Source organism: Heptranchias perlo, chromosome 21, assembly GCF_035084215.1.
Source record: "Heptranchias perlo isolate sHepPer1 chromosome 21, sHepPer1.hap1, whole genome shotgun sequence".
NCBI classification, from domain to species: Eukaryota; Metazoa; Chordata; class Chondrichthyes; order Hexanchiformes; family Hexanchidae; genus Heptranchias; species Heptranchias perlo.
The window spans coordinates 49592991-49736111 of record NC_090345.1 but is presented as its reverse complement, the minus strand read 5'-3'; the positions used below and the strand labels follow the sequence as shown (position 1 = coordinate 49736111).

Sequence of the window (143121 nt, the reverse complement as noted above, 5' to 3'; positions counted from 1 at the left end):
ACATTGATACATTAAGTGAGTGGACAAAACTGTGGCAGATTGAGTTTAACGTGGGGACGTCAACCTGCTTTGGACCCACGATAGATCAGAGTATTTCTAAATGACGAGAAGCTAGGAACTGTGGATGAGCAGAGATTATGGGGTCCATGTACAGAAATCACCAAAAGCTAGTAGACAGGTACAAAAAATAATTGAAAAGGATAATGGAACGTTGGCCTTTATCTCAAGAGGGCTGGAAGTTATGCTAACAGTTGTATAAAGCTCTTGTTAGACACCATTTAGAGTACTGCATTCAGTTCTAGGTACCGTACCTCAGTAAGGATATGTTGGCCTTGGAGGGGGTGCAGGGCAGATTCACCAGAATGATATCGGTGTTCAGAGGGTTAAATTATGAGGACAGGTTGCATAGACTAGGCTTATATTCCCTTGAGTATAGAAGATTAAGGGGTGATCTAATCGAGGTGTTTAAGATTATTAAAGGATTCGACAGGGTAGATAGTTTCTCTCTATTTCTTCAGGTGGGGGGGGCGAGTCCAGAACAAGGGCCATAACCTTAAAATTAAAGGTAAGCAGTTCAGGGGTGATGTCAGGAAGCACTGCTTAACACAAAAGGATAGTGGAAATCTGAAACACTCTCCCTCAAAAAAGCTGTTCAGGCCAGAGGGGTCAATAAAAAATTTCAAAAATCGATTGTTATGCAAGGGTATTAAGGGATATGGAGCCCAAGCAGATAGATGGAGTTAAGATACAGATCAGTCATGATCTAATTGAATAGCAGAACAGGCTCAAGGGACTGAATGGCCTCCTCCGGTTCCTATGTTCCTCCTGCCCCACTCCTACATTCACCCTCACAGGACTTGCCTTATCGACTCCAGGTTTCATCCTCCTCTGCCCCACTCAAGTCCGTTCCATTGTGAGACGAAGTTGCCAATACCAGTCCTAAATCTGCCTCTTGCTAGTTTAATCCTGTACCCTGTATCTAGTCATGATTTAACTTATAATGGTGTTTGGATTTACTTTATGTACCATTACCTGTTTTAAATCTCACTGAAGTCTACCTTTTTTCCCAGCCCAAACAGACCAAGTTTTTCAGTCTTGCAAGTTCATTCTGTAATCAGTTTTTAAAATTTAGTATCACGTATTACTTTCTTCCTGTTAAACTGCTTTTGATTTCTCTGCAGAGTCCGTGTGTCTCTGAAGCAGCCTTCCCTACACAAATCGGCAGTGTTCATAGACTGAGACTTGCAACACTGACCCCAGGATACTCAGTGGGTCACAGTCCGCCAGTCCATACCATCGGGGATTTAAAGAAAGAATAAAATGTGAGCATTGTACAAAGAAATACACAGAAGTTACATCATAGAACCAGCCTGTGTCAGCATTTACCCTCCACACAATCAAATGGTTCTACTACTTACCCACCCCGTTCATCCAGCTATCCAATCCAATCCTGAATGTTGACAGTTTCTGCCTCAAACTCATTTTTTAAAATTTAAATTGTGGCCATAGGTTTTATTCGTTTGGACCGTCAATCATTCATTTCTATTGGTGTTCAAGTGCATCTTCTGAGACATTGGCACTCAGTTAAAATTTTATTCCAGTTCCTTTGGTCTTTCAGCAGCTTGGGGGACAGAGTTTTATTGACACTTGGTAGCCAATCCTAGTGACAAAGACCAAGACCTAGTCCTCTCCTCCACACACTCTGCTGCCTGGGTACAACTCCACCAGTACAGCAGCCCCCACACCTCACCCAACTAGCCGCATTTCAGGCAAGCTTAGACAGTGATTACTGGTCGACTATACAACTGTGGGAACTTTTGTAGCTCAGCCAGTGTCTGCCTCCACCTAGCATCCCTAGCCACACACTTCCACTGGAACCCTAGCTGAGAAATTCCCGTTCTATCCCACATTAGGAGTAGGCTCTCGTATCGTGCTGATGACTCTGGGCATAGTGTTTTAAAGCATTCAGTAATTTATAGACAAAATGAGAGAAAAAGCAATTTCCAACACAAATGTATTTAAAATCTGATAATTATCAGTGTAGTTAAAGATTTAACATATGGCTGGAATACACAATCAATAGTGGCAGTAGCAAAGGAATTCACAAATAGTTCCAATATTAGCATTTATTACCAAGTTCTGGAATTCATACAATGCACAATACCAAATGAGAAAATACTGGTGAAAGGATATTAAAAGCATCAGTTTCCCTGCTCATCAGGCAATATCCCTCATTTCTAATTTTGATTTCATCTACTGTGAAAAGCCTTATAAATCCAATCAATGAACCTCAAATAAGGATAGCTGTTAAACATCCTTTTAAAACTTTCAAATTAAATTCACAGCAATGCTTTTAACTGTTAAATACCTTAAGAAAATAATATTTTCTATGGAATAGTTCCACATGCGAACAAGTTCACCTCAAAATGCAATAATGATCAAAATCAACACAGGGCTACAGACCGAACCTTTGCGGGAATGTTTCTGGGCACTCAGGTTATCAGAGGGTAACAAAGACGCACAGGAGATGAGGAAAAACAGCAGTAAACTCCGAGCCCTTCAAAATAAGTTTAAACGGCGGTGGGGGGGGCAGGTGATAGAAACAGTAAAACAAGCTGGGCCGTTTTCAACTAGTGACATTATTTGGATCGGCCCCCATGTTTTATAATTGTTAATGTATGTTTTAGAATTCTTCGCCAACTTTACCTCCATCAGGAAAGCTTGACAAAGTACGATTTCTCTCTATTTTTGCCAGTATCTGCTCTGCTTACTATAGGGCGCCAAATAATTTAACACTGACAGGTAAATGTAAACCGGATAATGAACAGCAAACTCCTAGAGACCATTCTGGGAGGGTTGGGCAGGGGAGGGGGCATTAGCAGTCGGTTCCTATTCTGCACTCTGATCCACCTTTAGGGAGTGAGCAGTCAGCTCTCACACTGGGGCACTAGTGCAGAACACCGCAGCAAAGAACTCCCATCTGTACCGAGCTCAAGCAGGCAGGGGAGAGTGAACAGCAATCTCATCCTAGCACAAACACATCCCCTTCAGTTAAATAGCATGACTGACACGGCTGTGTCAAATTCCACTTCCTCCCACGAAGGTGGCCGCTCCTCAGATGAGCACTTTATACAAGGAAAGGCTCATATACATGGAGTTTATAAATGCTGCAGATTTAACAATTCAAGTGTACCAGCTGCCTTACAATGGGACTCAGAGGAACTGATCTGCTGTTACTTTGTGCCACACACACTGCTCTCACCGTTACCAACTAAAATCCACGGCAGCTCTCAGCAGTCTGCGAGTCTGGCCAAATCTCAGGGTAAAATACTGATTGAAGCCTGTCGTCTGACCATAGTGAAGTGGAGCAGTGTGATGTGCACACACCAAGCTGCTGGAAACTTGTATTAATCTAGTGATTGGTTAGAAATGTCCATCAAAACTGAAAACGTATAGTCTGTCCGCCAGCTAGTGTTAAATTTGAGCCCTACAAATCAAGAAAAAAAAAATCGAAAACCCGATGGTAAGACTTCCTCCATCCTCCGTTCATTTGCCAATAGAAAGTGAATCTGATCAGCCGCAAGGTAATCCCAGAACATGACTCGTTCGGCTATTGCTTGCTGCAAGTTTCTCAGTGTGTTGACAGATCCGAGGTATTCCTTACTTTTACCCATGTTTCCAGATGAATCTCAGTTTGTTTGCTGCATTTGGGACTGTTCCCTAAACAGAGAACAGGTTCTTTGTTGTGGACCCACTTTTGCTAGATGTGTCATCATGCGACTGGTAACCAATAAGAGCTTTCAAAGACAGTCCTAAACGTTCTTTGTACAATTGCCTGTAAAATACATTTAATTTGTTTATAAAATGCAAACATTAACAGTGGAAGGTGCGACTGACAGCAAATACAGCGCTATTCTGGAAAAATAGGAAATTCTGGGAATTCATGGATCGCTCAGCGTGTGAAAGCGAAAGATGTTACAGTTTCAGGCGAGATATTTCAGCAGAATTCCGATGCAGGGTCGCGTCCAACATGTTAACTTGTCTTTTCAACCTTCAGCTGACCTGCTTTTATCTCAGGATTTCCAGCTTATGGCTTCTCCCTTCATCTCAATGATGTGGACTGCTGCACAGTTTTACCCTCCTCAGTGACTGGCCACTCCCGCTCCCTCGGATTGGCGTGGAGGGGGTCTGCAGCAGTACGCCTCGCTTTCCAATTGGTAACCAGCAGTTTAGTAAAGGTTCCTTGGCCAAAGCTCAATGAGCAGCAAAGCTCCCACTAGAGGCAAAGTTGTTGAAGCAGCGCACCTGTGATATAAGCCACATCGAGCAGCAGATCCCAGGCTTGGCCACTGCTCTCTGCTCAATTAGCTGATTTCTAGGCAGGAGGAGATGCACACCCAGCCCCCCGGGGGGGGGGGGGGGGGGGTGGAGAGGAGAAGAGAGAGAAGAGGAGATGATGCATACCAGCCCCCCGGGGGAGGGACAAGATAGAGGAGTGCGCCTGTGGAGCTGTCCCCCAGTGAGAGTCCGCATTGTCAGGGGAGAATGAGACAAACTAAACACACATATCTTGGCCCCGTTATCAACAGATTCTGGGTAACCCCCCACGAGCAGGGACTGGATGAATCGCCTGGGGTCAACTTCCCAGCTTCCCTCCCCCCACAGGAAGGAAATGGGAGGGGGGGGGGGGGGGGGGGAGGAGGGGAATCATCTGGGCTCATCCACTGACCTGTGTTACATGGAAGTGCACAACAGCAAAACTGAACAATACTGGGAACCTGCTGAATCATCTAGAGAAGTTACAACAGGGAAACAGGCCACTGGGCCCAACCAGTCCCGGTCAGTGTTTACTCTTCACACAGCAATTGGTCTCAATCACATTTACCAGCCCTGTTCCCACATCCCTTCAACTCCTTTTCCAACATCCACTTATCCGATCGAATCCTGAATGTTGACTGTTTCTGCCTCACCCACAAACCCTGGAAGTGAATTCCACAGTTTCTCCTGCCCTCTGTTCTAAATCGTTTACATTTAAATCAGAAATCTGTGGCCTCTTGAAACCTCTACTGGAAACAGTCTGCTTCTATCTACCCCGTCCCATCCTTTCATAGTATTAAACACTTCTATCTCATCGCTTCGAAATCTGAGTTGATGTAATGAAAAGAGACCCAATTTTTCAAGTATTTTTATGCCCTCATACCAGTGGCACACATCCTGGGAAGCCCCCAAAACAGGGTGAAAACAAGGGCAGGGGTGAGTAAAATAGAATAAGTCACAGCACAAGATACAGAACAGGCCCCCACCCTTTAATACTGAAGACTGCGACATTGGACTTACCCTATAGAAACGACTGCTTCTCTGTTTTGGCAGTTCCCTGTCCAGATTGCTATTTTGTCACCCTTCGGCCTGACGTTTACAACAGCTCCACACACCTCGTCACTGCACTCATCAAAGGCCTCTCCGATCAGGCACAGGAGCTGGACATGGGACAGGAACAAGAAAAGAACAGTTACACACTATACCGTAATCTTCATGGATCAAGACAGTTATATAAACACTCCAATAGGCCACAAAAGTGCTGCAGATATCTAGGCCACGAGCAACACAGAAAGTCTTGGAATTTTTTTTGTCACAGTAAAGAGTGTTAATGGTATACAATGGAACACCCAGGGCAGGTACAACACAGGTTAGATACAGAGTAAAATTGCACATGTCACTCCGCTTTTTAAGAAAGGAGAGAGAGGGAAACCAGGGAATTATAGACCAGTTAGCCTAACATCTGTTGTGGGGAAATTGCTGGAGTCTATAATTAAGGATAGGATGACTGAACACCGAGAATTTTCAGTTAATCAGAGAGAGCCAGCATGGATTTGTGAAAGGTAGGTCGTGCCTGACAAACCTGATTGAATTTTTTGAAGAGGTGACTAAAGTAGTGGACAGGGGAATGTCAACGGATGTTATTTATATGGACTTCCAGAAGGCATTTGATAAGGTCCCACATAAGAGACTGTTAGCTAAGATAGAAGCCCATGGAATCGAGGGAAAAGTACGGACTTGGTTAGGAAGTTGGCTGAGCGAAAGGCGACAGAGTAGGGATAATGGGTAGGTACTCACATTGGCAGGATGTGACTAGTGGAGGCCTGCAGGGATGTGTCTTGGGGCCTCAATTATTCACAATATTTATCAATGACTTGGATGAAGGCATAGAAAGTCTCACAAAGATTGGTGGCATTGTAAGCAGTGTAGATGAAAACATAAAATTACAAAGCGATATTGATAGATTAGGTGAATGGGCAAAACTGTGGCAAATGGAATTCAATGTAGACAAATGTGAGGTCATCCACTTTGGACCAAAAAAGGATAGAACAGGGTACTTACTAAATGGTTAAAAACAGTGGATGTCCAAAGGGACTTAGGGTTTCAGGTACATAGATCATTGAAGTGTCATGAACAGGTGCAGAAAATAATCAATAAGGCTAATGGAACGCTGGCCTTTATATCTCGAGGACTAGAGTACAAGGGGGCAGAAGTTATGCTGCAGCTATACAAAACCCTGGTTAGACCGCACCTGGAGTACTGTGAGCAGTTCTGGGCACCGCACCTTCGGAAGGACATATTGGCCTTGGAGGGAGTGCAGCGTAGGTTTACTAGAATGATACCAGGACTTCAAGGATTAAGTTACGAGGAGAGATTACACAAATTGGAGTTGTATTCTCTGGAGTTTCGAAGGTTAAGGGGTGATCTGATCGAAATTTATAAGATATTAAGGGGAACAGATAGGGTGGATAGAGAGAAACTATTTCCGCTGGTTGGGGATTGTAGGAGTAGGGGGCAGTCTAAAAATTAGAGCCAGACCTTTCAGGAGCGAGATTAGAAAACATTTCTACACACACAAAGGGTGGTAGAAGTTTGGAACTCTCTTCCACAAACAGCAATTGATACTAGCTCAATTGCTAAATTTAAATCTGAGATAGATAGCTTTTTGGCAACCAAAGGTATTAAGGGATATGGGCTAAAGGCAGGTATATGGAGTTGGATCACAGATCAGCCATGATCTTATCAAATGGCAGAGCAGGCATGAGGGTCTGAATGGCCTACTCCTGTTCCTATGTTCCTAAAGCTCCCTCCACATTGGCCCATCAAATGCTGAAGAACAGCATTCAAGTGATGAACTGCCAACCCTTCTCCTACCGATCACCCATGGGATCAGATTGCTAATGTTGCCAAATGATCGGGCAACTCTGTGGATGCAGATCCACAACACAAGGGTTTCTGTTGAGTCACTCAGGCTCCTTCCAGCCAGATTAGAGACCTTCGCCCCTTTCCGTGTTGGATTTGATTTGTCCTCAAAGTACAAGGACTAACATAGCGTCGAGTTCCCCCAACACCAGCCCCTTCCAACTCTTAATTTCATAGAGTTGGTCACAATACTGTCCGGTGACAGGAAATCACATTCAGCAGAATAGATTCATTTTCAACTACGATCTCTCATATGTTTAATAGAACTAAACTTGTATCTCAACTAATCAACTGACAATTAACTTAATATCACCAGAGGACTGGCAGACAGCAAATGTTATTCCTATATTTAAATAGGGAGATAAAACAACTCCAGGGAACTATAGACCAGTTAGCTTGATGCGGTGGTAGGAAAAATTATGGAATCCTTACTGAAAGACGTAATAGAAAAACATCTGGAAACCGAAAATATAACAATCAGTACGGATTTCAAAAGGGAAAGTCATGCTTGACCAACTTCATTGAATTCTTTGAAGAAGTAACAGAGTAGACAAGGGTAATGCAGTAGATGTAACATATTTGGAGTTTCAAAAGGCCTTCGATAAGGTACCGCATTGTCGACTCATGACTAAGGTCAGAGCAGGTGAAGTCATGGGACAGGTAGTAGAATGGATAGCAAGCTGGCTATAAAACTGAAAAGGGTTGGGGTTAAAGGTAATTATTAAGGCTGGTAAAAGGTTGGAAGTTTCACAGGGATCGGTGTTGGGACCACTGTTGCTCACAATTTACATCAATGATTTGGACTCGGGAATCAGAAATACAATTTCAAAATTTGCGACGATACAAAATTGTTAATACTGAGGAGGACTGCACCAAAATTCAAGATAACATTAATAAACTTGCAAAATGGGCATGTAATTGGCAAATGAATTTCAATATAGACAAGTGCGAGGTGTTACATTTTGATAGGAGGAATAAGGGGGTCACATACTGCCTGCATAATAAGAGTCTGAATGGGCAGAGGATCAAAGGGATCTAGGGGTGCAGATACACATCACAAAGTAGCGATGCAGATTAATAAGGCCATAAAAAAGCAAACCAATCACTGGGGTTCACTTCTAGAGGGATAGAATTGAAAAGCAGAGAAGTTATGTTAAACTCGTTTAGAACCTTGGTTAGACCACACGGAGTACTGTGCACAGTTCTGGTCTCCATATTATAAAAAGGATATGCAGGCACTGGAGAAGATGCAAAAAAGATTTACATGGATGATAACAGAACTGAGAGGATATCCTTTTCTGAAAAAGCTGAACAGGCCAAGACTCTTTTCTCTGGAAAAAAGGCTGGAGGGTGGTCAGATAGAGGTCTTAGATGTAGAGACGATGTTTCCATCTAGGGACCAAAACTAGGGGCCATAAATATAAAATAGTCACTAAGAAATCCTTTGAGGAATTCAGGAGACATTTCTTTACCTGAAGAGTGGTTAGAATGTGGAACTCGCTACCACAGGGAGTAGTTGAGGCGAATAGCATAGATGCATTTAAGGGGAAGCTAGATAAGCACATGAGGGAGAAAGGAATAGAAGGGTATCCTGATAGGGTTAGATGAAGTAGGGGGGAGGGAGGAGGCTCATGTGGAGCATAAACACCGGCATAGACCTGTTGGGCTGAATGGCCTGTTTCAGTGCTGTATATTCTATGTCACTAGTAAATTGTATAACTGAACCATTTATTTTATTCTTGCTGACGATACAAAGCTAGGTGGGAAAGGAAGCTTTGAGGACGCAAAGAGCCTGCAAAGGGATTATGGACAGGTTAAGTGAGTGGGCGAAGGCATAGTCTCAGGTATGGGGTCGGTCATTTAGGACTGAAATGAGGAGAAATTTCTTCACTGGGGGTTGTGAACTTTTGGAATTCCCTACCCCAGAAGGCCGTGGATGCTCAGTCATTGAGTATATTCAAGACTGAGATCGATAGATTTTTGGACACTAAGGAAATCAAGTGTTATGGTGATAGGGCGGGAAAGTGGAGTTGAGGTACAAGATCAGCCATGATCATGTTGACTGGCAGAACAGGCTCGAGGGGCCATATGGCCTACTCCTGCTCCTATTTCTTATGTTCTTATTCCAGTACCAAGACAGATGGGCTTAAAGTCAAGATAAAAGCCACACTACAGCAGAGCTTAAAATTCAGGATTATATAAGGGCTGCTGAAGGTGAAGGTATTGATCAGTCAGGACAGCTGCAATTACCGTTTCTAGCCAGTATCGGTCCAAGTCATTGTGCCTCTGTTGCTTGTTAAGGGTCATTAGCCACCTTCCGCCTTTTTTATTTTTATCATCTTCCCACATCGGTTTAATTCCATCCTGTTAAGATAAAATTACGACATCACAGCCATTTATACAATTTCACCGACATAATACCCAGCATCGTCAGGGATGTCGGGCCTCCCCTCGCCCACAGATTCCGCACCCCCCCCCCCCCCTCTCCCCTAGGTTCTGTTGGTTAAGGCAGTAGGTAAATGGACTGTACCGACCAGGATCCCAGGTTCCATTGCGATTTGGTACAGAGCTGATAGATCTCAGCCAGACGAGCAGTAGAGGTGCAACAACTGGTTGCTCCGCCTGGGCTCCCACTCCCGATCATTGTTCATTGGACCTTGCTGGTGAGTTTGGGGATTAGTGTGGCCTGGTTTTGATGCACCTTCACAATTAAATCACCTGCCAACGCTCACTGTTTGGCCCACATACAAAGAACGGCCACTTCAACAAGGCATCAGTGCACAGGCTACAGCGATAGAACCAGAGCCTCAGGAGTTTGGGGGGGGGTGGAAACTCATTGGGGTCAAAATGCTCCCACACAAAGGAACAGCAAAGTGGCAAGTCCAAAAATAAGGACCAGAAAGGTGCTTAGATGGTGATTTTTTTGGGATAAACCTGAAGGTGTGGCGACATGAAGCGGATTGTGGGTGCAGACCCTGGATTGACAGCCTGTGACCTCCGGGCCCACTCAACACAATTTACCCGCAGTAGAAACAAGCCCAACTGGCAATTTCACAGCTCCAACGTTTCATTAATCACATCAATTAAACCAATGCATAACTGAACAACTTTCTTGCCACTAAGTCACCTATTTTTTTAATCCACAAATCTGTTACAGAATTAACCAAAGCCTTTCAAATGAGTCTTAGACGCCAGAATGAGATGCAAACTTTACTGCATTTGAGAATTGAAGGCTCTTACAGAATCCAATGCATTCCCCCAAGTTATTCACAATATACCACTCGTAAGTAGCTATTCCCATTCAGGAGAAGCTATAATTCAAATAGAACGTGTGATTCTTAAACAATAATTGTCCTTTAATGATCCCAGTAAGAAGCACGTCTTACTGGGGTATGGGGAACGGTAGTGTAGGGGTTACTGGACTGGGAATCCAGAGAACTCTAGTTCAGATCCCACCAGGGTAGTTTGAAAATTTGAATTCAGCTTAAAAAAAATCTGGATATAAATAAAAAAGCTGGTATCAGTAAAAGTGACCATAAAGCTGTCGAATTGTTGTGTAAAAACCCAACTGGTTCACTAATGTCTTTTAGGGAAGGAAACCTGCCATCCTTACCTGGTCTGGCCTGTGTGACTCCAGTCCCACACCAATATGGCTAACTCTTAACTGCCCTCTGAAATGGCCTAGCAAGCCACTCAGTTTAGGGCAACTAAAGATGGGCAATAAATGCCAGCCGTACCACCCCAAGAACAAGTTTAAAAAATGCATCAAATTTGATCAGCTTCTGTCTCACATATAGACACAAGTTGCTCACTGTACAGTGAATTCCCTCTCATCCTTGAGTGAGTTCTGCCTTCATACAGAGGCTGGGCCCTACTCTGGCTGCTGCTCACACCCCCGACTGAGCTGAGCACAGTGAGCTAAATACAGAGGTCTCTGTTCCCTGTGTTGAATTAGTCGGTGCTGCTCAGGTTTCCGTTCCCCGTGTTGTATTTCAATTGAACCTGGTGCGCTCAGGAACTGATACACTGAGGGTACACCGAGAAATTGAAATTGCTTCTAATTCAGTCAATAAATCTGATTCCATTTGGCTTGCCTCCCTTTAGACTCCAGGAAGAGAATTCCATCCCAACAATTCACTACTACTGTCCCTTAAGTAGCACAAAACGTTACTTTTGCTGTCAAACTCTAAAAAGCTCTTACCTTAAACAAACAATAATCACACCCGAACAGAAGTTTACTAGGTTGCTGTATATGATTATATAACCTATAGAAACGAAACAAGAACACATTTAGACATTTTCAGATATTCTAACAGCAGCAGTGCCCAGAATTGTGTCCATTCCTCCAGGTATGACCATACCAGTGCCCAGAATTGTACCCAGTACTCCAGGTGTGACCGTACCAGTGTCTTGTACAGCCTCATTATCCCCTCCTGGGATTTGCTCTCCATCCCTCTGACTATAGGATCCGGGTAGCTTTCCTCACGGCTGCCACACACTGCTCTACTAGTTTCAGTGAGTCAGCCACCAATACCCCCACGTCCCTCTCTTGTGTAATGCTCTTTAGCAGAGTCATTTACTTTATATCTCCACTGTCTGTTTCCCTGCCCTTATCCCATTACCATGTACTTCTCCATATTAAACATCATTTGCCAATCACTCCATCTTCCAACCTACCTAGTTTCATTATCCCCTCCAATAGAATACTCTCTAATACTTTACCCACAACAGATTATGAGCTCATCGGACTGCAGTTCTGATTTGTTGCTATGACCCTTATTAAGGATGGAGGTTACCAATCCTACATTTCAATCCGGAGGTACTGCTCCTCTTCCCTAAGAATAGTGGCAGTGATATGCCCAATTTTGCTGCCAACTCCTTTAAGTAACCTTGTACGACCATTTGGGCCTGGTCCCTCGTCTTGGTTTCCCTTTAACCAAAGTCCGTCTGAGTCTGGTCCCTCTGTCCCCCTTTAACTAAAGACCATCTGGGCCTGGTCCCTTGTATCTCTGCCTCCCTTTAACTTAATCAACCCATCTGTGGCCACCTTATCATAATGTGGAGATGCCGGTGATGGACTGGGGTAGACAAATGTAAGGAGTCTTACAACACCAGGTTATAGTCCAACAGCTTTATTTGAAATCACAAGCTTTCGGAGCTTTCCTCCTTCGTCAGGTGAGTGTAGGATTCCATAAAGGTACAGCATATATAGTCAGAGAACAATGCCTGGTGATTACAGATAATCTTTCCAACTGCCCGTTATCACACCTCAGCAGAGATATAATCAAAGCAATCGAAGGAGTGGAATGGTGTTCAGAGAAACATTACATACAAGACTACTGAATACACAAACGGTCAGAACACAAAGACAGAGAGACCCGAAAGGCAGAGAAAGAGAGAATGACCAGTTGTATTAAAACATACAACTCGGATTATGATGAGAGACTCTGCCGTCGTACCTCTCGCACACTCCGCAACCATCTCGTACACCAACTCTACAGCAGACGCCGCAACCTCGAAACCAAGATAGAGTCCATACTCTCAACCTGTACTCAGGACACAGACGACCAGCTACGAGACACCGCCAAACAGACGAGGCAACGGAACTACGCTGCCTACATGCAAACCAAGAGCAGGAAGCTTGAGAAACTCGGCATCACCACTAGCATCAACCAAGCCACCCCCCGTACCATGGTTGCAACCACTGGGAAGTCGATCGTCAATTTGTCCGACCACACCCTTCAACCAGACGAAATCGAAGTTCTCAGCCGAGGGCTCAATTTCTGCCCCACCACCAAAATGGACCCAATCGGTCTCGCGGTGGACACAGAGGAATTCATCAGGAGAATGAGGCTCCGGGAATTCTTCCACAAATCCCAAGGTTTCAGCAGCGAAGCCAATGAGACATTCAACGATCCAGAACAGCAGACAGAGGGATCCGCGGTACAGCAACCGAAGAGTCAAATTGGACTCCTCTGGAGGGTCGCTGCCCTAAGCTTGACATGTATGCTCAAGCTGTTAGGAGATGCGTCAACACCAGATTCATCAGCCGCACTCAAGACAGTCCAGAATGTCACCCGAGCACAACGCAACGCCATCGACGCTCTCAAGACCAACCGCAACATCGTCATCAAACCAGCAGACAAAGGAGGAGCCATCGTCATACAGAACAGAACGGACTATTGCAAAGCATACAGACAACTGGACAACCAGGAACACTACAGACGGTTACCCGTAGATCCGACCAAAGAACACACCCACCAGCTCAACAAACTGATCAAGACCTTCGATCCAGACCTTCAAAGCATCCTACGCACTCTCATCCCACGTACTCCCCGCGTGGGAGACTTCTACTGCCTCCCAAAGATACACAAAGCCAACACACCCAGACGTCCTATCGTATCAGGCAACGGAACCCTGTGAGAGAACCTCTCTGGATACGTCGAGGGCATCCTGAAACCCATCGTACAGGGAACCCCCAGCTTCTGTCGCGACACTACAGACTTCCTACAAAAACTCAGCACCCACAGACCAGTTGAACCAGGAACACTTCTCACCACGATGGACGTCTCGGCACTCTACACCAGTATCCCCCACGATGACTGCATCGCTGCGACAGCCTCAGTACTCCACACCAACAACCACCAATCTCCAGACGCCATCCTACAACTCATCCGCTTCATCCTGGATCACAATGTCTTCACCTTCGATAACCAGTTCTTTACCCAAACACATGGAACAGCCATGGGGACCAAACTCGCACCCCAATACGCCAACATTTTCATGCACAAGTTCAAGCACGACTTCTTCACTGCACAGGACCTCCAACCAACGCTATACACCAGATACATCGACGACATTTTCTTCCTATGGACCCACGGCGAAGAATCACTGAAGAGACTACACGATAACATCAACAAGTTCCATCCCCGCCATCAAACTCATCATGGACTACTCCTCAGAATCGGTTTCTTTCTTGGACACATGAATCTCCATCAAAGACGGGCACCTCAGCACCTCACTACCGCAAGCCCACGGACAACCTCACGATGCTCCACTTTGCCAGCTTCCACCGTAACCACGTCAAAGAGGCCATCCCCTATGGACAGGCCCTGCGAATACACAGGATCTGCTCAGACGAGGAGGAACGCGATGGACACCTATAGACGCCCTCGTAAGAACGGGATATGCCGCTCGACTCGTTGATCGACAGTTTCGACGGGCCACAGCGAAAAATCGCATAGACCTCCTCAGAAGACAAACACGGGACGCAACCAACAGAGTACCCTTTGTCGTCCAGTACTTCCCCGGAGCGCAGAAACTACGCCATGTTCTCCGCAGCCTTCAACATGTCATCGATGACGACGAACACCTCGCTGAGGCCATCCCCACGCCTCCACTACTCGCCTTCAAACAGCCACCCAACCTCAAACAGACCATCGTTCGCAGCAAATTACCCAGCTTTCAGGAGAACAGCGTCCACGACAGCACACAACCCTGCCACAGCAACCTCTGCAAGACATGCCAGATCATCGACACAGATACCACCATCACACGAGAGGACACCGCCCACCAGGTATATGGTTCATTCTCCTGCGACTCGGCCAACGTTGTCTACCTCATACGTTGCAGGAAAGGATGCCCTGGAGCATGGTACATTGGCGAGACCATGCAGACACTGCGACAATGGATGAACGGACACCGCGCAACAATCGCCAGACAGGAGGGTTCCCTCCCAGTCGGGGAACACTTCAGCAGTCAAGGACATTCAACCTCCAATCTTTGGGTAAGCGTTCTCCAAGGCGGCCTTCGAGACACACGACAACGCAAAATCATCGAGCAGAAATTGATAGCCAAGTTCCGCACCCATGAGGACGGCCTCAACCGGGATTTGGGTTCATGTCACGCTACATGTAACCCCACCAGCGAAAAAAGTTATCTGTTTTTAATACAACTGGTCATTCTCTCTCTTACTCTGCCTTTCGGGTGTCTCTCTCTCTGTCTGTCTGTCTTTGTGTTCTGACCGTTTGTGTATTCAGTAGTCTTGTATGTGATGTTTCTCTGTCTGAACACCATTCCACTCCTTTGATTATATCTCTGCTAAGATGTGATAACAGGCAGTTGGAAAGATTATCTGTAATCACCAGGCATTGTTCTCTGACTATATATGCTGTACCTTTATGGAATCCTACACTCACCTGACGAAGGAAGAAAGCTCCGAAAGCTTGTGATTTCAAATAAAGCTGTTGGACTATAACCTGGTGTTGTTAGACTCCTTACATTTGTCCACCTTATCATAAACAGAGCACTTTAAGCAACAGGAGGGAGAAAACAGTAGACATAACTGCAAAAAACTCAAAAGTAACCACCAGTCTTCCCACAATCCAAGTGTTCTGGGGGGGTTTTTTACTAGTTTTACAAATTTTGCTATTTGTGTGAAACAGCTTTAAACAAAGCTTTTAAAGATTGCACGGTGCTTCCTCTCAGCTGACTGGGGTAAGGCCCGAGCCAGTGGCCTACTTAAATCATACAGTTCAAAGTCCCAGGCTTATTCTCAGCTGGAGCATAACAGCCGGGCCCAGCATTCCTAGCTTCAGAAATAAGAATTCAGCCAGTTTCTTATTGCAGTCCCATGATCTTCTACTGAAGTGTCCTGTGTGTGGACACAAGAGCAGGATTGGCCCCATCAGATGCCCTCCACCCCTCACCCCCACCCAGCCTTACAGTCAAATAGCTAGCAGAGAGCTTGCCATTGATGCTCACTCAAACGGTCACTTGAGATGTACGGAGGGCTGCCAGCCCCTCTGGATTGTACCCTGGCAAGATTCAGAAGTTGCAGATGGGCCAGAAGACAAGAAATGTTTGCACCATCATGCAAGGCTGCTTACACGATTAACAGCAGTACCAGTAATGACAGAATGCAAGAGTATAAAAGATTAAGAGGTGATCTAATTTAAATCTTTATGATTAATTGGTTTGATAGGATAGATAGAGAGAAACTATTTCCTCAGGTGGGGGGAGTCCAGAACAAGGGGGCATGATCTCACGTGACCATTAATGACTTTATATGGTAAACACCCTGCAGCTTTGTATTCTCCGGTCATAACTTACTTACTGCGGCAGTAAAAAGCCACCCGCACATTGCGCACTTCATAACGCAAATCGTACTTACGCCCAAAAGTCTTCAACAGTATCAAATTTGGCAATAAGTCGCAAGTTCTCTGTCCAACCTTTGGTCTTGTCATTTTTAAAATACCATAGAGCCCACCTGCAATACAAAGCATAAGCAGTTAGCAGGAGCCAGAACTCTACGGATAACAGCACCAGATCAAGGTTGGGGGGGGGGGGGGTGGGGGGGAGGAACCCTACAGATTACAGCACCGGATTAAAAGTGGGGGTGGGTGGAGTGCAGAACCCCACAGCTTATAATACTGGATTAACAGGGGCCTGGTGGTGCAGGTGGTCAGCAGCACACTGTCTCCCATTCTTTGGATCCTGAATATGTATTTTACTTTATACAGTAGACAGCGGGAACAGGGTACCGAGTTAGACGATCAGCCATGATCATTTTGAATGGCGGAGCAGGCCCGAAGGGCCGAATGGCCTACTCTTGCTCCTATTTTCTATGTTTATGTCCTTGAAATCATAGAATTATAAAATGTTTACACCACAGAAGGTGGCTATTCAGCCCATCGAGCCCGTGCTGGCTCTTTGTAAGAGCAAAGTACAAGGCGGCAGAAGTTATGCTGCAGCTATACAAAACCCTGGTTAGACTGCACCTGGAGTACTGAGAGCAGTCCGGGCACCGCACCTTCGGAAGGACATATTGGCCTTGGAGGGAGTGCAGCGTAGGTTTACTTGAATGATACCTGGACTTCAAGGGTGATCTGATCGAAGTTTATAAGATGTTAAGGGGAACAGATAGGGTGGATAGAGAGAAACTATTTCCGCTGGTTGGGGATTTTAGGAGTGGGGGCAGTCTAAAAATTAGAGCCAGACCTTTCAGGAGCGAGATTAGAAAACATTTCTACACACAAAGGGTTGAAGAAGTTTGGAACTCTCTTCCGCAAACAGCAATTGATACTAGCTCAATTGCTAAATTTAAATCTGAGATAGATAGCTTTTTGGCAACCAAAGGTATTAAGGGATATGGGCCAAAGGCAGGTATATGAAGTTAGATCACAGATCAGCCATGATCTTATCAAATGGCAGAGCAGGCACGAGGGGCTGAATGGCCTACTCCTGTTCCTATGTTCAATCCAGTTAGTCCCATTCCCCTGCTCTTTTCCCAAAGCCCTGCAAATTTTTTCCTTCAATTGTTTATCTAATTCCTTTTTGAAAGCCACGATTGAATCTGCTTCCACCACCCTTTCAGGCAGCACATTCCAAATCACAACCACTCGCTGCATAAAAAAGTATTTCCTCTTGTCGCCTTTGGTTCTTTTGCCAATCACCTTAAATCTGTGTCCTCTGGTTCTCGACCCTTCCGTCAATGGGAACAGTTTGTCTTTATTTACTTTATCTAAACTCTTCATGACTTTGAACACTACTATCAAATCTCCTTCTGCCTTTATAAATGCTGGCGGCCCTGTGGTGTACTTGCATTTTCCACTGCTTTGTTTTCACCTCTCTCCCGTGTAAATTGGGTTTGATCACCACAACACAGGACAATCTGGTGTTTGTCACTAAAGTGGAATCTCAGGGGCACTTGTGTGGAATGCAGAGAAAAACATACTGGTGCAATAATGGGTGCTCATGTGAGGTTGGGGTAGAGATGAGGGAGCTTTACTCCACAGCTGGCTGTGGTATACTTGATCTGTGAATGCTTAATGCCAACACTAAGCACTCAAAATGAATACTTACTACAGTTTCAACTTTCATTGCCCTCAATTTGACCACTGATACCCACATTGATATTGCATCTTATGTCACATTATCTCAAAGTGCATTGCACAATGAGTCATGTTTAAAGGGCAGTGACCATCGTGTAGACAATGCTGAGCCACGACATATTGCTTTTTGCCAAAACTGGATGCCAATCTGGACTGTTTTCCAGGAATACACAGGCACCGGGGGGGGGGTCTTACACAAGGTGTGAGAACCAGCTAATGGTTCACTCATTAATACAGAGCATTCAATCGTTCAAACATCTGTATTTAGTTTCATTATACAACAATTGCCTGGGTGAGCTTTGTGTATATTCAGCAAACTTATGTATATATGGCTGAAATTCTGGATCCAGTCAAAAAGGTTTTGTAAATGAAAGGAGTCAAGAGAGTAACATGAGTAAATGATGTCACTGTGGTGTTGAAGGATGTTGGGGGAATGCACGTGCCCCCGCCACCAGACTAAATGCATGTGCCCCCACTGCCAGATTACTGTGTGGTGAAGGTACTCCCAGTGTTATGATGTCGGGAATTCCAAGATTTTGACCCAGCAACAATGAAGGAACAGCGATATATTTCTAAGTCAGGATGGTGTGTGGTTTGGAGGTGAAGGTGTTGCCATGTACCTGCTGCCCTTGTCCTTCTAGGTGGTGGAGGTTGCAGGTTTGGGAGGTGCTGCAACGCATCCTGCAGATAGTACACACTGCAGCCATGGTGCGCCAGTACACAGGGTGGGCAGTTGAAGCAAAATGACAGACACTTCCCTCTTGCCAACTCCAGCTGTGATAACCAACAATCTGCACAACATTCGTGAACATTATAATAATGCAATGAGTTTGACCCTGCACGATCAGATCATTGAGATGTCAGTGTCGATGACTAGCTCCCTGGTAACCTAGAGGATAAAGGTATTGCATGATGCATTACTAACCCAAAGAAAGCAGAATGTCCCAGGTGCAATCCCAAGTCTCCACTCAATTGACTGATCTAACGTGGGGTGTGATGTGGAGCACTAACGTGTTTTGTAACTGTAACCTTGCATCCCAGGTAACATCCTAGTGAATCTACACATCTTTTCCATTGATCTTATATCATTCCTGTAATAGGGTGCCAAAACTATACACAATACTGCGACTGCAGCCTAACTCAGGTCTTGTACAAGTTCAAGATCACCTCTTTGCTTTTGTGTTGCCTCTAGATACAAAACCCAAGATTCCTTCCAGCTCTTCAGCCCCATTTCCCCCCCACCGCCATTCTCCCTTCATTGCCACAAAAGCACTTTAGTCAATCCCTGGTGCATAGGTTTTGCCCTGGTGTACTCAAACCGACCTGTTCTGTAGAGGATGTTTCAGGTATTGATCCTGGGTTACAGTTTCGGAACACGCCTCTGGAGGTGCTGCTGCTGCAGAATCAGCTTCTGGCACTTCTGTTACTTCTTGCTGTAAAATAAATACAATGAAGAACAGAGCATACTGCAAGAATTACAAAACAAACGTCAGCATTACAAGCTTTATGCAAGTTATCTTTCTTGGCGTAAAGACAAAAATCTGAGACTTTTATAAATCTCTGAAGCATACATAAATTGTGTAAATGTACCGTACATGACACGAGCCAGCTGACACCCTCCTCTGCCCAGTCACCACAATATATCGTTGTTCAATGTACACCAAAGCTGACTTGTGCAGTGCACTTTTGTCACTGTTTCTGCATAGTATCATGAATCTAACCAATCATTGCACAGTATTAAACCTATTAAATATCATGACCAGTTTAGGCAGGACATTAACAACTTCCATTTATATTGCACCTTTAACGTTGTCAATTATCCCAAGACGCTTCACAGGAGCATTATCAGATAAAATTTAGCACCGAACTAAAGAAGGACAGGTGAATCAAAGCTTGGTCAAAGACGTAGGTTTTAAGGAGCATCTTAAAAAGGACAGGTAGAGATGAGAAGAGGTTTAGGGAGGAAATTCCAGAGTTTTGGGCCTAGGCAGCTGAAGGCAAGGCTGCCAATGGTGCAGGATGCACAAGAGGCCAGAATCAGAGGAGTTCAGAAATCTCGGAGGGTTGTAGGGCTGGAGCAGGTTACAGAGCTAGGGAGCGGTGAGGCCATGGAGGGATTTGAACACCAGAGTGAGAATTTTAAAATCGAGGCGTTCCCGGACCGGGAGCCAATGTAGGTCAGCGAGCACAAGGGTGATGGGAGATCGGGACTTGGTGTGAGTTAGGAAACAGGCAACAGAGTTTTGGATGAGCTCAAGTTTATGGAAGGTGGAAGATGGGAGCCCAGCCAGAAGACCATTGGAATAGTCAAGTCTGGAGGTAACAAAGGCATGGAGGAGGGTTTTAGCAGCAGATGGGTTGAGGCAGGGGCGGAGAAGGGCATTAGGGAGGTGGAAGTGGGTGGTCTTGGTAATGGAGTTGGAAGCTTAGCTCAGGGTCAAACAGGGCGCCACGGTTGCAAACAGTCCGGTTCAGCCCAAGACAGTGGCCAGGGAGAGGGATGGAATCGGTAGCGAGGGAATGGAATTTGTGACAGGGACCGAAGACAATGGCTTCGATCTTCCCAATATTTAATTGGAGGAAATTTCTGCTCATCCAGTACTGGATGTAAGAGACAGTGGAGAGGTCAAGGGATGTGGTGAGGTAGAGCTGGGTGGTGTCAGCATACATGTGGAACCTGCCGTCATGTTTTCAGATGATGTCGCCAAGGGGCAGCACGTAGAGGAGAAATCCTCTGGGTACGGTAACATAGTGGTTATGTTACTGGATTAGTAATCCAGAGGCCTGGACTAATAATCCGGAGTCACGAGTTCAAATCCCACCACGGCAGCTGTGGAATTTAAATTCAATTAATTAAATAAAATCTGGAATGAAAAAAAAACGAGTATCAGCACATAGACGAGGTCTAAGGGTAGCAAGGGCACAGAATGTACTCTGGGTGGGGGATTTCAATGTCCATCACCAAGATATGGAGATGCCGGTGATGGACTGGAGTGGAAAAATGTAAGGAATCTTACAACACCAGGTTACAGTCCAAGAGTGGCTCGGTAGCACCACTACTGACCGAGCTGGCCGAGTCCTGAAGGACATAACTGCTAACTGGGCCTGCGGCAGATGCTTCTGTCCATGACAGTATTGGTAGGAGTGACTACTGCACAGTCCTTGTGGAGGCAAAGTCACGTCTTCACACTGAGGACACCATCCAACGTATTGTCTGGCACTACCATCGTGCTAAATGGAATAGATTCAGAACAGATCTAGCAGCTCAAAACTGGGCATCCATGAGGTGCTGTGGGCCATCAGCAGCAGCAGATATGTATTTCAGCACAATCTGTAACCTCATGGCCCAGCATATTCCTCACTCTACCATTACCAACAAGCCAGGGGATCAACCCTGGTTCAATGAGGAGTGTAGAAGAGCATGCCAGGAGCAGCACCACGCTTACCTAAAAATGAGGTACCAACCTGGTGAAGCTACAACACAAGACTACATGCATGCTAAACAGCGGAAGCAATATGCTATAGACAGAGCTAAGCAATTTCACAACCAACTGATCAGAACAAAGCTCTGCATTCCTGCCACATCCAGTCGTGAATGGTGGTGGATAATTAAACAACTAACAGGAGGAGGAGGCTCTGTAACATCCTCATCCTCAATGATGGCAGAGTCCAGCACGTGAGTGCAAAAGACAAGGCTGACGCGTTTGCAACCACCTTCAGCCAGGAGTGCCAAATAGATGATCCATCTTGGCCTCCTCCCGATATCCCCACCATCACAGAAGCCAGTCTTCAGCCAATTCGATTCACTCCACGTGATATCAAGAAACGGCTGAGTGCACTGGATACAGCAAAGGCTACGGGCCCCGACAACATCCCGGCTGTAGTGCTGAAGACTTGTGCTCCAGAACTAGCCGCACCTCTAGCCAAGCTGTTCCACTACAGCTACAACACGGGCATCTACCAGACAATGTGGAAAATTGCCAAGGTATGTCCTGTCCACAAAAAGCAGGACAAACCCAATCCGGCCAATTACCACCTCATCAGTCTACTCTCAATCATCAGCAAAGTGATGGAAGGTGTCGTCGACAGTGCAATCAAGTGGCACTTACTCACCAATAACCTGCTCACCAATGCTCAGTTTGGATTCCGCCAGGACCTCATTACAGCCTTGGTCCAAACATGGACAGAAGAGCTGAATTCCAGAGGTGAGAGTGACTGCCCTGGACATCAAGGCAGCATTTGACAGAGTGTGGCATCAACGAGCCTTAGTAAAATTGAAGTCAATGGGAATCAGGGGGAAAACTCTCCAGTGGCTGCAGTCATATCGAACACAAAGGAAGATGGGAGTGGTTGTTGGAGGCCAATCATCTCAGCCCCAGGGCATTGCTGCAGGAGTTCCTCAGGGCAATGTCCGAGGCCCAACCATCTTCAGCTGCTTCATCATTGACCTTCCCTCCATAAGAAATGGGGATGTTCACTGATGATTGCACAGTGTTCAGTTCCATTCACAACCCCTCAGATAATGAAGCAGTCCGTGCCCACATGCAGCAAGACCTGGACAACATCCAGGCTTGGGCTGATCAGTGGCAAGTAACATTCGCACCAGACAAGTGCCAGACAATGACCCTCTCCAACAAGAGAGCGTCTAACCACCTCCCCATGACATTCAACGACATTACCATCACCAAATTCCCCACCATCAACATCCTGGGGGTCACCATTGACCAGAAACTTAACTGGACCAGCCATATAAATACTGTGGCTACAAGAGCAAGTCAGAGGCTGGGTATTCTGCAGCGAGTGACTCACCTCCTGACTCCCCAAAGCCTTTCCACCATCTACAAGTCAGGAGTGTGATGGAATACTCTCCACTTGCCTGGATGAGTGCAGCTCAACACCATCAAGGACAAAGCAGCCCCGCTTGATTGGCACCCCATCCACCACCGGCGCACTGTGGCTGCAGTGTGTACCATCCACAGGATGCACTGCAGCACCTCGCCAAGGCTTCTTCGACAGCACCTCCTAAACCCGCGATCTCTACCACCTAGAAGGACAAGGGCAGCAGGCACATGGGAACAACACCTGCACGTTCCCCTCCAAGTCACACACCATCCCGACTTGGAAACGTATTGCCGTTCCTTCATCGTCACTGGGTCAAAATCCTGGAACTCCCTCCCTAACAGCACTGTAGGAGAACCTTCACCACACAGACTGCAGCGGTTTAAGAAGTCGGCTCATCACTATCTTCTCAAGGGCAATTAGGGATGGGCACTAAATGCCAGCGAGGCCCACATCCCATAAACAAATTTTTTTTTAAATCCAGGGGGGGGGGGGGGGGTCAAGGATAGACACTTGGGGGACTCCAGAGGTCACAGCGCAGGAGCGGGAAGAGAAGCCATTGTAGGAGATTCTCTGGCTACGACTGGATAGATAATGGAACCAGGCGAGTGCAGTCCCACCCAGCTGGACAACGGAAGAGAGGCATTGGAGGAGGATGGTGTGGTCAACCGTGTCAAAGGCTGCAGATAGGTCGAGAAGGATGAAGAGGGATAGTTTACCATCGTCACAGTCACATAGGATGTCATTTGTGGCCTTGATAAGGGCCATTTCAGTACCGTGGCAGAGGCAGAAACCTGATTCAAACATGGAGTAATGGGAAAGACGGGCACAGATTTGGGAGGCAACAACACGTTCAAGGACTTGAGAGGAAAGGGAGGTTGGCGATGGGACAGTAATTTGCAAGGACAGTGGGGTCAAGGGTGGGTGTGATGACTGCAGATTTGAATGGGAGGAGGACAGTACCGGAGGAGAGGCAACCGTTAACAATATCAGCTAACATGGGGGCCAGGAAGGGAAGTTGGGTGGTCAGCAGTTTTGTGGGAATAAGGTCGAGGGAGCAGGAGGTGGGTCTCATGGACAAGATGAGCTCAGAGAGGGGAGAGAAACTAGAGAAAGACACGAGTTCAAGGCTAGAGCAGGGGAAGGGAGGGAAGCGGCCGAGGCAGCTGAACGGATGGTCTCAATCTTAATGACAAAGGTGGTCATGAGCTCCTCACACTTGTTGTTGGAGGAGCAGGGGTAAGGAGTTTAAGACGACAGTTGGTAGTGGAGAAAAGAAGCCAGGGGTTATCTGTATTCCAGGATGATCCTGGAGTGGTGACTTGTCTGGCAGAGGAGAGCAGGGCCCCAATAGTGCTTGATGTGGGCCAGCTAGATCTGGCGATGAATGGCTAAAACATCTGTGCACTATAACGTACAAATCTGCATCCCTTGAATTTAAGGGAGTGAAGATGGGGGCCGTACCAGGGGGATCGACCAGGATGGGAGAGTTTAACAGTTTACTGGGGACAAGAGCATTAAAGGTGGAGGTGAGAGAATGACTGACAGCTGCAGAAGTAGTGTGGCAAATAGAGGGCCAAAGGCTAGACGGTTGGGAGTTCAAGACCATGGAATGGATGCAAAAGAGACTCAACTAAGATATGATACTAGGGGTGAGAAGCTTTTATTAGGAGAGACTAGAGAAATTGGAACTCTTCTCATTGATATAAATGAGGTTAACAGGAGATCTGACAGAGGTCTTCAAAATTATATGGGGTTTTGATGAGGTAAATTGGGAAAAACTATTTCCACAGGTCTGTGAGTCAGTAACTAAAGGACATAACCTTAAAATCATTCAAAGAACAAAGGGCTAGGACATGGAATGCCCTACCACAAACAGCGGTAGAATAATCCAGAATAGCTTTAAAAAGGAAAATGTAGTCACTGATAGCTGCAGTACCTCAGCGTAGTAACACCTTGCTGATCCCACCTCAGGAGGATGGGATCACAGCTCCCTCAGAAGTCCAGAAAAAAATGCTTTCCATAGTAAACCCAGAATGATACACACTCACTCTCAGCAGGTTCAACACCAGCACAGGAAGAGAACCAACAACAGACTGTTAGGAAAAATGAAAGCAGGTATAATTGGAGACAACTTATTGACATGAGTAGGGAATTACTTAGGAGATAAGAGACAGAGTAGGGATAACGGTATGTACTCAAATTGGCAGGATGTGACTAGTAATATCCCCCAGGAATCTGTACTGGGGCCTCAGCTTTTCATATTTATAAATTACTTGGATGAAGCGAGAGAGAGCTGTATACCTAAGTTTGCTAACAACACTAAGTTAGGTGGCACAGTAAATAATGTAGATGGGAGCAGAAAGTTGCAAAGCAACATTGATAGATTAAGTGATTGGGCAAAACTGTGGCAGATAAGAGTTCAATGTGGGGAAATGTGAGGTTGTCCACTTTGGAGCCAACATAGATAGATCAGAGCATTTTCTAAATGGTGAGAAGCTAGGAACTGTGGAGGAGATCTAGGGGTCCATTTACAGAAATCACAAAGCTCATGGACAGGTAAAAAAAAAGTTAAAAAGGCTAATGGAATGTTGGCCTTTATCTCGAGGGCTAGAATACAAAGGGGTAGAAGTTATGTTAGTTTTATAAAGCTCCGGTTAGACACAAATTAGAGTACTGCATTCAGTTCTGGGCACCATACCTCAGGAAAGATATATTGGCCTTGGAGGGGGTGCAGTGCAGATTCACCAGAATGATACCAGGGCTTAAAGGGTTAAATTATGAGGACAGGTTGCATAGACTAGGCTTGAAGTTCCTTGAGTATAGAAGATTAACAGATGCTCGAATTGAGGTGATTATGATTAAAAGGAGTTGATAGAGGATCTATTTCCTCTGGTGGGGGAGTCCAGAACAAGGGGGCATAACCTTAAAATTAGAGCTAGGCTGTTTAGGGATGATGTCAGAAAGTACTTCTCACACAAAGTATAGTGGAAATCTGAAACACTCTCACCCAAAAAGCTGTGAATGCTGGGGGTCAATTGAAAGTTTCAAAACTGAGGTTGATAGGTTTTTGTTAGGCAAGGTGATTAAGGGTCAGGGAACCAAGGTCAGTAAATGGAGTTAAGATACAGATCAGCCATGATCTAATTGAATGATGGAGCAGGCTCGAGGGGCTGAATGGCCTGCTCCTGTTCCTATGTTGACTGTTGTAGAATAAAGCATTCCTTGTGGCAGCAGCTTGTGACGTAGGTATATGGGTGGATGTTCCTGTCTAACATCGTTCCACCCTGATGCCTCTGTTTGATGCAGAGATGTGGATCGTGAAGGTTTAAGAACAGCCAGGACCAAATAATACAGGCCATTTTCTGCCCTGACTGAACAGACCACTTGAAGCCCAGTCAATAGCACAGCTACGTTACTATAAAAGGGAACAAATCGACATTAATAAGCAACCAACCCAAGGAATGCTGATACTTATAACATGGTGATGGGGCACTGCCAATGTGCAATGGAGTTCAACTTCACCTGCCCAGTTCTTTCTTTCTTTCCCCACCCATCTGGTGATCCAACTGGGCCACACCTATTCCTGATAATTCAAAGTCATTTTTGCACTAAATACTCAATTACCCAATAATTTGAATTAAGCAATGTAAAAATCCACAGCAAGGTGGCAATTTAGTGTTAAAGTTAATTGCCTTCAAATTAGGAGGAGCAAATCTGTATCACCATCAAGCCTACTTTGCTTAACCAGGTTAATGTCGTTGACACAAGTGAAGTGTACCTCCCAACTAAAAACAGCAACGGCATAAATGGATGGTGGTGGAATCCCCAGCCCTGGGACAGGAACAGGAACCCACCCCCCCTCCAACTGGGACAGGGAGAGGACACCCCCTTCCCACCCACCCCCTGGTATTTTTCATTCTGATTGTGAACTCATACAGCCAACCTAGGCCCCGGCACTGGGTGGAACTGGTCAATACCCTATTGTGGGGTCCAGAGTCATTCGATAACTGTGCTCCAGGTTATCTCCTCCAGCATCAGCCTCTGTCAGATCACTGAGTTAGAATAATCTACACAGAACTGCATGCTCTTGTCCTTCTTGGGGACCAGCACCGTGGGCTGGGGAATGGCTGTATTACTCCCAGGCCCTACATTTCCTGTGCCTCCCTCAGACTGTGGGGCAGTCAGTATGAACATCAGTGTCCTGGGTTTGAAGTCCCCATGTTTGCCCTACTGGTGCAAAGAAATTTGCACCAGAACAGTAGGCAAAACCCAATAGTCATTTTCTGTCTTGTTCTGTGGGAAATAACTAAGTCATCCTGTCTGCTGAAGGATAAGGCTTGCTCTCCCTTTGGGCGGTGATGCTATGTTGGGCTCCTTCTTACTGGGAGAGGGGAGCCATTACCATGTTCGCATGGTTGGCCTGGGGTTTACATGGCCAATTGGGTATCATAATCTAATTCCTTGCACTTCACCTGGTGACCAGGACACACTCTGCCCTCCCCGGTGACCCAGACACCCACTATTCTTCCAGTCCGGCGTACATTTAAAATTCTCATGCAAGTTCAGCCAAACTGCCTATATCCCAGCTCAGCATCCCCCCCACCCCAGCTCAAGCCCACTCCATCCCAGATCACCCCTTAACCGTCTAAACTCCAGAGAATACAACCCCAATTTGTGTAATCTCACCTCGTAATTTAACCCTTGAAGCAAATTTGTCAGACATGTTCCACTACTGTCTCCTTAATAATAGATTCCAAAATTTTACCCACCACAGGTGTTAGGCTAACTGGTCTATAATTTCCAGCCTTCTGCCTACTACCCTTTTTAAATAAGGGTGTTACATTAGCAGTTTTCCAATCTGCCGGGACCTTTGCCGAGTCCAGAGAATTATGAAAAATTATTACCAAAGCATCCACAATCCCTACTGCCACTTCCCTCAAGACCCATTCTGTTACTTGTCCCGACTCCACATACCCTTACCATGGTCAGGAGTTTACTGTGCTCTACCTTATCGAAGTCATTTTGAAACTCCAATTACATCCACTGCATTTCCCTTGTCTACTCTGTTATTTCTTCAAAGAATTCAATAAGGTTGGTGAAGCACAACCTCCCCTTCTGAAATTTATGCTATTATATTTTCAGTTTCTAGATATTTTTCTATTACATCTTTGAGTACATTTTTCCATTAGTGGTGATATTATTTTGCTAAACTTCCATTATCATAAACTTGGTTTGTTGCCAGGAGAGAAAATGCAGGAGAAGATTTGTTCTCACTTTTTAAAATATAGGAATTATATGCTGTCTGCCAGTCCTCTGACACGATTCTCTTTCCCAATTAATTTTATTATATGTAACAGTGCCTCTGCTATCTCTTCCCAAATTCTTTTAATATACACAGATGCAATCCTACCAGGAGGTTTTATCCCCTCTACATTTGATTAGTTTATCAATTATTTTCCCCCTCTTTATCTTAAAATGTGTTTATATCTTTGTTTTCTTCTAATGTTATGCCCACATTAGTCTCCCTGGTAAATATTGTGGCAAAGTAATTATTTAATATTTCTGCCATTTTTCTATTACCTGTGAACTTATCATGTGTATCCATGATCCCTTAGTGGCCCTATCCATCTCCTGATTTTTCTTGTGTTATTTATGTGTCCATAGAATACTTCACTATTTCTTTTTATATTCCTTGATAATTCCTCTTTGCTTTCCGAATGTTTTTATGACTTCTTTCCTAGCCTCTTCGTATTCCCTTTTGTCACCCTCCACCCCAGCCCACATTCCAACTCAACTCAGCCCACCCGACCCTAACACACATCTCCCGTGACCCCAACATCCCTTCCGCCCCAGCTCAAAGAAATGGACCCTCCAGCCCAGCTCCCCCCGCACCAGCTCCATCCCAGCTCAGCCCAAGTTCTCTCTCCCCCTCGGGAGACAGCAGTATCCTCCACCCCGGGGCCTCTAGTCCTGCCATGAGCCTTGGGCCCGCCCCTGGAGTTTGTGACGCTTGGGCCCGGTTACTGCGGGTTACCAGCCTCCCCCGCGGCTCTCAATGACCGGGTGAGAACAGTGAGAATCAGCCACCTGGTACAGAGCTATGGGGCCCGCCTCGGGTCCCCGCGGCAACTGGGCCCTTGTCTGGCCCAGCCTCTCCGAGCAGCTGCAACCCCCGCCTGACCAACGAGGGCCCGGGCCGTGAGCCAAGCAAGCATAGGCCGAGTGGGGCTGCCTCCACACATAGGCCGAGGCCGGGCCCAGGCAGAAAGCCCCGCTCCCCGGGCCCCAGGCAGAGGGTCCCGCTCCCTCTCGTTTCCCAGGCTCAGAGTAGAGCCCCGCTCTCGTTCCCCGGGCCCAGGCAGAGCCCCTCTCGATCTTGTTTCCCCGGGCCCAGGCAGAGCCCTAGCTCTCATTCCCCGGGCCACCCCCCCCTCTCACCGGCTCGGCCGCTGCTGCCGGCTCCGCAGTCGCCATCTTGCTGTCTCCGCGGCCCCTCCCCCAGCGCGCGCTCCCACTGCGCCCGCGCATATCCACCAATCAGAGAGCGGCCCGCAGGGGGCAGGCGGATCACATACACGTTGCCAGGTGGAGCTTAAAACAGTGCCGAGCCGCAATGTGATTGGCCAGTTACCTGTCAATCAGAGCGACTACTTGCGTTCTATTCCCGCCTCCACACGTGGTATGTGAAAATCTTTTTTTTCCCTCTTTTTAAATTTTTTTTCCAAATTACCAAATTAGGCCCCCCTTTTATAAGAAGGGGGGTGTGGGGTGTGCTTAACAGCTAAAACCAAAAACCAAGTTTTCAAATTAAAATTTTATTCTGCTCGTCCAGGATGCACTCCAGCCCCTGCGGTGCCCGCCGGTCGCGGAAAGCCTCGAGCGTACCGGCAGACACCGCGTGCTCCCTCTCCAGGGCCACCCGGGCGCGGAGCAACCCGCGGAAGAGAGGCAGACAGGCCGAGCGACCGCCCCCACGGGCCGCGAGCAACCTGGACCTGTGGATAGCCACCTTGGACAGGCCCAGGAGCAGGCCCACGAGGACGTCCACCGACCTGCCCGCCCCCCCCCTCACCGGGCGGCCAAAAGTCAGGAGCGTGGGACTGAAGTGCAGCCAGAACCTGAGGAGCAGCCCCTCCAAATAATCAAATAGGGCTGCTATTTGAAAAATCTTCAGTATATACTCCTTTATGTATAAATCATATATACTTTATGTATAGATTATAGATAAACTCCCCTGTATCACATATACTCCACTATGTATAGATTACATATAAATTCACCAGTATTTGACATATATACTTAATTATGCATGGGTTACATATACTTGATAGGGACCACAGGGACTGAAGTGCATCATCAACACAGATAATAAAATTATGATTTAATTTGGTTTCATTTGATTTATTATTGATCAGTCAAGATGACATGGGTTAAAGCCCAGTGTCATCGGTGGAGTGGCACGTTTGTGCCTAACCTTCTCCCCCCTACACACTTTTTTAAGGGGCTTAAACAAAAAAAAAGGCTTGGCCATATAGCTTTAAGAAATTGTTGACCTTAATTGCCTTTCATCAAGAATAACTCCCAGCCTGGAAGGATAAAAGGCAGGGAAATAGGTCAGTAGAGAAAAGTTTGGGTTTGGGTTGTACTTAAAGACACAACTGCTGTGGGTGATATAAGCCTCACTTATTTTAACCATTATGCTCTAGTCTGTATATCTAATTGACCACTAGGTCCTGGGCCTGCATCAGCTTATTACACATGGTATTGGCTATGGGACTTTAGCACTCTGAGAAAGGCCAAGACCCACCATTATGGAAGAAATACTGAGGCCATTCATGGAAGCCACATTGGCACAACAGCAGCAAACTAATAAGATTCTGGAACTCCAACAAGAAACAAATCAGATCATGATGGTAAAAGTGGAAAGTATTGAGGCTAAGATCTGGAATTTGCTGCAGAGACTGGTGTTGGGATGATCCTAGGCCACAAACCCACAATCTATCCGGTCTAGCTTGGTATTACAAAAGATGACTCCGGATGACAATGTAGAGGTGTATCTTCTGGCCTTTGAATGATGTGCAGAGCACAAAAAGTGGTCTAAAGAACAGTGGGCAGGGATTGTGGCTCCTTGTTTGGTAGAAAATGCCCAAATGCCATATTTTGAGTTGGAACTGAATTACAGCTGATTTCTAGACACTTTTTTATTCGTTCATGGGATGTGGGCGTTGCTGGCAAGGCCAGCATTTATTGCCCTTAGGTGGTGAGCCGCCGCCTTGAACCTCTGCAGTCCGTGTGGTGAAGGTTCTCCCACAGTGCTGTTAGGAAGGGAGTTCCAGGTTTTTGACCCAGCGACGATGAAGGAACGGCGATAAATTTCCAAGTCGGGATGGTGTGTGACTTGGAGGGGAACGTGCCGGTGGTGTTGTTCCCATGTGCCTGCTGCCCTTGTCCTTCAAGGTGGTAGAGGTCGCGAGTTTGGGAGGTGCTGTCGAAGAAGCCTTGGCGAGTTGCTGCAGTGCAGGAGGAACTCCTGACCCGTACTGGAGTAACCCCTGTGGTGAGAGCTTGACTGTTTTAAGCCTGGGCCTATAAAGTGGGGAAATCGCCAAGATCACAGATGTATGACCTGATACACATGGCTCTGCGATGGCTGCAGCCCAAGACAAATAACCTGGCTAAGATGGTGGAGCTAGTTGTTGTGGGCCGGTTCATCTGTGCTCTGCCCCCGAACATCAGGAGATGGATTGCACAAGGAGAGCTGATGGACACACAAGTTGTGGCCATAGTAGAACATCATCTGGCAATGGAGGAAGTGGCTTGCGATCGAGAAGTCCCCTCCAATACCCTATGGCACCCACCGAGCCTGAAGAAATGCAGAGATCCTAGTAAAACTGGAAGGGGGAAGGGGGCTGCTAGAGGGGAGCAAAAAACAGTGAAGGGACATATAACATTTTTGATAAAGTTAGAAATGTTAAATCTGAAGTTGTGGTGGGTTAGAGCGTATTGCAAGATGATTGACTACAGTCTGGGAAACCAGAACCCAGCCTCTGGGGAGGATTGTTGGATGGCTGAGTGCAAACCGTGAGACCACACATTTTTAAAGACCATCAAAATAAACGGTAGAGATCATTGTGCTGACTGATTAAAGTAGTGCCGTGACCTTGGTAGCTGCCAATCTGGTCTGACCTTCCCAGTTATTTCATGGGCCCAAAACAGGGGTACGATGTGTGTATGGGGATGTGTGGTATTACCCCACTAATACGGTGCCTTTAGAATATGACGGGAAGAGTCAGGTGACTATGGCAAGGGTTGTCCCAGGCCTCAACCAGTGATCCTGGGAAGGGATCTTCTGGAATTTAAAGCCTTTATTTTTTTTTAAAAAAGAAAAAAAATAGGCCCGTGTCGGACATAGGCACGAATGAGGAGTTCACTAAAACATTTCCCTTTGAGGACCTTGACATATTTCTGGAGATTGGGAAGAAACAAAAAGCTAAAGGATAGTGGACGTGGGCTATGGCTTGAGAAGCTACAGAACAGGTCCCTACTATTTTAGGAGATTAACTTGAGACCCCTTCCACTAGTAGAGCACATCTGACAGATGCAGGGGGAGAAGGTTCCCAAGAGGACCACCTTAGGAGAAGGGAAGGCTCCCTAGAGAAGTTTCCCATGAGTAGGATAGATTGAAATGGGAACAGGCTAATGACCCAGCTTTTCAGAATGTGAAAACTGAAGTTTTATTGGTTAATGGACACCTGGTAGGAGGTAAAGTTTTTTAAAAAAAGACTGGGCCTTACTATATAATTGACAATGATATTGTACAGGGTGACCAGTTAGCATGAAGTAGAGGTAGAACAACTCTTTGTTCCAAAACCCTTTCGACGGCTAGTATTCGATTTGGCCCATAAACACTTGTCGGGTGGACAACTTGGGGTAGAAAAAACCCAGGAGAAAATCTTGCGACAATTTTTTTGGCCAGGGACTTATAAAGAGGTTCAATTGTACTGTAATTCCAGTCCAGAATGTCAATTGGCAGGACTAAAACCTTGTCTCTCTGCTCAGTTGGTCCCACTACCCATAATAAATGTACCCTTCAAAAGAATTGCTGTGGACCTGATGGGGCCTTTGGAAAGACCTGCCAAGGGATACCAATATATTCTAATGATAGTTGTTTAAGCGACCAGGTAGCCAGAGGATATTCCCTTATGGAACATGGCATCAAAAAACATTGCCAATGAATTGGTAAGGGTGTTTTCAGGGTAGGAATTCCAAGAGATTCTTACAGATCGGGGACTCTGTTTCTATCCAAAGTAGAACCTTAATATTTAATAATGCACCTCCGTATAGCATCCTAAACTGATGGGTTGGTAGAGCATTTCAATAAAACTTTGAAAAGTATGTTAAGGCAAGTAATAGACAGGGATGGCAAGAAATGGGATGTCGTGGAATGTGGTAAAACACATGCTGAAAACGGGGGAAGAGGGTGGAGAGAGTCACTCTTATAGTGCGGGAACACCTGGAAAAGGCCCATGAGAAAAAAACAGGTCCACGATAATAAGCAGGCCCAGGTGAGGCGGTTTCGTCAGAGCGACTGAGTTTTTCCTCTGGTTCCCATGCCTGGAAGCAAACTCGTGGCTCAATGGCAGGGCCCATAGGAGATTGTGGAACGAGTAGGGCCCATAAACGACAAAGCTAGTCAGCCTGGGAGAGGTCGGAAGGAATAGATCTCCTATTAATCTGCTAAAACCACGAAGAGATCAGGAGACCCTTGTGTCCGAATCGGAGGAGTTCACCCGGCCGAAGGAAAAAACCGCACAGCAGCGACTAAAACTACTAAAATGAATCCAAAGAAATCGGGATTTTTTTTAACCTCTCGACCCAGGAAAACTCATGTTAATCATGATACTGTAACAGTCTCTGTGAAACCATATCGGATCCCCGAGGCGAAGAGACAGGAGGTCAGGGCAATGTTCAAGCTAGGTGTAATAGAATGTGAATAGTCAAATCCTCAAGTTATGATACAAAAACCTGATGGGTGGTGGAGATTCTGTAATGAATTTAGAAAATTAAACTATGCATTGAAGTATTATGCTTACCCCGTGCCTCGGGTGGACGAGCCAATTGAACGTCTGGGAAATGCCATCTTCTTGTTCACCCTGGACCTTACGGAAGGATATTGGTAGATCCCGTCAACGGATTCTGCCAAAGAAAAAGCGGCCTATAACATCTGGAGGGCTGCACCGGTGCCAAGGGACAGGCCGCACATGTACCGCCCTTCAATTAGATCATGGCTTATCTGTATCTTGACTCCATTAACCCACCTTTGTTCTGTAACCCTTAATACCGTCAACAAAAATCTATCAAACTCTGTTTTGAAATTTTCAATTAACTTCCAGCATCCATGGCATTTTGGGGGAGTGTTCCAGATTTCTACTACCCTTTTTGTGAAGAAGTGCTTTCTGACATCACTCCTGAACAGCATAGCTCTAATTTTAAGGTTATGCCCCCTTTTGTCTGGATTCCCTCGCTAGAGGAAATAGTTTCTCTTTATTTACCCTATCAACTCCTTCAATTAGATTACCCCTTAGTCTTCTGCATTCAAACTTCTGCATATGCAAACTGTCCTGATAATTTAACCCTTTTTAGCCCCGGTATCAGTCTGGTGAATCTGTGCTGCACCCCCCTCCAAGGCCAATGTATCCATCCTGAGGTGTGGTGAGCCCAGAACTGAATACAGTACTCCAGGTGGAGTCTGATCTTCCAGCCCACTTGACAGCAAGGCCAACATTCCATTAGCCTTTTAAATTATTTTTTGTACTTGTCCACTAGTTTTGTGATTTGTTTACTTGGACCCCTAAATCTGCTCATCCACAGTTCCTAGCTTCTCGCCATTTCGAGCATTCTCTGATTTTATCTTTCTTCATTCCAAAGTGGATGACTTCACACTTTCCCACAATGAACTCCATCTGCCAGTTTGGCCCAATCACTTAATCTACCAATATTGCTTTGCAACTTTCTGCTCCCATCTACACTGTTTACTGTCACCTTAGTGTCATCAGCAAACTTAGATATACGGCTCTCTATCTCTTCATCCACGTCATTTATACAGTGAAAAGCTGATCCCTGGGGGAACACCACTAGTCACATCCTGCCAATTTGAGTACATACCCATTTTCCCTGCACTGTCTCCTATTTCCTAACCAATTTCATATCCAAACCAATAGGCTGCCTCCAATTCCATGGGCTCATTTTTGTTAACACTATTTCCCCTCCTATACATTCACACTCATCCCAGTCACAGGAGTGCACGGGAGAAGAATGCACAGGTGGGGAGAGGGTGCACTGCAAGGGTGACTTTGTAGCAAAGGAGCGTGCACAAGATGGAAAAAAGTGCACTGTGGAGCGTGTGCATGGGACGGGAGAGTGCACGGGCGCTCGTTCACGGAAGGGATGCAAGCGAAGGGTGCACGAGCGGAGTCAAAGAGCACGCTCTTCCCTCCGCACTCACTCCTCTGATGCACTCCCTCCTCAATCATACACACTCACATCTGCGCATTCTCACTCGTCCCGTGCACGCACTCCGCGCCCGGGCACGCGCCCCGCGCTCTCTCCCAATGAACGCCCTCCTACCGTGCGCGCTCCCCTGTGCATAATCTTGCGGGTTTTACCATTCGATCGAAATAAACGGAGGGACAAGGAGTGAAGGAGATCTACAAAAAGTGGAAGCTCGGTCGGAGAACGATGGCGAAAGATTTTTTTTTTACAAATTATTCATAGTTGAAATAACCTACGTAATAAATACTGTTAAATCTCTGATTAGACCCTTAGGAGCAGAATTGTCTGTGGCCTGACGCTCCTTCAGTTGGACTCGACCGGTAAGTGGCGCGAAAGTGAATGAGCCGAGAGCAGCGCGAGAGGGACCGAGTGACAGACCGGGAGCGCGAGAGGGGCCGAGTGACAGACCGGGAGCGCGAGAGGGGCCGAGTGACAGACCGGGAGCGCGAGAGGGGCCGAGTGACAGACCGGGAGCGCGAGAGGGGCCGAGTGACAGACCGGGAGCGCGAGAGGGGCCGAGTGACAGACCGGGAGCGCGAGAGGGGCCGAGTGACAGACCGGGAGCGCGAGAGGGGCCGAGTGACAGACCGGGAGCGCGAGAGGGGCCGGGACCGGGACCGAGTGACAGACCGGGAGCGCGGGAGGGACCGAGTGACAGACCGGCCTGAGACTCCAAGGGAGACAGTGCTCCGCCGCCTAGTCCGGATCCGCTTGCGGCTCATTTTTAGGTGAATTTAAACTTTTTCGGCCATTGACGGATCCACCGGCACCGTGAGAGTGGTGGGTGCGGCAAACGGATCAGGACTAACTCAAACCCGTGTGCCTGTCTCGCCGGGGGCGGGGGCGGGTGCGTGGGTGTCTTTTTATTCGTTCATGGGACGTGGGCGTCGCTGGTGAGGCTGGCATTTATTGCCCATCCCTAATTGCCCTTGAGACGGTGGTGGTGAGCCGCCTTCTTGAACCGCTGCAGTCCGTGTGGTGAAGGTTCTCCCACAGTGCTGTTAGGAAGGGAGTTCCAGGATTTTGACCCAGCGACGATGAAGGAACGGCGATATATTTCCAAGTCGGGATGGTGTGTGACTTGGAGGGGACCATGCAGGTGGTGTTGTTCCCATGTGCCCGCTGCTCTTGTCCTTCTAGGTGGTAGAGGTCGCGGGTTTAGGAGGTGCTGTTGAAGAAGCCTTGGCGAGTTGCTGCAGTGCATCCTGTGGATGGTACACACTGCAGCCACAGTGCGCCGGTGGTGAAGGGAGTGAATGTTTAAGGTGGTGGATGGGGTGCCAATCAGGCGGGTTGCTTTGTCCTGGATGGTGTCGAGCTTCTTGAGTGTTGTTGGAGCTGCACTCATCCAGGCAAGTGGAGAGTATTCCATCACACTCCTGACTTGTGCCTTGTAGATGGTGGAAAGGCTTTGGGGAGTCAGGAGGTGAGTCACTCGCTGCAGAATACCCAGCCTCTGACCTGCTGGTCAGACCTGTGGCTGGTCCAGTTAAGTTTCTGATCAATGGTGAGCCCCAGGATGTTGATTGTGGGGGATTCGTCGATGGTAATGCTGTTGAATGTCAAGGGGACGTGGTTAGACTCTCTTGTCTGTCTCGCCGGAGGTCTGTCTCGCTGTCTGTCTGCCCGCTCGTGTGAGTGTCTGTCTCCCTGTCTGTCTGCCCCCCCTCCCCCCTCCCCATGTGTGTGTTTTGGTTTGGCTGTCTGTCTCCCCAGGTGGGTGGGTGGGTGTGTGTCTGCCTGTCTCCCCGTCTCGCTATCCTGTCGGTTTGTTTGTTTCTCATTGTGAATGTTGAGAAGAGGAGGGAAAGTTGTCTGATGTCCCTGATTTACTACAAGGTTACTTCCAATTGCTGCAATGAACCCAGTATCCTCTAGACTTGACTATATCAATGCTCTCCTGGCTGGCCTCTCATCTTCCACCCTCCATAAACTTCAGCTCATCCAAAACTCAGCTGCCCATATCCTAACTCGCACCAAGTCCCGTTTATCCATCACCCCTGTGCTCGTTGACCTACATTGGCTCCCGGTCCTAGAATGCCTTGATTTTTAAAATTCTCACCCATGTTTTCAAATCCTTCCCAATCTCTGTAACCTCCTCCAGCCCTTCACCCCTCCCAGATCTCTGTTCTCTAATTCTTGCTTCTTGCGCATCCCCAATTTTAATTGCTCCACTGTTGGCGGCCGTACCTTCAGCTGCCTAGGCCCTAAGCTCTGGAATTCCCTCCCTAAACCTCTCCGCCTCTCTACCCCTCTCCTTTTAAGATGCTCCTTAAAACCTACCTCTTTGACCAAGCTTTTGGTCACCTTTTCTGATATCTTCTATGTGGCTCGGTGTCAAATTTTGTTTGAAAATCGCTCCGGTGAAGTGCTTTGGGACATTTTACTACATTAAAGGTGCTATATAAATGCAAGTTGTTGTTTGTGACACTGAAACACCAACAGGTTTTATTGAGTGGTGCTAGTGGCAGATTAAATAGCTTTCCACTAACATGCTTTGGCTGAGATATCTTTGGTCTGCGAATACAGGCCAAAAATGTGGTGCCTTTGTGAATCCTCCACCTACACTGGGGCAGGTTTATGGGTAGGCTATCGTTGACTTTACGTAAACTGCACGGAGGAAGCCAAATGGCAGTAGAAAAAAGGGACATCGCTACCAGAAGGATAGAAATAGAAACAGAATCCATATGGTTTGAAATAAAAGATATGAGATCAATCCGGCTAATAGTGGAAAGGAGGTGGAGGAAGAAATATGTAAGCAAATATATGAAATGAGTAAAGCACATAGAACAATAATCATGGGAGATTTTAACTATCCCCAAATAAACCTGGCAAGAAGAGGTAGGTAAAGGGGTACAGGGAATGGAATTTTTACAATGTGTACAGGACTCCTTTCATACCCAGTATATAAAAAGCCGAACAAGAGAAGAATTTTTGCTGGATCTAGTAATGGGAAATGAACCAGGACAGATAAGAGAAGTAAGCGTAGGGGAATATCTAGGCAATAGCAATCACAACATAAAGATTGAGAAGGACATAAGTAAGACAAAGACCCAAGTAATAAATTGGAAAAAAGTTGATTTTCAGGGGATGAGAATGGAACTAGGGAAAAATTTACCGATAAACAGAAAGAAATTGAACAGCAGTGGGAAACATTTAATACGGTGTTCAATAGAGTCCAGGAGAAATATATCCTACTAAAAGCAAGAACAAACTAGTCAGTAACATCCTGGTGAATCTATGCTGTTGGCTTCAATACCCTTTCTATAATGGGGTGCCCAAAACTGCATGCAGTAACTGTGGCCTAATCAATGTTTTGTCTAAATTTATCATTTCTTCTTTACTCTACACTAATTCCCTATTTATGAAACCCAAAAATGCTATTGCTGTATGACAGTGATTATTGTCCTGACCTTCAGGTGAAACATTCCTATCTTCTTGGATAAAAGAGGAAGAAGTACTACCTCTAGGTCACAGACACAGTATAATGATGGCTACTATGACTTTGTTCCTAACTCTTCTAATTTCTTTTGAGCTCATTTTTTATGCAGTGAGTAGTTATGACCTGGAATGTGCTGCCTGAAAGGGTGGTGGAAGCAGATTCAATCGTGGCTTTCAAAAAGGAATTGGATAAATACTTGAAGGGATAAAATTTGCAGGGGTATGAGGAAAGAGCAGGGGAATGGGCCTAACTGGATTGCTCTTACAAAGAGCCGGCACAGGCTTGATGGGCTGAATATCCTCCTTCTGTGCTGTAACCATTCTATTCTATGAGTAATGATACACCATGGATGAATAAAGAAGTAAGGGAAAAATGGAAACTAAAGGAAAAGGCATACACTAAGTACATAGACAACAAAGGAGAGGATGACAAAAGGGAAAAGGCTAGGAAAGAAGTTTTAAAAATCAATTAGGAAGGCTAAGAGAAACTACAAAATTAAATTATCAAGGAATATAAAAAGAAATAGTAAAGTATTCTACAGACAGAAATAACAAAAGAAAAAAATCAGGATAGGGCCGCTAAGGGCTACAGACGATAAAGTCACAGGTAATAGGAATGACAGCGAAATGGCAGAAATAATTACTTTGCCTCACTATTTACCAGGGAGACTAACATGGTGGGCATGACATTAGAAGGAGAGAATAAAAATGATATAAAGATAGAAAGAGGGGAGATAATTGATAAATTAATCAAATTTAGGGAGGATAAAACCCCATGTGTGTGTGTCTGTCTAGTCAGCATGAATTTCAAAAGGGAAGGTCATGCTTGACCAACCTTATTGAATTCTTTGAAGAAGCAACAAAAAGGGAAATGTAGTAGATGTAATGTATTTGGATTTTCAAAAGGCCTTCCATAACGTGCCGCATTGTAGACTCACAACTAAGATCACAGCACGTGGAGTCGAGAATGCATAGCAAGCTGGCTACAAAACACAAAACAGGGAGTAGGGTTTAAAGGTAGTTATTCAGACTGGCAAAAGGTGGGAAGTGGTGTGCCACGAGAATCGGAGCTGGGACCACTGTTGTTCACCATCTACATAAACGATTTGGACTCTGGAATCAGAAGTACAATTTCAAAATTTGTGGACGATACCAAATTGGGGGGTATAGTTAATACCGAGGAGGACTGCGCCAAAATACAGGAAGACATTAATAAACTTGCAGAATGGGTGTGTAATTGGCAAATTAATTTCGTTGTAGATAAGTGTGAGGTATTACATTTTGGTTGGAAGACTAAGGGAGCCACATACTGCTTGGATAATAAGAGTCTAAATGGGTAAAGGAGCAGAGGGATCTGGGGGTACAGATACACAAATCACTAAAAGTAGCAACGCAGGTTAATAAGGCCATTTTTTAAAAAGGCAAACCAAGCACTGGTGTTCATTTCTAGATGGATAGAATTGAAAAGCAGAGAAGTTATGTTAAACTTGTTTGGAACCGTGGTTAGACCACACTTGGAGTACTGTGAACAGTTCTGGTCTCCATTATTATCAAAAGAGTATAGAGGCACTGGAGAAGGTGTTTTTAAAAAAAAAAGATTTCCTAGGCTGATACCAGAACTGAGAGGTTATACCTATCAGGAAAGATTGAGCGGGCTAGGGCTCTTTAGAAAAGAGAAGACTGAGGGGTGACCTGGTAGAGGTCTTTAAGATTATGAAAGGGTTTGATAGGGTAGAAGATGTTTCCTCTTGCGGGGAGATCAGAACCAGGGGCCATAAATATAAGATAGTCACTAATAAATCCAATGGGGAATTCAGGAGAAACTTCTTTACCCAGAGAGTGGTTAGAATGTGGAACTCGCTACCACATGGAGTAGTTGAGGCGACTAACATAGCTGCATTTAAGGCAAAACTAGATAAACACATGAGGGAGAAAGGAGTAGAAGGATATGCTGATGGGGTTAGATGATGTGGAGATGCCGGTGATGGACTGGGGTTGACAATTGTAAACCATTTTACAACACCAAGTTATAGTCCAACAAATTTATTTTAAATTCCACAAGCTTTCGGAGGCTTCCTCCTTCGTCAGGTGAACGGTTTCCACACCGTTCACCTGACGAAGGAGGAAGCCTCCGAAAGCTTGTGGAATTTAAAATAAATTTGTTGGACTATAACTTGGTGTTGTAAAATTGTTTACAAGGGTTAGATGAAAAAGAGAGGGAGGAGGCTCGTGTGGAACATAAACACCGGCATAGACCTGTTGAGCCGAAGAGCCTGTTTATGTGCTATACGTTCTATGCAATTCTATGTAACTGAAAACTACAGAAGTCAAGTTGCTATGTAATGTAGAGGGCCCATAAATCCTATCAGGAATGGCAAAGGAGGAATAGATAACGTAAAGATGACAAAGCATATATAAAGTTCAGTGCTCTTAAAATAGTCCCAGCACCTGGTTGAGGTGATTTGCAGCCATGCATTTTAAAGGAGCTTTGAATTTAAATTAGTGCAGCTTTATCTGGCCTTTATGTATGCTTTCTAAGTTCTGATGAGAGCCTAGAGGATTGGATTGTGGCTCCTTTATTTAAAAATGATAATCATGTGGAAAATGAAGACTGATTAATTCAAAATCTGTTGCAAGATAAGCCTATGAAATGATCTAGTGAGCGATCATTTGGAAAAGGGCAGTCGGTGTGAATTTGTGAAAGGGAGGTCATGTTTAACGTGCTGGAGTGTTTCGAAGATGTGGACAAGGGAAGTGTGTGTATAAAATAAAGTATATTTCTGTCTCCACATTTATAGTGGAACATGCCTATGGAAACTTGTCACTTGGCTCCATTGTTACCACTGTGGGTGGATGTAATTACAGTGACATGTTTACATAAGCAATTGCTATTATAAATGTGGACATAGGAATTTATAATGGGAATATAAAAATTTTGTCTGAGTCCCCAAGTTAAATTATCTGCCTTCTAACCCCACTTCACCTGATTATATTTAGTCTTGACTCCCTGTGCAAAGCCATGGGATACTGTGCCTCTTGTAAAGGATGTTCGAGACTTTGGAAGGCTTTGAGTGGGTAAACAGTGAAAGGCTATTTCTGCTTGTTGAATTGGTAATGAGGAGTATAAGCTCAGGATTATCACTAGAAGGACAAAGATGGAAGTTAGAAGAAGGGAGCACAGGCAGCTTGTGGTTATTGAATCAGGATTGCATAAGTATTTCTTCCCTCTTCCCTGCCCCCCACAACCATACCTAGGAGGTATCATACCCAGAACAATCTGTTTTTGTTAGACGTGTGCACTAGAAACAATAATGGGCTTCTCTGAAATTATTGGAAAAAATACACTTCTAAAAATTGATTTTTTTTTGCTATCTGTCTTTTTTTGGTAGAGTACATACAGATTTAATTATTTCTGTGCGCTGTTTCTGCAAGGTGCAAGAATACATACTTAGGTTTGAAAACCATAATTAATTATGTGCCTCTTTGATTTTTGTTGACTAGTATGTTGCAGTAACTGCTGAAGTTTTCTCTGAACTGAACTTGTTTTCTTGACTTGTAAACAGTCACATTATTTTGACCTATGGATGGATGATACCTTTTGAAAGGTGTGATATGACGCAAGCTGGATACAAGAATTTCATAGAATCATACAGCTCAGAGAGAGGCCATTCAGCCCACCGTACCTGCGTTGGCTCTTTTGAATGAGCGATCCAATTAGTTTCACTCCCCTGCTCTTTCCGCACAGGCCTGCAGTTTTTTCCTTTTCAAGTATATATCCAATTCCCTTTTGACGGTTACTATTGAATCTGCTTCCACCATCCTTTCAGGAAGTGCATTCCAGTTCATAATTCGCTGCATTTAACAAAAAAAAATTCTCCTCATCTTCCCCCTGATTGTTTTGCCAGTTATCTTAAAACTGTGCCCTCTGGTTACCGACCCTCCTGGCAGTGGAAACAGTATTGAATGACAATAGGAGATAAGGTTTTCGTATCACCCCACTCTTCCCTTGGCGAATAGTGTGAAGTAATGATAGGAATCGCAGGCTGATTAACAGTCTGACAGGCCGCAAGGTGAACACTCCTTCCATGGCCGTGACCATCTTTAGTGGGTGGTTAGCCCTGTATGGCGGGAGGGTTTTAGGGGCTCCCACAATCCAGACGATAATGGGGGGGCACCCACAGCTGGATGTCAACCAGAATTTTAGAGCTCCATTTTCCACTTGCTGGGACTGTCTGAGTGGAGTACAAACCCTGCACCACCTGACTGAGGTGGGAATGCTACCAATAAGCCAAATGCTTGCTCCAGAAGATAGTGATTCCAGTTTATTACTTCCAAGTAAGCTAAAATTTAGTGGAGTGAATTTTAGGGAAAATAGGTCAGGAGCAGTCTCTTTACTCAAAGACTGCTGAATGTTTGAAGCCATTTGGATGCCATGATGGGAGAGTTAAGGTGGTAGAGAGATGAACATTCATGGGCTGAATGGCCTTTTTTTTTGTGATGGTTGTCTCTGGTTGCACTTGTCTGACTGTATCTTTTTCTGCTGCTCTCTCTGGCTCCTGCTACCTGTGTATGTATCTAAGCGTGTGTCTCTCTCTTCTGGTTCCTTTTGCCTGTAGTTCACTTTCACTCTCTGTCTTGATCTTCAGTTGCCAGTCTGTTTTTGGTTCCTGTTGGCTGTGTTTCTGACTGAATATTCTTGTTTTTAGTGCCTCCAAAGGTGAAAGAAGCAAGTCTTATCTTCAAGTAAACTCTAGTGAGGAGGAGCAGCAGCTGCTGGATACTGGGCTGCCAGACTCTGGCTCTGTCACAGGTAAAGTTAAATGGGCATTTCTCTCAATGTTGCCCCCTTTTATGCTGCAGTGTAAATGTAATGTTTGCTGCTGGAGGGAGTGAAATCTGCCACTACTGACCAGAATTTAAGCTGACATCCGAAAGACCCAGCCAGATTATCGGTTGTTAATGCAATTTTGAACTAACTACTGACTGATGTGCCTTGAAGTTCTCTAATATAAAAGGGCAATGTATGTCGCCCACCTAACTTGTGTGTCAGCAGTTGCTTGTTTAACCCTGCTGCTCAGCAGAAATCAGTGCTGAACTTGTCTGTTCTAAATGGCCTACATCCACCTCTGTAACATCACCTGTCCCTGCCTCTACCCATCTGCTCCATTTGTGCTCCAGCCTCGACTATTCCAGTGCTCTCCTGGCCGGCCTCCCACCTTCCACCCTCCGTAAACTTCCAAAGCTCTGCTGCCTGTACCTTCACACTGAGTCCTGTTCATCCATCTCCCGTGCTCGCTGACCGACATTGATCCCTAGTCCGGCAACGCCTCGAATTTAAAATTCTCATCCTGTGTTCATATTCTTCCATAGCCTCGCCCCTCCTTATTTCTATAACCTCCTCCAGCCCTACAAACCTCCTAGCCTTCTGCTTTCCTCCAGTTATGGCCTCTTGCGCATTCCTTATTTCCATCGCCCCACCATTGGTGACCATGCTTTAAGCTGCATAGGCCCTAAGCTCTGGAACTCCCTCCCTAAACCCCTCCGCCTCTCTTGCCCTTCTCCTCCTTAAAACCTACCTCTTTCTCACCTGCCCTAATGTCCCTTTATGTGGCTCAATGTCAAATTTTGTCTGATGATCGCTCCTGTGAAGCGCCTTAGGACATTTTGCTTTTAAATGCAAGTTGTTGTTTGTTGCTGATTGTGGTTATAAGGAACCTTTTTGTTGTTCATGTGTATCTTTGTAAAAAATGATGGTTTTCCTCTTCTTGAGGCTCACTTCGGATTCTGTTGACTTTTAAAGCATATGCTGGAATGCTGAATCAAAAGCAAAATACTGCGGATGCTGGAAATCTGAAAAAAAACCCAGAAAATGCTGGAGAAGCTCAGCAAGTCAGGCAACATCTGTGGAGAAAGAAACAGAGTTACTGTTGATTTACTGAGCTTCTCCAGCATTTTCTGTTTTTATCCCTGGAATGCTGAAACAGCTGGTGGTATTTATGCATGTCTGGTCTCCAGACTTCTGTTTAGTCTCTTTACTGCCTTTACAATAGATTCCAGGTACAAGAATCACGTTTAAATACTGACTGTGTCACAAGATTTATTTTGTCATTTTTAAGCTGGCCAAGCTGAAGGGTGTAGTGCTGGAGAGTGGGACACTTTCCCATTTTGGATGTCAAATGGCATCATCAAGCACACCCAGATCAGGTTGGATGCAGAGTAAATATTCCTGTATTCTGTGCCCAACAATCTGCGAAAACCAAAGTGTCAGCCTTGGCTTAGTGGTAGCACACTTCATCTGAGTCAGAAGGTTATGGGTTCAAATCCCAATCTAGAAATTTGAGCACATAATCCAGGCTGACATTTCAGTGCAGTACTGAGGGGGTTCTGCCCTGTCAGATGTGCCGTCTTTTGGATGAGACATTAAACCAAGGCACTGGCTGCCCTCTCAGGTGGGCGTAAAAGACCCCCACTAATTGAAGAAGAGCAGGGGAGTTCTCCCTGGTGTCCTGGCCAATATTTATCCTTCAATCAACATCGCTAAAACAGATTATCTGGTCATTATCTCATTGCTGTTTGTAGGACCTTGCTGTGTTCAAATTGGCTGCTGCATTTCCTACATTATAACAGTGACTACACTCCAAAAGTACTTCATTGGCTGTAAAGTGCTTTGGGATGTCCTGAGGTTGTGAAAGGTGCTATGTAAATACAAGCTCTTACTTCCTTAACCTGGCTTCAGAAGGGCACCTCATCCAGCACCATTGTGACATTTGTCCATTTCTCACCGTAGCCATCCTGTACCTTTGAGTGAAATTGCGGGTTAGTGCTGAATTGGGGGTCACCTTGTGTTGTGGAATACGTGCTCTTAAAGAACTTTTTTTACCGGCTGGCTTTATGCTGGAAGTTTTTTTCCATGATTTATGCCTCTGAAAATTATTTTGAGTGGCAGTAAATTGTGTGCAGTTTAATCTTTACCAGGTTTTGACAGTGTGGATAGGTTTAGTATTGGGCCTATTTAGTGGCTTCATACCAATGCACTGTAGGAAGGATCAGACTTAAGCCAATACTGTCCCACCACCAGTGACAGACATTTGACTACCAGTATCTCTCCCTAGAATTATACAACTCAGTACTCCCACCACCACAGCTACCGGGGATATGCCTGTGGCCACTAGTGCTTCACTCTGCTGTTGTACAGCTCAAAATGCTCTGGCCAGATGCAAACCACGTTTGGAAGGACAGTCTCTGCAATTGTATCATTGGGTATCTTTCCGTACTTCAAATGGACGCGTATGAAAATTTCAGATGTCCACTTTTCTAGTACGCACTAAGCTGACTGTCGCCAGAGTGCTAAGTTACTCATTTGGATTAGAAATCAGTGCTGCTAAATATTTTTGCTGGTGAGTTATTTTTGACCAAATCTTCTCGGTGTAGCACTGCTTGTTCAAGCACCACTCAGTAACACTGCAGGTTTGGGATTTATCCCTCTGTCCTGTTGAAGGCACAGAGTATAGTTCCATGGGTGCGGGTACCCTGTTCTTCACGTGTGGGTCTTGACAGTGATTGTGAAAGGTATCGCTGTCACGTACACACCCTGTACAGCAGGAATCACTGGGTAGGGGAATAAACTAATGGCAAAATCTCCTTGTTATGGTTTATTCAGAAGTATTTCTGGTACAAGAATTTGTTTCTTGTACAAGATTTCTTGTTCTGGGCTGGGACCAGGATACTAGTGGAAAGGATGAAATGGGCGGTCACAAAGACTTTAAAATAGTACGTGGTGATTAAGGATGAAATTACTTCAATGATAAGAGCGGATTTAATGAGAGGTAAGCAGGCAGTAAAGACTTTATGGGTAGAATTCATAGAATCATAGAAGTTTGCAACATGGAAACAGGCCCTTCGGCCCAACATGTCCATGTCGCCCAGTTTATACCACTAAGCTAGTCCCAGTTGCCTGCACTTGGCCCATATCCCTCTATACCCATCTTACCCATGTAACTGTCCAAATGCTTTTTAAAAGACAAAATTGTACCCGCCTCTACTACTGCCTCTGGCAGTTCGTTCCAGACACTCACCACCCTTTGAGTGAAAAAATTGCCCCTCTGGACCCTTTTGTATCTCTCCCCTCTCACCTTAAATCTATGCCCCCTCGTTATAGACTCCCCTACCTTTGGGAAAAGATTTTGACTATCTACCTTATCTATGCCCCTCATTATTTTATAGACCTCTATAAGATCACCCCTTAACCTCCTACTCTCCAGGGAAAAAAGTCTCAGTCTATCCAACCTCTCCCTATAAGTCAAACCATCAAGTCCCGGTAGCATCCTAGTAAATCTTTTCTGCACTCTTTCTAGTTTAATAATATCCTTTCTATAATAGGGTGACCAGAACTGTACACAGTATTCCAAGTGTGGCCTAACTAATGTCTTGTACAACTTCAACAAGACATCCCAACTCCTGTATTCAATGTTCTGACCAATGAAACCAAGCATGCTGAATGCCTTCTTCACCACCCTATCCACCTGTGACTCCACTTTCAAGGAGCTATGAACCTGTACTCCTAGATCTCTTTGTTCTATAACTCTCCCCAATGCCCTACCATTAATGGAGTAGGTCCTGGCCCGATTTGATCTACCAAAATTAAGAAATAGAAAGGATTTAAAACTGTAGCGGGAGTTGTGTATAGGCCCTTTGGTAGCAGCTGTGAAGTGGCAGAATATATAAGTGCAGAGATTAGACAAGCATGTAGCAAAGACAGTGTGGTTTTAATGGGGGATTTTAACTTTCATATTGATTCAGATAAGCAGACGAACTCATGTCAGAAAGGTAGTAAATTTCTTGTGTGTTCAAGACACCTTTCTGCCCTAGAACCAATAAGGGAGCAGGCCATATTAGATGTGGTAATGAGTAATGAGCCAGATTTAGTTACAGCCTATCGGCGTGTGAACGTTTATCTAATAGCGCTCACAATACGATAGAGTTCAATGTTGTGTTTGAAAGGGAGACACTTGTATCAGCTACTAAGATTCTAAATTTAGGTAAGGCCTACCTCAACGGGATGAGACCGAGACTATCCACAGTAAACTGCGAAAATCTGTTAATGGGTAAATCGATACGAGATCAGTGGGATGTGTTCAAAGAAGAATTTAATGTGATACAGAACCAGTTTATACCCCTAAGGGGCAAGAGCTCTACTTGCCAAAAAAAACCAGCCATGGACGACAAAAGAGGTAAGGGACAATATAAAACTAAAAGAATAAGCATACAAAAATGCAAAAAATAGCACAGACACTGGCAACTGGGAGAGATGCAAAGGGTGACAAAACAGATAGTAGAAGCTACAAAAAGGGAGTATGAAAATAAGTTCCCACGGAATTTACTTCCTCCTATTTAGACTTTTATTTTCTCCCCTTGTCCAGTCTCTTCCGACCTACATCCGCGACTCTTCTGTCACCCTCCGCCACTTTAACCGTTTCCAGCTCCCTGGCCCTAACCGTCTCCTTTTCATCATAGACGTCCAGTCCACCTCCATCCCTCACCAGGACAACCTGCGGGCCCTCCGCTTCTTCCTTAAACAGAGGCCCAACCAGTCCCCATCCACCATCTCCCTCTTCCGCCTGCTGAACCTGTTCTTACGTTGAACAACTTCTCCTTTGACTATGTCTGCCTTTCTGTGGGATACGTGGAACATTCTTTGTTCCAGTCCGACTCAGGTCCCCTCCCTCGCCTTTTTTTTCTGGTACATCGATGACTGTATCGATGCAGTTTCCTGCTCTCGCCCCGAACTGGAAAATTTCATCAACTTTGCTTCCAATTTCCACCCTTCCCTCACCTTCACATGGTCCATCTACGACTCTTCCCTTTCCTTCCTCGACTTCTCTATCTCCATTTCTGGGGATAGGCTGTCAACCAATGTCTATTATAAGCCCACCGACTCCCACAGCTACCTTGATTACATTTCCTCCCACCCTGTTTTCTGCAAGGACTCTATTCCCTTCTCCCAGTTTCTCCGTCGCATCTGTTCTGACGATGCCACCTTCCACACCAGTGCTTCCGATATGTCTTCCTTTTTCTTCAACCGAGGATTTCCCTCCACTGTAGTTGACAGGGCCCTCGACCGTGTCTGTCCTATTTCCCGCACTTCTCCCCTTCCCCTCCCTCCCAGAGCTATGATGGGGTCCCCCTTGTCCTCACCTTCCACCCCACCAGCCTCCACATTCAACGTATCATCCTCCGCCAGCTCCAGCGCGATCCCGCCACCAAACATGTCCTCCCCTCCTTTCAGCATTCCGAAGGGACTGCTCCCTCCATGACACCCTGGTCAGCTCTTCCAACACTCGCTTTCCTCCCCACGTCACCTTCCCGTGCGAGCGCAGGAGATGCAACACCTGCCCTTTCACCTCCTCCCTTCCCACTGTCCAGGGCCCCAAACACTCCTTCCAGGTGAAACACCGGTTTACCTGTACATCTTTCAATTTAGTATACTGTATTCGCTGCTTACGATGCGGTCTCCTCTACATTGGGGGAGACCAAACACGGATTGGATGATCGCTTTGCTGAACACCTCCGGTCTGGCCACAAGCGTGACCCTGACCTGCCAGTTGCTTGCCATTTTAATTCCCTGTCCCCGTCCCACTCCCACTCTGACCTCTCTGTCCTCGGCCTCTTGCACTGTTCCAATAAAGCTCAACATAATTGGAAAATAGGAATTTGGAACAGGAGTAGGCCATTCAGCCCCTCGAGCCTGCTCCGCCATTTGATAAGATCATGGCTGATCTGTGATCTAACTCCATATACCTGCCTTTGGTTGCCAAAAAGCTATCTATCTCAGATTTAAATTTAGCAATTGAGCTAGCCTCAATTGCTGTTTGCAGAAGAGAGTTCCAAACTTCTACCACCTTTTGTGTGTAGAAATGTTTTCTAATCTCGCTCCTGAAAGGTCTGGCTCTAATTTTTAGACTGTGCGCCCTACTCCTAGAATCCCCAACCAGCGGAAATAGTTTCTCTCTATCCACCCTATCTGTGCCCCTTAATATCTTATAAACTTTGATCAGATCACCCCTTAACCTTCGAAACTCTAGAGAATACACCCCCAATTTGTGTAATCTCTCCTCGTAACTTAACCCTTGAAGTCTGGGTATCATTCTAGTAAACCTACGCTGCACTCCCTCCAAGGCCAATATGTCCTTCGGAAGGTGCGGTGCCCAGCACTGCTCTCAGTACTCCAGGTGTGGTCTAACCAGGGTTTTGTATAGCTGCAGCATAACTTCTGCTCCCTTGTACTCTAGTCCTCTAGATATAAAGGCCAGCATTCCATTAGCCTTCTTGATTATTTTCTGCACCTGTTCATGACACTTCAATGATCTATGTACCTGAAACCCTAAGTCCCTTTGGACATCCACTGTTTTTAACTTTTTACCATTTAGAAAGTACCCTGTTCTATCTTTTTTGACCCAAAGTGGATGACCTCACATTTGCCTACATTGAATTCAATTTGCCACAGTTTTGCCCATTCACCTAATCTATCAATATCCCTTTGTAATTTGATGTTTTCATCTACACTGCTTACAATGCCACCAATCTTTGTGTCGTCGGCAAACAGCTCAAGGAACAGCACTTCATCTTTCATTTAGGCACTTTACAACTTTCCGGACTCACTATTGATTTCAATAACTTCAGATCATAACCACTGCTCCCATTTTTTTTCAGTATGTATGTATATATTTTTTTATTTATAGGACTGCAGCTGCTGGTTATGTTTCTGCTGTTGCCATTTACAGCTACTCTAGAACGATCTTTTGTTTCTTAACTTGTCACATTACCACCCTTCTTGCCTTGTACCATTATCCCTTTTGTCATTTAATCACTCTTGCCCTCTACCCTATCACAGACCTTCTCTTTTGTTCTTTCCTACCCTCCCCTCCCTCTCTCCCCCTACTCCTCCTCCCCGGAATGTTAACTCTGTTTCTTTCTCCACAAATGCTGCCTCACTTGCTTAGCTTTTCCAACATTTTCTGTTTTTATTTCAGATTTCCAGAATCCGCAGCATTTTGATTTTAATGAAAAGAAACTTGCAAGGGATATCAAAATCAACACACATTTTTACAATTTTATATTGGGGAAAAAGAAGGTGGTCAAGATGTGGGCCTCTTAAAAACTGATAATAATGATATTGTAAATGAAAATAAGGAAATGCGGACATGTTAAATAATTACTTTGTGCCAGTATTTACAGGATAGCATGCTGAACACCCCAAGGAAACTAATTTTGAATCAGGGATGGGGATTCAATATAATTAATGTAAACAAATTAACAGTAATGAAAAAATAATGGTACTAAAGAGTGACAAATCCACAGGACCAGATGGTTTCCCTCCCAGGTTTTTAAAGGAAGTATGTGAGAACATTGCATAAACCCTAACTATAATCTTCCAAAGTTTTATCTATTTAGGAACCGTTCCTTTAGATTGGAAAATTGCACGTCACTCTGCTATTTAAGAAAGGTAAAAGAAGGAAAGCGAGGAATTATAGATCAGTTAGCCTAACTTTTGTTGGGAAATTACTTGAGTTTATAATTAAGGATAGAGTGACTGAACAATTCAAATTTTCAACTGATCAGAGAGAGCCAGCCTGCATTTGTGAAGGGTAGGTCATACCTGATGAACCTGATTGAATTTTTTGAAGAGGTGACTAAAATAGTGGACAGGGATGTTGTTTATATGGACTTCCAGAAGGCATTTGATAAAGTCCCTCATAATAGACTGTTAACTAAAGTTGAAGCTCATGGAATTGAGGGCAAATTATTGACCTGGTTAGGAAATTGGCTGAATGACAGGAGACAGAGTAAGGATAATGGGAAGGTATTCAAATTGGCAGGATGTGACTAGTGGTGTCCCACAGGGATCTATTGGGGGGCCTCAACTATTCACTGTATTTATTAATGACTTAGATGACTGGATAGAGAGCCACATATCCATGTTTGCCGATGGCACAAAGATAGGCAGCATTGTAAGCAGTGTAGATTGAAGCATAAAATTACAGAAAGATATTAATAGATTAAGTGAATGGACAAAACTGTGGCAAATGGATTTCGATGTAGGCAAGTGTGAGGTCATCCACTTTGGATCTAAAAAGGATAGATCAGAGTACTTTCTAAATGGTGAAAAGCTCAAAACAGTGGAGGTCCAAGGAGTCTTAGGGGTCCATGTACATAGATCATTAAAATATCATGGACAAGTACAGAAAATAATCAAAAAGGCTAATGAATGCTGGCCTTTATATCTAAAGGACTAGAATACAAGGGGATAGAAGTTATGCCACAGCTATACAAAGCCCTTGTTAGACCACACCTGGAGTACTGTGTTCAGTTCTGGGCACCACACCTTAGGAAAGATATACTGGTCTTGGAGGGAGTGCAGCGTAGATTTACTAGAATGATACCTGGACTCCAAGGGTTAAATTACAAGGAGAGATTACACAAACTAGGGTTGTATACCCTGGAATTTAGAAGATTAAGGGGTGATTTGATTGAAGTTTAAGATATTAAAGGGAACTGATAGTTTCTCCCTATCTACCCTATTTCCACTGGTTGGGGAGTTTGGGACTAGGGGACATAGCCTAAAAATTAGAGCCAGGACATTTAGGAGTGAAGTTAGGAAACACTTCCACACACAAAGGGTGGTAGAGGTTTGAAACTCTCTTCCGCAAATGGCAGTTGATGCTAGCTCAATTGTTAATTTTAAATCTTAGATTGATAGATTTTTGTTAACCAAAGGTATTAAGGGATATGGGGCTAAGGTGGGTATATAGAGTTAGGTCACAGATCAGCCATTTTCTCATTGAATGGCAGAACAGGCTCGAGGGGCTAAATGGCCAATTCCTCTGTTCCTAATTATAAGTGCCACTGATTATGATGGCTAAGTAGAAATACCAATTTCCTGACTAAAGCCATTCCTTTTTTTTGCTGCAGATTACAAAAACACTGGGGTCTCGTTCACTAGGAATGACATTTTTACAGTGAGCCCTTCCCTCCCCCAGAAATCCTAAATGTATTTAATCACAGCATTGTCTACACTGTATAGCTGTGTAACTTGATCACAAAATGCACCTTGCAGTTTTGTATAAAGCTAGATGTTGAGTGCTGCTGGTAGTGGACATTGCTAGGGCTTGGTGGAAGCCACCTTATTCTGTTCTGCAGTGCCTGATGCCTGTTCAGTTGGTACAGGCCTTTGTTTTTTCCCCTGCTCTGCTGAAGGCAGAAGAATGGTTTTTGCCAGATTATAGCTCTGGGCATTGGGAGCTTTCTGGTACCTCACTCAAGTGGTCATTCTTCATGTGAGTTGAGAAAGCAAGTGTTGGCAGGCTGTGGAAATCATAGCCAAGCATTATTCTGTCATTGCATGCCCTTCCAGTGGGCATTGGAGACTGATCAGGTTGAGTTCCATCTCCCTAGCCCAGGGCCACCAAGGGTGAGTGTAATAACCCAATTGTTACCCTGGATCAGCTGATACAACACAGACTGGAATCAAACTCTGGACCTCTTGCTCTGTTTGGCTTGGAGCCTCATTGGGTAGTGACTTTATTGAACAATCGGGGTTATTTGTAACCATTTGAATATGTGCTCTGACCTGTGTTTCCTTTCACAGAATCTAGAAACGGTGCGATGGCTGAGTCTAAGGCTGGTGAGATGGCTGATCCTGAGGTGGATGAGATCATAACAGCCAGCATGTTGGAAGAGGAAAGGCAGCTGGAGAGGGAAGGCCAGGAAGAGGAGAGAAAGCTGATGCAGCAAGTAAGGGTCTTTGTTAAATTACAGTGTCATCCACAACATTAGCTGCTGCAGCAAGCTTGTGTTTGTGCATATATTGGGGGGTGGGGGTGACATTAAATGGGAAGAGAGCATTCAGGTTGTTAGGAATTTTTAAGTTCTGAGGGAATATTAAGGCAGTTGGGCTTGTTTCCTTTGGAAAAGAGACTGAAGTGAAGTTTGCAAGACTATAAAGGGAATTCACAAAACCTTTCCAAACAAATTGTTCACTATGGTGGAAGGCTTAAATACCGGGGGACAGAAGTTAAAACTAAGAAGTTTGGAATAAGAAGGAAAGTCAGGGTGATTTTTTTTCAGCAGCTTAAGGTGTTTATGAAATAAGTAACCTTTGAAATGAATTGTGTTAATGGTTTTGAGGCGCTTGAGAACGTGCATTTATATAATGCCCTGTAAAATCCTCAGGAGCCTCAGTGCTTCCCAACTAATTTTGAAGTGCATCTACTGTTACGCAGATTAAATAGAGCACCCAATTTTGCACACAGCGACATCCTACAAACTTTTAAATGAATGATTAGTTAATCTGTTTTTGTTAGCATTGGCTAAGGGAAAACATGGAGAATATTTCCTACTCTTCAGAGGGTGCCATGTGATCTTTAAAGATCCACCTGACCAGGCAGATGTCTCAGTCGAAAGGCAGCACCTCTAACAGTGCAGCACTCCCTCAGTACTACAACGAAGTAGAATCATTTTTGATGTGAAAGGGGATTGGAGTGTATTGAGAAGATGAGTAGGTTGGGTTGATCTGGAGAAAAAGGTAATGACTTGTCTGTGTCTAAAGGATTCTTATATTCGTAAAAGATTCTTGTGGCTAAATTTCAGTGTTTACAGAGTGTGAGTGTTAAACTAGAAATGAATCAATGTGTTGCTCTGATTTCCTTCGTGTCCCCTCGTTTCTCTTTCTAGGCAAAAATGTTCTGGGAAAAAGACTCACGTGAAATGCGTTATAAGCGATTACAACACTTGCTGGAGAAGAGTAACATTTACTCCAAGTTCTTGCTGACCAAGATGGAGCAACAGCAGCTGGAGGTAGCATCTCAGTGTGTTTTGTTCCTTTAGACGCAATGCTGCTGGGGAGGAGGATGTTGTCTAGATCACAGCAGCCAGGGGTGAATAGTGTAAATGTGAGGATAAATGAGTATCCTAAAAGTAAGAAGAAAAACTGAATGCTGGGAATCAAAACTGCTATAACAAAGGGTCCCACCTGATTTGTTAGCCTGTCAGTTTCTACTTCATACCCTGACAGACGTATTGTGTATTTTCAGCATTTTCTGATGAATATTGTGCAGTTTGCTTGATTTGCCTTTTGGACATAAGGGAGCGTTTATACAGGACTTTCCCTCAGGAGATGAAATAGGTGGGTAGAGTCCATGGGCTGTGGGACGGGATTAAATGTGTAGGGAGAATGTACATGGGCTGTGGGAGGAGATTAAATGGGGGTGGGTTGAGTCCATGATAGGGTAGGGTGGATATGGGTTGTGGGAGGAGATTAAATGGGTGGATAGAGTCCACATGGGCTGTAGGAGGGGATTAAATGTATAGGGAGAGTCCTTGATAGGGTAGTGTGTACATGGGCTGTGGGAGGGGATTAAATGGGTGGGTACAATGTACATGGGCTGTGGGAGGAGCATAATTGATGGACCAAGTGGCCTGAATTCAGCCTTCCTTCCCTTATCTGTACTCGTACAAAGTGCCTACATTCAAAGTAGGTGCCAGATAACTGCTTTAGCGTTCAGTTTGTTATTTGGAATATTGCTGCATCAGGTTGAAGGTTCAAGACACTACAGATTTTGATAGTTTGTCCAAACTATCTGAATGATGAAGTAGTAATGACCTCACTGCACAATTGGGCTTAGGGTGTAAAAGCACTGCTCGTTGTGACACTGAGCCATATGAACCAGGTCTGCTCAATTAGCTGATATAAATTGGGGCAGCAGTTGGTTCTGCACCCTTGGGTTAGGCAGGGGAACAATCAACTGGGACTGCTGCTTCAGTTCACTATTCAGTACCCTTGCTGGAAAATAAGTGGGTATTGCTGTCTGACAAAGACCATGATGTGGAGATGCCGGTGATGGACTGGGGTGGACAAACGTAAGGAATCTTGCAACACCAGGTCCAACAGTTTTATTTGAAAATCACAAGCTTTTGGAGGCTTTCTCCTTCGTCAGATGAGTGTGGGATTCCATGAAAGGTACCGCATATATAGTCAGAGAACAATGCCTGGTGATTACAGATAATCTTTCCAACTGCCCGTCATCAAGGCAATCAAAGGAATTGAATAGTGTTCATACAGAGAGACATTACATACAAGACTACTGAATATACAAACGGTCAGAACCCAAAGACAGACAGACAGAGAGAAACATCCGAAAGGAAGAGAAAGAGAGAGAATGACCAGTTGTATTAAAAACAAATAACTTTTTTTTCGCTGGTGGGGTTACGTGCAGCGTGACATGAACCCAAGATCCCGGTTGAGGCCATCCTCATGGGTGCGGAACTTGGCTATCAATTTCTGCTCGACGATTTTGCGTTGTCGTGTGTCTCGAAGGCCGCCTTGGAGAACGCTTACCCGAAGATCAGTGGCTGAATGTCCTTGACTGCTGAAGTGTTCCCCGACTGGGAGGGAACCCTCCTGTCTGGCGATTGTTGCGCGGTGTCCGTTCATCCGTTGTCGCAGTGTCTGCATGGTCTTGCCAATGTACCATGCTCCGGGGCATCCTTTCCTGCAACGTATGAGGTAGACAACGTTGGCCGAGTCACAGGAGTATGAACCATGTACCTGGTGGGTGGTGTCCTCTCGTGTGATGGTGGTATCTGTGTCGATGATCTGGCATGTCTTGCAGAGGTTGCCGTGGCAGGGTTGTGTGCTGTCGTGGATGTTGTTCTCCTGAAAGCTGGGTAATTTGTTGCGAACGATGGTCTGTTTGAGGTTGGGTGGCTGTTTGAAGGCGAGTAGTGGAGGCGTGGGGATGGCCTTAGCGAGGTATTCATCGTCATCGACAGGGAACCCATCGTACAGGGAACCCCCAGCTTCTGTTGCGACACTACAGACTTCCTACAAAAACTCAGCACCCACGGACCAGTTGAACCAGGAACACTTCTCGCCATGATGGACGTCTCGGCACTCTACACCAGTATCCCCCACGATGACTGCATCGCTGCGACAGCCTCAGTACTCAACACCAACAACAACCAATCTCCAGACGCCATCCTACAACTCATCCACTTCATCCTGGATCACCTTCGATAACCAGTTCTTTACCCAAGCACATGGAACAGCCGTGGGGACCAAATTCGCACCCCAATACACCAACATTTTCATGCACAAGTTCAAGCACGACTTCTTCACTGCACAGGACCTCCAACCAACGCTATACACCAGATACATCGACGACATTTTCTTCCTATGGACCCACGGCGAAGAATCACTGAAGAGACTACACGATAACATCAACAAGTTCCATCCCACCATCAAACTCACCATGGACTACTCCTCAGAATCGGTTTCTTTCTTGGACACATGAATTTCCATCAAAGACGGGCACCTCAGCACCTCACTCTACCGCAAGCCCACGGACAACCTCACGATGCTCCATTTTTCCAGCTTCCACCGTAACCACGTCAAAGAGGCCATCCCCTATGGACAGGCCCTGCGAATACACAGGATCTGCTCAGATGAGGAGGAACGCGATGGACACCTACAGACGCTGAAAGACGCCTTCGTAAGAATGGGATACGATGCTCGATTCGTCGATTGACAGTTCCGACGGGCCACAGCGAAAAATCGCATAGACCTCCTCAGAAGACAAACACGGGACGCAACCAACAGAGTACCCTTTGTCGTCCAGTAGTTCCCCGGAGCGGCGAAACTACGCCATGTTCTCCGCAGTCTTCAACATGTCATCGATGACGACGAATACCTCGCTGAGGCCATACCCACGCCTCCACTACTCGCCTTCAAACAGCCACCCAACCTCAAACAGACCATCGTTCGCAGCAAATTACCCAGTTTTCAAGAGAACAACGTCCACGACGCCACATAACCCTGCCAAGGCAACCTCTGCAAGACATGCCAGATCATCGACACAGATACCACCATCACACGAGAGGACACCACCCACCAGGTACATGGTTCATACTCCTGTGACTCGGCCAACGTTGTCTACCTCATACGTTGCAGGAAAGGATGCCCCGGAGCATGGTACATTGGCGAGACCATGCAGACATTGCGACAACGGATGAACGGACACCGCGCAACAATCGCCAGACAGGAGGGTTCCCTCCCAGTCGGGGAACACTTCAGCAGTCAAGGACATTCAGCCACCGATCTTTGGGTAAGCGTTCTCCAAGGCGGCCTTCGAGACACACGACAACGCAAAATCGTCGAGCAGAAATTGATAGCCAAGTTCCGCACCCATGAGGACGGCCTCAACCGGGATCTTGGGTTCATGTCACGCTACACATAACCCCACCAGCGAAAAAAAAGTTACCTGTTTTTAATACAACTGGTCATTCTCTCTCTCTTCCTTTCGGATCTCTGTCTCTGTCTCTGTCTCTGTCTGTCTGTCTTTGGGTTCTGACCGTTTGTATATTCAGTAGTCTTGTATGTAATGTCTCTCTGTCTGAACACTATTCAACTCCTTTGATTGCCTTGAAAACGGGCATTTGGAATGATTATCTGTAATCACCAGGCATTGTTCTCTGACTGTATATGTGGTACCTTTCATGGAATCCCACACTCACCTGACAAAGGAGAAAGCCTCCGAAAGCTTGTGATTTTCGAATGAAACTGTTGGACTATAACCTGGTGTTGTAAGATTCTTTACATTTGACAAAAACCAAGTCAAGTTCTGCTTGCTTCTACCCCCACAGTCGAGAAGGCTTGACCACTTGGGGTGAGTTAGTGGAAAACTGTCGGTGCCTGTGGGCGTGAGACTGTGGCTTCAGGAAGGGATGGGGGACGAATAGGAAATATTTTTCTTTTTACTAAGAGCCTCTTGGTGAAAGCTCGCCCTGGAATGCAGGGGGAATTTGCCTCTGATTTTATTTTTTAAAATTATATTCGGATGTTAAGGAAACTACCTTTTCTTTCGCACTGGATTCCTGGACAAGTTATGCCTTTGTTTCTAACAGGAACAACAACGAAAAGAAAAGCTTGAAAAAAAGAAAAAGCTGCTGGTGACAGCTGAAACGGTAATGTCTAGACCGCTCTACGTTGTTGTGAGATTATTTGTGGTCATTAAGGTGAAGGGAATCAGTGCTGGGGAATCTCATACTTTCCATTTCAGACTCCCTCACTCTGCCATACTTCTGCATCAAATTTTTATCTACTCTTCACTGAAAAAATTTAATGGTCTCTGCCTCAACTACTTCCTGTGACAAAGCATGCCATACTCTAACAACTTCCTGTGTAAAGAAGTTTATCCTTGGGAGTAGAATATATTGTCTATTACACGATATAATACTTCTGTGCTTATAACAGAAAGAAAGAAAGAGCTTGCATTTACATAGTGCCTTTCAAAACCTGAGGACATCCTAAAGTGTTTCATAGCCAATGAAGTACTTTTGAAGTGTAGTCACTAACGCAGTGTAGGTAGACAGGGCAGCCAATTTGCGCACAGCAAAGTCCCACAAACAGCAATGAGATAGATGCCCAAGAAAACTATTTTAATGATCTTGATTGAGATAATTGGTGGCCAGGACACCAGGAGAACTCCTTCGGATAGTGCCATAGGATCTTTTACATCCATCCTGAGGAGGCAGATGGGGCCTTGGTTTAATGTATATAATGAAAGACGGCGCCCTCGACAGTGCAGCACTCCCTCAGTACTGCACTGAAGTGTCAGCCTAGATTATGTGCTCAAGTCTGTGGAGTGGGGCTTGAACCCATGACCTCCTGACTCAGGTGTGATTGCTATTTTCAAGTTTTCAAAAGGCATTTGCAAAGGTCCCACATAAAAGATCCTTACACTAGGTAAGGGCTCATGGGGTTGGGGGTAGTATATTAGCATGGATAGAAGATTGGTTGAAGGACAGAAAACAGAGAGTAGGGATAAACGGGTCATTCTCAGGTTGGCAGGCTGTAACTAGTGGGGTGCCGCAAGGATCAGTGCTTAGGCGTCAGCTATTTACAATCTATATTAATGACTTCGATGAAGGGATCAAGTAATGTGTCCAAGTTTGCTGACGATTCAAAGCTAAGTGGGAAAGTAAGCTGTGAGGAGGACACAGAGTCTACAAAGGGATAGAGATAGGCTAAGTGAGTGGGCAAAAAGGTGGCAGATGGAGTATAATATGGAGAAATGTGAGGTTATTCACTTTGGTAGGAAGAATAGAAAAACAGAATATTTTTTAAATGGTGAGAAACTATTAAATGTTGGTGTTCAGAGAGATTTGGGTGTCCTGGTACACCAAACACAAAAAGTTAGCATGCAGGTACAGTATTGGTAGGAGTGACCACCGCACAGTCCTCGTGGAGACTGAGGGCTGAGGGCACCATCCAACGTGTTGTGTGGCACTACCACCGTGCTAAATGGGATAGATTCAGAACAGATCTAGCAGCTCAAAACTGGGCATCCATGAGGCGCTGTGGGCCATCAGCAGCACAATCTGTAACCTCATGACCCGGCATATTCCTCACTCTACCATTACCAACAAGCCAGGGGATCAACCCTGGTTCAATGAGGAGTGTAGAAGAGCATGCCAGGAGCAGCACCAGGCGTACCTAAAAATGAGGTGCCAACCTGGTGAAGCTACAACTCAGGACTACATGCATGCTAAACAGCGGAAGCAACATGCTATAGACAGAGTTAAGCGATTCCACAACCAACGGATCAGATCAAAACTCTGCAGTCCTGCCACATCCAGTCGTGAATGGTGGTGGACAATTAAACAATTAACGAGAGGAGGAGGCTCTGCAAACATCCCCATCCTCAATGATGGCAGAGTCCAGCACGTGAGTGCATTTGCAACCATCTTCAGCCAGAAGTGCCGAGCGGATGATCCATCTCGGCCTCCTCCCGATATTTCCACCATCACAGAAGCCAGTCTTCAGCCAATTTGATTCACTCCACGTGATATCAAGAAACGGCTGAGTGCACTGGATACAACAAAGGCTATGGGCCCTGACAACGCCCCGACTGTCGTGCTGAAGACTTGTGCTCCAGAACTAGCTGCGCCTCTAGCCAAGCTGTTCCAGTACAGCTACAACACTGGCATCTACCCGACAATGGAAAATTGCCCAGGTATGTCCTGTCCACAAAAAGCAGGACAAATCCAATCCGGCCAATTACTGTCCCATCAGTCTACTCTCAATCATCAGCAAAGTAATGGAAGGTGTCGTTGACCGTGCTATCAAGCAGCACTTACTCACCAATAACCTGCTCACCGATGCTCAGTTTGGGTTCCGCCAGGATCACTCTGCTCCAGACCTCGTTACAGCCTTGTCCAAACATGGACAAAAGAGCTGAATTCCAGAGGTGAGGTGAGAGTGACTGCCCTTGACATCAAGGCAGCATTTGACCGAGTGTGGCACCAAGGAGCCCTAGTAAAATTGAAGTCAATGGGAATCGGGGAAAACTCTCCAGTGGCTGGAGTCATACGTAGCACAAAGGAAGATGGTAGTGGTTGTTGGAGGCCAATCATCTCAGCCCCAGGGTATTGCTGCAGGAGTTCCTCAGGGCTGTGTCCTAGGCCCAACCATCTTCAGCTGCTTCATCATCAATGACCTTCCCTCCTTCATAAGGTCAGAAATGGGGATGTTCGCTGATGATTGCACAGTGTTCAGTTCCGTTTGCAACCCCGCAAATAATGAAGCAGTCTGAGCCCGCATGCAGCAAGACCTGGACAACATCCAGGCTTGGGCTCATAAGTGGCAAGTAACATTCGTGCTGGACAAGTGCCAGGCAATGACCATCTCCAACAAGAGAGAGTCTAACCACCTCCCCTTGACATTCAACAGCATTACCATCGCCGAATCTCCCACCGTCAACATCCTGGTGGTCACCATTGACCAGAAACTTAACTGGACCAACCATATAAATACTGTGGCTACAAGAGCAGGTCAGAGGCTGGGTATTCTGCGACGAGTGACTCTCCTCCTGACTCCTCAAAGCCTTTCCACCATCTGCAAGTCAGGAGTGTGATGGAATACTCTCCACTTGCTTGGATGAGTGCAGCTCCAATAACACTCAAGAAGCTCGACACCATTCAGGACAAAGCAGCCCTCTTGATTGGCACCCCATCCACCACCCTAAACATTCACTCCCTTCACCACCAGCGCACAGTGGCTGCAGTGTGTACCATCCACAGGATGCACACAAAGCAACTCGCCAAGGCTTCTTCGACAGCACCTCCCAACCCGTGACCTCTACCACCTAGAAGGACAAGAGCAGCAGGCACATGAGAACAATACCACCTGCACGTTCCCCTCCAAGTCACACACCATCCTGACTTGGAAATATATCGCCGTTCCTTCATCGTCGCTGGGTCAAAATCCTGGAACTCCCTTCCTAACAGCACTGTGGGAGAACTGTCACCACACGGACTGCAGCGGTTCAAGAAGGCGGCTCACCACCACCTTCTCAAGGGCAATTAGGGATGGGCCTCGCCAGCGACACCCACATCCCATGAACGAATAAAAAAAAAAGCAATTAGGAAAGCAAATGGCATGTTGGCCTTTATTGCAAGGGGGTTGGAGTACAAGAGTAAGGAAGTCTTACTTCGGTTGTACAGGGCTTTAGTGAGACCTCACCTGGAGTACTGCTTACAATTTTGGTCTCCTTATCTAAGGAAGAAGATACTCGCCTCAGAGGCGGTGCAACCAAGGTTCACAAGATTAATTCCTGGAATGAGAGGGTTGCCCTATGAAGAGAGGTTGAGTAGAATGGGCCTATGCTCTCTGGAATTTAGAAGAATGGGAGGTGATCTCATTGAAACATGTAACATGGGACTTGACAGGGTAGATGCTGAGAGATTGTTTTCCTTGGCTCGAGAGTCTAGAACTAGGGGGCATAATCGCAGGATAAGGGGGCGGCCATTCAAGACTGAGATGAGGAGGAATTTCTCCACGCAGAGAGTTGTGAATCTTTGGAATTCTCTACCCCAGAGGGCTGTGAATGCTCAGTCATTGAATATATTCAAGGCTGAGATCGATAGATTTTTGGACTCTCAGGGAATCAAGGGATATGGGGATCAGGCGGGAAAGTGGAGCTGAGGTCGACGATCAGCCATGCTCTGATTGAATGGTGGAGCAGGCCAGAGGGGCCTTATGGCCCTACTCCTGCTCCTATTTCTTAAGTTATGCTATCACTAAGCCAAAGCTGACACCTTAAAACAACGTGTTCTCTGCTGTACTATGAGCAATGCTATGGAAATGTCCTAATAATATATACTTTGCCATATTTAAGAACTTTTAAGAATTGCTTCTTTGGACTCATTTATTCTTCATGCTTCAGTGACTTTCCCTGGTAACTCAGATTGTCTGACTTTTCTTCTCGTGCCTAATTTCCCAATTGTTAATTTGTGTGCCTGGTATTTGAACCCATCGCTACAGGGTCCCCGGAGTTCTGCATGATGACAGTGATGCATGTTCAAGTGTGTGCAGAGTTTGTGGATGTCTCCATCCCTCCCTCTCTCTCTTTTTAAAGTACTGTATAAAACCAGTACTAAACTCCTAGCTTTTGTTTAGAAAAATTGTGTTCCATTCCTCAGACTGAAATGTTTCCAGTGAAGCCGCGAATTTGACTGTTTTTATTTTGTAAATGTACAGGCGAAGGAGAACAACTCTTCAATACAAGAAACTGAAACGGGTATGTGTTTTTCAAAACTACTGTGGTCTTGTAAAGCAATTTGCTGCAAGGAAGATATCGATTGTAATCTACTTTGAATCAAGCAATCCAGATAATCGCACATATATTTATTAACTCTTTGAATTAGAGCAAACCCACAAGTGCATATGAAATTTTCAGCCAAGCCTGTTGTGGCTGTGAATATTTCTTTAGTTTTTAATAAAATTAGGTAAATTTTGCCACCCTTTTTAGATTTATAAATTCAGTGCTTGTGTTCATAGCTTTATTAGTGTCTTAAAGCAAAGGATGTTCAGTTAAATTGATATCCTTTAGTACTGTGGTTTCAGATATAAACAGCTTGGGCAGTTGGAAAATTGATGCTGTAGTTGTTTAGCAAGGTCAACTGAGCCCCAAGGTGTCTGTCCCTGGGAGTGTCTCAAAGTGCACGGCCAGCCATGGGCATTTGCATTTCTTCATTCTGAATCCTTCTCATTTTAGGTATATAGCTTAGCTCGGTAGATTCTGGGGAAACCACATGCTTAGCAAGTACTTGAAAATGGCATCCTGTTACAGCTGGACACTGCTGCACATTGTCTCCTGCTCCTGTGTCGTACATGGTCCCAGCCCCAGGACCTGCAGTCTCCTGATAAAGGTTCCGTGCTTTTTGTATTGCACCTCTCATAATCAAAATTTAGGACATAATCTCCAACCTTCCAAACAAAAGTATTAGCATTCGAGGGGTAAGGCCAAATTCGAATATTATGCTGACTAGAAAATGCCCCAGTATACAAACCTGTGTCTCCGTAGTTGGATCAGCACTTCTCCCTGCACTAATATCGGCCAATGGTTTTAAATATTGTGCCAATACATTCGTCCGTTCACAATTGCAGACGTTCATGATCATCAAACGCTTGTTGTCCAGACGTGATGGTGCAACTTGCCCAATTCACCTCAGGTTCACTGAATGCTCCTGGAAGTGATGGCTGCACCATGTAAATCGCAGTAAGCTCAGGAATGTCTGTTTTGTCCAATCTGGTGTTGTACACTCTTTGAGGGCTGAGGCAACGTAGGCACAGCACGGGCTGAGGCTTCAACATCAATTGAGTCTGTGATGCTGAAGATCCTATCACCTCCTTCAATGTCAAGAGTTCACTGGTGATGGGAGCTCACTGATACCGAGAGAATGTCCGCAGCAAACCAGGGTTTTGCCTCCCCAATGTAACCATCACCTCCCAAATTTCTACTTGGACGGAACCGTTGGGATGATGTGTTTACTCCATCTCTCTTGATCCTGTGACTTATTCTAAAGACACCAGCAGAAACGACTACGGAGGCTTCATATGATTGAGGGTTAGTCCCCCTATCTTCAGTGCCAAGGTATTTAGCTCCGCATGTGGTCTCTGCAGAGCTGATCAAACTCGGAGATGTTTCATGCACATCCTTCAAAGACAATCTTGCCAGTTAAATAATCTAGTTTCTGCTTTTTAAAAATTTTAGCAATAAAGAAGAAAAGGGGAAGAGAAGAAGAAACGTACAATATTTCCGACTACATCACTAAAGAGGTAATGCACTTGTTCTACTGAAGATGATATACAGTCTCTTGTCATGCGTTTTGAATGGAGCTGTAATGTCCTCAGTTACTCGCCTCTGTCCACTACAATTCTAGGATTCTATCTGAGACTTGACCTTGTGCATCTCCTACGTAGCTGGGTAAAGTGTCTGTCACTGCTTTCACCCTACAGTGGTATCGGGCATATTTAATCAATGGAATCATAGAATTTCAGCACAGAAGGGGGCATTAAGCCCATTGTCTGTTCTGGTGCTAGCTCATTAACTGGGCTATTTATTCTGATCCCGTTTTCTGTGTGCTTTTATATTCTTCCTATTCAAATACTTACTGAATTCCTTTCAAATTTTCTCGGCATGTGGGCAATGCCGGCAAGGCTGCATTTATTGCCATCTCTAGTTGCCCTGAGAAGATGGTGGTGTGCCGCCGCCTTGAGCTGCTGCAATCCTTGTGGGGTAGGTGCTCCTACAACAGTGTTAGGTTGGGAATTCCAGGGCTTTACCAGTGATATGTCCCAGTTAGAATAGTGTATAACTTGGAGGTGATAGTGTTCAATCTCTCTGCCTAAATAGCCACTTGTGGCAAAGCAATCCATGTCCTAATAACTGTCGATAAAGTTCCCCATTTGTGGCCCTTTGTCATCGATTTGCCAAGCAGCGGAATTGATCTTCCATTATTTATCCTCTCAAAACCTTTCATAATTTTGAAAACTTCTTGCAATTGCCATCTCCTTAACTTTCTTTGTTCTGATGAATAAAGACCTAGTTTTTCAAACCTTTCTTAAGTATAACTTCTCATTCCTAGTATTCTAGTTTCCAAAATATAGTACTTCACATTTCTCTAACATATATTTGCTGCCTCTCTACCCACTCTGCTAACCTGACCGTTTGCTCTTCAATCCTTCCTCACTCTTTGCCATGCCCCCTAATTTGGTTACTCTGCAAAATGTCATTCTTTTTGTACCCATATCGACATCAATTTATATTAATGGAAAATAAGAGAACCCAGCACACATCCCTGGGCACACCACTACCCACATCTCACCAATCAAAAAAACGTCCATTTACCCCTGCTGTCTCCTGTCTGACCACTGGCCAGCTCTCTGTCAATATGGCAACTTTTCTTTAATATCAAGTGCTTTCATTTTTGTAACCAGTCTCTTATGTGGCATCTTACCACATGCCTTATAAAAATCCCCACGGTCCCTACTATGTATACTGTCCATGCTTATCATGGGAAGCTGCCTATATCTGGCAAATAGCGCTAACCATTTGCCAGTACCACCATTTACAAAGCTGTTAAGAGCTCCGGCAGTTCAATAAGTTCTTCGCACCTCATTATCACATTTCTATTCAAATACCTCCATGGATCATTCCATGTCTGTCTGTTTTGAGTCCAGGCTTTCATTGTTAACAATTGTAAGGAGTCTTACAACACCAGGTTATAGTCCAACAGCTTTATTGGAATCACAAGCTTTCGGAGCTTTCCTCCTTTGTCAGACTCACCTGACGAAGGAGGAAAGCTCCGAAAGCTTGTGATTCCAATAAAGCTGTTGGACTATAACCTGGTGTTGTAAGACTCCTTACATTTGTCCACCCCAGTCCATCACTGGCATTTCCACATCATTGTTAACAATCACCTGTTGTGAATTAGAATCCCACCCATGGCTCAGTTACCAGTAACTGCTGCAGAGATTTATAAAATCCTGTCCCTCCTGCATTTCTTGCATTTTACCAGCTCCCAATTCTTTAATCGGTAATTTGGAAATATTGGAAACCCCCTTAGTTTAAATCCCGGACAAACCGTTTGTTAAGCCCTTTCCACGTTAAATTTTGGTAACAATAACCGCGAGAATGGAATTGGAATCCAGGCAGCCGTTTGTTTCCTTCTGTCTACCCGTTTTCTCCCGGTGTCTCTAAAAGACGACATACCGTCCAACGCTTATAGCAAGCTAATCCTGTTAAAACCAAGATGACCGCTATAAGCAGTGGGGACTGTATACACAATGTCTCTTGATTCCCTTTATTTATGCACATATCTATATCCTCAAAAAAAAAGTCAATTAAATTAGTCAAGCACCAGCTGTCCTTTACAAAGCCATGCTGACTTTTTTTTTCTTTCTATAGGACATTTTGTCAAGGGTCAAAAAGGCTAAAACAGACGAGGTAAGTCATCAAACACGTTTTTAATACTTCGTAGTGTTGCAAACCAGGTATTAGAGGCAAAAACCATTATAAATCTGGGCAGGCTAGGACAGGAGTTGGTTGTGTGTTACCACTAGGTGTCCTCATTGTGCTTTGTTCAGTGTTTGACGCACATGTTGGTCAACCCATCTGGTCGTCATCAATTCTAGTGCGTCCACTCTGCAAGTGTAGTTTTGGAGGCTGGCCTTGTATTTCCTTCACTCTGCACATCAACAGATCAAGGGGTCCTGCTCCTGATCCTATTTAGGGATTTCTACTGGAAAGTTTGCATATTTGAACATTGGAGAAGATAGGATTAGAGTAGGATGTGATGCCCCTTCTGCCACACAGTTGAATAGCCTACTGACATTTACTGGTCTCGAACATGCACAACGTACCAGAGGGCTTCCAAAGCTTGTAAAAGCATTCCTCGGCATAAGACCATGCCTTTGAGAGGAGGGAAGGAAAATGGGCTTAAAGAGCAGAACGTTGTACTAAATTTTAGGAGTATTGACAGTGATTTTCCAATATGAGCTTAAAGTAGGCGTAGGGTACCCTGTGTAAATATTCGTCTGATGACCTTCTCCCGCCACCCCCCTCCCCCCAGACACCAGCTGAAGTTTTTTAGTTTTTTATCTGTGAATTTGTGGCACAACTGGAGGATGTTGGTGCTCGGGAACGGAGCATTTTCTACTGTGTTAACATTGAGCATTCCTGGGTGAGGCATGGCATAGCACAGCTGGATTCAGAATAAAGCTCCCTCTTCACTGACCCAATGGTATGCCTCGGCCTCATCAGAAGAGAATGCTATAGTGCACCTGTGTGATGGTTTTCCATTTCTAACATAAGCCATTCTGTGTCCTCCGAACTGGATTGCCAAATGGGAATTGATTTTGTGCTCTGGGTCCATGCTTACTCAATTTTGAGACTACACAAAAAGCAGGCCACACAGGGCTAGCGTAGTATTTAACTAGTGTCTGTATGTAGGTCAGATTTCTATAAATACTTTTTTAATCTTCAATAAAGGTTCATGACAAAGCATCTCACAAAAAGCTTGAGCCTGAAGATGTTGAGAAGAACCAGGATTCAAATTCTGCCATCAAGGATCGGCTGGCCCAGACTGTACGCCACAACTCACAGCATCTTCTGGACCCAGTGAGGCAGGTGACCGGCCAGCCAGTTCCATACCAACAGCCCAAACTCTTCACAGGTGGAGTGATGAGGTGGTACCAGGTGGAGGGTATGGAGTGGCTGCGGGTGAGTTTACAGTACTCTTTTATGTCAAGTCGGGGGCCGGTCTGCTATTAACCAGGTGCTTGTTGGAGTGGCGGAAGGATCGTTGAAAGCCACGTCCAGATCAGTCAGAAGAGTCTTATGTTTGCAACAGAATACACTGGATTGGTGGTGACTGTATGACACCATTTTCATTGTCCTAATGTTGCTGTAAAGGTTCTACATTTTTACTTACTTAACCTGGAAGGAATTTGGTTTAATTTACATTGTGTTGCTACTTGAAGTTAGATTCAGTTCACAAGGGGTTAACTCCTAGACAGAGACAAGCTATCTAGGATACTGTTTAGGACAAATTGGTTAAAATACCAGCCATCTCAGAGTCAAGGTATTCTCATATACCAGATCAGTTTGAGACGATGGAAGTCATCCAATACCTGTTCGCTAAATGAAAATCATTCCATCATTTCTATGTCCAGCAGGGGGCTTGGCTCAGCAGACAATGTGGTTGCCATGGTCCCCACACAAATGGGGGGAGTTTCTCATTGAAGATGGTAGGTTTGATTGGCAGCTCAGTGAATAATGCTTGACACAGCTGAGGGAGGATGGGGGTCACAGGTCATTCTGTCTCCCTCTGTCTCTTTCTGTCCCTCTTTCTCTTCTCTCCTTTTCCCCCCCACCTTCCAGAACGATAAAAGGAACAAAGAAGTCTTTGTTTTTAAAAATTCTTGGCTTATGGTCCTATAACAAAGGGTGATGTCGAGTATTTTGTTATGTTTCCAAATATGAGGAGCAGTAGGAAATTGATCGAATCTTGCTGTGAAAACTATATTCTATTCATATATTACATGTAAAGTAAACCAGTTTGTTGGTTCTCTTTTGGCCTTGTCTCACTAGAGTGCTTTTCAGCCTGCCATCAGAGATAAGAGAATCCACGTGGCAGGATGTGTAAGATCACAGTATTCATGAACACAATGTGGAGTCACATCGTTAGTGTGACCTGGGGGCCGTATCGTTAAACTAGATATTGAGCAGTAAAGGTACACTCTAGATCGTAGGGAGGACACAGGATCCACTTATGGGAGTGATTGATGCTGTTGAATCTGAGAGAATATCTTGTGCGGACCTGAAATTTGCAACAATTGTGTTTCTAAGTATTCCCATCTCCCATTCTCTCTTGTCCTCTGCTAAAGATGACGTGAGGATTTCCACAGATTCTGGGAGCCCTCTGTTGCCACACACAAGTGGCCATTTTTACCAGTCTAAACAGTGAGTGTGGGCAGGCTATTTAGCTATAGAGGCTGAGCCTAATCCTAATCCTGTCCTCATGCACACTTTCAGCAGGGGGCATTGTGTAGTGATCAGAAGTGGGAACCTGGCTGATCTTATTTCCTCTCTCTTATTTCCCCATCCCCCCTGTCCTTCGGTCCAGGGACACTGAGCTCAGTGTGGACTGGGAATTGAACTTGGGACCAGCTTCAATGTCCTATACGATTCAGTACCCACCAAGTTATGAGGGAGCTTCGAGCAGTTTTCTGTTGAAGAATTACTCTTCAATGTATCTTGGGGTGGTGGGGAAATTCCAAGAGTGATTGCTCTCTGCAGAAGATGCAAGAATCCTCAGCGCATGGGTGTTTGGAGAGATAATAACAATTCCATAAAGGTTCCAGGGTTTTTTTTTCAGATTTGGTGCCCTGCTCTTTGGATTTCCCAATAATAATAAAAGTAGAAGAGAAGATGAGGTAAATGAGGAAACAATGGTTAGGTGATGCCAAGCTCTGGTTTGGAAAGTCTCTAGATTGTGGCAGGAAGGAGAGTAAGGAGTTCCACTGAAAAGGAAAAACAATGCACATGCCAAAAATCTGAATAAAAACAGAAAATAAAGGTCAGTTAACATCTGAAAGAGAAAGAAAGGTTACTTGGAACTGATGCAGGAATTCCATTACTTGAGTCCCTGGGAAAGAGCTAGTGATGAGTCTTAATTTCAACACCCTGCAGAGTTAGGGAAGAGAAAGAGGCTGTAAGATAGTGCATTTGTCGAATTGGGGAAAAGAGAACAGATGCTGGTGGGGTGGAGAGATTGGTTGAAGAAGACAAACATTTTTTTGCATTCAGATTTTTCTGCCTATATTTGGAGTTAGAGTTTTGAGAGAAGGATGTGCTATAGGAGAATGAATTGTGTTCCAGGGAATTTTAGAACCATGAGGGTGTATTTGTTTAGGTTTCTGAATGAGAACTTTTTTCGAGTTTGTGTTTATGGTGAAAGCATTTCTACAAGTCATCCTCAAATGTAAAAGTCATTGAGTATTTTTTGTTTGACCCACCACCCAACCGTAGTCTTTCGCAATGGCAATAGTGACCCGTGCTCTGACCTCTGACACTACCAGTGTAAATCAGTGCCAGTATCTTAAACTTTTTTGTTTAAGTAGTGGGAGGAGGAGGAGATGGAGAGCAGTTCCTCACACCCACGAACATTTCAGCCCCAGAGCCACGTTATAGTAGTGGAACCCTCATTGGTGTTGCTCTGACCCTGTTTACTGCTGCTCCAGTGGGCTGCAACTCAATGAGTTGCCTGTTCTGTTTTGACTCGTACATTGCAATAAATAGTTACCTTCAGGCGAGCTGGTGAGGAAAGGCACTGTCTAGTGTAGTATTAAACCAAGGAGGTCACAAGGTTCCAGTTTGCTTTCTGGTTGGTGTTGAGTTCGCTGCCTGTGGCTGGCTGTCAGTCATGGTGCTACAATTGTCGATAGTGCTCCTGGGCTAGGGAAAAGAAAAACAATCTAGATTTGCCACACTGGATCTCTATCCAGTAACCCTTGCTGTCGAGTGAGGACACGATTGGACTTGGATGTGTTGCCCCCCTCCATGGTCGAACTGTTTGCTGGCACTCACTGTCCAGACTCCCATGAAAAATAGCCAGTTGGGCAAGGTATTAGAGTGCTGCCAGCAACTATGAAACCATACCCCAGTGAAGAGTCACTGCCTGGAGGATGTGGGGGTAAGAGAAGGGAAAGGAGTTAGCTCTTGATCTGAGGAGTAAAGAAATGTGATTTTTAGACCTTGCATTTCAACAATCAGTAACCTTTGCCTATAGGTTTTATTTAGTTCCCCCTCTACTTGCCTAATTCTGGGGTACAGTTCCACAGGGGTCAGTAGCTTTCCAGGTCTCATCCTAGTGGCCATTCCTGCATGGTTGGCCCTAGACAGTGAGTGTCATTGTACTGTGAAAGGATGGCAGCTGACCTCTCTACCGTTGCATGCGCATTTCACAGTGCAGGTTGGTTTGTTACAACCGGAAATGAAGGTGAAGGAAATGAGCACTAAGGTTCCTGGTGGTCCGTGCCCACATATGCAGAGATTGGTTCTCGTGCCCCAGCACCATTCTGTTTGATGTTGACTAACTCAGCAGACTGGCCATTGAACCTGGGACTTTGGTTTGTACTGTTACCACCCACCTGGTGCAAAGGGAGTAGTGGACGAGGCTCACAATGGATCTTAAAGCTTAAGAAGAGGTAAATTTGAGGTGGGTTAGTTTGGGCATCATAGAGGGGTCCTAATTCATGTATTTTTTGTCTCAGATGCTGTGGGAAAACGGTATTAATGGAATTCTGGCAGACGAGATGGGCCTGGGGAAGACTGTCCAGTGCATTGCCATGATTGCCATGATGGTGGAGCGAGGGGTCCCAGGACCTTTCTTTGTCTGTGGTCCTCTGTCTACTCTACCGAATTGGGTGTCTGAGTTCAAGAGATTCACTCCAGAGGTAAGACTGGCGGGGGCTGATCCCGATCCCAACTCGACTACCCTTTTTGAGTATGGGAAGTGATTTTCAGAGTGCATTTTAATGTGTTTATTTTTGTGTTTTAGCTTCCTGTGCTGCTTTATCACGGGAGCCAGAAAGATCGTCTTCAAAACCTGCGTAAAATACACAAACGGCACGGGTCTCTGCGCATCTTACCAATTGTCATCACTTCGTATGAAATAGCCATGAGGGACAGGAAACACTTCCAGGTGGGTGGGCAGAGCACACATTTTTAAATTTTGTCAGAGCAGTTAGCATTCTCTCCCAAGTGTCAAAAGATCATGGGTTCAAGCCCATCCTGGGTTTATGGAGAGGCTATAAGACAAATTCAATTCTTATTAGGTGGGATTTTCCAATATTTTTCCCAGTGCTTTGGGGATCCTATTCTGCAGCATGTCCATTATTTAATGAAGTCTGTTATTCAATGGCCTTGCTCAGAAGTCCAGGCTGACGCTGCAGTGCAGACCTGAGGATATTCTGCATTGTCAGATGTGCCACCCTCCAGAGGAGACATTAAACTGAGGCCCCTCCTGCTGTCCAGGTGGATATTATAATATCCCAGTGTACTTATTGAAGAGCAGAGTGTTCTCCTGGTGTCGTGGCCAACAATCCTCCTGCAAGCAACACCACCAAAGCAGATCATTCATGTCACTGCTGTTTGTGGTGTGCACTTTCCAGCAGGAGTCATAGGATAGTAATCAGGACAGGGAACTCCAGCTCATTACTATTCCCCTGTCGCCCAATCAATGCCACTGGGAAATTAATCCATTACTTTAACGTACTTTGACTTGAGGGCAGTCAGCAGTTTTTAATCTTAAAGTGAATTGCATTTTGCGGTGTTTCAGAATTCTTCCTTGGATTTTTCACGATCAGTAGAAGTGTTCCAATTCCTGGGCAGGAGAAATATTCCATTCTTGCTGCCCCAGCTGAAATCACCTAACTTGGCAAAGGCTGGGAATTCAGCTAGGTTGTGATGTCCCGAACAGTGCCGTGTCCAGCCAACACTCAGTCTAAGCTCGCACATGAGTGGACACTGGGTGAAGTACGGAGAGTTACTGGTTCCTATGGAACTGTTCTCCAGCAAGAGTCAAGTGTCCTTCACTGGGGAGGGAGTAATGCCTCAGTTTTAAGTCCAGCTGTGCCAATCAGCAGCTGTAATTGCAAATCTTGTATGATTGAATTTTTTCCCCCCAATATAAACAGAATTGTCACTGGAAATACCTCATAGTGGATGAAGGCCACCGAATCAAGAACTTAAATTGCCGCCTGATTCAAGAGCTGAAAAGGTTCAATACTGACAACAAGCTGTTGTTGACTGGGACCCCTCTCCAGAATAACCTGGCTGAACTCTGGTCACTGCTCAACTTTCTACTGCCTGACGTATTTGACGACTTGAAAAGGTACCCGTTAATGGACTTGGTGGTGCGGTATGATGTTGAATTTAACTGGCCTTTTCTGTCAAGGTACCACCTAGTGTAGCAGAGTCAAAGAGTAGAAGGTCCGAAGTTTAATGTACTGAGTTAACTGTTCTTGGCTGGGTTTCCCATTGCGACACTACAGTTGACATCTGTGCCTATAGACTGGGAAGGAGAAAATCAGCCAGAACTCCTTCTCCTGATCTCTGATCCCTATCAAGCGACCAGTGTCTGGTAGTGAGGGGATTGACTTCAGCTGTGATTCCCTCTGCAACCGCATAGCCTGCTGACACTCACTGCCTTGGCTCAGCTTGGAAGAAAGGCCACTGGGGTGACATACCAGAGGGCTTTCAGTGCACCTGGAAAAGTCTGTAACTTTGAGGGGGAAGGGCTAGTAGTTTTTCTTGTTTGGTGGTTAATCCCAGTTCAGGATTCTCTTCACCATTCCATCCAGGGCCGTTTTATGGTGAAGGAACATTCCGCTGACATTTGATGTAGCATTTGAGCAGTGATTGGGGAACGTTGCTGGTGTAGTGGCCTTGCAGCTCTAACCTAAAGTCATGGATCCATTTAAGGGGAAGCTAAATAAGTATATGAGGGAGAAAGGAATAGAAGGATATGTTGATAGGATGAGATGAAGTGAAGTGGAAGGAGGATCACGTGGAGCATAAACACCAGCATAGATCTGCTGGGCCGAATGGCCTGTTTCTGTGCTGTAAAGTTCTATATAATTCTATGTAATCTGCATTCAAATCTAGACTAGACTGAGGTGATGAAAGTCTCCTGTTGGCTGCAGGAGTCTGGCATGAACAAAATTTGAGTCGTCTTAATCTAGCTCAAAGTGGCTCTGAATTCAGCAATAATCAATGCTAACTATTCATTCTACTATCTGGAGAGTAAAGGGAGCTTTATTCTGCATGTGCCTTCACCTCCCTCTCCTTCAAAACCCACCTCTTGGACCAAGCTTTTGGTCATCCCTCCTGATATCTTCTCCTTTGTCTGATTTGCCTCTGGGGACATATTTCTATGTAAAAGGTGCTTTATTAATGCAAGTTGTTGCTGCACCTGACCTCAGAGTACGTAATAGTGATATAGGGGCCGGTTGTAAAATGTGACGACAAAAAGACAAAGGGTACTTGCACCAGAAACGTGGCCTTGTCTGTTCTCACCACAGATACTGCCTTATCTGCTGAGTGTTTTCAACATTTTTTATTTTTGCTCTGTTTATTTTTGCTCTGTTGCACGGCTGGGCAGTCCAGTGTCCCGCTAGGGCAGCTCTCCACGTTCTCTGACCCCAACAGGGAGTTGGGTGTTGATCTAATAAACAGGAGGCTCTTCCCTCCTCCGCCTTTTATGCCAAGAGTCATCTCCACCATTTAGGAACTGAAATTGGCTATTCAGCCCCTCGAGCCTGTTCCACCATTGAATTAGATCATGGCTGATCTGTATCTTAACTCTATCTACTGAGGTTCCATAACCCTTAATATCCTTGCCAAACAAAAATCCTAAGTTCGATTTTTAATTATTAGAAGGGGTGATTCTACCATCAAAAGTTTTTACATTATTCACCTTGCAAATTGATGAACAAAATCTACGGCATTTTTAACATTTCAAAAGATGTGACTTTTTTTTAATCTGCGTTGAATTTTTAACTTGTATACTTTAGGTCTAGAAATGGCATATGAGGGGTTAAAAAAACAGAATTACACAGGATATTTCTAAAAAAAAATTTAGCTTCTGGTAATTTGAAAGATGCCAAGTATTAGAGAAAACACAGTAAGGAGTTTAAGGTGTCAACTGGATTAATTAGCCAAGATTTGACATTGCATAACAAATATTGTAAACCATCATCTAAGGATTGGCCGTACCTTTAATATTGACAAGGGAAAGACAACTCTGTTTCAGTATATTGTCAAAATGTGTTACCCCTAGCATATGGCCTGCATTTTAAGCTAGCTTCCTAGTCAGCATAAAAGCTCTGTTTGAGATTGTATCAGTCAGCAGATCAGCTTAGCTAGTTTGAAACTGCAGCATGTTTCACTGCGTAAGGGGTTTTAAAATCTGTGTATAAAGAAAAAAATGAATGGCATCCTTATTATTTTAAGCATCAATTTACTGATCTTTACCTCTTTTAACGTAAATAGCCCATCTGTTGAGTTAGAACCGGAGTCTCAGTCTTTAGAGCGTATATTCAGGTCTCAAGTGGTGACTTGATGCATTCTAGTAGCTGGTGTACCAAGTAACTGTTCTCTGTTGTGATCCCCATGTCTCATTAGTGTTAACCTATATATCGGGCAGTTAGAGTACAGGGGACTGAGGGCTACTTATGGGAGTGACTTGTGACGCTGAACCCAAGAATGTGTAGCGCAAAAAGGTAATTGCTGTATATTTGAGTGAACTCGTTTTGTGATGATAAATACAATCTTTTATTTTTGCTCCCTAGTTTTGAATCTTGGTTTGATATTACAAGCATCACAGAAAATGTTGAAGATATAGTTGCCAGTGAACGGGAGCAAAACATTCTGCACATGCTTCATCAGGTAGACATGTTTATTTGTGAAAATGTTCTATAGAACACTTGAGCTTCACTTCTGGGTCTGAACATTAACTTTTAACTTCTGTCTTTCTACTTTTTTCACTTGTGTCCCTCTTATTGTTCCCCTGCCTCCATTTATTCATGTTCCTCTACTTGTTTGTTCTCTTTTGAAGCTGTTTTATTCATCTTTCCACACCCTGATTGAGGTGATCTTTGTATTTTATCAAGCACATTTCACTGTTGCCAATCTGAAAAATAATCTTTCAATCCCACTCGCTCTTATAATTGGTCTACCTTTTGGTCTGTATGTATTTATATCAACATATTAAATCTTACATTTGCACGTACTTCTTTCGCAAAACCTTATTTCACATTATAAATTCCTATATCCCCATGTAAATTTGTCACACTGTAATTACACCCTTCTGCCAGTGATGGCACTGTAGTGCCTCAGTTTGTATCACCCAGCTCCTCAGGCTATCCTGCAGAGAAACTTTTCTTAGCAAATTGCTCTAAGCTTTGCTATTTAAATATAAATAATATCAAATTAATGTATTTTCAAAAAGAAACCCGGAATATATGTAACTTTAAAATGGGGACTGAATTACATCTGTGTGCCCTTGCCCAATTCTCCCCTATCCTCTGATCCGTTTCATCTGAAGCCGATACTTGGCCTGGACCCCGTGTGCAGCACCACAGTGGATTAACTAGTAATGTACTAAAAATGGAGCATCTGCCAGGAAGTATTGTCCATCACACTGATGTGTTTGCACTTCATTTGCTCAAATTTCATATTTGTAAAGCAGTAACAAATCACAATGCAAGAGCTTGCAACTTAACAATCAAAATCAGAATGAAAATGACTAATTAGGAACTAAAACATTTTACACATTTTACACATCTGCAGTCACTAGTCTGCTTAGTCTACCAATAAAAGAATGCAGAAACACAGCACACTAATTTGCTCAAAATACATTTTTGAGAGAGATTTTGTCCACTTTTTTTCCCTCCTCAACCTGGTAACTGTGGGCTCAAAATAAAGTTTCAAACATAATTAAGAATTTTTAAAAATACCTTGTACTTGTAAAGCCTCAGTGTATCTCAAAAGCCTGGATGTGCACAGTATATTTCCTACTATTGCCCTATGCCTGCAGTCCCTGTGTGCCTGAATCTGAGCACATACAGTATTTTGCAGCACTAGAGTCTCCCACCATTGCTGTTAGAGTGTGCTGTAGCAGCGTTTCTAAGCTCCATTGTCTTCCCAAATGATCTGAAATTAATCTGGAACATGAATTAGAACAGCTTTATCTGTTAAAATGTTACATTTTCAACTAAAATATTTAATTTGTAGTAGAAAGAAATAAAGTCTTGCATTTCTACAGCACCTTTCACGACCTCAGGGCGTCCCAAAGAGCTTTACAGCCAATGAAGTTAATAGAGTCATAGTTATACAGCACGGATAGAGGCCCTTCGGCCCATCGTGTCCGCACCGGCCATCAGCCCTGTCTACTCTAATCCCATATTCCAGCATTTGGTCCGTAGCCTTGTATGCTATGGCATTTCAAGTGCTCATCCAAATGCTTCTTGAATGTTGTGAGGGTTCCTGCCTCCACAACCCTTTCAGGCAGTGAGTTCCAGACTCCAACCACCCTCTGGGTGAAAAAGTTCTTTCTCAAATCCCCTCTAAACCTCCCGCCTTTTACCTTGAATCTATGTCCCCTTGTTATAGAACCCTCAACGAAGGGAAAAAGCTCCTTAGTATCCATCCTATCTGTGCCTCTCATAATTTTGTACACCTCAATCATGTCCCCCCTCAGCCTCCTCTGCTCCAAGGAAAACAAACCCAATCTTCCCAGTCTCTCTTCATAGCTGAAGCGCTCCAGCCCTGGTAACATCCTGGTGAATCTCCTCTGCACCCTCTCCAAAGCGATCACATCCTTCCTGTAGTGTGGTGACCAGAACTGCACACAGTACTCCAGCTGTGGCCTAACCAGTGTTTTATACAGCTCCATCATAACCTCCTTGCTCTTATATTCTATGCCTTGGCTAATAAAGGCAAGTATCCCATATGCCTTCTTTACCACCTTATCTACCTGTTCCGCCGCCTTCAGGGATCTGTGAACTTGCACACCAAGATCCCTCTGACCCTCTGTCTTGCCTATGGTCCTCCCATTCATTGTGTATTCCCTTGCCTTGTTAGTCCCTCCAAAGTGCATCACCTCGCACTTTTCCGGGTTAAATTCCATTTGCCACTGTTCCGCCCATCTGACCAACCCATCTATATCGTCCTGCAGACTGAGGCTATCCTCCTCGCTATTTACCACCCTACCAATCTTTGTATCATCAGCGAACTTACTGATCATACCTTTTACATTCATATCCAAGTCATTAATGTAGACCACAAACAGCAAGGGACCCAGCACCGATCCCTGTGGTATCCAACTGGCCACAGGCTTCCAGTCACAAAAACAACCTTCGACCCTCACCCTCTGCCTTCTGCCACTAAGCCAGTTTTGTATCCAAAGTGCCAAGGCACCCTGGATTCCATGGGCTCTTACCTTCTTGACCAGTCTCCTGTGGGGGACTTTATCGAAGGCCTGACTGAAATCCATGTATACCACATCCACTGCGTTACCCTCATCCACACGCCTAGTCACCCCCTCAAAAAATTCAATCAAATTAGTCAGACATGATCTTCCCTTGACAAAGCCATGTTGACTATCCCTGATTAATCCTTGCTTCTCCAAGTGGAGACTAATTTTGTCCTTCAGAATTTTTTCCAATAATTTTCCTACCACTGATGTTAGGCTCACTGACCTGTAGTTCCCCGGTTTTTCCCTACTCCCCTTCTTGAATAATGGTACTACATTAGCGGTTCTCCAGTCCTCTGGCACATCCCCTGTGGCCAGAGAGGTTCTGAATATCAAAAGAAGTACTTTTGATGTGTAGTCATTGTTGTAATGTGAGAGAGAGAGACCAGTCAGAATTCTAATAATTCTTTACTTTTCTCTGGAAAAGTCAGAACTGAAAGATGAATGAGCTATTTGAACATGTGGGCTATTTTTTACGACAGTAAACGTTTAGGTGTGCGAGAAATGATTAGGAAACCTGTGCCCTTGTTTCCAAACCTTGCTTGGACTTAGAATTCCAGCTATCATTGTTAAATAAGATTTGTTCATACAATTCCAGCAGGTAAGAGAAAAACTTATTTATTTTCTAGGAACCCATTTCATTGTTTCAGAACTGTGAAATGATTCCCCCCCCCCCCCCCCCCCCCACCATATTCTTTCATTGGCGATGTGCGCCACTCCCCCACTTCTACGCCCACATGGAAACAGCGTAAAACATAAATTCTTGAAAATTTTGAGGTAATTTTTACACAAGAAGCAACGTATGCACTGGGGGTTGATTATATACGCAAGTCATATGCTTATTTACTGTTCCAGGAGATAATCAAAAAATACTTTACTGTCTTAGGGAGATCACTTGCAAATTCTCTTCCCCTCTCCCTGTCCCCATCCCTTAGTGCTGTCTGACTCAAGGACCCTAGTGCTTTCACACACACATCCTACCCCCTAGCTCAGCAGTACTGCTAAATTCTCAATGCTGCCAAACCTCAGGACCCCCATCCTGGTACTGCCAAACCCCGGGACGTCCATTCCATTACTGCTAGATCACAGGACCAACCCATCATTACTGCCAAACATCAGCATCCCTATCCTGGTGCCACTAAATCACAGTGCCAGCCTCTCCATGCAGCCAAGTTTCAAGGTTCCCCCTTCTGTGCTGCTAAACTCCACAAACACTTCCTGCCCTTCCCACCTCTCCAGTTCAACCAAAGCACAGGGCCACCTGTTAGTGCTACAGACTCCCAGGACCCCACTCCCAGTGCTGAAGAACCATACGATAAATCCTCCCCAGTAATGCTAAATACTGGGAACCCACCTCCAGCATAGTTCATCTTGGCTTTAAAAAAGGTAATGGATAAAAGTTGAGTACAGAGATGAATGTGGAATAGCCAAGACCACTAATTTACAGCTTTCATAGATATGTCAGATAATAGGTATGCAAGTGTGACTTTTTCCAGTCACTCTATAAATTATTAACCCTGACAATTCAGTATGCATTACATGGCTTAATATCCAATTCATAAAACAGCATGTCTTTCAACTCATTGAGTAATGCCACAGGGAATCTGCTAGTTCTATTATAAAGCTTGTACAGTAGTGTGCATTTCCTGTTTGTCATGCCTCACTTCACATTTTTTAATTCATTTTATATTCAAGTCACAACTCAATAGCTAAGATGCAAGCAAAATATACCAATAGAGCAAACCCTGAACCAATCAGAATTCAGTAACTATTGAACAGACAAAAATCCCCCAATACATGTTTTTTCTTCTCTGCCTGCTGTCTACATGGTATTTAAAGGGTGTGCCTGGGGGAGGGGGGGTGCCTGGAGGGCTATTTGGTTCAGTTACTAACAAGTAAATTAAAAGTATAAATAAAATTTGCAGACGTTATTTTAACATAAATTTGCTGAATACGTTTATGTTTTTGCTTTGAGCTTAACCTCTGTCAGGGGCCTAGGGTTCGAGTTTCTGGCTCACCTTAGATTGCTGTGCACTGCTGCCAGCTCCACCGTCCACTTTTCTGACCCATCCCAACATATCCTGTATTCTTCCCACTGCCTCGCCATTTTGATGATCTCTTGGGGCGCTGTAAAAATTGCAAAATACAGTAAGAACATAAGAACAGGCCATACGGCCCTCGAGCCTGCTCCGCCGTTCAGTCAGATCATGGTTAATCTTCGACCTCAACTCCACTTTCTTGCCCGATCCCCATATCTCTTGATTCCCCTAGAATCTAAAAATTTATCTATCTCAGCCTTGAATATACTCAATGACTCAGCACTCATTGATGCTGCAGCATCAGTATGAGATTAGTGGCAAAAACTGACATTTTAAGATGGCAATGGGTCCTGAAACACCAGGAATAGGTCGAAGGTGAGAAGAAAGTGAGAGAGGGTTGGCAGGACTATGGGTCGAGTACTGATTTGCAGTCTGTTTTTCCTTAGTGCTGCTAGTCCTTTGGAGCCCTGATCTGGCTGGGGCTACCAAAGCCCCTTCACAGTACATGCCACACCCCAGAACAATGGTACCAAAATTCAGTACTCCATAACTGCTGCTAAACTCCACAACTGCCCCCTACTCCCACCTACTACTGCTAAATGCCACACACCCACATCCAGCATGATGTGGAGATGCCGGTGATGGACTGGGGTTGACAATTGTAAACAATTTTACAACACCAAGTTATAGTCCAGCAATTTTATTTTAAATTCACAAGCTTTCGGAGATTTTCTCCTTCCTCAGGTAAATGTTTCAAGATCTCCTTGAAGCCTACGCATTTATACATATTGAATAATACATGGTGTTTACAGACTGCCTCTGCAACTGCCCGTTGCCAAGGCAATCACCGTGTTCAGACAGAGAGGTGTCATCTGCAGAACCCCCGAATACACATTCAACAAAAAAACAAACAGGGAAAAAAAACAGAGAAAAAAAAGAGAAAAAAAACAGAGAGAGAGGCAGAAACATCCGGAAGGCAGAGAGAGCCAGCAAATGACCCATTATATTAAAAACAGATAACATTTGTTCGCTGGTGGGGTAACGTGTAGCGTGACATGAACCCAAGGTCCCGGTTGAGGCCGTCCTCATGGGTGCGGAACTTGGCTATCAATTTCTGCTCGACGATTTTGCGTTGTCGTGTGTCTCGAAGGCCGCCTTGGAGTACGCTTACCCGAAGGTCGGTGGATGAATGTCCATGACTGCTGAAGTGTTCCCCGACTGGGAGGGAACCCTCCTGTTTGGCGATTGTTGCGCAGTGTCCGTTCATCCGTTGTCGCAGCGTCTGCATGGTCTCGCCAATGTACCATGCTCTGGGGCATCCTTTCCTGCAACGTATGAGGTAGACAACGTTGGCCGAGTCACAGGAGTATGAACCATGCACCTGGTGGGTGGTGTCATCTCGTGTGATGGTGGTATCTGTGTCGATGATCTGGCATGTCTTGCAGAGGTTACCGTGGCAGGGTTGTGTGGCGTCGTGGACGCTGTTCTCTTGAAAGCTGGGTAGTTTGCTGCGAACGATGGTCTGTTTGAGGTTGGGTGGCTGTTTAAAGGCGAGTAGTGGAGGTGTGGGGATGGCCATAGCGAGGTGTTTGTCCTCATTGATGACATGTTGAAGGCTGCGGAGAACATGGCGTAGTTTCTCCGCTCCGGGGAAGTACTGGACGACAAAGGGTACTCTGTTGGTTGCGTCCCGTGTTAGTCTCCTGAGGAGGTCTATGCGATTTTTTGCTGTGGCCCGTCGGAACTGTCGATCGATGAGTCGAGCGTCATATCCCGTTCTTACTAGGGCGTCTTTCAGCGTCTGTAGGTGTCCATCGCGTTCCTCCTCGTCTGAGCAGACCCTGTGTATTCGCAGGGCCTGTCCATAGGGGATGGCCTCTTTGACGTGGTTAGGGTGGAAGCTGGAAAAGTGGAGCATCGTGAGGTTGTCCGTGGGCTTGCGGTAGAGTGAGGTGCTGAGGTGCCCGTCTTTGATGGAGATTCGTGTGTCCAAGAAAGAAACTGATTCTGAGGAGTAGTCCATGGTGAGCTTGATGGTGGGATGGAACTTGTTGATGTTATCGTGTAGTCTCTTTAGTGATTCCTTGCCGTGGGTCCATAGAAAGAAAATGTCGTCGATGTATCTGGTGTATAGTGTTGGTTGGAGGTCTTGTGCAGTGAAGAAGTCCTGCTCGAACTTGTGCATGAAAATGTTGGCGTATTGGGGTGCGAATTTGGTCCCCATGGCTGTTCCGTGTGTTTGGGTAAAGAACTGGTTATCGAAGGTGAAGACATTGTGATCCAGGATGAAGCGGATGAGTTGTAGGATGGCTTCCGGAGATTGGCTGTTGTTGGTGTTGAGTATTGATGCTGTCGCAGCGATGCCGTCATCGTGGGGGATACTGGTGTATAGTGCCGAGACGTCCATCGTGGTGAGAAGTGTTCCTGGTTCAACTGGTCCCTGTGTGAGAACCTCTCTGGATACATCGAGGGCATCCTGAAACCCATCGTACAGGGAACCCCCAGCTTCTGTCGCGACACTACAGACTTCCTACAAAAACTCAGTACCCACGGACCAGTTGAACCAGGAACACTTCTCACCACGATGGACGTCTCGGCACTATACACCAGTATCCCCCACGATGACGGCATCGCTGCGACAGCATCAATACTCAACACCAACAACAGCCAATCTCCGGAAGCCATCCTACAACTCATCCGCTTCATCCTGGATCACAATGTCTTCACCTTCGATAACCAGTTCTTTACCCAAACACACGGAACAGCCATGGGGACCAAATTCGCACCCCAATACGCCAACATTTTCATGCACAAGTTCGAGCAGGACTTCTTCACTGCACAAGACCTCCAACCAACACTATACACCAGATACATCGACGACATTTTCTTTCTATGGACCCACGGCAAGGAATCACTAAAGAGACTACACGATAACATCAACAAGTTCCATCCCACCATCAAGCTCACCATGGACTACTCCTCAGAATCAGTTTCTTTCTTGGACACACGAATCTCCATCAAAGACGGGCACCTCAGCACCTCACTCTACCGCAAGCCCACGGACAACCTCACGATGCTCCACTTTTCCAGCTTCCACCCTAACCACGTCAAAGAGGCCATCCCCTATGGACAGGCCCTGCGAATACACAGGGTCTGCTCAGACGAGGAGGAACGCGATGGACACCTACAGACGCTGAAAGACGCCCTAGTAAGAACGGGATATGACGCTCGACTCATCGATCGACAGTTCCGACGGGCCACAGCAAAAAATCGCATAGACCTCCTCAGGAGACTAACACGGGACGCAACCAACAGAGTACCCTTTGTCGTCCAGTACTTCCCCGGAGCGGAGAAACTACGCCATGTTCTCCGCAGCCTTCAACATGTCATCAATGAGGACAAACACCTCGCTATGGCCATCCCCACACCTCCACTACTCGCCTTTAAACAGCCACCCAACCTCAAACAGACCATCGTTCGCAGCAAACTACCCAGCTTTCAAGAGAACAGCGTCCACGACGCCACACAACCCTGCCACGGTAACCTCTGCAAGACATGCCAGATCATCGACACAGATACCACCATCACACGAGATGACACCACCCACCAGGTGCATGGTTCATACTCCTGTGACTCAGCCAACGTTGTCTACCTCATACGTTGCAGGAAAGGATGCCCCAGAGCATGGTACATTGGCGAGACCATGCAGACGCTGCGACAACGGATGAACGGACACCGCGCAACAATCGCCAAACAGGAGGGTTCCCTCCCAGTCGGGGAACACTTCAGCAGTCATGGACATTCATCCACCGACCTTCGGGTAAGCGTACTCCAAGGCGGCCTTCGAGACACACGACAACGCAAAATCGTCGAGCAGAAATTGATAGCCAAGTTCCGCACCCATGAGGACGGCCTCAACCGGGACCTTGGGTTCATGTCACGCTACACATAACCCCACCAGCGAACAAATGTTATCTGTTTTTAATATAATGGGTCATTTGCTGGCTCTCTCTGCCTTCCGGATGTTTCTGCCTCTCTCTCTGTTTTTTTTTCTCTTTTTTTTCTCTGTTTTTTTTCCCTGTTTGTTTTTTTGTTGAATGTGTATTCGGGGGTTCTGCAGATGACACCTCTCTGTCTGAACACGGTGATTGCCTTGGCAACGGGCAGTTGCAGAGGCAGTCTGTAAACACCATGTATTATTCAATATGTATAAATGCGTAGGCTTCAAGGAGATCTTGAAACATTTACCTGAGGAAGGAGAAAATCTCCGAAAGCTTGTGAATTTAAAATAAAATTGCTGGACTATAACTTGGTGTTGTAAAATTGTTTACAAACATCCAGCATGGGCCACGTTCTCTGCCTAATGTCTTGCTGTGTGCCTTGGGCTTCAAAAAAAAGTTGTGATAAAGATTAAATATAAGGTAAGGATACATCGGCTCCACTTATTTATAACTTTCATGGAAAACTCAATGGCTCCAATATTACCAGGGAGGCGGGATGGCAGCGGAGGGGGGGGCGACTGGGCGTGTGGGTAACCTGCCCAGTGAAATCGGTCCGTTCCCCATGCGATTACGGGTAAATTGAAGGCATCTACCGTGGCTTCCGGGTTTCCCGTCGTCAACCTGTGCACCCACATCACAGGCTGTCAGTTGGAGGGGCCCTATTTAAAGGGGCAGTCCTCCAATGCTGCTCCTGCATCAACCAAGCAAAAGTACAGCATGGAGCAGACCAGGGGAAAGGCTGCTCCCAAATTTAACGATGCCTCACTCCAGGTCCTACTGGATGGGGTGAAGAGGAGGAGGGAGATTTTCTACCCAGCGGATGGGAGGAAGTGGCCTGTCTCTGCCACCAAGAAGGCCTGGCTCGAGGTGGCACAGGGGGTTACCAGCATCAGCAATGTCTCCCGCACCTGGATCCAGTGCAGGAAGCGCTTCAATGACCTAACTAGGTCAGCCAAAGTGAGTACACTTACTCATTCTCCTATACTCTGTCTTCCACATCACTGCCCCCACTCCACAACTTCTTCTGCACTACCAAAACTACTCTATCACATCACTCCTCATACCCACTCAAAGCTCATCCTCAACTTACCTGCACTCACTCACCTCCCCAGTACTCATCCCACGACTACCATTCAACCCAATCCTCATAAAATGTCATGGCTCTGTCTCATACTCACTATCAGCCTCACCCAAACCAATGCATTCAGCGGTTGGCCACGTCACCATCCCTCACTCACGCATCTGTACTTTCTCTCCTTATAGGAGAAGAGAGCCCAGAATGCACGGGAGGGCGGCCGCAACATCAGGTCGTCCTCACGGACGCGGAGCAGGAGGCTCTTGAAGTGAGCCGCACCCTCGAGTGCCTGTCCGTCGGGGATGCCGAGACTGGCACCCAACAAACGGCTGGTGACAGAACTGTAACATTCAGCACTCACAATAGCAAATGATGTTAACATGCCTTGCCATCTTCAGCACCTCAACATCATGCTTAATATTGCCTTCTGTTCTCTTACAGGGCCTTCAGCGACCGCCGTGACGGTGGAGGGCAATTCCTCAGAGGACCTGCTGGCCTCTGAGGGGACACCGCCACATCTGAGCGAGCCATCCACCAGCACAGATACACACGCCTCGGTGGGTCCCCGTCCTCAGTTATTGGGGTTGCACGTGGTGAGTCACCACACACGTGAACAGGAGCAAACACTGGTGGCAGGGACAGCTGTGGAGAGTCCGCGTCGGTGGGAGCACTCTTCTCCAGGCACTGCTCAGCTGCTGAGCTCTGAGGGCCATCCTTTAAAAGGAGAATATTCGAGGGGGAGCAGCACATTTGCGAGGTGCTGAAACAGGTGCCACACGCGCACTCGCCACAATTGCGCAAAGGATGGAGGAATCCAACTCCTGCATGAGTGGAATGGTGGCACAGGTACGGGAGGGAGTCTCTGAGATAGTGTCACAGGGACGTGAGGGCATCTATGAGATAGTGTCATGGGTAAGTGCGGGAATGTCTGCAATGGAGGGAGGGCTAGCCTCCATCGAGCTTCAAGCACGGCTCACCAATGAGTCCATTGAGGCCCTGACAACGGCCCTTCGGACTCAGGGTGAGCAACTTTCTGCCGCCTTAAACAGGCAGGCAGACACACTAGCATTGGTCTTAAAAGGCTTCACACATGTCCTCCAAACTGTCGTCCGGCAGGGTGGCAGGAGTGATGTGGGCCTGGCCCAGGAGAGGGATGATGGCGAAAGGGGACATGGAAGTGGGGACGCCACTCAAAGCGCTCCCATGCGTCACCCGTTGCCCCCCCTCTCAAACAGTACCCACCATGTTGCCACCTCCCCAGGTGGTCGAGTGTGCCCCTGCACAGGTGCAGGTGGGGCAGTCTTTGGAGGGGCCATCGTGGACACCGAACCCCAGAGGGCGTAGGCCCAAAGCATCTAATCGGTCAGGGCATGAACAAGAGCAACCTGCCATTACCTCTGCTGCAGCCACAGGGGAAGCACCACGTAGGAGTACTCGTAAGCGTACGGAGAAGGTTTTGTGAGCACAAAGGGGATGTACTAGGGTGTTTGACAGTTTGTCATGTTTTTTATTTATATTTGATTTTTGTTAATGGCACATTAGATATTATTGTCACCACTACTGCCACGCCTTGGCCATTCTTTACTGGCTTGTGTAATAAGTCCCTTTCATGAGGTTCACATTGAACACCCACATTTGATGCAATCCATTGGGTCACTCTACAGTGGGTGTATGTGTAGTTGCAGGACTGTTTTGCATGGGGAGGGGGCTGGTGTGGCTGCTCCTCTGTCCAGGTGGTGAGGACTGGACTCTTCACACTGTCTGATGTTAGGAGAACTGTTCACATATCAGTGACTCCCTGGCCTAACAAGTAGCCAGGTGAGCCGCTGTTCTGCCCATGGGTTGCTCCTCCTGCTCTGCCGCTTCCTCCTGCTCCTCCAATATGGGTGGCAGATGTGGATGGGGCCTCCTCCAGTGGCACCCCTCTCTGTTGTGCAGGGCACAACAGACGACTATAATGCGTCCCACTCTGGTGGCTGTCGTTATATCGATGCTGTTGCTCGGTGGTGGGGTTCCTCAGAGGTGTCATGAGCCAAGTGTGCAGGGTGGGTATCCCTTGTCCCTGAGGAGCCAGCCCTTGCGGGTGTTTGGTGCATGGAAGAGGGGCGGGATGTTGGACTCCAGGAGGATGAAGGAATTGTGGCAGCTGCCAGGGTATCTGGCGCACACGTGAAGGCATCTCTTGCGGTGGTCACAGATGAGCTGAGTGTTGATTGAGTGATAGCCCTTCCTGTTGATGAACAGTCCTGGCTCGTGTGGAGGTGCTATATGGGTGCAATCGATTACACCCTGCACCCATGGGAAGCCAGCCACTGCGTGGAATCCCACTGCCCTCTCCATCTGGCTGAGGTCATCCATGGAGAAGTTGATATAGTGTGAGGCCCTGCGGAACAAGCTGTCGGTGACCTGTCTTATGCACTTGTGTGCAGACGACTGAGAGACCCCAGCGATGTCCCCGGTGGCACCCTGGAACGATCCGGAGGCAAAGAAGTTGAGGACAGCGACAGGTAAGAAGATGCTGCTCTGCCCAGACGGGAGCAGCTCGGCATGAAGGAGGCTGCGGATGTCTGTGACTACCTGGCGACTGACTCTGAGCCTCTGTATGCACTGCTCCTCAGAGAGGTCCAGGAAGCTGAGCCTCGGTCTGTAGACCCTGTGGCGATGGTAGTGCCTCCTGCGACGCCGCTCTCTCTGTTGTTGCCCTCCGTGCTGTTGTGCAGGTGCCTGTGGCGCAGAACTGTGTTGTGGAGCTCCACGTGGCGGAGGTGGATGGCATGCCTGGCGAGGCTGGTGATGTTGCTCGTCCTTGGATGAAGTGATGAATGCAGCTATGGCGCCCCCCCCCCCTACCCCATCCTGACTGTGTGAGTTTGAGGGGGTCCACAAAGTAGACAAATGTGTTTGCACAGCAGAGTTTAGGGTATAAATTAAGAATTTTGAGTGGAAAGACAAAGGTGTTGCAGCCAAAACTTTGTCTGAAGTGACAGAGTGCCCTGCTGCAATAAATGAGGTATTCCCCTCCCCCCCCCCCCCCCCCCCAACTGTCAAATAATCCTTTGCATCTCCCACTGGCTGCTGGCTGAAACACGTCTGCTCCAACAGGGAGTATTTCCCACAGCACGGGAAACACGCTGAGGATCCTTCAAAATTGCACCCCTGCCAAAATCTCCAGTCAATGAGGTCTGTCAAGTACCTAAATAACAATGTAAATTATCATCCCGCTGGCTTTAATTGCCGGTGGGAGTCCCGCATGCGGGTGCTGCGCGTGCACTCGAACGTGTCATTGGGGAACCCGGAAGTCAGTGGGTTGGAGCCCGGCTCCGAACCCGCTTCGGGATTCTGCCATTTTAGGAGCCCCCGCCCCCATCTGAAAATCGGCCCCAATATATTTGTGGAATTTGATCCCCAAAATGGAAGTAAACATTAAACATAAAAACTGACTTGTGGTTATTCAGTCACTGTAAATCAGTGATCCTGATATATTGACATTACATAACCAAATATTCCTATTGCTATAAAACACTATCCTCCAACTTACTGTGAGCAGTGCAAGGAGAGATTTGCTAAAGTTTTGCATATAGCACGTACTTTCTTATGACACTTTTCGGTCATGCCTTAATCACAGTCAAATTTATTATAATTATCTCCAAATTTATTTTAATGTAGTCAAACTTCTCTGCTCTGACCGGCTGATTCTAACACTTGACTCTAGCTTCTCCCAGCTCTGTGTCTTTGGCCTAATCTGTCGATCCCATGGTGGTTCTCTCACCATCCAGACCTGATTCCTTCCTTTTGCATTCCAACAGCCTCCCCCAAGCAAGAAAATTCAATTTATAGCCAAGATTTTCAGTACTGTCAATCTGGTTCTCTGCAGCTCCCTGCGCCCCCTCCTCTGTCCTCCCGATTGTGCCTCCAGCCTGACCCCACCGCCTGGTGACACAACATCCTCCCTCTCTTAGTTTCCCAGCATCAGGCGCCAGCTGTTAAGTGCTTAATATTTGCATAGAGTTGGCAAATGCAGTAAAATCACACCAAGTGCTTTAACGTGTCTCAGCTAAAGCTTGCGCATCTGTTGTCCCACATGGCAACGTGAACACAGAAAATCTCCCGCGGCAGGCACTGTCTTTAAATATGTAGAATTGTGAGGAGTAGTGGGACAAAATTGAGCAGTGGGAATGAAGAAAACAGTGCAGAAAAATCTGAAGCTGCAGCACCCCATGTCTGTGAGGGAGGCAATTTAAAAGCAGTGGTTTAAAAAAAAATGACCAGTTCGTATTAGGCAAAAAAGGATGAAGTCACCAATGAAGAATAAACCAAGAAAATACTCAAAGATAGATAGGTAATGTAAGATGGACAAAAGCAAAGGCAGATGGAAGTAACAAGCTCAACGGTCAAAATTAGCCTAGTGACTTTAGGAGGGACAAATAATCATAACAGGATGAAATGGGACAGCAGAGATAGAGCATTAAAACTGATTTAAAGTCAAATAATTAAAGAAGGAACTACCCTGGTATAACTTGACAAATAATATGGCAGTGCTGCAACTAGGGAGATAAACATTGAGTCAGTGAAGGAGATTAAACAGGAGATAACAAAAGCTAATAAAATAGATTAGAACCTGCGTGAAAGATCACGCAAGAGTAGTGAGAACCAATACAGGACTGTCACAAAACCAGATTAAAGGCAAAGTTATTTGAAGGAAACCTTATCTGTGCTTTTGCTACCTTAAATAAAGCCAATTACAAAGGTATGAGGGGCAAGTTGGCTAAGGTAGATTGGGAAATTAAATTATAAGATATGACAATAGATAAGCAGTGGCAAACATTTAAAGAAATATTTCAATATTCTAAACGAATATACATTCCATTGAGAAATAAAAACTCCGCAGGAAAAGTGATTCATCTGTGGCTAACTAAAGAAGTTAAGGATAGTATTAGATTAAAAGAAGAATGTTGCGAAGAAGAGTATTGAGCCTAAGGATTGGGAGGGTTTTAGAAACCAGCAAAGGAGGACCAAAAAATTGATGATCAGGGCGAAAATAGAATATGAAAGTAAACCTAGCAAGAAATATAAAAATGGATTGTAAGAGCTTCTACAAGTATGTAAGAAGAAAGAGAGTCGCAAAAATATACATGGGTCCCTTAGAGGCTGAGACAGGAGAAATTATAATGGGGAATAAGGAAATGGCAGATGCGTTAAACAAATATTTTGTATCTGCCTTCACAATAGAACACAAAAAGCCTACCAGAAATAGTGGGGAACCAAGGGGTGAGGAACTTAAAGTAATTAATATCAGTAGAGAAAAAGTACTGGAGCAACTAATGGGACTAAAAGCCGATAAATCCCCTGGACCTGATGGCCTGCATCCTAGGCTTCTAAAAGAGGTGGCTGCAGAGATAGTGGATGCATTGGTTATGATCTTCCAAAATTCCCTAGATTCCAGAACAGCCCCAGCAGATTGGAAGGTAGCAAATGTAACCTTGCTATTCAAGAAAGGAGGGAGAGAGTTAGCCTGACATCAGTCGTCGGGGAAAATGCTGGAATACATTATTAAGGAAGTGGCAACAGGGTACTTAGAAAATCATAATATGATTAGGCAGAGTCAACACAGTTTATGAAAGGGAAAACGTGTTTGACCAATTTATTAGTTTTTTGAGGATGTAACTAGTAGGGTAGATAAAGGGGAACCGGTGGATTTAAAAAAATTATTCGTTCATGGGATGTAAGCGTCGCTGGCGAGGCCAGCATTTATTGCCCATCCCTAATTGCCCTTGAGAAGGTGGTGGTGAGCCGCCGCCTTGAACCGCTGCAGTCCATTTGGTGAAGGTTTTCCCACAGAGCTGTTAGGTAGGGAGTTCCAGGATTTTGACCCAGAGACGATGAAGGAACGGCGATATATTTCCAAGTCGAGATGGTGTGTGACTTGGAGGGGAACGTGCAGGTGGTGTTGTTCCCATGTGCCTGCTGCCCTTATCCTTCTAGGTGGTAGAGGTCGCGGGTTTGGGAGGTGCTGTCGAAGAAGCCTTGGCGAGTTGCTGCAGTGCATCCTGTGGATGGTAGTATATTTGGATTTTCAAAAGGCATTCGATAAGGTGCCACATAAAAAGTTGTTACGCAAAATAAGGGTTCATAGGGTTGGGGGTAATATAGCATGAAAAGAGAATTGGTTAATGGACAGAAAACAGAGTAGGAATAAACGGGTCATTTTCAGGTTGGCAGGCTGTAACTAGTGGAGTGCTGCAAGGATTAGTGCTTGGGCTTCAGCTATTTACAATCTATATTAATGACTTAAATGAAGGGACCGAGTGTAATGTATCCAAGTTTGCCGACGATACAAAGTTAGGTGGGAAAGTGAGCTGTGATGAAGACATAAAGGAGTTTGCAAATGGATATAGACAGGTTAAGTAATGTGGGCAAGAAGGTGGCAAAGGGAGTATAATGTGGGGAAATGTGAGGTTATTCACTTTGGTAGAAAGTATAGAAAAACAGAATATTTTTTAAAAGGTGAGAAACTATAAAATGTTGGTGTTCAGAGAGACTTGGATGTCCTCGTACAAGAAACACAAAAAGTTAGCATGCAGGTATAGCAAGCAATTAGGACGGAAAAAGACATGTTGGTCTTTTTTGCAAGGGGATTGGAGTACAAGAGTAAGGAAGTCTTACTACAATTGTACAGGGCTTTGGTGAGACCTCACTTGAAGTACTGTGTGCAGTTTTGGTCTCTTTCTCTAAGGAAGGATATACTTGCCTTAGAGGCGGTGCAACGAAGGTTCACTAGATTGATTCCTGGGATGAGAGGGTTGTCCTATGAGGAGAGATTGAGTAGAATGGGCCTATACTCTCTGGAGTTTAGAAGAATGAGAGGTGATCTCATTGAAACATATAAGATTCTGAGGGGGCTTGACAGATGCTGAGAGGTTGTTTCCCCTGGCTGGAGTGTCAAGGGGCCCGATATTACCATGGCGGGGGGTCGATTGGGCGCGTGGGTAATGCGTCCAGTGAAATCAGTCTGCTCCGCACGCAATCGCAGGCTGATTGGATCCACTTACCTGGTCTTCCAGGTTTCCCGCTGCTAAGCTGCGCGGTGGGCGGACTGCGCATGCGCAGTAAGGTCTGTCAGCTGGAGGAGCTCTATTTAAAGGGGCAGTCCTCCACTGACAGATGCTGCAAGAAATAGGAAAAATTACAGCATGGAGTAGCTCAGGGGGAAGGCTGCTCCCAGGTTAATGATGCCTCACTCCAGCTCTTATTGGATGGGGTGAGAAGGAGGGGGAGGACCGAGATCTCCCCCCCCCCCCCCCCGGCGGGCGGGAGGAAGCGGCCTGCCTCTGCCACCAAGAAGGCCTGGCTCGAGGTGGCAGAGGAGATCACCTGCACCACCAACATATCGCGCACCTGCATACAGTGCAGGAGGCGCTGCAATGACCTAAGTAGGTCAGCCAAAGTGAGTACACTTATTCATTCCCCTGCACTCTGTCTGCCACATCACCGCCCCCACCCCACATCTCCTTCTGCACAGCCAACACTACTCCGTCACATCACTCCTCACACCCACTCAAACCTCATCCTCATCTTACCTGCACTTACTCACCTCGCCAGTACTCATCCCGCCACTACCACTCAACCCAATCCTCATACAATCTCATGGCTCTATCTCATACTCACCTTCTCATGCATCTCTTTCACAGTCAGCCTCACTCAACCCGCCACTACCTGTGCTGCAGCCACAGGGCAAGCATCACATATGTGCAGTAGGAAGCGTAAGGCAAACATGTCGTGAGCATGAAGGGGATGCACAAGGGTGTTTGAGGGTTTGTCGTGGTTTTTACTTATATTTAATTTCTGATTAACTCACATTACATATTATATTGGCACCACTACTGCCACGTCTTTGCGAATCTTATCTGGTTTGTGCAATAATGCCCTTTCCTGAGGATCACAATGAAAACCCACAACTGATGTCACCCATTGTGTCGCTGCAGAGTGGGTGTAGGTGTATTTGCAGGGCTCTTTTGTGCAGACGACTGAGGGACGTCGGCGATGTCCCCGGTGGCACCCTGGAAGGATGCGCAGGAGAAATTGTTGAGGGCAGTGGTGACTTTGACAGCGACAGGTAAGAATATGGTGCTTGGGCCAGCCGGGAGCAGCTCGGCAGGAAGGGGGCTGCAGATGTCCACGACTGCATGTCGAGTGACTCTGAGCCTCCGTGTGCACTGCTGCTCAGAGAGGTCCAGGAAGCTGAGCCTCGGTCTGTGGACCATGTGGCGAGGGTAGTGCCCTCTGCGACGCATCTCTCTCTGCGGTTGCCCTCCCTCCTGCTGTGCAGGTGGATGTGTCACAGCACTGTGTTGTGGAGCTCCACGTGTCAGAGGTAGACGGCGTGGCCGGCTAGGCTGGTGATGCTGTTCGCCCTCCGAGGAGGTCATAACTGCAGCTACGGCGGCCCCCATCCGGAAGATGTACATCTGAGGGGGTTTGCAATGTAGGTAAATGTGTCTGGACACTGGGATAAGTGTGCAAGTTGGTGAATTTGATTGTTAGGAGGAGGGTGGTGGAGGCCAAACTTTGTCCAAAGTGACAGCGTGGCCTCCTGCAACGAGTGAGGGTCCCCCACCCCCCAATCTGTCAAATGGACCTTTGCAGCTGCCACAGGCTGATGGCTGCAACACGTCCATTTGAACTGGGAGCGTTTCCCCCAGTACGGGAAACAGTCCCAGTCAGTTGCAAAATCCCATCCCTGCTAAAATAACAGGTCAATCAGGTCTGTAAATAACCTGAAGTACCTGTTCAATTACTTTAAGTGGCACCCCGCTGGCTTTAATTGCCGGCGGGAGTCCCACATGCAGGGGCTGTGAGCGTGTCAGTGGGGAAGCCGGAAATGGGGCGGGTTGGAGCCCGGGAATCCCCGATTTTCGTAGCCCCCCCCCTCCCCTGCCACGAACGTTACTGGCAATGCCAGCATTTATTGCCCATACCTAATTGCCCTTGAGAAGGTGGTGGTGAGCTGCCTTCTTGCACCGCTGCAGTCCGTGTAGTGAAGGTTCTCCCGCAGTGCTGTTAGGAAGGGAGACCCAGGATTGTGACCCAGCGACGATGAAGGAACGGGGATATATTTCCAAGTTGGGGTGATGTGTGACTTGGAGGGGAACATGCAGGTGGTGTTGTTCCATGTGCCTACTGCCCTTGTTCTTCTAGATGGTAGAGGTCGTGGGTTTGGGAGGTGCTGTCGAAGAAGCCTTGGCGAGTTGCTGCAGTGCATCCTGTAGATGGTACACGGTGCGCCGGTGGTGAAGGGAGTGAATGTTTAGGGTGGTGGCTGGGGTGCCAATCAAGTGGGCTGATTTGTGCTGGATGGTGTCGAGCTTCTTCAGTGTTGTTGGAGCTGCACTGATCCAGGCAAGTGGAGAGTATTCCATCACACTCCTGACTTGTACCTTGTAGATGGTGGAAAGGCTTTGGTGAGTCACTCGCCGCAGAATACCCAGCCTCTGACCTGCTCTTGTAGCCACAGTATTTATATAGCTGGTCCAGTTAAGTTTCTGGTCAATGGTGACCCCCAGGATGTTGATGGTGGGAGATTCGTCGATGATAATGCCGTTGAATGTCATGGGGAGGTGGTTAGACACACTCTTGTTGGAGATGGTCATTGCCTGGCACTTGTCTGGTGCGAATGTTACTTGCCACTTATGAGCCCAAGCCTGGATGTTGTCCAGGTCATGCTGCATGCGGGCACAGACTGCTTCATTATCTGAGGGGTTACGAATGGAACTGAACACTGCAATCATCAGCAAACATCCCCGTTTCTGACCTTATGATGGAGGGAAGGTCATTGATGAAGCAGCTGAAGATGGTTGGGCCTAGGACGCTGCCCTGAGGAACTCCTGCAGCAATGTCCTGGGGCTGAGATGATTGGCCTCCAACAACCACTCCCATGTTCCTTTGTGCTAGGTATGACTCCAGCCACTGGAGAGTTTCCCCGATTCCCATTGACTTCAATTTTACTGGGGCTCCTTGGTGCCACACTCTGTCACAAGCTGCCTTGATGTCAAGGGTAGTCACTCTCACCTCACCTCTGGAATTTAGCTCTTTTGTCCATGTTTGGACCAAAGCTGTAATGAGATCTGGACCCAAGTGGTCCTGGCAGAACCCAAACTGAGCATTGGTGAGTAAGTGCCGCTTGATAGCTCTGTCGATGACACTTTCCATCACTTTGCTGCTGATTGAGAGTAAACTGATGGGGTGGTAATTGGCCAAATTGGATTTGTCATGCTTTTTGTGGACAGGACATACCTGGGCAATTTTCCATTGTTGGGTAGATGCCAGTGTTGTAGCTGTACTGGAACAGCTTGGCTAGAGGCGCGGCTAATTCTGGAGCACAAGTCTTCAGCACCACAGCCGGGATGTTGTCGGGGCCCATAGCCTTTGCTGTATCCAGTGCATTCAGCTGTTTGTTGATATTAAGTGGAGTGAATTGAATTGGCTGAAGACCGGCTTCTGTGATGGTGGGGATATTGGGAGGAGGCTGAGATGGATCATCCACTCAGCACTTCTGGCTGAAGATGGTTGCAAATGCTTCAGCCTTATCTTTTGCACTCACGTGCTGGAATCTGCCATCATTGAGGATGGGGATGTTCACGGAGCCTCCTCCTCCCGTTAGTTGTTTAATTGTCCACCACGATTCACGACTGGATGTGGCCGGACTGCAGAGCTTTGATCTGATCCATTGGTTGTGGAATCGCTTAGCTCTGTCTATAGCATGTTGCTTCCGCTGTTTAGCATGCATGTAGTCCCGTGTTGTAGCTTCACCAGGTTGGCATCTCATTTTTAGGTACGCCTGGTGCTGCTCCTGGCATGCTCTTCTACACTCCTCATTGATTCTGTTCTGGGATCACTTCAGTTCACTGAATAATCAGTGATTTGGACATCGGGCTAGAGGGAGTCATGGCCAAATTTGCAGATGATGCTAAAATAGGAGGCATGGTAAATAAATTTGAGGGTTAAAGGAGGCTACAAGTGGGTATTGAAAAGATGGTGGAATGGGCAAAAAAAAATGGCAAATGGAATTCAATGTCAGTAAGCGTGAGGTGGTATAAAAAATACAAGTAATATTTATACTTTGAATGGGGAAAATCTGGGGGCTGTGGAAGAGCAGAGGGATTTGGGGATTCAGGTTCACAAGACATTAAAAGCAGTACCTCAAGTGGAAAAGGCCATAAAATGCTAATGGAATGCTGGGTTTTATGATGAGGTCTGGAACGTTGGCTGAAAGGTATGATTCTGAGTTTATTGCAATAAAGATCTATGTAAATGCAAGTTGTTCAGCTTCGAGGAGAGTTGTTGAAGTGCAAAAGGGAAATTAGACCAACGTTTCCAAAGTAAATAAGAATTACTGAGCATTAATTGTCATTCACTGGAAAGTGTGAAATGGGTGAGTATAAAGAAATAGTCAGTTTGAATGTACAAACTCTGCAACAACACTCAGTACTGGAGCCACAGTGTAGCAAAAATTTCTTCCAACTAAATATTGGGAAGACTGAAGCCATTGTCTTTGGTCCCCGCCACAAACTCCATTCCTTAGCCACTGACTCCATCCCTTTTCCTGGCCACTGTCTGAGGCTGAACCAGATTAATCGCAGCTTTGATGTCCCCTTTGATCCTGAGATGAGCATCCGACCACATATCTGCTCCATCACCAAGACTGCCTATTTCCACCTCCGTACCCGTCTCCGCCCCGCCTCAGCTCATCTGCCGCTGAAACACTCTTACGTGCCCTTGTGACCTCTAGACTTGACTGTTCCAATGCTCTCCTGGCTGGCCTCCCATTTGCAACCCTCCGTAAACTTGTGCTCATCCAAAACTCCGCAGCCCGTATCCTAACTCAACACCATGTCCCATTCACCCATCACCCCTGTGCTCACTGAGCTACATTGGCTCCCAGTCCGGCAATGCCCCGATTTTAAAATTCTCATCCTTGTTTTCGAATCTCTCAATGGCCTCGCCCCTCCCTATCTCTGTAACCACCTCCAGACCTACAATCCTCTGAAATCTCTGCGCTCCTCCAATTCTTGCATCTTGCGCATCCCCAATTTTGATTGCTCCACCATTGACGGCCGCGCCTTCAGTTGCCCAGGCCCTAAGTGATGGAATTCCCTCTCCAAACCTCTCCGTTTCTCTACCTCCCTCCTCCTTTAAGACATTCCTTAAAACCTACCTCTTTGACCAAGCTTTTGGTCACCTGTCCTAACATCGCCTTCTGTGGCTTAGAGTCAAATTTTGTTTGATAATCGCTCCTGTGAAGCACCTTCGGGACATTTTTCTACGTTAAAAGTGCTATATAAATGCAAATTATTGATGTTAAAGGGAAATTCATCTACACTGTTTTACGTGGTATAATGTTCCTGTCTGTGACTTGCATGACTAAGCAGTGTCATGGGAGATTTGCATGTAGCCTTCCTGTCGCCCCTGAGACCTAGGTTTGAACCCAGCCCAGACTGATGGGATGAAAGTTGTTGCTATCTGATGCCTGAAGCATCCCATGTGAGATGGGATTGGGGAGTCTCAGCCCAGTTTCCAGTGGGTATGGGCCCACAGGACACAACTGTGCCTATTTTGATACTAAATGGTAATCTCCCTCTATAGCCGAAGGATGGGCAGTGTGGAAAAGGAATCAGTGACACTAGTGCAGTATGTTTGTTCTTCTGAGGTTGGCATTAAGGCACATTATTGTGACAGAGTAGAGGGAGTGTCACTCTGCATGTACCATGCTGTAGCTGACCCAAGAGTGCTTCACTGTGAAGCTAGGTGACAGAAAAGTTCACCTAATACCTGTGGAATCGAAGTAAGTCGTGAGCTCCTGAAGAAAGCTGTCGCCCAAACAGCACCTGGTCTAAGCATTGGTTTTTGATGAATTCTGGACGGATTATTTTTGGTGTTGCAGATCCTGACGCCATTCCTACTGAGGAGGTTGAAATCTGATGTCACTCTGGAAATTCCTCCAAAACGGGAGGTTGTGGTTTATGCACCTCTGAGCAAAAGACAGGAGTCCTTCTACACTGCCATAGTCAACAAGACCATTGCAACACTGCTGGGACAGGAGGTGAGGGTGCATTGAAGTCCGATATCTCACTATAAAACAATGTGATCCATTTCATTTAGTTGGTCTTTTCTCTGATGTATTCTGAAGTTGAAGGTTTGAACTTGCCACATGTTTTCTTTCCCTTCCCTGCCCCCCAAGCAGTCCAAGCAGGAGAAGGCACAGCTGACCCCTTCAGGTCGGCCGAAACGTCGAAGCAGGAAGCGAGTGAATTATGATGAGAATTATGACGACGATGATTTGGAGAAGATGATTGCGGTGATGCAGCAGAATGCCAATGAGCATAGGTTGGTGACTAGGGGTGTGGGTTGTCCTGATGGGCTAAATCACAACATTAAACTGAATATTACCACCACTTGTTACTTAATGTTTGCTTGACTCAATTGTTTGCATTCTCTCACCTGAGTGAAAAGGTCGTAGGTTCAAGACCCACTCCAGGATTTGAGCGCATAATCGAGGCTGGCATTTCAGTGCAGTTCTGAGGGAGTACTGCACTGTCGGAGGTGCCATCTTTTGGATGAGATGTTAAACTCCTTGTGGTTCAGGTGGACTGTTTGAAAAGGAGCAGGAAATTCTCCCAATGTCTTAGCCAATATTCCTCCTTCAATGACCACCACCAGAAAACAGATTAACTGGTATCCATCTTGTTTTCTGTTTGTGGGATCTTGCTGTGCACAGATTGGCTGCCACATTCGCCTACATGATAATTTATTTGAATGTGAAGTGTTTTGTGATTTCTTGATGTGATGAGGCACTATATAAATACAAATCCTTTTTCCTCTCTTAATCTGTTCTGTGATCTTCAGTTATTTTGGAGTTTGATCAGAGGGCTAGAGTTCAGTGGTTAGGGCAGCTCCCACAGTGGCCATGGGTACAGACACTGCCTAGTGTGGTGCTAAGCCATTAAGACCTCACATTAAGACATTTGACCCCCAGTCTGTGGTGAGATAGTTGATCTCAGCCAGGTTAGAGTTTGGAATGCTACAGTTAAGTTCAGTACCGTTAGGCTGGGCCGAGGGTGGGGATTGGGAATTAGCCCAGGCCTCTGCTCCTGGTCACTCTCCAGTGACCTCTGCTGGGAAGTGCATGTATGGATATTGGGTAAGAACAGGAGCAAGCTTGAGTGGTACCCCATGACCATGTATCCTGCTGATGCTCACCATGTAGGCAGCAACTTGGGTGAGATACTGGAGGGCTGATAGCGCCTGTAGAACCACAGCACAGTATGGTTTGGTGCCTTCAGGAGCGGTGGGTGGGAGAAGAAATAGAATTGGACTAGTGACTCGTAGAAAGTCTCTTTCCTCCTCTTCACTGTGCCCCCTCCAGCTCAGATGGAGCGGTGTGCTTTCGTGCATTTATACCTACAATGACCTGATAACATTTAGTCCTTTTGAAATGCTAATGTTTCTCCAGCTGTTTTGAAAACAAGTTTATTGAAATAGCATTCATTGCTTTTAACGGGAGTCTATTCTGTATGGTGGGGGTGGGGGGTGGGGGGGGGGGGCGGAATTCTCTACGCCTGAAACTTGACAGTGATCATTGGCAGGCTCGGCAACTGGTACATCCACTTCAAGTGATACCAAGACCAGTTGTAGCCGCCCTAGCTAGGATCAGTTTAGTCATTAGCTGGGTCCTTCAATATCTGTGTGGCTTGTACAACAGCTTGTGGTGCACTTACCCCCTCCCTCCCCACCCCCCCAAAACCACTGGGGGAATTGTGTCTCATCACGGTACACACAGGGCACCATGTGAGGTGTGTAATTGCATGTGTTGCTTCAGAATATAAAAACTGTAGGCCAGTGGCATATTGGTTTGCATTGAACTTATAGTGGTACCACTGCCTCCCTTCCGGTCAGAGCTCAACTTTTGAAACTGAACTGCAGTGATTGCTTGATTGTCCTCTTAAGCCATAAGAGGCCATTTTTCTCAAGCAGCTTTCATGGCCTCAAGACTGCACAGCCAATGAAGTACTTTTTGAAGTGTAGTCACTGTTGTAATGTTGGTAACGTGGCAGCCAATTTGCACACAGCAAGGTCCAACAAACAGTGATGAGATAAATGACCAGATAATTTGTTTTTAGTGCTGTTGGATAAATATTGGCCAGGACACGGGGGGAAGCTCCCCTGCTCTTGATCTTTTACATCCACCTAAGGTTTAGTATCTCATCCGGTTTAACCTGAAAGACTGCATCTTCCAACAGTACTCCCTCAGTACTGCACTGAAGTGTCAGCCTAGATTATGTCCATAAGTCTCTGAAGTGGGGCTCGAACCCACAAGGTGAGAGTACCACCATTGGACCAAGGTTGACACCGTAAAAAGTTCTCTCGTCTACTTGGTTCTCCTTAAAGTAACTTCCAGTTTCTTCTATTTTCTCAGCAGGCCTGTGTTGGATGTGTATATTCCGCAAGATAAGGAAATTCACTTGAAATTGCAAAATGTGTTGATGCTGCTCAGGAAGTGCTGTAACCACCCATACCTAATCGAGTACCCACTGGACACCAAGACCCAGGAGTTTAAGGTGAAAACCAGAAGCAAAATCTGTTCTGCAACAGGCATGAGTCCCCTTGATTACCAAATTGTGATTCACTTAACATCCTTAATTAACTCTCAGCAATTTATATCCAGTTTGAACCCAATCTCCCCTCTGCATGTGAAGGTGGCGATCTGCGCTGGCATATTTTTCAGGCTATTTGACTGTTGAGGCATAGTGGCTGAGTTTGCCCCATTTCCGTGTGCGATGTCCAGCAGGATCAGAATCCCACATTATTTTTCCCTCCCTAGTCCAAGGCCACTCTGGACAATTGTGTCCATATTGCTGCCCAACCTGAGATCAGCTAAATCAATTCAGCTTAGGAATTGAATGGGGCCTTCCTAATCTGTATAATTCATAGTCTGGTTTTTATTGCCAATTTAAAATCCCATAATCTTTTCAAGTTTTATTTTTGCTGTAGAAAATCAGCAGGGGGGAACTGAACCTCAAGTAACCCTTTTAATTTAAATTTATAATCAGTGTTTAATTTTGAAGAACCTATGCTTGTGGCTCCAGCCACTTACCTGCTGCAGTGATAGTGGGATAATAAAAATTGTTGGAGATTATGCCTAGGGCGACAGTTGTGATCTTGCTTTTAAGAAACGGTGCTTTGGATGTGACCCGAGTCAGCCCTTGATTAATAAACTCAGTCTTCAGGGGACCATCAGTGTGGTGACTCTCAGTGCACTGCTGTCCTTGCTACCGCACCCTGCTAGGAATGGAAGACCGACTGTTGCTGCATTATAAGGAATATTGTCCACACAGCAGGAAATCCAAATTCATTTTTTTCCGTGCAGAGATGTGTGCGCATCACATCCAAGGTCAGCAGAGTACGCAATGTACACTCTATCCTGACAGGTGTGATGTGCCAATTCTCGACACCTGGTTTTTGGTAAGAGAACAATAGGATATTTTTGGGTTTTTCTCATTGAATTTGGGAGGAAATCTGTTTTTACTAATTCGCCACTCAAACAAATCTGAATTTATTGGGGGGAAATTGGTTTAAAAAATGATAATGATTCAGTATCAGTTTACCAACAACTTCTATCAAGAGAGCTGCACATATTTGTTTGTTGTATTTGTGATCTCCCTATAGAAGAATTTTCAGCTATAAAATGAAACCATTTTTCTCAGTCGCATTCCCCTGCCCTTTTCCCACATCCTTTTAAATTTTTCTTTTTCAAATATTTACCTACTTCCCTTTCAAAACCTATAATGGGTTTTACCTTCCCTGCTGTTTCTGTAGGGCATTCTATGTCCTAACAACCCTCTCCTAACCTCTCCCATCATTCTTTTGGCAATGATCTTAAATTTATACCATCTAGTTATTGACTCACTAACTAGTGGAAATAGTTTTCCCCTTTTATCTTATCTGTACCCTTCATAATCTTAAACATCCCTATGAAATTTTCTCTTGGCCTTCTCTGCTCTAGTTAAAAACAGCCCCAGTTTCTCTAATCTCTAGCTTTTCATTCCGGATATCATCTGACTGAATCTCTTTTGCACCCTCGACATGGCCTTAAGATCCTTCCTACAGTGAGGGACTCAAAACCTGGACATGCTATTCTAACTGTGGCCTATCCAATGATCTGTATATGTATGATGTGGAGATGCCGGTGATGGACTGGGGTTGACAAATGTAAGGAATCTTACAACACCAGGTTATAGTCCAACTGTTTTATTTGAAAATCACAAGCTTTCGGAGGCTTTCTCCTTCGTCAGGTGAGTGTGGGATTCACACACTCACCTGACGAAGGAGAAAGCCTCCGAAAGCTTGTGATTTTCAAATAAAACAGTTGGACTATAACCTGGTGTTGTAAGATTCCTTACATCTGTATATGTATAGCATTACGTCTGCTTTTGTACTCTATAAACCTATTTATAAAACTAATGATCCAATGTTTTTCTTTTAAACAACTTTATTAACTTCTCTTTCCACTTTTAAAGATTGTGTATTTGAATCCCTAAATCTCTATGTAGAGTTGAGTTTAACTCGTGCATTCTTTAGGCACTTGCATTGATGCACATTTTCAAACTGTTTTGTAGATAGATGAAGAGTTGGTGGAAAGCTCAGGAAAGTTTCTCATTTTGGACCGAATGCTGCCAGAACTCAGGAGAAGAGGGCACAAGGTGATCTCTCTGTCTTTCTCTCGTGTGTGTAGGACATCGTGCTTTTCTGTTCAGTTCAAATTGCTTACTCTTTGAACAATGCTGATTCATTCAAATAAAGACAATTAGGAAAAGCCAGCAATCAAATTGCTTATTTGGAACCGGCAGTGACCACAAAACTTACCCACCTCTCAGGTACTGGTGGGATGCGGCTGGATGCTAGTTGGAATGTGGCCTGTTGGAAATCAGTCCAGTCAGTCTTGCCTCCAGAGGCCCATTTTCGTCAAAGGCCTGGGGTTAAGTTGTATTGCTTTCCTGGAATTTGCTTCTTTCAGTTGGTCCTTGAGTTATGTAACAAGCTTAGTGAACAGAGAGAAATATCTGAGTAAAGCCTTCTAGTTTGTGTTTATTATAAATTTATTTTCATGCATCATTAAATGTGCTTTTGCATTTTGTGCAACACACCAGCTCCAGGACATTTCTTTTAGGTAAATATAAATGAATGTTAAAGCACTGACTGCTTCTACTGCCGCAAGATTTTGAATTCTGGATGGCTTGAGAGCTAAGGCCCCCTCCAGCTTGTACGCATGCTGCAGACATCAGACTGAACCCGAAGGAGGCTGATCATTGATGCTGGTGGATGCAGCCTAGATTTCAAATTCAGCCAGAACTGAACTTTGCTGCAGGAACCAAAGTCCTGGGAAAATGTAACCCCATGGCCCATGTTATTAACTGCACCGATCACGAGTGGCTTAATCTGGGAGTGTAAAAACACATCTTGATTTATATTAATGGTAAAAGTCGCACTGTGGGGGAAAAAAACTAGACCTTGGCGTGTAACTAAAGAGAGGGAAGAGGGGTACAAGAGCAAATTAAGAAATTTAAGGAGTTTAGATCCTGAAGTGTCATTTTGTTCTTAAAAGTATGACCTATTTTGAAATGTCACTCATAATAACACAGCTCTGTGCGTTTAAATGGTTTGCAGTCTGTTTCTCTTTGATTATACATGTCACCCCTGTGGTTCGGCAACGTTGACAGCTTGGTAGTGATATAGCCATGGGACCCAGTGGGCAGCGAATGAAACTAGAGTCTGCTTTTAACTCCCACCAAGCCACTTACTTTATTCTACTTTTATTTTTATAAATAATACTCAATATTCCATGTCCAGTGACCTAATCAGAGTTGTCATGTGCTTGCTATCCGTGCTGTTTGATTTTTTTTTGGCGGGGCGTGGGGTGGGGGGGGAAGAGCTTCTGTAGGATATTCCCGTTTACTCGGCTATTTCTCTCTGGTCAGTGTCAAGGACACTGCTGTAAGCAAGCACTTGCTCCCTTGCATGCATAGTATCTGATGATGTAGTAAGCCCAGGAGTGGAACAGAAACCCTTGTTACCTTTCATGCTTGTCTAGATTTTGGGAAGTGGAAGAATAAACACTCTTTCAGATTGTGGTGTAGTCTATAATCTGCAAAGGAGGTTCATTAAAAGTAACAGACAAGCAGTAACCAGAGACAGTGCAGTAGATCAGGAGTATCCAGTATGCAGCTCTAGAACCCTGACCGTCTGGTCCTAGAAGCCCTTGGTCCTTTTTTGCGCTTGTCTCTTATTTGTTGGTTTGTTCTGTTTAAACTTCGTGGACTTGCAGATTTAGGAAGCTCTATTAAGTGCTGCCCCGTTGCTGGCTAAATCCCAAATCACAACAGCAAGATCTGTTGGTATCTGCAAATTAATGAGAGTGTTGATTTAAACTTTATTTGTGTCATACAAAGACAAAAGCATGGCATCCCTGCAGTACCTTACAGAACTTCATCTGCACTTCTTCTTCAATATAAAAATGACATGACCCGTCGCTAACTCTCTCAGTAATACTGGGACTGGATCTTTAATGTCCGTAATGTAATTTACACATGGGGTTTTGTCAGATCGAATCTCCGCGCCCTGGCCCCACCATGTCAAATTACCACAGAAACTGAAAGACATGCCACAAGGCTGTCCAATATTAATCTCCGTCACCATTGAAGCTCAACGAAAAACCAAGGAAATCAAATGTGTACCTTTCAAAACCAAATGAAAGCTGGTAATCGTACGTGGAATTAAAGACATAGGGCTCGATTTTAGGGTCGGGTTACCTGCGGGTTTCCAGCGGGGGGGCCCCGAAAATCCCGATCTCCGATCACGTGACCGGATTCGGACGAAATCCCGGCCACTTCCGGGTACCGCGCTGACGTGCGGGGCTGCGCGCGCAAGCCCCGCTGGTGGGAATCCCGCAGGCAATTAAAGCCAGCGGGGTTCCACTTGAGAGCACTTAACTTGCTCGTTGTGGTCAGTTAATGAGCTGAAGCAGCTGTCAAAAGAGGAAGTGTGGGATTTTACGGTCAAAGCAGTCAGTTTCCCACACTGGGGGAAACAGGACCCTTCAAACCAGGCGTGTTGCAGCCAGCAGCCTGTGCCAGGTGCCAAGGTGCGCTCCACGGGGGAGAGCCCTCACCCACGCAGGAGGCCACCGCGTCACATAGGGCAACCCCTGCCCCCCACCACCCCCCGGCCAAGCCAGAGGACAGACCGACACGAAACCGCAGCCCCAGTCCGAGGACCCACACACCTACCCTGCACAACCCCTCAGACCAACACCTGCCAGTTGGGTGGTGTGTGGACACCCTCGGAGGACGAAGAGCATGACCAGCACCAGCAGCCTCGCCTTCCACGCCGTCCGCCGCAAAGACGTGGATCCCCCCAACACGGTGTGGTTGCACGCCCACCTGCACAGCAGGAGGGAGGGCTACCGCAGAGAGAGACGCGTCGCAGAGGGCACTACCCTCGCCACAGGGTCCACAGACCGAGGCGCAGCTCCCCGGACCTCTCCGAGCAGCAGTGCACAGGGAGGCGCAGATTCGCTCGACATGTAGTCGTGGAGATCTGCAGCCTCTTTCATGCCGAGCTGCTCCTGGCTGGCCCCAGCACCAACTGCTTACCTGTCGCTGGCAAAGTCACCACTGTCCTCCACACCTTCTCCTCCGCATCCTTCCAGGGTGCAGCCGGCTACACCGCCGATGTCTCTCAGTCGTCTGCGCGGACGAGCCCTGCAAATACACCTGCACCTACTCTGCAGTAACACGATGGGTGGCATCAGTGGTGGGTCCTCATAGTGATACCCAGGAGCGGGCATTATGGGACACAATGGACAGGATTCGCGGAGACATGGCAGTGGTGGTGTCAATATAATGTGTGCTGTTTGTGGCTCTGAAATTCAATATGGGTAACACCCATGACAAACCCTCAGACACCCTTGTGCACCCCCTTCATGCTGACGAGACGTTTGCCTTACCCTGCCTACTGCACATATGTGATGCATGCCCTGTGGCTGCAGCACAGGTGGTGGCAGGTTGAGTGAGGCTGGCCGTGAGGGAGATGCACGAGAGGGTGAGTATGGGATGGAGCCATGAGATTGTATGAGGATTGGGTCGCGTGTTAGTGGCAGGATGAGTACTGGCGAGGTGAGTAGGTGGAGGTAAGATGAGGATGGGGTGTGAGTGGGCATGAAGGGTGATGTGACAGAATAGTGTTGGCGGTGCCGAAGGAGATTTGGGGTGGGGGCAGTGTTGTGGCAGACGGAGTGTAGGGGAAAGACTTCGTGTTCTCACTGTGGCTGACCTACTGCGGTCATTGCAGCGCCTCCTGCACTGTATGCAGGTGGGCCATATGTTGGTGGCGCAGGTGACCCCCTCTGCCACCTCGAGCCAGGCCTTCTTGGTGGCAGAGGCAGGCCGCTTCCTCCCGCCCGCCGGGGGGAAGATCTGTGTCCTCCCCCTCCTCCTCACCCCATCTGATGATACCTGGGGTGAGGCATCATTAAACTGGGAGCAGCCTTCCCCCTGGGCTGCTCCATGCTGCAATTTGTCCCATTGGTTGCAGCATCTGTCAGTGGAGGACTGCCCCTTTAACTAGAGAGCCTCCAGCTGACAGATCGTACTGCGCATGCGCAGCCCGACCGACGCGCAGGCCAGCGCCGTGGACCCCGGAGGAGCAGGTAATTGGATCCTATTAGTGGATTGCCTGCTACGATCGCGTGGGCAACTCACTAATTTCGCCGTTCGCGTTTTCGACGCTCCCGGAGGACCACCCGCTGGGAACCCGCAGGCCTGCTAAATTCGAGCCCATAGTGTCTGCAGATTCAGCCCTGTAGTGTCAGCAGATACCACCAGACACACACCCATTGTCACCTTGCTGCAAACCCCATTTGACCTACAGTAGCACCCTGTTAGAGCTCCTCTATCCCCTGCCAGCCACAAACATCCTTGCCCCCTTTTCCTCCAATCTTCTACCCCTGCAGCTGAAAGCTGCCACTGCCTCCTTTTAAAAGTTTAACTTCAAAGCTTGTAGCTAACAGTTAATTATCCCAGTAAATCTCCAATTCCAATTCCATTTCTTAAGCCTGAGGTTGTTGCCGGGATTCTGTTGTGCTCCGTCTGAGGACCCTGATCCTCCCACCGGGTCTCCGTCTGGGGACACTCCACCAATATGGAACTTAACTCTACTGTGACCTCTGCTCGTCTTCTCTTCTCCCCCCCCCAAAACAAACTACATTTTGCTCTGTACGGTTGCTGCTTCTACCTTTGCCTGCTGCCAGATTCACTCCCCCTTTCCCCCCGGCCCTTCCTCCCCGCTACTTCTGGCCCCACATAATGGCCTGCTTCGCCTTGTTGATTAATATTTGGAAGCCCAGCCTGGAGCTGTTGTCTCTGTGCCAAGAATTAAGGTTCTAAATGCAAAGTCTTTGTATACAGAATTTATTAGAAAAAATAAAACTCAAGACAACACACCTCTAAACTCGAAGGCTGCGGGAGACCTCGCGTTACAGTTACTGAGTTCAGTCACTGGCTGATTAGTCCCCCAGGTCTTCCCTAACTTTGTTACATGGTCTCACTTTCTAAGCTCACCTAACAGGCCATTACATCATACCTCCCTTGTGACCTCCACTCTTGGTTTTACATTAACTGATATCAGCTCAGCATTCCAGAGAGTGGATCACATAACAGAAGCTGTCCTTACTTGTACAGAACACAACAGCAACAACTCAGCATTTACATTGCGCCTTTAATGTAGGAAAACGTCTCAAGGTGCTTCACAGGAGCATTGACACTGTGCCAAAGATGATATTGGGACAGGTGATTAAAGCTTGATCAGTGGTAGGTTTTAAAGAGCACTTTTTAAAGGAGGAGAGCGAGAGATGTAGAGGCAAGAGATTTAGGGAGGGAATTCGAGTTTAGGGCCTAAAAAGGCACGGCCGCCAATGGTGGGGCGAAGGGAGTGGGAGATGCACAGGAGACTGGAGTTGGAGGTATACAGAGTTCTCAGAGGTTACAGAGACAGAGGGCCGAGGCCATGGAGGATTTGAACACAAGAATAAGAATTTTAAAATCAAGGCTTTACAGGACTGGGAGCCGGTATAGGTCAGCGAGCACAGGGGTGATGGGGTGAGCATAACTTGGTGCGACTTAGGATACGGGCTGCAGATTTTTGGATGAACTAAGTTTATGGAGGGTGCAAGGTGGAAGGCTGATTAGGAGAGCGTTGGAATAGTCGAGTTTAGAGGTAACAAAGGCATGGATGAGGGTTTCAGTAGCAGATGAGCTGAGGCAGGAGTGGAGACGGGCGATATTAGAGGTGGAAGTAGGCGGTCTTGGTGGTGGAGAGGATATTGGGTTGGAAGCTGAGCTCAGGGTCAAATGGGATGTCAAGGTTACGAACAGTCTGGAATGCTGAGCTGATGTCAGTGCAAAACCAAGAGTGAAGGTCATAGGGGAGGTGAGAGTGAAGGTCATGGGGGAGGTGAGAGTGAAGGTCATGGGGGAGGTGAGAGTGAAGGTCATGGGGGAGGTGAGAGTGAAGGTCATGGGGGAGGTGAGAGTGAAGGTCATGGGGAGGTGAGAGTGAAGGTCATGGGGGAGGTGAGAGTGAAGGTCATGGGAGAGGTGAGAGTGAAGGTGATTCGTAATCTGACCCTGGACTCCTGTGATCGCCTCTTCTGGAGTCTCCACCTGTAGGTTTTACTTGGTTATGTTTTAGTCTCTTTTATATCTTTGTTTATGTAACTTAAAAGTTACTACCATGCCCTCTGTCCAGTTCACATTGGCTGCTGTTCTTAATCACGCTCCCTATGCCTGCTCTTTTCCTCAGCTCCTACCTCCGCCATCCATATTCCCACTCCTCTCTTCCTCTGTTTCTCTATAGCATACCTTTCTTTGCTCCCCATGCTATTCTACACTACTCCCTTGCCTAATCCTCTCCTCTCCCACAGACACAGTTTTTAATGGATATCAGGCAGTGATGTTTTCTCTGTCCCCCCCCCCCCCCCCCCATTCCCATAGCCAGCCAACTAATGCCAATTATAGTGCCCTACCATTGCCCAAGTTGTGATCAGCTGACTTAGCACAAACAAAGCACGGGTCCTCTGGTCTTTGGCTTGGTGTTACAGCAGATGCTGCGTTTGCCTATTGGGCTATCTGGAAGCTCCCATTTCCATGGTTATTTTGTGTCCCTTGGTATTTGTATTCTATTCTCTGGTTTGCTTTTAACAGGTGCTGATATTTTCTCAAATGACATCAATGCTGGACATCCTGATGGACTACTGCTACCTGAGAGACTACGAGTACAGCCGCCTGGATGGTTCCATGTCCTACACAGTTCGTGAGGAAAATGTATGTTCCCCTAGAATCTATAGTGTTCGGTCAGAAGACCAGCTGCAGGCCTTTTTATATCTTGGCTTTCTGGGTTCTGCTTTAAATCCCCCAAAAAAGCCAGTGAAACGATGCAGATCAAAAAAACTGCTTTTAACACTCTGAAATAGCCAATGCAACCAAAAAAATGAGACCTTTCATGTAAAATTCTTTACTGATTTAAGAGATTTTCAGCTTACTGGGTTTGTGGGCTGCACAGGAGATGCTCGACTTGATAAAAGAATATTGAATTTTCCTCAGAGTACTGGATAGGTGGAAGGGACACTCTGACAAAGCAGTTAACATATCAATCCATACCATTTTATTTTTTAAAAGAGCTGAATTAGAAGTAGGACTGAGGGATTAAGTACAGATAGAGGTGGTTGAATGGGACCGAGGGATAGAGATAAATACAGATGGAGATGGTCAAATGGGACTGAGGGTTACAGGGATAAATACAGATAGAGATGGTTGAATGGGATCGAGGGTTACTTAGACAAATAGATATGAAATGCTTTATGCCATTTGATGCTTCCTGAGCTGATGGGATCCTGGTAATGTCATGGAAAGGAAAGTAAATGAGCAGGAATGAATAATCTGGGATTACATGGATGTTTTGGAGTTTTGCTTTGTTTACTTTTTGGGGGGAGTGGGGTTCATGGGGGAAGAGAAATTTTATGGAACCTGTCCTCTAGATTAAATGTAGGGCACAGTAACCTTGTTTTATGGTACTGGACAAGCAACATAGATGCTGAATTCAAAGCACACCTGATTAATTGCACCTGTGCCCAGTCGGACCTCTGAACCTGCCACCCGTGCCCAGACAGACCTACACATGACCCAGTCCCACACAATGTTGGGCTCTTACCCTCAGGGCTATCAGGGATAGGCAATTAAATACTGCCTTGCCAGGGTTGTCCACATCCCAAAATAAAACACAGCTTGTCGAAGTATTAGAAACGTAGTAGGAAGGTGCTGAATTATCTTTCCTTGCTCCTGATTTATGTTCTCTGATAATTGGATTTAGTTTGCAGATAACTTGAAATGAGCTTTGGATGGCGAGTGGTTTGGAGCACGATGCGTCTCATCAGAGGGCTATGTTTATAATCTCGGTGCCTTTGGTTCTTTTTCCAGATAAACAATTTCAACAATGATCCTGAAGTCTTCATCTTTTTACTGAGCACTCGAGCTGGGGGTTTGGGCATTAACCTGACATCAGCAGACACTGTCATCATATATGATAGTGACTGGGTAAGTACCGCTAGAGACAGTCCCCTTTGTCAGGGCTTTGAAGCCTCGGGTTGAGTTTGGTGTTGATCCTGTGACCTTTCCAGTGCACTATATAGAATCCAATGAAGTGCAGTTTGGATTCGCATTTGGAATCTTTTTTTAACACTGCTACTCCATTCATATTGCACATTCTGTGGCAGCTCAATGTGACTTTTTGCATTGAGCTGTCTAATGTTAAGATGAAGTAATGATGAATACAGATCTGTCACTGGTGCTGGGAGCAATTTGAGATGCTGATTTGAGTATCAATGAGGTGTGATTGCCTGTCTTTTCCTACAGCATATTGGTGACCACAGTAATGATCAAAAATCGAGCTGAATAGAATCCATTTGTGTTCTGCACTGTTATTGTTTGCATGGGGAACTGAGTGACATCCCTCCTCTTGAGCTTAAGAATGTGCAGAAAAATGCTGTGAATAATGGGAAATTGGAACGCTGATTGTCTACAAAGATGCAGCCATTTGAAATGAGGTTTGGGGGTGTCCATCTCGGTGCTGGATTGAAAGTCCAAAGATTACATTTAACAGGAAAGCTCCGTCCAATAGCGTAGTGAGTAAAATCACTGCGTTGGTGTGGTTTCACATGAAGAATGGTCGCTTGTTGAACCACCTGAGGTCTGCCAGACCCGTGGAGCTAAACAAAAGCAGCGGCAGATGCCAATTTCCCAAGTGGCGTATGTATTACCAGATCTGATCTGGTCAGCCGCTCACATATAATTATTTCTGATACCTGGACTCCGAGGGTTAAATTACGAGGAGAGATTACACAAACTAGGGTTGTATTCCCTGGAATTTAGAAGATTATGGGGTGATTTGATCAAAGTTTTCAAGATCTTAAGGGGAACTGATAGGGTAGATAGAGAGAAACTATTTCTGTTGGTCGGGGAGTCTAGGAATAGGGGACATAGCCTAAAAATTAGAGCCAGGACTTTCAGGAATGAAATTAGGTAACACTTCTACATGCAAAGGGTGGTAGAAGTTGATGCTAACTCAATTGTTAACTTTAAATCTGAGATTGATAGATTTTTGTTAACCAAAGGTATTAAGGGATATGGGACTGTGGCGGGTATATGGAGTTAGGTCACAGATCAGCCATGATCTCATTGAATGGCGGAATAGCCTCGAGGGGCTAAATGGCCTACTCCTGTTCCTCTGTTCTACATCTTTTAAACAACTCACTTTGCTAGAACATTGCAAAGTTAGCGCAGGAAATAATGTTTGTTTAATGCTGAAACAGCATCAACACTGGAGTGTTAGCGTTATTAGGAAGCCGGTACCCATTTCAAATCTTTTAACTCATTGGCACACGATGAATGATAGAGCTTATTCTACTAAAACTTGAGGTCTCTTACCTTCTTGTTTCTTACCAGAATCCTCAGGCAGACCTTCAGGCTCAGGATCGATGTCATCGGATTGGTCAGACCAAACCAGTGGTGGTATATCGGCTGGTAACTGCCAACACCGTCGACGAGAAGATTGTGGAGAAAGCCACAGCCAAAAGGCGACTCGAAAAGATGGTTATTCATAAAAGTTAGTGTTTAAATACAACATTTTCTTGGAGAGGGAAGGTAGAGAGAACGTCATCTGACAACTCACCTTTACCCTGTCCTCAGCGAATGTGATTTACTATTTTTCTTTAATAGTGCAATGTTTACTTTTATTTTGGGATTTTTTTTGTGCTCAAGGTGGGGAATTAGTGCAGGGAAATAGAATGTGTTCCATTTCAAGCACCCATTGTCTGCATTTGTGACTGAAGTGCCAGTTATAGCATAGATTGGGGCAGAGTAAAGAGAGCTTTACAGGGGAGCTTGGTGGCACAGTGTGTTGGATGTTGGCCTTTTGCCTCTGGTGTCTGGCCCCAAATCCAGCCCAGACTGATGGGATAAAAGTGCCCCCTGGCTGCTGGCTAATGAGACTCCTAAGTGAAATGAGATTGGGCAGTCTGAATCTCCCTACTACTGGGAATGGGCCAACTGCACGGACGTGTCCCTAATTTGGCACTAATTGGCCATCTCAGTCTGGGCCTAGTAAGACTGGTATGGGAATGGAGACTATGTGCAGTAGGGGCTGCTCTTAGGTTGGGGCAGGATAGAGTGGGCTTTTACTCTGAATCTGGCTGTCCTGTGCCTGACCTGAGGGATACTGACACCGGGGTTTCTGAAATGCCAAGTTCCCATTTCCCTAACACCAACATCCCTTATCCTGATCATGAGCAAATTAGAAAAAAAAGCTTTACTCTCCATCCAGAGATGTGCCTCTAACCCAACCACCAAAGAACTCTTTAAAGCACCAGTATGACATTTTCGATTTACCACATTGGCCATCCTGTTCGAGTATCAGTTAGGGACACCTTGTGCTGTGGACCTATGCCCTAGAAGTCAGATGGAGACTGCCCAGACTCCTTTCATGTAGCCTTGTCCATCATTGTGGACTGGATTTGATCCAGGGTTGCTGAGGTGAAAGAAGTGTGTCTAACCCGCTGCATTGTCGAGTCCCCTACATTTTGTACACCTTTTTCTTTGTCTAATTCAGAATGGTCAAATGTCTTTTTTTTCCTCTCTATTTTCTCAATTCCTGCTCAGATAAGTTCAAAGGGGGCAAGTCAGGCTTGAAGCAGTCCAGGAGCTGCCTGGATTCTACAGAGCTGATGGAGTTGCTGAAGTCTCGGGATCATGAAAGGTAAAGTAGATAAGGAGTAGAAACTGTGCTCTTTGTGGATTTTTTTTTTTTGCATCTATCTTGTCTAGGTTCCAAATTGAAGCATGAAGTCCCTGGCTGTGGCTAGAATTGTTCCTCTGAACTTTCCTTTTTCATTTGAAGCTGCAATGTGTTGCCCTACACACTCACTCTCTTTCCTACAACCATACCACCGTAATTCCAGATTCATTGCACAGTCTCCTGTTTTATGCCCTAACTCATTCTTGTGCAGGACTGTGTGGGATTCCTTATCTCCTTTAGGCTTGTCTTTCATGCTTTTAAAACCCAAGTTTGCTATCACCTTGTATCTACTTTGATTTTCCTTTATTTCCCCTACTCTTTTTGTCAACCTCTTGCATCCAAGGGCCTTGGTCCTTCTCTTAGGATTCTCACAAATTCAAAAAATTGTTCAAGGACAAGGCCCAATTCATGAGCAGTTACCAACTCCACTCGACTTGATTTGATACTCGTGTTGGATTGAGGCACTTAACCAGTACATGGACTGGAGCTTCCTTCCCCACTGACACTAAACATTTCTCAGTAGCCCTCAGCTGGGCTCAATAGTGTGTCTATACTGAATGAGTTTGGACCAGATGTGCATTCCCTTGAATACTTTATCCACATTTGCAGTGGAGTTTGAACTCTCTAGTTTTGCACATTTTGTACTGGAGGTAATTTGGGGCAAAGCATAAAGATATTTTCAACCAGAAGAAAAAAAATGTTTGTCCAAAATTCGTCTGACCTTGAGTCCGATGTTAGTTACTGCATTGATTAATCGATCCTAATTGATGCAGTTAATCCTAATTGATGCCGGCGCGGACTCGACGGGCCGAATGGCCTCCTTCTGTGCTGTAACCTTTCTATGATTCTATGATTTGCTGGCTCCTAGTTAAGTGCAGTCTATCAACTCACCTCCAAACCTCACTTATCTGAATATTTTGTAAATCCTCCCAACAGAGTGGTGAAGGGATCCACTGAAAAAGTGATAAGTGATGTTGATCTTCAGATCCTACTGGATCGCAGCGACCTCATTGGTAAGTAGTTGGACACAGTTGTTACCCTCAACCCTTGTCTATGTTTGTAACGAGCAGTCTATTGATTAATCTCTTTCTTCCAGACCGCCCACCCCCTCGCTTAACAGCCTGGATGTGATACCAAGCGCTGTAGACCAGGCAGGTCCTGGGTTTCATCATGCTCATTGGTAAATAGCTTCTTCTCAATCAGCATGAAAGTACAGGCACTGCAGTTGACCTTTGCTGCCCCCGATCACTATCCAGTAGCTGCAACTGAAAAGTGCACATTTGCGAACATGCAAGGACAGGATATTGTTCTGCTGTGATGCCCTCCCCTAGTTGTATAGTCCAGCAACGCATGGTGTGGCTCACACATGAATGGCCACTCTGGAGATATACTGGCGGGTTGTTGATGGTATCCCCAGTCCTACATCCCTCAGTATTAATGTGAAAAATGCTCCCCACTCCTACATCTCAGTATTAGTATGAAAAATATTCCCCACCCCTGCATTCCTCAGTATTAGTGTGAAAACTACTCCCCACGCCTACATCCCTTCACTTGTTTAAATTTACAGTAAATTGTTTTTAAAACATGGAGCAGTATTGATTTGCCAGGTACTGGAGGATGCACGTAGTGCTTCTGAAACGTTGCTTGGAAGAATTGATTTTCTGTGTGACTTGTCATCAGCTTGTATGAGCCATTGCCAGGTCATGTATGTTGTACTTGATTTTTTTTTCTTACAGAACAAATGAAGAAACGTACCTCGGGAATCAAAAGCCAGACAGACAAAGTTTTCAAAATACTTGACAGTGATGACGGGAATGCAGGAATCAGACTGTGTGGGCTGTGAGAGATGGCTGGAGACATCTCTTTAGTCAGGTGTTAGTTTTCCCTCCCCATTCTGCTTTCCCCTCTAGAGAACAGTTCTAGTTTCAGAGTGGAGATCACTCGAGTTCAGAGTTAGGATCAGTCTGCATGTTTCTTAGGTTTATTGATCTGACAACACATCCTGTTTAAAAGTTTTTAAAGGAGGATTTTTTTTAAATGATTGTTTTTTGCACAGTAGATTACAGATGCAGATTTTTTTTCAGTTTGAGACTTATTGCTGCCTGGAATCTCAATAATGAGCGTAATTTCAAACCTTTTCACCTTTTACATGGGTGGAATGGGAGAATAAAGAGAACAAAATGATTTTATTTGTTTTGCTTTGTCACCCTGTATAATTTTGTTTGGTTTACAAGTATTTGGTGCTCTTACCCTCTAAGGTATTTGCACATTTATGGTCTCGGCAGAGAAATAGAAAGTTGACAGTCTGTAGTTTGGTGGGAGTTTGCCAGGAATGCCAGTATGTGCCTTGCTGTGGTAATCAACACAAGTCAGCATTGGTTTTTGATATTGATCCAGAATTGGAAAATCTGACTGCTTAACGTTGTGCGTTTTTATCTTTTATCATTTTATCTTGTTTTAAAATAAATCGGCACTGGGCCCTGCTGCTCTTTCTCCCTCCCCCCCCCCCCCCCCCTGCCGGACAATACTTCAATCTCAGATTTTTCTCCCCTTCCCCTTTTTGAATTTCGTCTCTACCATACTGAAGGTGAAATTTGTGAAACCATTTGATAGCTGCCAAGGTTCTTGCTCTCTCTGCTCTTGCTCCTCTGCACCCCTGGGTCAATCGCTATGACTCGAGGCTAAGGATTGCCAGTTCATCTTGCTTCTTCACACAGGACAGATCCTGCTGCTCGCCCAAACGGTTCCTGTGTTGTAGTTAGAATGCCAGGAGAGCAGTGCTAAAGTGGAAATCTGACCTAGCACTGTTGTCCTCAAACTTCACTCCCTGCTTTTCATTTGCAACGTGTTGCCGCTACTATTGGATCGTTCCAGGGGCCTGTGGGATGGGGGCTGGCATTAAGTGCGACCTCCACTAACAGCTCCTAGGATCATGGAAACCCAGCTTTCTGGATCAGTTGGAGGTGTGGAGTTTCTCGTCTTTACTTTGGTGCCATTGGTGGCAGCAGTTCGTGTGTGAGAAACTAGCAGAATGAAAGGGTGATTGGTGGTGATTGTAACGTATTAAACCCAATGCAAATACGAAATGCAACCCCTGAAATTTTAGTTTCCTTGGACAACTTTAGAAGAGTTGTGCTGCTGTTCCTTTAAAACCATTTTTTTTTGATAATTGCACATGGCTTAAATCAGGACCTACAGAAAATACCAGGGGAAAAGCTTTGTAGGACCTGTATACTGCAGCACTAGTTTACTGCTTAGACAAGGCTTACTACAAATAGATGCCTAGCACTACAAATAGGAGACTGATTGCCTATAAAAAGCTGGAGGACCAGAATGCTTCAGCATTGTCGGGACCAGGAACAGGGCTTCCTTCCCCTCACCTCAAACTTCAATCCTGATGTGTGTCGAATGCTGATGTATAAACTGTACAAAAATTTGTTTTTTTATTAGAAATAAAACTTTCAAATTGGTCACAGTACTGTTTTTTTCCCACATTACAAATCCAATTTCAGAGATACTTTATTCTGCACTAGCCTATATCCTGTGGCATTGATCATGGTGAGTTCAGAGGATCTATTGTTTTATAAAAGTGTGAACATAACAACATTTAATGCACATTCTGTTATAGGGCGATCTCTTGTGGCATTGCTCATGCACAAATATCTTCTGGCAACTGTTGTCTTTGCCTCCCACTTATATCCCTATGTTTTTCTGCTTGTCTTCCACTCTTACTCCCTTTCTCCTTATGCCTCATAAATATTTCTGGGTTTAACTATTTATCATCATCCTTTCTGTAAGTCACTCCTTCGTTCTACCTCCTTTCTCTCCTGGTATGAATGTCACGCATGAATTTCTGAGTCTTGTATTTCCATAAAGAAAAAGAACTTCCATTTATATAGTGCCTTGTGTCCACGGGACATCATAAAGCAGCCAGCAAATTATCTTTCGAAATGCAGTTACTGTTATGTAGACAAATGCAGTAATCAGTTTGTGCACAGCAAGGTTTCACAAAACAGCAAATGAGATGAATGACCAATTAATCTGTTTTGATGGTGTTTTTTGAAGGAATGTTGGCCAGGTCACTGGAAGAACTCCATGCTCCCCTCTGAATAGTACCATGGGATCTTTTTTGTCCATTTGTACACGCAGACTCAGTTTAATATCTCTGCTGAAAGACAGCTCGTTGACAATGCAGCACTCCCTGTAAACTGCACTGAAATGTCAGTCGAGACTATGTACTCAAGTTCTAGAGTAGGACTGGGACCATCATCTGATTTGATGTGCGATTGCTGTCAACTAAGCCAAGCTGACCCAATTTCCAGGATACACAACGGGATGACAGCCATCGTACAGCAGGTTGGAGGTGACTACTGCAGTTGGTGGAGCCAGGCTCTGTAGGAGCTGGTGCAGCATATGCAGGTGAGAGAAACTGGGCCAGGGTTTGAGGTCAAGAGGACACATAGGGCCTTTGATTAGTGTTTGGACTGGGAGGGAGGACCTGAAGTGTGGGCAACCTGTGGCTGAGATGTAGGTTTTAGAGCAGAATGCTAGAGGATCCCCCATGGCATTGCTCATAAATTGGATGAGGCAGTATTACACATTATATAGTATTATGTTGTAATATACAACGTATTCGGCCACGGTGGAGCTGTGTTTTAAACTGGCCTGCCCCTTTTAAGACTAAAAAGTCGAATTGCTTTATGTAAACACAGCCTGAGATCATTCAGTTTTACTGCTGTTTGATCAAGGAACTTTGAAGATTGGAATGTACCAGTAAGTTTCAGGTTGCAGCTCAGAAGCATTCAGCATTTTAAGATTATTTTGCATCAGTAGAGGAGTTTGACATCCATACATCCTGTTGAACTGTTTTTAATATATTGAAAATATAGACAATTTCTTACATTCGTAGCTGGAATGTCTGTTTTCCTGTGGCATAGAAGAAGCAGTTAGTCCAGAGGCACATGCTATCTTCCTGATTTTCTTCAAAGATTTTATTGAACCTCTGTTATATGGTTGGTCATGTTTATATAATCTTTGTGCATTTGGTCTAGTTCTACTTGTAATACATCGCTTTTCTCTTCAGCATTACAACAGAACCTCTCCGCTTTTCTCACTCTTCACTGGACTTTATCTTTGACAACTACTTATATAAGTGTTTCAGTTCTTTATGACGAGCTTTGTTATCTCCATTTCTGCAGTTTACTCTTTTAAAGGTAAAGCTGTTAACAGTTTAATTTCCTCAATGTTTATCAGCACTTTGTATTCTTCACTCATTATTCTTTCCGGTCCTGAAGGGTTGTGAGGAGATCCCGGGTCATTATCAATTATAGTTAATCTTTGTGTCAGTCCGAGTGAGTTGTAAATGATTAGCATTCTGTAATATCCCGCTTGAGTGTATTTACATTTTACCAACAATGTTGCTACTTCTCCAAGGACTTTGCTCTAGAGATAAGATGGAAGGATATTTCTGGAAACCATCTTAACCAATTCTAGAGGAATTATAGAGCCAAACAAGTTTACAGCACGAAAGGACATTTTGCCCATCGTGTCAGTGCTGGCTCTCTGCTAGAGTAATGAAAAGCTAATCCTACGGTCCTCTCTACATAGCCCTGTATTTTCTTTTGTTTCAAATATTTTCTCTTACAAGATGAAATAGGGTATGCCTCAACTATTGCCTCTGGCAAAGCATTTCATGCTGCAACATCCCTCTGTGTAAAGAGATTTCTCCTAACCTTTCTCCTCGCACTTAGTGACTGATCAACTAGTTGAACATATGAAACTCGTCAGCCAGCACTATTTGAGATCTTTCCAGTTGCAGTCGTAACTTATTTCCTGAGATACTAAACTCTGGCAGCTGCTAGAGGTTAACATCACCATTGGGAAAGGGCCTGGATCCGTGTGTTGTCCACACAAGCTGCTTTATGCCCGTTCTCAACGGTCAACGACGTTAACACTGGAGCAGCTGTTCAGTGAGTCATTGTGTCCCTGTGCCACAACATCACAAGTGCAATTAATGGACTCTTACAAGGAAGAATTAGAATTGTAGCTTCTGGCAGGACTGGTTTATTTTACCAAGGAGTTGATGCAAATTGTGGCTCACCCTTTGTTTCTGAGTTATCCGAAGCAGAGAGTGAGCTTTGGACTTTAACATGAGATTTTCAGATCAACCAGATGTGCAGTACTGATGGAATAATGAGGAAAAAAGTGGGACTGTATTTTATTAAAATCATTTTAAGATAATGTTAAATATCCACTTTATTCAAGGCTACAAGTTCTGTTTTTGCAAAAAAAAAGCAACAGAATTGTGGAACCTAATTCCAAAAGACCAGTAAAATTCATAGAGGGGATTAGGTTGGCTGTGATGCCCTCTTTGGTGGAATAGTATGCTGGTACTTGCTGTTTAGGTTCACACATAGACAATGGATGATGTACCAGAGGGCAGATGGCAATTGTGGATTGAAAATTGGTCTATAGTGGAATGGCTGGACATATTTTAACAGGCAATTATTGTGGGTTGCCAAGCAACGCTACATAGGCTGATAACCATAACCACAATGTTTCAACTCTGGGATAATGGGCGCTAACCAGCTTTCACAGGCCAAGGCTTGCGATATCCCCTTCAGGCTGATTACTATAATCTAGCTCACAACTTATATACATCTGTTTCTTAAAACATCCATCTTTACATTGCAAGACCAGTTTTTTTTTTCTTTTTAAAGCATTAAAATTTGTATTCAACTCTAATATTGTGGGCTGCAGAGTGTTATTTTAATACTCCAATTTATCTTGGTTCTGTAGGAAGCTAGGAGTAGGTTAATCAGCCCCTCATGTCTGTTCCACCATTATATTAGATCATGGCTGATCTAATCCATTTACCTGCCTTTGATCCATACTCCTGGAGAGCCTTGCCCAACAAAAATCTATTTCAGTTGACCCAGCATCCACAGTCATTTGGGGAAGGGAGGTCCAGATTTCACTCCTAAATGGACTAGCTATATAAGAATATGCCCCCTTGGTCTGGATTCCCCTACCAGGGGAAATAGTTTCTGTGTAACTACCCTATTGAATCCCTTTATCATTTTAAACACCTCTATTCGATCACCCATCCACCTTCTAGACTCGAGGAAATACAAGCCAAGTTTATGCAGCCTGTCCTCATAATTTAACCCTTTAAGCCATGGTATCATTCTGGTGAATCTGCTGTACCCCCTCCAAGGCCAGTATATCCTTCCTGAAGTATGGTGCCCAAAACTGAATGTATTACCCAGATGGGGTCTGACGAAGGCTCTGTACAACTGAAGCATAACTTTCTCACTTTTGTATTCCAGTCTCCTTAAAATTAAGGCCAGCATTCCATTAGCCTTTTTGATTGCTTTTTGTACCTATCTACTGGCTTTTATTGATTTGTGTACTTGGACTACCAAATCTCTCTGCTCCTCTACAGTACCTAGTTTCTCACCGTTTGGAAAATACTCCAATTTTTCTTGGGTCCAAAGTGCATGACCTCACACTTGTCCATATTGAACTCCATTTGCCATAGTTTTGCCCACTCACTTTATATGTCTATGTGCCTTTGTAACTTCCTGCTCCCAACTGCACTACTTACTGTCGCTCCTAATTTAGTGTCATCTGCAAATGTGAATATACAACTCTATTCCTTCATCCAAGTCATTGATAAATATGGTAAAGTTGAGGCCCCAGAACAGCACTTGTCACATCCTGCCAATGTGAGTGCATACCACTTATCCCCGCTCTTCATCTCCTACTTCCCAACCAATTTCCAATCAAGTCAAAAGGCTACCTCCAATTATGTGTGCTATCATTTTTGCCAGTAATCTTTTACGTGGAACCTTATCGAATGCCTTCTGGAAGTCCATATAGACAACATCCATGGACACTCGCTTATCTAGCTTATTAGTGACCTCAACAAAAAAAAATTCAGTTAGGTTAGTCAGATATGACTTACCCGTAGCAAAGCCATGCTGACTCTCTGATCAACTCCTATTTGTTCAAGTGATCTGTCACTATTCCTTGTTAAGAACTGCTGTTTACAGAAATAGCTTTAAAGAAATCCTATAAATTTGATTGGCAAAAGCAGTTGAAGACTATTTCTGCAGCCTTTGTGGCTGTTGTTTAGATGCTTCCATGGAATACTTGGTCATAGGTGAAACAAGAGGTTGTTCATGCTTTTTGGAGGTAAAAGACCAACAGGGGGCTGGCAGGCACACTGCCCACCTGCTGGTACCCTTGCAGCCACATCTACAGGCAGTCGGGCATGTAACATGATGTGGCAGAGGACCAAGGCCTGTAGCTTCAAAGAGGAGCCTGTGCCAAGGTGAGCTACAGCCAAACTCCACTGGCCTGGCACTACCCACAGCTGACAAGGTTACAAACACCCTGAACTTTTATGTTTTGGGGATCATTTGAAGCAGCCACAGGGTTCATTAGCAACATTAACACAGCTGATTGGTTTAACAGTTCAATGATGCCCTGTTTGCTCTTGCAAGCAATATCATCTCCTTCCCATTGGACAGTTGGAAGCAACATGAGGGGGATTGTGTTTTTACGTACTGAAAGGACTCCTGCTGGTCCGGGGTATAGATTGCACCCATGTGATCTTATGTGCTGTCTTACACAATGCCACTAACAGAGGATTCCACTCCATGTATGTGCAACTCCTTTGTGGCCTGCAGCATGCAAGTCAATGATTGCTTCCCAAGCAACTGTCTCGATGCTACCATTTTAAATCAATCCACTCTGACACCAATAGTTGACCCACAAAAGAAAGGGGAAAGGTGGCCCCTGGGTAATGAAGATTACCCCATGGAGCCCTAGCTCTGGACATCTCTGCAGCAACAGCAGACACCAGCTGTAAACAGGTATGATGGGATGCATGCTTCGGTAAGTCATCATAGAGCACACCACGGGCATGTGGAAGCAATGCTTCACTGGTGCATCCTGCAATATACAGTTTGGCTGAGGTGTCAAGGATTGTGATAATTTGCTGCATGCTGCACAACTTCACTGTGCAAAGACAAATCATAAGAACATAAGAAATAGGAGCAGGAGTAGGCCAATCGGCCCCTCGAGCCTGCTCCGCCATTCAATAAGATCACGGCTGATCTGATCCTAACCTCAAATTTAAATTCATGTCCAATTTCCTGCCCGCTCCCCGTAACCCCTAATTCCCTTTACTTCCAGGAAACTGTCTATTTCTGTTTTATATTTATTTAATGATGTCACTTCCACAGCTTCCTGGGGCAGCAAATTCCACAGACCTACTACCCTCTGAGTGAAGAAGTTTCTCCTCATCTCAGTTTTGAAAGAGCTGCCCCTTATTCTAAGATTATGACCCCCTACTTCTAGTTTCACCCATCCTTGGGAACATCCACCCGATCAAGCCCCTTCACAATCTTATATGTTTCAATAAGATCGCCTCTCATTCTTCCGAACTCCAATGAGTAGAGTCCCAATCTACTCAACCTCTCCTCATATGTCCGCCCCCTCATCCCCGGGATTAACCGAATGAACCTTCTTTGTACTGCCTCGAGAGCAAGTATGTCTTCTTAAGTATGGACACCAAAACTGTATGCAGTATTCCAGGTGCGGTCTCACCAATACCTTATATAACTGCAGCAATACCTCCCTGTTTTTATATTCTATCCCCCTAGCAATAAAAGCCAACATTCCATTGGCCTTCTTGATCACCTGCTGCACCTGCATACTAACTTTTTGATTTTCTTGCACTAGGACCCCCAGATCCCTTTGTACTGCAGTACTTTCCAGTTTCTCGCCATTAAAATAATAACTTGCTCTCTGATTTTTCCTGCCATAGTGCATAACCTCACATTTTCCAATATTGTATTGCATCTGCCAAATCTCTGCCCACTCACCCAGCCTGTCTATATCCCCTTGTAGGTTTTTTATGTCCTCCTCACTCTCTACTTTCCCTCCCATCTTTGTATCATCTGCAAACTTTGTCATGTTACACTCGGTCCCCTCCTCCAAATCGATAATATAGATTGTAAAGAGTTGGGGACCCAGCACCGACCCCTGTGGAATACCACTGGCTACTGGTTGCCAGTCTGAGAATGAACCATTTATCCCAATTCTCTGCTTCCTGTTAGATAACCAATCCTCCATCCATGCCAGAATATTACCCCCATCATCATAGGGGTCCCTGAAGAGGAAGCTACCCAGACACAGCAAGGCGTAAGGTTAAGTGAACGGTAAATCTATACAATATGTAAGGTGCATAAATTATGGGATGTTAGATGAATCTTTTCCCATGTTCTACAACTTCACATCAGAGCTTTTGGTTAGATATTTACCATTCATGTCTAAGGTTTATAAAATGCCAAGCTAGCTCACCTTTGAACCATCTTACATCACTCAGTCCTCACTGTATTAACAGTTACACAAGTGCAACCAATCACAACTGGAAAACAGTAGGATACCGATTGCAATACCCCTACTTGCCAAGTACCACAGATGAGGTCAGACACACAAGTGCATCCACTAACACTGCTTTATTGAAACATCTATTAGAACACAACTAATGCCACCACAGGTTCAAGTAACGAGAATTACAATCAATCGTTGGGAATTTCCTCAGAGGGCGTTTTCAATTGGCTGCCGTAACTTTGGCTGAAGCTCAATGGCGATCCTGGATACACTGTAAATGGGGTTACAGTGATTGATCAGGAGAAACCCTGAACAAATTCCCAGCTTTGGTTCTTTAGGTTCAGATGTTGAGATACACTTGTGTGTCCAAGATTGCAATACAGCTTAGCAAAGCTAAATTTACAGTTTTTATGGTTGAATGGCGTGAAGGGGAGGGTGAATGGGGGTTTGTGAGGGGAAGGGTGTTCGGTCGTACCACTGACTGGATGAGTTGGTTTGATGGGACTGATGATGTTTACTTGTCCTCTTTTCCTACATTTTGTAAAAAAAAATGACACGTTGGAAATCTGAGCTAAAAATTAAGAATGTGGTTGCAGGGAAGTTGTTTCACTAGGGGCCCAAACACTACTGCTGGGTGAGACAGCTATTTACATGTACATCCTCCAACCTACTACACTGTACTCGCTGCTCACAGTACAGTCTCCTCTACACTGCGGACACCAAAGATGATTGATTTTTTTTCAACTTTTCCATTCTGGCCCTGACCTCCCTTCGTGCTCCCGGTGGGACCGGACTAGCGCTCTGTACAAACTCAAATCACGTCCTCAGATCCGAGTTCTATCGTTCTGACTACACAACCCAAGATGCTCTCTGCTGTTTCCCGCTGCCGCACACTGTGCTAATAGATTCGGTGCTCGATCCACCAGTAACCCCAATCCCTCTTTTATCATGTACTATAGATTAATCCAATTTACCTTATGTTGCCACTGTTTATTAACATTCCCAATTTCATGATTTTGTAGTAGTTCACGTTAAACGACATCCGCCACTCACTAGCCCAGCTTCGCAATCTATCCAGCTTTTTAAATATTTCTATCCAGGTCTTCCTAGATTTGATCAGCCTGCTTTTGGTTGTTTAATACAAAAATTACACTCCTTATTACATTTGAAAGGATTTGTACCAGAATGAAACGATGGAACCAAGTTAATAAATAATTGCTTAGATGCTCATCACGGGATAAAAACGGCTGCTTTAACAAAACTTTTTTTTAAAGACAAGTTTTTATGTTTTTGTTTAGTCCCTTTCAGAGTTAACTGGCAGGAGCCTTCTTATTTACCCATCTCAGTCCAGCTTGTGGAGAGGAACCGTGCAAAATGCAGGGTTTGGTTACAAAAACTACACGTGGAAAAGTTTTGTTACCTGAATTGTTAGTGTTGGAGACGCTCAGAAAAACGCAAAAACTAAATGCAGGTTATAAGGTCAATGGAAATGGGAACTTGTGTAAGGCGAGACCAGGTTCTGTCTATGGGATGGCTGATTCTGCAGTAAAGGTTAAAGTTTTTCTCTAACATCCCTCGAGAGAGGGCGGTCGTGTTTAGCGGCTGATCGCACTGGGTCTCCTCTCACACATCCAGCCGGAGCCTGTCGATCGAAGATTATTTGAACAGCGCTCCATACAGCATCTAAACCAAGTCCCTTCTGCCCCAACCGTGTGCATCCCGCCCTCAGCAGCTTCTGTAAAGAACGAGAATTGAATATTGTGAGCTCCAAACCCCAAACTGGACCGTGTGAGGAAACGAGGACATGTGTGTGTGTTACAGGTAAGAGACACCTACTAAAGGTCTGATCGTACTAAGATAGATCTGATCCTGCGCCGCTCGTGTGATCAAATTCAAAAGCGATTTTCTCAGATCGGGTTAATAATTAATACCGCAGTTATCACCCCGTGGGGTTACAGTATGATCTACACCAGGAGCAGGACTAAGTGTTATACAGTAACCACACCCCAACAAAGGATTTCTAACAGCTTCGCTCACTTTCCGCACTCAATCCCTGCATACACCTGGGATGGAAAACCTGCAATAATTCGGAGTAGAAGCGAGTACAAGATGTGGAATCTGCTATACTTAACTCAGGGTCTCTCACCTAATTCAATTGTTCTTACAACTAATATCTATATATTTTGATTTCCCCCCACAGATTTTTCTATCAGCCATGTTGTCAACATTCCACTTTCTCACCGTCTTGTGTCTGTCTTAAAGTGACAGCCATGTTCTCCAACCTTCAAACCTCCTCCTGCATTTGCGAGTAAGGTAACTTTGGATAGAAGGAACAATGCTCTTTGCCATGGAAGATGGTCCCAATCTCCGATATGCTAATTACTCCATTCCCTTCAATGTCTCAGACTGGGACATTCCTGATTTTGGGAATTCCTGCCCAACCTCAGCCACACTTACCGGCTTTCTTGTGGCCTCTTACTGTGCCGTGATGGCAGTTGGTTTACTGGGAAATATCTGCTTAATTTGTGTGATAGCAAAGCAGAAGGAGAAAACTAATGTGACCAACATGCTCATTGCCAACCTGTCCTTCTCAGATATCATGATCTGTGTCTTCTGTCTCCCTTTTACAGTAGTCTATACCCTTATGGACTATTGGATCTTTGGTGAAGTCTTGTGTAAGATGGTCCCCTTCATTCAGTGTATGTCAGTGACGGTGTCCATTCTCTCTTTGGTCATAATCGCTCTGCAAAGGCATCAACTCATTATAAACCCTACAGGTTGGAAGCCAAGCATCCCCCAAGCCTATCTGGCAGTACTGGTCATCTGGATGCTGGCCTGCTTTATCTCCTTGCCCTTTGTGGCTTTTCATGTTTTAACAGACGAACCTTTCAGGGACCTTCCTGTTTCCATCGCACCGCTGGCCAATGAAGCCATTTGCATGGAGTCATGGCCATCCAGGGAGCAGAAACTGGTCTACACGACATGGCTCCTTGCCTTTCAGTACTGTGTGCCCCTTGTCTTCATTGCAATATGTTATAGCAGGATATACAAGAGACTAAGGAAAAGGAAGGACTTGTTGGACAGAGCCAGTGAGGATAATCGCAGACTGACAAACAGCAGAAGGATAAACCTGATGCTTGGGTCCCTGGTTGTCGGGTTTGGCCTCTGCTGGCTACCATTGAATGTATTCAATGCCATCACAGACTGGGATCTGGAAGCAGTGATGCATTGTCACCACAATCTCATCTTTTCCCTGTGCCACCTGGCAGGAATGGCTTCCACTTGTGTTAATCCTATCATCTACGGCTTCCTGAACAATAACTTCAAAAAGGAACTGAGGGCCATCATTGTGTACTGTAAATGGAACAGTCAGGAGCAGGACTGTGAGGACTTTCCATTGTCCACCATGAATACAGAACTTTCTAAGACGTCTCTGCGACTGAGCTGTCGGAATAATGTGTAATTAGGAACTGGACATCACTCCGGTTAAACAGGCTAAGAGCACATCAGAATATGCTAAGGAAGAAATCTTGCAATTTGGAATTTTACAGATAAACTTTGTATTTGTCATTACTTTGGCCTGTTCAGTGTTAAAGTTTGTGTAATTTCTTTAGTTGCTTTTAAAATTAGTGATATATAGTGAGCAAAATTATACATCACTCACCCATTGCAGATTATATCATAAAATAAATTATACATCAATCCCCAGTCTTAGATTATGTCATAAAGTAAATTATACATACCCTGAAACCTTAGATTGTATCATAAAATAAACACATTTCAATGTTAGGTTTATTTAGTTTACTAGTTAGCACCATTTAGTATATAGGTTTCATTTACTGAAATGTTGCTCCATTTATCTGCCATCCAGCCCATACCATGTTAGTTTTTCTGCTTTCTGTATGAAACATGTTCTTTGTATACAATTGAAACAAGTTGAAAATATGCAGCACTAATCTGTTAGAGAGAATTTACTAAATGAAAAATGAGTAACTCACTGTAATGTATAGTTCCACTCTGTTAACATTTACACCATTTATTATAAAATGATTTGCTGTATTTTGTGTCATTTTCATTTTGTGAGGGTATTTGAGGAAATATTAATTTGCGAAATGCTGCTGTTTTTTGAATGATCTAACATAGTAATCTAGTAAGTGTATTTAAACATAGTAGTTGTTTGACAGAAACAACTTCTTTGACAGTGAGTTATACGAATATATTATTCACCATTGGGAAGAACAGAATCCTAGACATTACAGCACGAGAGGAGGCCAATTGGTCGACCAGACCTGTGTCGGTGCTAGCTGCCCATTTCCCTGCCCTCACTAGGTCAGATATACATTGTGTGGAGAAAAGTCTGCACCATTCATCTTATAAATGATCTTCTCGAAAGCTTAAATACCTAGTAATAAGCTGAGTATTTTGGGTAACCTTTCGTTTGACTCTTACATTCTTAGGCCCAACAAAAGGACTTCTGACTGAGTTACCTCCTGGTGAAATCAACCAACACTGACATTGATTTCTTGCGGGTTGGTTTAAACCATTGCATATTGTTTTGGTACAAACACAGCCTGTGATTAATCTTCAGCTGTAAAGTGGCATTCAGCGGAAGTTGTTGTCTTATGCGAAGTGCTCCCTCTCCGCAGATTAGCTACATAGGCCCAACAGTATCTCCCTGCAGAGTCTGGGTGGGATTTGGTGCAACAGGAATATCCTCTAAGAAAGAACATAAGAAATAGGAGCAGCAGTAGATCATTTGGCTCCTCGAGCCTGCTCCGCCATTCAATAAGATCATGGCTGGTCTTCGAACTCAACACCACACTCCCGCCCGATCCCCATATCACTTGATTCCCCTAGAGTCAAAAATCTATCCATCTCAGCCTTGAATATGCTCAACGACTGAGCATCCACAGACCTCTGGGTAGAGAATTCCAAAGATTCACAACCCTCTGAGTGAAGAAATTCCTCCTCATCTCAGTCTTAAATGGCCAACCCCTTATTCTGAGACTATGTCCCCTAGTTCTAGACTCTCCAGCCATCTACCCTGTGAAACCCCCTCAGAATTTTATGTGTTTCAACGAGATCACCTCTCATTCTTCTAAATTTCAGAGAGTATAGGCCCATTCTACTCAATCTCTCCTCATAGGACAACCCTCTCATCCCAGGAATCAATCTAGTGAACCTTCGTTCCACCACCTCTAAGGCAAGTATATCCTTTCTTAGATAAGGAGACCAAAACTGTACACAGTACTCCAGGTGTGGTCCCACCAAAGCCCTGTACAATTGTAGCAAGACTTCCTTACTCTTGTACTCCAACCCCCTTCTAATACTGCCAACAACAACAACTTGCATTTATATAGCGCCTTTAACGTAGGAAAATGTCCTAAGGTGCTTCACAGAAGCGTAATCAGACAAAAATTTTCACAGAGCTAAAGAAAGACAGGTGACCAAAAGTTTGGTGGAAGAGATAGGTTTTAAGGATCATCTTAAAGGAGGAGAGAGAGTTGGAGAGGTTTACCAAGGGAATTCCTGAGCTTAGGGCCTAGACGGATGAAGGCACGGCCGCCAATGGTAGGGCGAAGGTAGTTGGAGTAATGCAGAGTTCATGGAGCATTGTAGGGCTGGAGGAGGTTGCAGAGATGGGGAGCAGCGAGGCCATTGAGGGATTTGAACACAAGGACAAGTATTTTAAAATCGAGGCATTAGTGGACCAGGAGCCAACAAGCTCAGAGGTGATGGGTGAACAGGATTTGGTGCAGATTAGGATATGATCAGCAGAATCACTTCGAAATCATTTGAGAAAGGATTGAAATGGAGCGTGGATATCATTCAAACTCCTATAACAGACAAGGGGTTACTTTTGCATCATAGACTGTTGGAAAGCTAATGTTCTCAATATAGGAGTATTGGTTAAGATATCTGTACATCTTTAACATCTGTGGATTGAGTGGAATTTCTTATAAAACAGGGCTCTTTTCTGTTAAAAGTGACGCATAGTACAGACCCAGGGGAGCCCAGTTGTTTAGTGAAGGGTAGATCCAACTCCTAACATGGGACAGTCTGCAAGTTACAACAGAGCAAGTGAAGGATATGTTTGTGAATTTATGCCTTATTGTGAATCAATTTTCATGTAACTGTATCCTACCTGCTGATGGAGAGGTCATTATATAAAATGGCTATACATTGCCCAATGTGTTAGATGCTGTCCTTAACTAAGACATGGTAGACGTTAAACATCCCATGTAACTGAAAAGGGTGAAGAGCTATCCTGGCCAATGATTTACCCTCAACCAACAGATCTGGTCACTCATTTCATTTGCTGCTTGTGGGTTCTTGCTATGTGCAAATTACTGTCTACATAGCAACAGAGGCTGCACTTGAAAGATATTCATTGGATGTAAAACATTTGGGATGTCTTGATAGATGTGGTAAAGTTATTTCTAAAACTTTTAGTTTTAGACTAAATTGATGGGCAGGTCTACTATGAATCAAAGCAGAAGTCTGAGCATGTATAGACCCTAGGGGGAGGGGGTCCTGATCCATCCAGTAATTGAGCCTCTGTGAAAAAAGAAATGCAGTAGGAGTGCTCTCCAGAGGTTGGGCTGAGTCACGTTGTAGAAGTACCCCATCTACCCATAGAGTGGTCATTATATGAGATGACTCTACCTTCCCCAGCCTGTACCCCATCTACCCATAGAGTGACCATTATATGAGATGGCTGTACCTTCTCCAGCCTGTACCCTATCTATTCGTGGAGTGATCATTATATGAAATGGCTCTACCTTCCCTAGCCTGTACCCCATCTACCCATAGAGTGACCATTATATGCTAACAAGAAATAAATGATGGAGTTGAGGTACAGATCAGGCCTGAATAGCAGAACAGGCTCGAGGGGCTGAATGGCCTACTCCTGTCCCTATAAATTCTGTCATGCTATCAGTACTCTTAATTTATGACTGTAGAATTCACAGCAGAATAAGTGTGAGTTATCTGGTCACGAGACTGCAAAATCTTTTGCACGTTTTTTAATCTCCATCAGCTCACTGTATTCTGCTAAACAAAAACACTGATTGAAGTATGTATTGTTTCTCCCTTGCCCTTTTCCCCAATTTTCCAACCTGACTAAATTGATTACTAATCATAGTATTATAGGTACAGCACAAAAGGAGGACATTCGACCCATCGTGCCTGTGCCGGCTCTTTGAAAGAGCTATCCAATTAGTCCCATTCCCCTGCTCTTTCCCCATAGCCCTGTAATTTTTTTCCCTTCAAGTATTTATCAAATTCCCTTTTGAAAGTTATTATTGAATCTGCTTCCACCGCCCTTTCAGGCAGTGCATTCTAGATCATAACAACTCGTTGTGTTAAAAAAAATGTTTCCTCATGTCGCCTCTGGTTCTTTTGCCGATCACCTTAAATCTGTGTCCTCTGATTACCGACCCTTCTTCCACTGGAAACTGTTTCTCCTTATTTACTCCATTAAAACCGTTAATGATTTTGAACACCTCTATCAAATCTCCTCTTAACCTTTTCTGCTCTAAGGAAAACAACCCCAGCTTCTCCGGTCTCTTTACATAACTAAAGTCCCTCATCCCTGGTACCATTCTAGTAAATCTCTCCTGCACCCTCTCTAAGGCCTTGACATTTTTCCTAAAGTGTGGTGCCCAGAATTAAACACAATACTCCAGCTGAGACCTAACCAGTGTTTTATAAAGGTTTAGCATAACTTCCTTGTTTTTGTACTCTATGCCTCTATCAATAAAACCAAGGATCCCTCGTGCTTTTTTAACAGCCTTCTCAACTTGTCCTGCCACCTTCAAAAATTTGTGTACAAACACCCCCTGGTCTCCCTGTACCTGCACTCCCTTTAAAATTGTACCATTTAGTTTATATTGCCTCTCCTCATTCTTCCGACCAAAATGTATCACTTCACACTTCCCTGCATTAAATTTCATCTACCATGTGTCTGCTCATTTCACCAATCTGTCTACATCCTCCTGAAGTCTGTTACTATCCTCCACATTGTTTACTGCAGTTTTGTGTCATCTGCAAACTTTGAAATTATACCCTGTATACCCAAGTCCAGGTCATTAGTATATACGAAAAAGGATAATGAAGCATAAACTCCTGAACAGTTGACTTGTATTGTCTCTTGACTAACTTGCTGTGTGCTTCCAGTGTTGTCTGTTTTTTGTATTAGATATGAAGGCATATTTTTGTACTTTTAGACCCAGGCATTTGAAGGCAGCTCTTTGCCTTTTATTTGTCAAAGATACACATTTCTATCTTTATAAAATTCTGGAAAGTTTGAAGTTTTCTTGAAAAATTATCGTGCCTTTGATCAGACCTAATTAAAATTCCATTTGAAACGTGATGCTGAAATGGATTTGGAATCAATATTGATTGAGAATTGACATCTTGTCAACTAAAGTAATGAGCAAGATATCACCTGTCCCCAAGTGAAGCAAGGTAAGTGATCAAACACACAGGAGCAGATATTAAAATGTTACATTGTTGTTGGAGTGACAATAAATAATGATGTTTATAAAAGATTCTCAGGCGGCTTTACTAAAGTTCTCACATACCACGCAGAGCAGTACTGGGAACATCCGAGGCCCTAATAAATACATCGAGTGCCAGAAATTTCAAAGTTGAATCAGGAATTTATAGGATGCTTGGGAGAAGGAACTGATTGTAGTGTTTGCACTTCAGTCCATTTAAAACAAATCAAATTTACAACATTTCATTAGATTAAATTCAGCGATCCTACTCTCCCTGCAGGAAGGAGAATTGTCTCTCCGGTGTAAGTGCCTTGTCTCTGGGCCTCGCTCCCCGCTGGGAGCCACACGCAGAGAGCCTGGGGAGGGGTGGGTGAGGGTGGGTGGTGGAGAATCATCTCTCCTGTGTCAAAACCCTTCCTTTCATTGTTTTTTTTTCTTTCTTCGTCTCCTTTTCTTTTACTTTCTTAGTTCTGTCTTTCTTCCTTCCTATCTTTCTTTTTTTTACTTTCTATCTTCAGAGGGTTATTAGAACATGTAATGTTTTATCACAAGGCTCTATTGAGGCAGAGACTCAATATAAAACCCAGTAAAGGGAAGAGGGCAGTGAAATTGGACTGAAGAAGACAGCTCCAGTTGAAGATCTGGCATGGGCTGAATGGCCTCTTTCTGTGCTATAAATTCTTTAATTCTGTGATCATGCTTCTATTAAAAGTTTATAAGATTCCTTAAAAGCATGCTGCATTTTTGGGTCATTGTTTCCCCAGCTCATCACCCTTCCTGGAAATCTCAAAATGTGTTTAATGTCGATCAGCGTTCCAAGCTTCTATTATTGGTCTTTTAATTTGGATTCTGGGAGTTGGCTGTTGGAGTTTCTGCTGTTAAATCCGTCTCCCTTGACAGACCCATGGGCCCAGCTTTACTGGGTTTTATATTGGGGCTCCCTTCATGCCTGAGCCCAGCATGTTGGAGATGGGACCCAGTCTGCCCACTGACACCAGGATCAAAGCAGTGAAGCCAGAACTGGGGCTGTGGGCACTAACTTAGTTACAATCTCTCACTGTGATTACTTAGCTGATGACGTACCCATATCTGTTTTGGCTCCGAACCACTCGACTGATTGCAGGTAAAATGCAGAGATAAAAGAGATCTCCAAGGCTCCAATACTTCCATTGCTGAGACCTTCAGGAATGTGACTTAAAACAGAATAAACATATTTCACAAATAACATTACAATTGTCCCTTTGTTCTTAATTAACAACTTTGGATCTCTGTTTGATAATGTGACAGTTGTGAGATGTTGCGTCTTGTCATGTCTATGCTACACTATCATACCAATGTATTGTAAACAATTTTACAACACCAAGTTATAGTCCAGCAATTTTATTTTAAATTCACAAGCTTTCGGAGATTTTGTGAATTTAAAATAAAATTGCTGGACTATAACTTGGTGTTGTAAAATTGTTTACAATTGTCAACCCCAGTCCATCACCGGCATCTCCACATCATGAATACCAATGTATGACAGTGGCACTGGGACTGCCTCTCGCTGGGGGAGGGGGGGGGAGAGCAAACACAGAAATACATGGACATCTTTCAAATCTTTCTTCATATTTGTATTTCTTCATACCAGGCAACACTCTGGTTAATCTGCATTGCATCCGCTCAATATCCTTCCTATATTGCAGGATAGCATTCACCGCTTCTACGTGAACAAGTTTGATGGCCCATATCTATAGCACCTTTGATGGCCCATATCTATAGCACCTTTGATGGCCCATTTCTATGTGAGACTGTTTGATGGCCCATTTCTATTTATAGTATATCCAAGAACTCCAGCTGAGCAAATTCAATTAGAAAAGTAGACTTGCTGAGAGGAACTAGGTTTCTACGATCATCAATGACAGCAATAGCTCCAAGTGTAGATCACCTGCTGCCCCTAGTATTTGGAATCAATCCAAATCCTGGTCTTTATTATTAGTTTTTACATTGTAGCTGTTTGTTAAACAGATGAATTTCTTAAAAATCACTTAATATTGTCCCCTATCAGTCTAATGAGAAGTTATCCCCAATAGTGTACTGTGCACAAATTAATAACGAAATATCAAATTAAAACAGGCCAACCACTGATGAACTGTATGTGTGAGTCTGGTTAAAATAGGTCCTATCTGTTGTCAGTATAAATGGGAGGACACATTAAAGAAATTACAGATGTATCCTGAGCAGGTTACCCTCAGGATATTCTAAATGCCAGACCTGCTGCTCATATTATCGTAGAAATTATGGAACATACCAACATACGAAAATGACGGGGAGGAAAAGACCAGCTGGTCCATCAACCCTGCCCCATGCCTTGATGGCTGGAGCAAGGCCATTTGGCCTATTGCCCAATGCCAGTCCTAGTTCTTCAACTCTACTCCTATTTCCCTGCTGTTTCTCTGTATCCTTTTATATTCTTCCTTATTCAATTCCCTTCTAAAGAATGTTACAGTCTCGACCTCAATAGGCCCTTGTGGTAAAACATTCCATGTTCTGATAATGTGTGAAAACCTTTTTCTAACTTCCTCCTTCATTCTTCTAATGATGATCCTTTGAGTCTCCTTGTTACCGATTCATCAACTAGTGGCAGAAATCTTTCACAATCACTCAACAGCCTGCCCACAACTTCTTTACATTCTGTGTCACCACTGCTCAGGATTCAAATAACTGGTCTTTCAAGCCAGACATTATAAATTCAAATCTCACCCAGGCCTCTCAATGTTACTGTGTCCACTGGGAAATGACAGTTAAAGGGGATTTAATGGAGGGCTTTGAAATTGTGAAAGGCACTGAGGAATAAATAGTGAAAGATTGTCTGCAAGGGTTGATGAATCAGTGACGAGGGAGGGGCCATTGACGGAGGATAATCACTGAGGATTTTCACGTAGAACATGGAATGCTTCACCACAAGGGCCCAATGAAGCCAAGTCAATCATGCCATTTAAAGGGAAAATCAGATAAACACTTGAAGGAGAAAAGGGTGTGAGGAAAATCGAAAAGTAAAAAATATTTCAAAATCCCAATGACCTTTGCCTCGGCCTCCACTGATGAGTTCATAGGTCACATCAGCAACGGCTCTGTCACCATCATTTCTTATGTCACCAGCCTTAACTTTCAAAAGGGAATTGGATAAATACTTGAAGGGAAAAAAATTACAGGGCTCCGGGGAAAGAGCAGGGGAGTGGGACTAATTGGATAGCTCTTTCAAAGAGCCGGCGCAGGCACGATGGGCCAAATGGCCTCCTTGTGTGTTGTACCTACTATGATACTATGATTTCACTTCAGCTTTTAGAGTTTTTATTTCCATAGCAACCACACCAGCATGAAATATTTGCAGGACAAAGGCATGACACAAACCAAAAAAAAACTTCACAAACAAAAACTAAAAGATATTGTTTATCTTTGATCATTTAGATCATGGAAAACCACTAGCTCAGGGGAAGAGAGAGGTTTATATTACACTCAGGCATTCTCCTCCCTTGTTTCTGGCCATTGCACTTCCAGCGCTCTGACAACACTTCACAACCTTGACCTCAGCAGAACATTCCGGAGTGCTGCACATGAGCTTTTCCAATCTGACCTCTGAGGGTGATTTCCAAGCCCAGCCCAATTAGTTGTGAATTTGGGGCAGATTGTACTGAGGCCTGGAAAGGAGACTGAGAAACAAAAGATTTTGGTCCTATCTCTGGGCTCTGGAATTAATTGCAGGTTGCAGAGGTGAAAAAAACATTTGCTAAATACTCAGCGTAGCCAGGACAGCAGAACACATGTAGTGAGCCAAACTTTGCAAAAGTTCCTTTTGCTGCTGTATATGAGAGAAAGTTAATGAAGTTAGGGTTTAGGAGCAGAGCAGGCGTGGGGCCCGCTAAGACTCAGTGAAGAGGGCTGGGAGCCATGGATTGGGGGGGGGGGAGCTTGGAGGGTGGAAATTGATATGCTTTGGGCCCATTTTTGGGGCGTAAAATGGGTGCAAAGTATACCAATTTAGCAGTGGGGCCCCCTGCTAAATTTGTGGCGTGCATATTTTAGGTAGCCTAAAACAAGTGTTAAGCCCCTTGATCATGTAAATGAAGGAGCCCAACGCCTGTTTAAGGAACCCTTTGATAAATTAGTCACCACATGAGGTGTCGGGCCTGCCCACTCAGGATTCTTCAGCCGCCTCCGCTATCATCAACCAAACATAAATTTTTGATTTTTTTTCCCTCCAAAAATACCTTCCCATTGAGCCAGGAGGAGCAGGAGTCGGGATCGATCCTCCCCACCAGTAGTCCGCTCCAACCCCCCTCCTGACTTAACTGAAGGCCATTGCCAGCGAAGCACAAGGCCCGAAAACAGGCCGAGACTAATTTCTACCTGGGATCTGGGAAGACCAAGGAGGAAGCATTGCGATCTGGGGCATTAGAATGGGGTCCTTGAAGCAGTGAGGGTCTGGGGATACAGTGAGGGTCTGGGGATACAGTGAGGGTCTGGGGACACAGTGAGGGTCTGGGGATACAGTGAGGGTCTGGGGATACAGTGAGGGTCTGGGGATACAGTGGTGGGTCTGGGGACACAGTGAGGGTCTGGGGATACAGTGAGGGTCTGGGGATACAGTGAGGGTCTGGGGATACAGGAAGGGTCTGGGGATACAGTGAGGGTCTGGGGATACAGTGAGGGTCTGGGGACACAGTGAGGGTCTGGGGACACAGTGAGGGTCTGGGGATACAGTGAGGGTCTGGGGACACAGTGAGGGTCTGGGGATACAGTGAGGGTCTGGGGATACAGTGAGGGTCTGGGGACACAGTGAGGGTCTGGGGATACAGTGAGGGTCTGGGGATACAGTGAGGGTCTGGGGATACAGTGGTGGGTCTGGGGATACAGTGAGGGTCTGGGGATACAGTGGTGGGTCTGGGGATACAGTGAGGGTCTGGGGATACAGTGAGGGTCTGGGGATACAGTGGTGGGTCTGGGGATACAGTGAGGGTCTGGGGATACAGTGAGGGTCTGGGGATACAGTGGTGGGTCTGGGGATACAGTGAGGGTCTGGGGATACAGTGGTGGGTCTGGGGATACAGTGAGGGTCTGGGGATACAGGAAGGGTCTGGGGACACAGTGAGGGTCTGGGGATACAGTGAGGGTCTGGGGATACAGTGAGGGTCTGGGGATACAGTGGTGGGTCTGGGGATACAGTGAGGGTCTGGGGATACAGTGAGGGTCTGGGGATACAGTGAGGGTCTGGGGATACAGTGAGGGTCTGGGGATACAGTGGTGGGTCTGGGGATACAGTGAGGGTCTGGGGATACAGTGGTGGGTCTGGGGATACAGTGAGGGTCTGGGGATACAGAGAGGGTCTGGGCATACAGTGAGGGTCTGGGGACACAGTGGTGGGTTGAGGCTGAAAGCACTTTGAAGCACACGCTCTCTTCAATTGTACCTAAACTGGAGTCAAGCTTTGGCCCTCTGCATCTGTACAAATTAAGCTGCTGACAAACATCTCAGAGTAACCCTGAGTCTTGTGATTTGAAATTGGAGATATATTTTGAGAACACCTTTCTTTCTCTCTCTATCATCTTTCTATCTCTCTATCTCTTTCTACCTCTCTAGCTTTCTATCTCTCTAGCTCTCTCTCTACTTCTCTATCTCTATCTATCTCCCTCTCTTCATCTCTCTCTCTATCTCTATCACTCTCCCTATCTTTCTCTCTCTCCATCTCTATCTTTCTATCTGAGTCTATCTCTCCATATCTATCTCGCTCCCTGTCTCTCTATCTATCTATCTCTATCTCTCCCACTGACTCTCTTTATCTATCTCTCTCTATCTCTCTCTCTGTCTCTCTATCTCTATCTATCACTCCTTCTCTCTCTCTATCTCCTCTCTCTTTCTGTCTCTCTATCTCTCTCTCTATCTATATCTCTCTGTTTCTATCTCTCTATATATCGCTCCACCTATCTCTCCCTTTAGATATCTCTCTCCATCTCTCTATCTTTCCATTCCTCCCTCTCTATCTCTCTTTCTCTATTTATCTCTCTATATATCTCTCTATCTATCTTCCAACCCTTCTTAGATATGGGGACGGTGCCAGAGGACTGAAATTAAAAAAGAAAATTAGGAAAGCAAAGAGAGAGCATGAAAAAATATTGGCAAGTAAAATCAAGGAAAACCCAAAGATGTTTTATAAATACATTAAGAGCAAGGGGATAACTAAGGAAAGAGTAGGGCCTATTAGAGATCAAAAAGGTAACCTATGTGTGGAGGTGGAAGATGTGAGTATGGAGGTGGAAGATGAGAGTATGGTTCTTAATGAATACTTTGCATCTGTCTTCACAAAAAAGAGGGACGATGCAGACATTGTAGTTAAGGAGGAGGAGTGTGAAATATTGGATGGGATAAACATAATGAGAGAGGAAGTATTAAGGGGATTAGCATCTTTGAAAGTAGATAAATCACCAGGGCCGGATGAAATGTATCCCAGGCTGTTAAAAGAAGCCAGGGAGGAAATAACGGAGGCTCTGACCATCGTTTTCCAATCCTCACTGGATACAGGCGTGGTGCCGGAGGATTGGAGGACTGCTAACGTTGTACCTTTGTTTAAAAAGGGAGCGAGGGATAGACCGAGTAATTACAGGCCAGTCAGTCTAACCACGGTGGTGGACAAGCTATTGGAATCAATTCTGAGGGACAGGATAAACTGACACTTAGAAAGGCACGGGTTAATCAAGGACAGTCAGCATGAATTTGTTAAGGGAAGGTCATGTCTGACTAACTTGATTGAATTTTTTGAGGAGGTAACAAGGAGGGTCGATGAGGGTAGTGCATTTGATGTAGTCTACATGGATTTTAGCAAGGCTTTTGACAAGGTCCCACATGACCGACTAGTCAAAAAAGTACAAGTCCATGGGATCCAAGGGAAAGTGGCAAGTTGGATCCAAAATTGGCTCAGTAGCAGGAAGCAAAAGGTAAAGGTTGAGGATGTTTTTGTGACTGGAAGGCTGTTTCCAGTGGGGTTCCTCAGAGCTCAGTACTGGGTCCCTTGCTTTTTGTGGTATATATTAATGATTTGTACTTAAATGTAAGGGGCATGATTAAGAAGTTTGCAGATGTTACAAAAATTGGCCGTGTGGTTGATAGTGAGGAGGAAAGCTGTAGACTGCAGAAAGATATCAATGGACTGGTCAGGTGGGCAGAAAAGTGGCAAATGAAATTCAATCCAGAGAAGTGTGAGGTAATGCATTTGGGGAGGGCAAACAAGGCAAGGGAATACACAATAAATGGAAGGATCCTGAGAGGTGTGGAGGAAGTGGGGGACCTTGGAGTGCATGTCCACAGATCCCTGAAGATAGGACAGGTAGATAATGTGGTTAAGAAGGCATATGGAATACTTTCCTTTATTAGCCGAGGCATAGAATATAAGAGCAGGGAGGTTATGCTAGAACTGTATAAAACACTAGTTAGGCCACAGCTTGAGTACTGTGTACAGTTCTGGTCACCACATTACAGGAAAGATGTGATTGCACTAGAGAGGGTACAGAGGAGATTTACGAGGATGTTGCCAGGATGGGAGAATTTTAGCTATGAGGAAAGATTGGATAGGCTGGGGTTGTTTTCCTTGGAACGGAGGAGGCTGAGGGGAGATTTAATTGAGGTGTACAAAATTATGAAGGGCCTTGATAGAGTGGATAGGAAAGACCTATTTCCCTTAGCAGAGAGGTCAATAACCAGGGGACATAGATTTAAAGTGATTGGTAGAAGGATTAGAGGGCAGCTGAGGAAAAGATTTTTTCACCCAGAGGGTGGTGGGGGTCTGGAACTCACTGCCTGAAAGGGTGGTAGAGGCAGAAACCCTCAACTCATTAAAAAAGTACCTGGATGTGCACCTGAACTGCGTGACCTACAGGGCTATGGACCAAGTGCTGGAAAGTGTGATTAGGCTGGGTGGCTCATTTTCGGCCGGTGTGGACACGATGGGCTGAATGGCCTCCTTCTGTGCCGTAAATTTTCTATGATTCAATGATTCTATCTATCTATATATCTATCTATTTCTCTATCTCTCTCTTTATCTATCTATCTCTCTGTCTCTGTCTGTATCTCTCTGTCTCTCCCTCTCTCTCTCTATTGATCTCTCTCTCTATCTCTCTTTCTGACTCTCTCCCTCTGTCTCTCTCTCTATCTCTTTCTCTATCACTCTCTGTCCATCTCTCTATCTCTCTTTCTCGATCTCTCTCTATCTTTATCTCTCTATTAGCAATTGGGGCTTATTTTCCTCTCCCCTTTCACTTGGTTGCTAGTCACGTGACATGCTCCACCTGAGCCTACACTTGGTAATACCCTGGCACAGGCCCATCCCCTTGGCAGAGGCCTTGGGCCCAGAATTAGGCCTCCAACACCAAAAATGGGCGCTGGCCATGGGGCCTTTTGGCTTCAGTCCAAAAATATGAAATCCCACCGGATAAACTCACCCCACAGAAAATTGAAGTCGTTAACATTTTCATTAATTGCTGTCCAAATAAACCAAACTTGCTGAGATGAACACCCTGCTTTCTAAAAATGGAAGCCATCTCCTGTAGTGTCTGTGTTGGTTGCTCCTTCTTCTTCATTGTACCATGTGCCAGATTTAGACTCTCAGTTCTGAAAATACACTAGTTCACAAGAGGAAGGAGAGGCTAATGACTCAGGAGCTGGTGCCAGGGGCAGTGAATGTGGAGCAGTCTGGTACGATGCACGACAGTGGCTAAGGAATGCGAGGGGTGACCTCACCTGTCTTATACTGAGCTGGGGGCTTCTACCTCTGCACCGCCTCACCCACCCACTGAAATCCCATGGGCACTACACGGCCCAGGTATGTCACCTCTGTTTGTGGCAGGTGTCACTTTGCGGCCTTTAGTTTGAGGCTATCCTGGTACAGGGGCTCAGCACATTGTCAGGACTCAAAGCACTGGAGAACATCACCTGAGTACAGTAGGACTGTCTCAAAAACTTTGCTCCAAAGCAACATTTCTCATGACAAGTTGTTGTTTCTGCTACAGGTAAGAGGGAGAAGGAGGCAGTGTATAAAAGTTCACCCACAATTTTTGTAATACTGAATTTTAGTAATTGTAACAATAATTCCTTCCAGCCCCACCTTTAATCTGCATCTTGTGTTTTCCAGAAGCTGAAAGACTGAAAGTGTATAACTTTCCTCAACCAACAACTTATTAATTGGTCACTTATCTCATTGCTGTTTGTGGGAGCTGACTGTGCACATATTTGGCTGCTACATTTCCCTACCTAAAAACAGTGGCTACTCTTCAAAAGTACTTCAATGACCTAAAGCTCTATGTAAATGCAAGTTCTTTCCTTCCCATAGAAAATCATAATATGATTAGGCAGAGTCAACATGGTTTTATGAAAGGAAAATTGTGTTTATTAGAGTTTTTTGAGGGTGTAACTCGCAGGGTAGAAAAAGGGGAACCAGTGGGTGCAGTATATTTGAATTTTCAAAAGGCATTCGATAAGGTGCCACATAAGAGGTTGTTATGCAAGATAAGGGCTCATGGGATTGGGGGTAATATATTAGCATAGATTGAGGATGGTTAAAGGACAGAGAACAGAGAGTAGGGATAAACGGGTCATTTTCAGGTTGGCAGGCTGTAACTAGTGGGGTGCTGTAAGGATCGGTGTTTGGGCCTCAGCTATTTACAATCTATATTAATGACTGAGATGAAGGGACTGAGTATAATGTATCCAAGTTTGTTG

General features: G+C 45.2%; 3 protein-coding genes across 4 annotated transcripts; 2 read left to right on the top strand and 1 right to left on the bottom strand.

Moving 5' to 3' along the window:
• Window positions 1-2111: 2111 nt before the first annotated feature.
• Window positions 2112-29509, bottom strand: LOC137340223 (eukaryotic translation initiation factor 4E-like). The gene is made up of 7 exons (XM_068002634.1): window positions 29412-29509; window positions 19455-19564; window positions 16412-16507; window positions 11441-11504; window positions 9490-9603; window positions 5338-5477; window positions 2112-3835 (listed from the first exon to the last, which is right to left on the bottom strand). The coding sequence occupies exons 1-7, from the start codon at window positions 29499-29501 to the stop codon at window positions 3721-3723; spliced, it is 729 nt and encodes a 242-aa protein (XP_067858735.1). The 5' UTR covers window positions 29502-29509; the 3' UTR covers window positions 2112-3720.
• A 6365-nt stretch (window positions 29510-35874) lies between these two features.
• hells (helicase, lymphoid specific) lies at window positions 35875-117942 on the top strand. 2 transcript variants are annotated; one of them, XM_068002633.1, is made up of 23 exons: window positions 35875-36253; window positions 43673-43776; window positions 53611-53756; window positions 54696-54818; window positions 58923-58982; window positions 63559-63598; window positions 65075-65139; window positions 67271-67309; window positions 68354-68584; window positions 72139-72321; window positions 72426-72569; window positions 73564-73760; window positions 76219-76315; window positions 98955-99113; window positions 99252-99397; window positions 101487-101628; window positions 103687-103770; window positions 110326-110445; window positions 111598-111714; window positions 113122-113281; window positions 114334-114430; window positions 115406-115482; window positions 116206-117942. In XM_068002633.1, exons 3-23 carry the CDS (start codon window positions 53628-53630, stop codon window positions 116310-116312), a joined length of 2517 nt encoding a protein of 838 aa, XP_067858734.1. In that variant the 5' UTR covers window positions 35875-36253; window positions 43673-43776; window positions 53611-53627; the 3' UTR covers window positions 116313-117942. The 2 variants fall into 2 exon arrangements, with proteins under 2 accessions (XP_067858734.1, XP_067858733.1); XM_068002632.1 differs by lacking the exon at window positions 35875-36253 and having other exon boundaries at window positions 43694-43776; window positions 99255-99397.
• Window positions 117943-126292: 8350 nt separating this feature from the next.
• LOC137340357 (neuropeptide Y receptor type 4-2-like) lies at window positions 126293-128900 on the top strand. The gene is made up of 2 exons (XM_068002776.1): window positions 126293-126694; window positions 127074-128900. The coding sequence occupies exon 2, from the start codon at window positions 127209-127211 to the stop codon at window positions 128334-128336; it is 1128 nt and encodes a 375-aa protein (XP_067858877.1). The 5' UTR covers window positions 126293-126694; window positions 127074-127208; the 3' UTR covers window positions 128337-128900.
• Window positions 128901-143121: the final 14221 nt, after the last annotated feature.

Coding starts and splice junctions, on each gene's coding strand:
- LOC137340357 (XM_068002776.1), top strand. CDS start 127,209: ATGCTCTTTGCCATGGAAGATGGTCCCAATCTCCGATATGCTAATTAC.
- LOC137340223 (XM_068002634.1), bottom strand. CDS start 29,501: ATGCGCGGGCGCAGTGGGAGCGCGCGCTGGGGGAGGGGCCGCGGAGAC. Junction 5,478..9,489: donor ACCGATACTGGCTAGAAACG/GTAATTGCAGCT, acceptor TCCCATGTCCAG/CTCCTGTGCCTGATCGGAGA. Junction 3,836..5,337: donor GAAGCAGTCGTTTCTATAGG/GTAAGTCCAATG, acceptor TGTATTTTACAG/GCAATTGTACAAAGAACGTT.
- hells (XM_068002633.1), top strand. CDS start 53,628: ATGGCTGAGTCTAAGGCTGGTGAGATGGCTGATCCTGAGGTGGATGAG. Junction 111,715..113,121: donor TCATATATGATAGTGACTGG/GTAAGTACCGCT, acceptor GTTTCTTACCAG/AATCCTCAGGCAGACCTTCA. Junction 114,431..115,405: donor AAGTCTCGGGATCATGAAAG/GTAAAGTAGATA, acceptor TCCTCCCAACAG/AGTGGTGAAGGGATCCACTG.